Source organism: Dendrobates tinctorius, unplaced genomic scaffold (genome assembly GCF_039654945.1).
Source record: "Dendrobates tinctorius isolate UK_male_01 unplaced genomic scaffold, ASM3965494v1 ptg000099l, whole genome shotgun sequence".
NCBI lineage: Eukaryota > Metazoa > Chordata > Amphibia > Anura > Dendrobatidae > Dendrobates > Dendrobates tinctorius.
Window position 1 is genome coordinate 8,237,843 of NW_027361767.1, and position 107,378 is coordinate 8,345,220.

Sequence of the window (107,378 nt, forward strand, 5' to 3'; positions counted from 1 at the left end):
TCACATCGTACACACGGCTCGGCTCCGCTCCGTACACCTCGTACACACACGGCTCTGCTCTGTACACCTCGTACACACATGGCTCCGCTCCGTACACCTCGTACACACACGGCTCAGCGCCGTACACCTCGTACACACGCGGCTCAGCGTCGTACACCTCGTACACACGCGGCTCAGCTCCGTACACCTCGTACACACGCGGCTCAGCTTCGTACACACACGGCTCTGCTCACCTCGCACACACGGCTCCGCTCACCTCGCACACACGGCTCCGCTCCGTACACCTCGTACACACACGGCTCCGCTCCGTACACCTCGTACACACACGGCTCCGCTCCGTACACCTCGTACACACACGGCTCTGCTCCGTACACCTCGTACACACACGGCTCCGCTCCGTACACCTCGTACACACACAGCTCCACTCCGTACACCTCGTACACACATGGCTGCGCTCCGTACACCTCATACACACACTGCTGCGCTCCATACACCTCGTACACACACGGCTCCGCTCCGTACACCACGTACACACACGGCTCCGCTCACCTCGTACACACGGCTCCGCTCAGTACACCTCGTACACACGGCTCCGCTCCGTACACCTCGTACACATGGCTCCGCTCCGTACACCTCGTACACACATGGCTCCGCTCCGTACACCTCGTACACACACGGCTCCGCTCCGTACACCTCGTACACACACGGCTCCGCTCCGTACACCTCGTACACACACGGCTGCGCTCCGTACACCTCGTACACACACGCTCCGTACACCTCGTACACACACGGCTCCGCTCCGTACATCTCGTACACCCACGGCTCAGCTCCGTACACCTCGTACACCCACGGCTCAGCTCCGTACACCTCGTACACACACGGCTCCGCTCCGTACACCTCGTACACACACGGCTCAGCTCCGTACACCTCGTACACACACGGCTCCGCTCCGTACACCTCGTACACACACGGCTCAGCTCACCTCGTACACACACGGCTCCACTCCGTTCACCTCGTACACACACGGCTCCGCTCCGTACACCTCGTACACACACGGCTCCGCTTCGTACACCTCTTACACACACGGCTCCGCTCCATATACCTCGTACACACACGGCTCCACTCTGTACACTTCGTACACACACGACTGCATACCGTTCACACACGGCTCCGCTCCGTACACCTCATACACACATGGCTCCGCTCCGTACACCTTGTACACACACGGCTCCGCTCCGCTCACCTCGTACACACACGGCTCCGCTTCGTACACACATGGCTGTGCTCCGCACACCTCGTACACACACGGCTGCGCTCCGCACACCTCGTACACACACGGCTCCACTCTGTACACTTCGTACACACGACTGCATTCCGTTCACACACAGCTCCGCTCCGTACACCTCGTACACACATGGCTGCGCTCGGTACACCTCGTACACACACTGCTGCACTCCGTACACACACGGCTCCGCTCCGTATACCTCGTACACACACGACTCCACTCTGTACACTTCGTACACACGCGACTGCATTCCGTTCACACACGGCTCCGCTCCGCACACCTCGTACACACACGGCTCCGCTCCGCACACCTCGTACACACACGGCTCCGCTCCGCACACCTCGTACACGCGGCTCCGCTCCGCACACCTCGCACAAGCGGCTCCGCTCCACACACCTCGTACACGCGGCTCCGCTCCGCACACCTCGTACACGCTGCTCCGCTCCGCACACCTCGTACACGCGGCTCCGCTCCGTACACTTCGTACACGCGGCTCCGCTCCGTACACTTCGTACACGCGGCTCCGCTCCGTACACTTCGTACACGCGGCTCCGCTCCGTACACTTCGTACACGCGGCTCCGCTCCGTACACTTCGTACACGCGGCTCCGCTCCGTACACTTCGTACACGCGGCTCCGCTCCGTACACCTCGTACACGCGGCTCCGCTCCGTACACCTCGTACACTCGGCTCCGCTCCGTACACCTCGTACACGCGGCTCCGCTCCGTACACTTCGTACACGCAGCTCCGCTCCGTACACCTCGTACATGCGGCTCCGCTCCGTACACCTCCTCACACGCGGCTCCGCTCCGTACACCTCCTCACACACGGCTCCGCTCCGCACACCTCGTACACACACGGCTCCGCACACCTCGTACACACACGGCTCAGCTCCGTACACCTCGTACACACACGGCTCCACTCTGTACACTTCGTACACACGCGACTGCATTCCGTTCACACACGGCTCCGCTCCGCACACCTCATACACACACGGCTCCGCTCCGCACACCTCGTACACACACGGTTCCGCTCCGCACACCTCGTACACGCGGCTCCGCTCCGCACACCTCGCACAAGCGGCTCCGCTCCACACACCTCGTACACGCGGCTCCGCTCCGCACACCTCGTACACGCGGCTCCGCTCCGCACACCTCGTACACGCGGCTCCGCTCCGTACACTTCGTACACGCGGCTCCGCTCCGTACACTTCGTACACGCGGCTCCGCTCCGTACACTTCGTACACGCGGCTCCGCTCCGTACACTTCGTACACGCGGCTCCGCTCCGTACACTTCGTACACGCGGCTCCGCTCCGTACACTTCGTACACGCGGCTCCGCTCCGTACACCTCGTACACGCGGCTCCGCTCCGTACACCTCGTACACTCGGCTCCGCTCCGTACACCTCGTACACGCGGCTCCGCTCCGCACACCTCGTACACGCGGCTCCGCTCCGTACACTTCGTACACGCGGCTCCGCTCCGTACACTTCGTACACGCGGCTCTGCTCCGTACACTTCGTACACGCGGCTCCGCTCCGTACAGCTCGTACATGCGGCTCCGCTCCGTACACCTCCTCACACACGGCTCCGCTCCGTACACTTCGTACACGCGGCTCCGCTCTGTACACCTCGTACATGCGGCTCCGCTCCGTACACCTCCTCACACACGGCTCCGCTCCGCACACCTTGTACACACACGGCTCAGCTCCGTACACCTCGTATACACACGGCTCAGCTCCGTACACCTCGTACACACACGGCTCAGCTCCGTACACCTCGTACACACACGGCTCAGCTCCGCACACCTCGTACACACGCGGCTCTGCTCCGCACACCTTGTACTCACAGGGCTCCGTACACCTCGTACACGCAGCTCCGCTCCGTACACCTCATACACATGCGGCTCTGCTCCGTACACCTCGTACACACACGGCTCCGCTCCGCACACCTCGTACACACACGGCTCCGCTCCGCACACCTCGTACACACACGGCTCCGCTCCACACACCTCGTACACACACGGCTCCGCTCCGCACACCTCGTACACACATGGCTCCTCTCCGTACACCTCGTACACACGCGGCTCTGCTCCGTACACCTCGTACACACGCGGCTCTGCTCCGTACACCTCCTCACACACGGCTCCGCTCCGTACACCTCTTACACACACGGCTCTGCTACGTACACCTCGTACACACGCCGCTCCTCTCTGTATACTTTGTACAGATATGGCTCCCCACACCTCATACACACACGGCTCTGCTACATCCACCCTGTAAACCCCTCACCCCACACATAAACTTACCTCATCCAGCAGTGCACCATTACAACTAGCACAGCAGAGTCCTGCATACACTGAGGGCTGTGCGCACAGGACCTGTGATGAGGTCACAGGAGGGGAGGAGTCAGGTTGTCACATGATCAGGGGCCCTAATCATGTGACCCCTGACTCCTCCCCTCCTGTGACCTCATCACATAGGTCCTGTGCGCACAGAGCAGCCAGTTGCAGCCAATGATAGAACAGAGCTGCACAGTCAATGAGCGGCTGCAGCTCCACGATCGACTCAGGGCCCGGCCGTCACAGCTGCGACCACTGTGACCGCGGTAGTGCTGCCCCTGCCAGCAGCATATTTAATCACACGGAGTAGTTTCATTAGTAGAAAAAGATATACAGATAATTTTATTGCACTACTGGTCAAGAAGATGTCCACTGGAGATGATGGCTCTGAACAAAAAGCAGTTTTATTAATCTTCGTGAATCAGAGTTAAAAAAAAAAACTCCTTCATCAGTAAAAAAAATGTAATGAGCAGCTTCAGTCATTGTATGTTACTTGTATAAACGGTCCAAAAATTATCCTCTTGGGGCATGCGGATGCCTTGCTGTGGTTAATACAAAGGGAAAACAAATGGAATAAGCCATGGTATTTTCCCACTAGTGAAAAATTATTGCTGTTTAGGTATTATAAAGAGCTTTTCACTTTGCTATGCAAAAAAGCAATAGCTTTTTAACAGGCTGCCCAAAAGTATACCTGCACAGGTGTTCTGTTTTGAAAGTGAAGTAATATTTCCATCTTAACTGAGAATTAATAATCTCAATTTTGCTGTCTGCAACTGGTTTGCTAATCACAAAATGATTAGGCAGCTATAAAGGCTTTCTATGAAGCCATCCAAAAATTATCCCTTTTTTTCAGGGAGACAAATCAGAAGTACATTTTTCAAAATGAAGAAGCTATGGCTTGTTGCGACTAAGCTTTACAAAAGGCCTTATTTAGAAAGCTGTTTCATGTTGGTGTACACTAAAAATACAAATACATGTCCCAGCATTAGTATTACAGTCTATCACTGTGAAATGCAGTAGGCAGCAAGGAGCTGAGTGGCTAGAGTGGCTGTGCCGTGTCTGTGGCAGTAGTGGGTCGCCCTCCCAGGGCTGTGGGGTGCTCGGTACCGGGCCAGTATCAGTGGGATGTGTCACAGCAGCAGTGATCCGGACCGTGGCCCTGGGCGCCCAAGTAATGGGGGAATGTAGTTAATGGAATAGTTTGTGACGCCACCTGTGGTGCTCGGCAAGGGAGATGTTAAGCCGACGCTGCATGCAGATCCACTGGGACTGATGGTATGGTGCAGCAAAGATTTAAAAGCTCCCCACAGGTGAAGCTGTAGTCCCAGGGCAGTGTAGATGTGGTTGGCCCGGGGATGTAGCGGTGCCGGAAGGGTAGGAAGCAGACAAGACACAGCGGGGTGCAATTTCTGTACCTTTACTTGGTAACTGCAGTCCAGGGACCTGATTACAGATGGTATTGGAGCAGGCTAGCCTGGAAGCAATCCAGGGATTCTCTCTCAGCAGATGGGTTGTGCAGTCTCCTTACTAGCGCTTGTTTGCAGGATCTCCAGTACCGAGTTACACTGAAGTTCCTCCTGTCAGATGTTCTCAAGAACCTTACTTGCACGGCAGACAGCTGTAGCCTATCTCGGGGACTCCTCTCTCCTGAGTCCCGACTCACTATCCAAGCTGCTGTTGTGCCCTCAAGTCTTAGATGGGAGTAAGGCATTTACAGCCTCCTACTCCTCTGGTGTCTGTTGCAGGACCGTTAGTATCTGTACAACCGTGGAGACCAGGCTCCAGTTCATGCGCTCTCTCCAGAGATGAGTTCGTCCTCTCCGCTCTATCTCAGCACTCCTTCCACATGTCTGCACACTTCACTGTTATGTATGAGTCACCGAAGGAGGCAAAAACAGAAATGCTAGCTAAGTTCAGAAAACCAGAGAAGTTGGCAGCTATCGGATTGCAGACCCCTGAACCTATCAACACAACTAGCAGTAGCCGTGGGGGGTTCGTACGATGCCCTAGACCCCTCGATCACAGCCAGAGAACTATATAGCCTAAAGACAGAAAGGGAAATCTAAACTGCCCCAGAGCAGACCCCAAAGCAAAAGGCAGCCCCCAACATATAATGACGGTGAAGCAAGAAGAAAGAACACTAACACAGACAGAAAGATAGACTGAGCAAAGACGGGGCCCAAGCTAACTAGATAGGAAAGGACAGGAAGGCTGCTGCCTGCAATCCGTGAAAAACCCTATGAAAATAAGAGCCAACAAACTGACAGTGAAAAAGGCCCTGAAGACGCTAGGCTTCAAAAAGGCTATGTCAGTACTCAGGAATATTCTGAAGACAGAGCAACCGGCAAAAGGAGATTCAGCTCACCCCAGCAGGGAATGGCAGAATCCAGAAAAGCAAGGCAAACAAAAACAAAACACAAATGCTAACAGGCAAAGCAGAAAACTTAGCTTTAGAGGAGCAGGAATCAGACTGGTCTCCTAGAAGTCCACAGAGAAATCACCCGCAGGGCAGAAGGGCGTCGGCAGCCTTATATCCAGTCCGTGACTCCACTCAGCCAGTCATCATCATTAGGCTCAGGTGCCTGATAATCAGGCTCATTACCTTCCTTTACCAGAATAGGGAGTTCACCAGACCTCAGTGATGAAGGGGAAAATGAACTCACAACACTTCACCCTCCGCAGACTAACTAACTACTCCCTCCTCTTGGCCCTCAGAGAGCACTCCTCCCCTTAATCCCGGTTCAGAGTTTCCTCTGCTGGCCTGGAGTGGAACTGTGTCGCATGCATAGATTGACTGCGAGAGAGACCCGTCATTGCCTCCACGCCTGACTTTACCCTCCCCTGGAGGAAGGCAAAGCCACTGTGGCGACCATACCCCTGAGGGCGCCACAGTAGCAGCACGGCAGATAGTTAGAATGAAGCAGGAAAAGAGATGTGTGGCAGTTTAGGGCCATCAGCAGAATCTAGCATTATGAAACACAGTTGAGAGTAAAGAGATGTGTGGCTTTCATGGTTATGAAGTGACTGCGGCAAGATGGTACGAGTTAGGACGAAGCAGGCAATCAAGTGTGTGGCAGTTTAATGTCAGAATCAGCAGCCCAGCAGTGGCAATACTACTGTATAGATGGCATGATGGACAGGGAGCTGATGCTTGGTTGAGCCTGGCTCTTCAGCACTGGCAACAGCAGAATGATGGAGAAGGCATGCAACAGATAGGCAGGTTGTTTTCGGTTATGGCACCTGCCGCCTAAAAATAGCCAATAAAAATATGAAAACATCAAATGAAGCCAAAAATGGAGTCAAGTTGCTAACAAAAAAAAAAATGCCATCTTTCAAGTCCATAAAACAAAAAAAAATTAACGTTCTGAGTCTTTGAAAATGGCAACACAAAATTTTTATTACAAATTTTTGAATCTTCTAAACCACTAAAAATATTACACAAAGTTGGTATCACCACAATCATACTGACCAGAACAATCATATTTGCAGGTGATTATTAACACATACAGCGCATCTTAAAAACAGAGCCTGAAAAACAGAGGCTTGAAATGATTTTTTTTCACCCTTTCATGGAACTTAAAAATAAGAACAAAATTCAAGTGCCTTACAAAAATGGTAAATTCGAAGCTTCAAACTGTACCACAAAAAAAATAATAAATCCAATATTGGTCATGTTAGAACTTAGAAGGAAAAAAAAAGTTATAGCTCTTAGAAGAGTGAGTTATGGCTCCCAGAAGAATGAGAGGTAAAACAAATGTGTAAAAGTAAACATTTGTAGTGGCGATAAGAGATTGAGTTTTCTTTTTTTTTCTTTTTTAAATTAATCACTTCAGAATAGTTGGTGATAGGGGCATGTTTTATTGCACGGTTGTGACTCAGTATTGTGTAAGAGATGAAGCTGGAAAGACAAAACTAGTTTGTTTTCATAAGTCTTTTAATCTTCTGGAATTAGAGATATGCAAAGTGATGATGAATCTTATAGAAAGTTTTACAAATGAAGGAAGTGAATCTTCTCGCCTGATTCCACCCATTGTCTTTTATTTTCTGTATTTCACCTTCTGTCACCACCATCATCCACTTCTTATTAGAAATAAGTGTTAAGAAGATCGGCATTAGAACAGACTGGTTTTGAAAGAGTATCAGCAGATTACAGCAGTGGAGGAGAGAGAACGTCTTTAAGAAGCCCACCAACACAGAAGGACAACCTCTGAAGTAAGTAGGACTGGCTCTACTAATGGATATCATAGAGTGGTGAGAAATATGAGCACTGACCACCACCTTGTCTTTATCACTGGGTGAATAGACCCTTTTTTACTGTTCATAGATTGATATTAGTTCCAAGATTTTCCAGATCAGATCCTAACTATTCATATTCCAGAATTTGGTCAGTTCCTCTTTTGAGCTGTTGTATTGGTAGAGCTCGATTGTATATTGTTATATTATGTCCATTGTGCTAAGAAAAATCGGCTCCGAATAATGCAGATCTGTTCCAAAAGTCTATGAAAGAGATTGCCGTCTTGTAATTTTTCCACTTGTTACTTAATCATGAGTTCAGTCACCTACATAGATATCACACACAGGATGTAAGGAGACAAAAACGAAAAATGACTTTGGGTCCTGGAAGCCAAAGCTGACTGAATCCTGGATCCTTACATGGTTAATACGTAGGATCTATCTGGGCAGTGCAGTAACCATATAAAGACTAGCGAACATGGGCTCATTCAAAATAGACGATACTTCATGAGTGTGGTAAGGTTGCTTCTGTGAGTGTACCACCCATCACATATATTTGTCTTTCCACGTAAAATGTCATGCTAGACAGAGTAGAAATATTCAAATTAACACTTTAAAACTTCATTATTAGCCACCCTATAAATGTCAAGAAAGTACAAAGAACAAACAAGCAAAAAATTGCCCTAAATTTAAGGACTTAAAGCTTCTGATTGGTTGACAGCCATGTTATGTGTATGAGGACATCAAAGTTGGCCATACACACAGCTATCTCTCCAAACTCCTGTGTTCTCTATGAAAGGGCAACTCTGGCAGCAACTTTACTTCTCACAGACCAAACTAAAGAGCCTTTAGAAATCCCTCAGGCCAGATCATCCTCTCCCCTAAGATCCTTTGTCGGGGTAGACTCATACACATTGTATTATACTGGTTGTTTTACATATCCCAATGATTTCTGTATTAGTTAACTGTGAGACATCTTACACCAATACTTAACTGAAACCTACTATAACTTGACCCTGAAAGCCTTGAGCTTATATTGGGGACCAAATTCTACCCTTTTGTCAGCTATATAGTGCAGATGGATAGTTAAATTTCTCAACATAGACATCTTGGTCCATTATCATATTTATATAGACTCACCTGTTCATCCAAATTAATTCACAGGAACCTGTCTCATGATCCAGGCCGGGGTTTGTTTCTTGTTATTCTCTCCTGCGGGGGTTAACCTTCTCTGCCTCATTTTGGTTTCAGTGTGGTTACTTCAATCTGCTGTGGCCTGCAGACCAATGTCAGTGATAGTTCATGCTTCCAGTCTAGAGCAGCTGACCCCTAGATACCGTGTTTTGTCCTCTGCCAGTTTACTATGTTCCCGTGACTTCCCTTTCCTGCCACCCCGCTTGTCTTATTGTTCATTCCCTGTGCTTGGACCCCTTAGTATGTGACCCGACTTGGCTTCTGACCTAATTGACTGTTTCACTTCTCTGCTTCCGTCTGGCTCTGACTTCTGGCTTGTATTTGATCACGTGTATTGTTATGACCTCTGGTACTTCTCCTGACTGTTTCTGACTCAGCTTGTCTGACCACTTTTTCGCCACCTGTGGCACCTCTGCTGCTGCTCAGTGTTCCTACGCTGTGTGTGCAACCTCTCTTCCCTCACCAGCACCCCCTGGTGGAGGTTGCACTATACTGCAGCAGCATTACACTAAGTTTCCAAGTCTGAACCCTGGAGGTTCAGGGCTTACAAGTGGTCCATGCCTAAGCAAATTTAAATTAAATGAATTCACTCTCTTACTCTCATCTTGAAATTGCCTTTTCAAAAGATATAGCAAAAAAAATTGTGATGTGGCCCATAGGAGGTACTTTAATGGGAATCTTCTTCTTTTTGCTTCATAGCTTATTATTGTGATAATTTTAACTAATTATCCGGTCCATTTTGTCCTGGCACCCTTGTGAAAATGAACATATTTTGTGTAAAAAAAAAAAGGAACATTTTCACTTTCACATTCCAATGTTACAAATTTTCAAAATGATCTATCCACCCTTAGATGTATTCATTTATTGGTGTAGTTTCCAAAATTGAGTCACCTATGGGTGGTTTCTGCTTTCCTGACATGTCATGGCTTCCATAATAATACTTCAGGCAAAATTGGGTTCCAAAAGTATAATAGTGCTCTTTCCTTTTGGAGCACTGCCATGCCTTGCACCAAAATGGTAGTTTCTGGCCACATATGGAGTATAGGTGTACTTAGTAGAAATTGAAAATCAAAAATCAATTTTTTCCTGTTAATGCTGTGAAAATGAAAAATTTGAGGTTAAACTAATACTTTCGTGGGAGAAATATAATTTTTAATTTTTTCATTTCACTCCGCATTATTTCTTTAAAAGCAACTGATGGGCTTTGAATATATTAAGTGGTGAAGTTTTTAAAATGGGGTACTGTTTTGGATGGAGATTTCTGATTTATAGGCTCCTCAAAGTAACTTAAAAAGTAAAACGGTCCCTAAAAAATTAGCTTTTGTAAATGTAATCATGTCTCAAGTTGTTTATTGAACAATTATACAGTGAAAAGTCGAAAAGCAATAGTGCCCTAGATCGATGTCGATTGACAGTCATTTTGTATTTCTTCCATTTTCTTACTATTGCACCAATAGTTGTATCCTTCTCACCCAGCGTCTTGCTTATGGTTTTGTAGACCATTCCAGCTTTTTGCAGGTCTATGATCTTGTCCCTGAAATCCTTATAAAGCTCTTTGGTCTTGCCCATGTTGGAGAGGTTAGAGTCTCACAGATTAATTGAGTCTGTGGACAGGAGTCTTTTATAAAGGTGACTGTATAAGACAGCTGTCTTTAATGCAGGTAACGAGTTGATTAAGAGCATCTAACTGGTCTGTAGGAGTCAGAACTCTTAATGGTTGGTAGGGGATCAAATACTTATTTCTCACTGCAAAATGCAAATAAATTTATATAATTTATACAATGGGATTTTATAGATTTTATTTTTGATATTCTATCTCTCAATGTTAAAATTAGCCTACCCTTAAAATTGTAGACTGTTCATGTCTTTGTCAGTGGGAAAACTTACAAAATCAGCAAGGGATCAAATACTTATTTCCCCCCCTGTAGCTTGTTTTGTCTTTAGGGTATATACTCTGTAATATTATCTGAGTTTTTCAATAAATAATTATTTATACATCATTGATGGTACTGTTTCTCATCTCACTTTATTGCTTAGGGCAGATTATTCCATTGCTTTTGTAGGATTATAGATTGCAAAATGGGTTGATAAGTCCGTCCCATGTCACCGTTAGGCTCAGGTTTCTTTTTTATTGGTAAAAACAATGGTGGGCTAAAGCCCCCGTTATACACTGCGATATCGCTAGCAATTTCGCTATAAAGTCACCTTTTTTTTGATGTTGCAGCGATATTGCTAGCGATATCACTGCATGTGATACTTACCTCCAACCGGCTCCCCCGCTGCTCATCTATGGTCGCGCGAGAAGCTCCTGGATCATTTCTCGTCAGGCGCTTCCTGTGGCGCCGACGAGCGACGCGCGTGGATGCGGGCGGGAGGACGTCAGGATCGCCGCGTCTGACAGGTAAGTAGCGACCCCCAACCCCAGCGAAGTCGCTGGTGAGATCTGCCTGTGTGGCGACTCACTAGCGACCACTTAGCGATGCACCAGCGATCCATATCGTTGTCGGGATCGCTGGTGCATCGCTATGTGTAACGGTACCCTAAGATCATGTGTGAACTGTTGAGAACTTAACAAAATCACTGTAAAGAATCAGTGTCTTCGGCCACCCCTCCCTGATCTCAACAACCAGCTGTTAGGAACAGCAATAGATCAAGTTGGCCTTGTGAAGTTGGTGGCGCTCACGTCTAGGGAAGGCGTCCTATAAGATGTGAAAAGTAGAAAGATTCATGTGATTCAAGAAGTTTAAAAAATCTATTCCATCAAATATAGCATCACTGATGCGTATTTGCTCTAACCGAGCCATTTTCAAACATAATGAATGTACAATAAATACAAACTCAAAGTTTTGAATGGGAGTGCTCCATTTATATATTTTAATAATCTTATAATTGAGATCATGAGAATTAAAATACGTGTCTAACAGGCAAAGGCATAGTCACTATAATTTGTTCACGCATATAATATGCTAATGAAATTGTTGTGGAATAACAAGTTGTACAAATACTGGCTTAAATTCAATTACAGGACATTAGTAATAATGAGATTAAACAAATGAATGCGCACCTGACACAAACACCAGTGTCAAGTCAGTTAAGGGAAATTGACGACAATGAGAAAATATCAAATATAAAGATCAGAATAAATGATGGGAAAGAAAAGATTACACAGAGGGAAGAGAGAAGCAAAACACATTAAACCCTTCATGACTGGAGGTATTTTCATTTTTGCATTTTTTTTTTTTCTCCCCTTCTTCCCAAAGCCATAACTTTTGTTATTTTTTGTTAATATGGCCATGAGAGTTGTACTTTTGAATGACACCATTAGTTTTAACATATTGTGTATTGGAAAATGGGAAAAAAAATATGTATACAATAAATATCCAGAATAAAAATATTTTCTTTTTCTGTTACTATGTTCTGAAGGTTATAAGTTTAATATTTTCATGTCAATAGAGGCATGTGAGGGCTTATTTTTTTAGCAAGACAAGATGTCGTCTTTACTTGTACCATGTTTGGTGTTTTGATCACTTTTGATCACTTCTTGCTAATTATTGCCTTAAATTTTTTAAAAAACTTTTCTAAAATAGCTAAATCATCGACCAATTCAACTAAGAAGAGGGGGCTAATGTTGTTAACAGAAAACCTGCTTTTCATGAATTTCAATGCAGTAGACTTTGGGTAAATGCACAGATTGGTATCTCGGAAGCCGAGATCTTGGTGCCCAGTTGCAAATCTGAGCATGCGCTGTCTTCAGTAGCTATTCTCCCGAAGTCCACCTCATTGAAAACCATGAAAAGTGCAAGGGCTCCGTAGACATTTTGCGAAAGCCTGGAGCTCGCCGCAGCGTTGCACCGCCGAACATCCCCCTTCTTCCAGCCTGAAACCCTCAGCATCGCCTGCCCTGCTCCTGCCACCAGCTTCCTGCAGCAACAACCCTGAGACCCCGCTCCATCGCATCCACCCCTACCCCTGATAAGCTACATTCAGATTACAATACACTCTCTCTTTTTCCCCTCCAAATTTAAGGGAAAATAGTACATCTTATAATCCAAAAAATACGGTGAATCACAACTCCCTGCTCAAGGTATATTGTTCACCTGTTCACCTTGTCAGAGACCCAGCTCCTCCCATCATGATTGGGAGCAACTTAGAACAAGAGGTACAAAAATTCTGTATTCTTGTGTGGTGATAGGGTCCTTAATTAATTTCGTACACTGGAGAGATTATGAACCAGAGGATCAATCTTGGGTTTTGGCTAGTATCATCCTTGCTGGCAACCCAATCCGGACATTCCATGTGTCATTTCCTGAAAAGCCTGGTTGTAAAGATCAGGAGGTCAACTTACAAGAGGGTGCTTCTGTAACATTCATGTTAGAAGTCTCTCGGGCTGCCACTATTTAAACCTCTAGCTGTCAATCCCGGGCTGCCAGTATTAGCTATTGCTAATACTGGTTTAGCTACATTCCACAGTACTTCTTTTATTATACTCTATCTCTGTTTTCTGATCTTTCTTTGTCCTCCGATTACCCAACTGCCTTACAACTGTGACTCTCATTTGGATAACCTGCTTTGATGTGTCTCCCTGGCTAGATATCTTGTACTGGTCTGCTCCCTAAAGGCCCCGTTACACGCAACGATATTGTGAACGATATAGTTGCAACGTCACCACTTTGGTGACGTTGCAGCTGACATCGTTGAGTGTGCCATGTAGCAACGAAATATATAAAGTGCTCTCAGTGAGAGAAACAAAATAGGAATTTTGTGGGTATGATACCTTTTAATGGCTAACAAATAATAGTGAATGTTGTTACAAAGCAAGCTTTTGGGACTGCTTATGTCCCTTCATCAGGCTGATATGACAAAATATTTGAAGAAACCTTATTTATATACAGTTTAAAGCACAACATTTCAATAAACAAACAATGAGCTTGAAGAGAGAATCCTTAATTAGGTAAGATCAGATAGGTAGTATGAAAAGTTCTGAAGATCAAAGGGCTACTTGGAGTAGATAGCTCAGATATGGTAATAGGTCATAAAACCTTCTGACAAATTGAGTCCTGTGTGAATAGAATCAAAGATAGTAATGAATTTGTGCTCCCACACTCTCCGATGCGTCTGTGATTTAAAATTGCCTTTTAAAATGACAACTTTTATATTGCCTATGTTGTGTCCTGGACCACAGAAATGTTTAGCCACAGGTAAATGGGTTTGTTTGTCTGTAATTGTAGGACGATGAGACCTCATCCTTGCTCTCAGTCTCTGTCCTGTTTCTCCAACATACAGGCCACCCACAGGACATATATTGCATAGAATTAAATACACCACATTGGAAGAGGAACATGTGAATGTCCCTGGGATATTATAGTCCTGCTGTGTGTTGGGAATTTGGATTTTGTCTTTGGTCTCTATATGAATGCAGGTTTTGCATCTTCTCCCATTGCAAGGATATGTTCCTCTTGGTGAATCAGAGGGCATTGAACTTCGGATAATGATGTTTCTTAGATTGGGAGGTTGTCTGTAACATAGCAAGGGGGGGTCTTTGAATAGTGTTTTTAACCGGTCATCCTTGTGTAGGATATGGTGAAGTTTCTTAGCCATTTTTCTGAGTATTTCAAGCTGTGGGTTGTAGGTCACTACCAGAGGTACACGATGATTTTCCTCTTTTTTTCTGTATTGAAGTACTTGACTTCTAGGGATCCTTGTGGCCCTAACGATCTGATCATCAATGGAGGTGGGATGGTAACCTTGATTTAAAAATGACATTTTAAGCTGGGTTAGGTGTTCATCACTGTCCTTGGGACTGGAACAGATACGGTTATATCTGAGGGCCTGGCTGTAGACAATGGATTTCTTAATGTGTTTAGGATGGAAGCTGTCCCATTTGAGGTATGTGGGACGGTCAATTGGTTTCCGATATACTGATGTTTGGAATGAACCATTTTGGATTTTTATGGTGGTGTCTAGGAAGTTGATTTTTGTTTTTGAATGCTCTAATGTCAAGTTTATGGTTGGATGAAATTTGTTGAATTTGTCATGGAAATTTAGAAGTTCTTGTTCAGGCTCAGTCCAGATTATTAATATGTCATCAATGTAACGGAAATAGGCAAAGGGTTTGATGGAGCAGGATGCTAAAAAGTCATTTTCCAGTTTAGCCATGAAGAGATTAGCGTACTGGGGTGCCATTTTACTTCCCATAGCGGTGCCGGTGCGTTGTAGGTAGAGCTCCTCACCGAAAGAGAAAAAGTTGTGTGTGAGGATGAATCTGGTAAGTGCTATTACAGACTTGGAGGGGATCCCATTGGCCTCAAGAAACATTTGGCAGGCCGCTAGTCCATCTTCGTGTGGGATGTTGGAATATAAGGATTCGACGTCCATGGTGGCTAAGATGGTGCTGTCGGGGAGGGGACCTATCGTGGATAGCTTATTAAGCAGGTCTGTAGTGTCCTGTATATAGCTGGCTGTCTTCCTTACCAGCGGCTTGAGGATGTTTTCAATCCACCCTGAGAATTTTTCAGTTAGTGTTCCCACCCCTGAGATGATTGGCCTCCCTGGGTTGCCTGGCTTATGAATCTTGGGAAGCATATAGAAAGTTCTATATGCTTCCCAAGATTCATAAGCCAGGCAACCCAGGGAGGCCAATCATCTCAGGGGTGGGAACACTAACTGAAAAATTCTCAGGGTGGATTGAAAACATCCTCAAGCCGCTGGTAAGGAAGACAGCCAGCTATATACAGGACACTACAGACCTGCTTAATAAGCTATCCACGATAGGTCCCCTCCCCGACAGCACCATCTTAGCCACCATGGACGTCGAATCCTTATATTCCAACATCCCACACGAAGATGGACTAGCGGCCTGCCAAATGTTTCTTGAGGCCAATGGGATCCCCTCCAAGTCTGTAATAGCACTTACCAGATTCATCCTCACACACAACTTTTTCTCTTTCGGTGAGGAGCTCTACCTACAACGCACCGGCACCGCTATGGGAAGTAAAATGGCACCCCAGTACGCTAATCTCTTCATGGCTAAACTGGAAAATGACTTTTTAGCATCCTGCTCCATCAAACCCTTTGCCTATTTCCGTTACATTGATGACATATTAATAATCTGGACTGAGCCTGAACAAGAACTTCTAAATTTCCATGACAAATTCAACAAATTTCATCCAACCATAAACTTGACATTAGAGCATTCAAAAACAAAAATCAACTTCCTAGACACCACCATAAAAATCCAAAATGGTTCATTCCAAACATCAGTATATCGGAAACCAATTGACCGTCCCACATACCTCAAATGGGACAGCTTCCATCCTAAACACATTAAGAAATCCATTGTCTACAGCCAGGCCCTCAGATATAACCGTATCTGTTCCAGTCCCAAGGACAGGGATGAACACCTAACCCAGCTTAAAATGTCATTTTTAAATCAAGGTTACCATTCCACCTCCTTTGATGATCAGATCGTTAGGGCCACAAGGATCCCTAGAAGTCAAGTACTTCAATACAGAAAAAAAGAGGAAAATCATCGTGTACCTCTGGTAGTGACCTACAACCCACAGCTTGAAATACTCAGAAAAATGGCTAAGAAACTTCACCATATCCTACACAAGGATGACCGGTTAAAAACACTATTCAAAGACCCCCCCTTGCTATGTTACAGACAACCTCCCAATATAAGAAACATCATTATCCGAAGTTCAATGCCCTCTGATTCACCAAGAGGAACATATCCTTGCAATGGGAGAAGATGCAAAACCTGCATTCATATAGAGACCAAAGACAAAATCCAAATTCCCAACACACAGCAGGACTATAATATCCCAGGGACATTCACATGTTCCTCTTCCAATGTGGTGTATTTAATTCTATGCAATATATGTCCTGTGGGTGGCCTGTATGTTGGAGAAACAGGACAGAGACTGAGAGCAAGGATGAGGTCTCATCGTCATACAATAAAGGGGGTTTTACACATAGCGATATCGCTAGCAATATCGCTAAAACGTCACCGGTTTTGTGACGTTATAGCGATATTGCTAGCGATATCGCTATGTGTGATACTTACCTCCGACCGGCTCCCCCGCTGTCCATCGCTGATCGCGCGAGAATGTCCGGCTCCATTTCTCGTCGGGCGCTTCCTGCTGAGACTTCCTGCTGTGACGTCCAGTGACGCGTGGACGCGGGCGGGAGGACGCAGGATCGCTGTGTGTGAATGGTAAGTATCGTGCGCTGCGTCGCTGCTGCATCGCTGTGAGATCTTTCTGTATGAAAGCTCACTAGCGATCATTTAGCGATGCACCAGCGATCCTGACCGGGTCGGATCGCTGGTTGGATCGCTGGTGCATCGCTAAATGTAAAAGGGCCTTTACAGACAAAAAAACCCATTTACCTGTGGCTAAACATTTCTGTGGTCCAGGACACAACATAGGCAATATGAAAGTTGTCATTTTAAAAGGCAATTTTAAATCACAGATGCATCGGAGAGTGTGGGAGCACAAATTCATTACTATCTTTGATTCTATTCACACAGGACTCAATTTGTCAGAAGGTTTTATGACCCATTACCATATCTGAGCTATCTACTCCAAGTAGCCCTTTGATCTTCAGAACTTTTCATACTACCTATCTGATCTTACCTAATTAAGGATTCTCTCTTCAAGCTCATTGTTTGTTTATTGAAATGTTGTGCTTTAAACTGTATATAAATAAGGTTTCTTCAAATATTTTGTCATATCAGCCTGATGAAGGGACATAAGCAGTCCCGAAAGCTTGCTTTGTAACAACATTCACTATTATTTGTTAGCCATTAAAAGGTATCATACCCACAAGATTCCTATTTTGTTTCTCTCACTGAGAGCACTTTATATATTTTTTTCTACTGGCTAACACGGTACCAAACCACTTTTTTCATGTAGCAACGATCAACGATCAGTTGGCTGATCGCTGATCGTTGCCTAATGGTCTGGGCCATAAATCTGTCATTGGTCTCCCGCTGAGCAGCACCCATCGCTGCGTGTGACAGCGAGAGACCAACGATCAGCGAGCTCTCAGCGCCATACAGCAGGTGCTGGGAGCTGGTATCCAGGGTAAACAGTGGGTAAGCGCGGCTCTGCGCTTAGTTACCCGCTGTTTACTATGGATACCAGCGTGCTCGCTGGTCCTGATCGGGTATCCAGCGTGTAACGGGGCCTTAACACATGAATGAGCTCTTTTAATCTCCGGATGTATTATATATATTAAAAATCAGTTATTTCTATACCTCAGAAACAAATTCCTCAATGACTGTAACTGTTTCAGGCAACACACAGATCCTAAAATTTACTCTCTTGGACCTGTTTTCACAATCTTCTATTTTTAGTAGAGCATGATCCAGTTGGGTTTCCAGATCAAATACCATTCTGGAGATTAAATTTTCCTTGGAGATCATCTCATCAAGCCTGTTCCCTATGAATCAGCTTATTGACAGAATTCATCAAACTTTCTCTTCAACGAGACTTCATTATGGACAGTGGCCCTGGCCTATTTAGCTTATAATATGGAACCAATTTTAGAAATTAAATAGGGATTCTCAAATTGTTTCTAGAACAGCTGAATTATGCAGTTTCTTCTTACTTCCTGTGGGGTGGGTACTCCTCATTGAATGACAGCATCATTTAGCTACTACACATTAAATGGGTTTTCCAGACTTGGGGCTGAAGTTTGCAACAATCACGCTATGTGACTACAGACTTGTGATTCTTGTGAATCTTCCCACCCACTGTCCGCGTTGTCAGTATTCTCCTGACAGGAGCAATTTGCATCCTTCCTGCCACATTACGACTAGACGTGTCTAGCCTCACTATGTCTCTTTGTATTATTTGAGGCTGCCAACATCGCATGCTTGCAGTCTTGTGCTCAACCGCTCCTGGCTCCAGAGAATCCTGCCAGCATGAACTGTGCTCTCAGATGATCATATATATAGTGATTGCAGACTTGAACCCAAAGCTTGGCACTATCCAAGGTAGCCTTTTTGGGTTAGTTGTTGGCCCCTAAAACACATAACAACTATGTATCCAGAAATAGTATCAATAAAAACACCAGCTGGTCATGCAAAAACAAGCAATCACACTGGTTTATTTATGAAAAAAATAAGAATATTACAAATTGAGGGAAGAGGTTAATCGGGGAGACTGGGACCATCTCATGATTACTGGGAATACCAACCATAAATGGGGCCTGTTTAAAGATGTGCTACTAGAATCTTGTAGAAAACTTATACCCTCTGGTAATAAAATATCCAGGAATAAAAAAAAAAACATTATGGATAAATAAGACAGTACAAAGTTTAATAAGACTTAAACAAAGGGCATTTAAACTCTTGAAGGCTGAGAATACAGAAGTTGCATTTCAGTAGTATAAAGATCTCAATAAGAAATGTAAAAAAGAGATCAAGCTAGCAAAGTTATTCACAGAGAAATAAATCGCCAGCGGCATTAAAATGAATCCCCAAAATTTTATAAATACATCAATGTGAAAAAGAAAAAAAAAGACGGAATAGGCCCCTTAAAAGCTGATAATCTTCTAGCACTTAGGGGCTCTGTATATGGAGTCCGCAAACTATTCTTGGAAAATCAGCACTTCAGGAGGGAAATAGCGCTCCATCCCTCAGGGCAAGAGGAATCGTCAAATGCTGCGGTCAGGTGGCCATCAAACCAAAAGGTCTTGTATATACTGGATTAGAGGTGGGGTAAGGGAGTTTTAACTTCGAGGGCAGACAATGGAACAGAGTGAGGCAAGAGAGGACAGGAAAAGACATAAGAGAAAAAAAAAGTGTGAAGTAATGAAAAGATTGAGAGAGAAAGAAAAAGAAGACGGAATGTAAGAAGGGGAAAAAGAGGTTCTGTATATACTCGAGTATAAGCCGACCCGAGTATAAGCCGAGGCACCTAATTTTGCCATGGAAAACGGAGTAAGCTTATTGACTCGAGTATAAGCTGGGTATGTATTGTCCCCTCATCCCTGTCCTGCTATGTGTGGCTCCCCCTGTCCTGTCCTGCTATGTGTGGCTCCCCCTGTCCTGCCCTGCTATGTGTGGCTCCCCCTGTCCTGTCCTGCTATGTGTGGCTCCCCCTGTCCTGTCCTGCTATGTGTGACTCCCCCTGTCCTGTCCTGCTATGTGTGGCTCCCCCTGTCCTGTCCTGCTTTGTGTGGCTCCCCCTGTCCTGTCCTGCTATGTGTGGCTCCCCCTGTCCTAGAATCATAGAATCATAGAATCGTAGAGTTGGAAGGGACCTCCTGGGCCATCTGGTCCAACCCCCTGCTCAAAGCAGGATTCGCTAAATCATCCCAGTCAGATGTCTGTCCAGCCTCTGTTTGAAGACTTCCATTGAAGGAGAACTCACCACTTCTCGTGGCAGCCTGTTCCACTCATTGATCACTCTAACTGTCAAAAAGTTTTTTCTAATATCTAATCTGTGTCTCCTCCCATTCAGTTTCATCCCATTGCTTCTAGTCTTTCCTTGTGCAAATGAGAATAAAGTTGATCCTTCTACAATGTGACAGCCCTTTAGATATTTGTAGACAGCTATTAAGTCTCCTCTCAGTCTTCTCTTTTGCAAACTAAACATTCCCAAATCCTGCAACCTTTCCTCATAAGACAGGGTTTGCAGACCGGTCACCATTCTGGTCGCTCTTTTCTGAACTTGCTCCAGTTTGTTGATGTCTTTTTTAAAATGTGGTGCCCAAAACTGGACACAATATTCCAGATGAGGTCTGACCAAAGAGGAGTAGAGGGAAATAATGACTTCACGTGATCTAGACTGTATGCTTCTGTTAATACATCCTAGAATTGCATTTGCCTTTTTTGCTGCTGCATCACACTGTTGACTCATATTCAGTCTGTGATCTATTAGTATACCCAAGTCTTTTTCACATGTGCTGTCACTTAGCCCTATTCCTCCCATTCTATATATGCTTTTTCCATTTTTATTGCCCAGATGTAGTACTTTGCATTTCTCCCTGTTAAAAACCATTCTGTTAGTTGCTGCCCACTTCTCCAGTTTATTTAAATCTTTTTGAATCCTCTCTCTCTCTTCTCTAGTATTAGCTATCCCTCCTAGCTTTGTGTCATCAGCAAATTTAATCAGTTTACCCTCAATTCCTTCATCTAAATCGTTGATAAAGATGTTGAACAATACAGGGCCCAGGACAGAGCCCTGTGGTACCCCACTTGAGACATTCTTCCAACTGGATGTGCAGCAGTCCTGTCTTGCTATGTGTGGCTCCCCCTGTCCTGTCCTGCTATGTGTGGATCCCCCTGTCCTGTCCTGCTATGCGTTGCTCCTCCTGTCCTGTCCTGCTATGTGTGGCTCCCCCTGTCCTGTCTTGCTATGTGTGGCTGCCCCTGTCCTGTCCTGCTATGTGTGGATCCTCCTGTCCTGTCCTGCTATGTGTTGCTCCTCCTGTCCTGTCCTGCTATGTGTGGCTCCCCCTGTCCTGTCTTGCTATGTGTGGCTCCCCCTGTCCTGTCCTGCTATGTGTGGCTCCCTCTGTCCTGTCTTGCTATGTGTGGCTCCCCCTGTCCTGTCTTGCTATGTGTGGCTCCCCCTGTCCTGTCCTGCTATGTGTGGATCCCCCTGTCCTGCTATGTGTTGCTCCTCCTGTCCTGTCCTGCTATGTGTGGCTCCCCCTGTCCTGTCCTGCTATGTGTGGATCCCCCTGTCCTGTCCTGCTATGTGTGGCTACCCCGTCCTGTCCTGCTATGTGTGGATCCCCCTGTTGTATGCGTGGCTCATACGGTCCTGCATGGCTCACACACTTCCTGCACGGCTCACACCCACCCTGCATGGCTCACACCCCCCAGCATGGCTCACACCTCCCCATAGCTCACAACCCCCCAGCATGGCTCACAACCCCCAGCATAGCTCATAAGCCCCTCATAGCACACTACCCCCAAACATGGCTCACAACCCCCCAGTATGGCTCACAACCCCCCCATAGCTCATAACCCCCCAGCATGGCTCACAAGCCCCAGCATGGATCACAACCCCCCATTGCTCTCAACCCCCCAGCATGGTTCATACCTCCCATCCTGCTCACCTTCCTCGCTTGTCCCTGCAATGCATCTGTCCCGTGCCGGAAGCCGTTCCTTGTTCCTGTGCTCAGCGGTCACGTGGTACCGCTCATTAAGGTAATGAATATGTGCTCCATGGAGTGGAGACCTTAATGAGCAGTACAATGTGACTGCTCAGAACAGGAACAGGAAGAGCTGCCGGCACCGGGACGGAGATCCAGCAACAGAGGGTGAGTATAGATGTCTTCTGGAAGCCCCCTCCCCCATCAGCTTTCTGGACAATGATTCGTGTATAAGCCAAGGGGGCGTTTTCAGCACAAAAAGTGTGCTGAAAATCTCAGCTTGTACATGAGTATATATGGTAAATCAATAATAAGAGGTCATTGACATAAAATAAATAATTGGAATGGAAATATACATATATAAGGGGACACAATAATAAATAAATCATGTAAGGAATACACACACGATAGACAAGCTGTAGGGAGACAAAAATGAAAAATAACTTTGGCTCCTGGAGGCCAACGTTGAGGATCCTTACATGATAAATAAAAAGGACTGCGGGGCAAATTAAGGTTCTAAAGAGGAATTCCTATCTCACATATAAAAATTCTTCTGACTGTGTAGTATATCTTCAGTGCTTATTTATGCTGCAAGCTTCAGCTGGCAGGATCTGTGGATTCAGGTCATGTGACCCAATGACAATATTACAGGTCCTTCTGCACTTCAATATTGCTGCCTGCTTATGATTCGTCAGCGTGATACAGGAGGCAAAAATACACTCCCCCAGTGAAAACTATGTAATAACATCCACTTAGACTTAACTAAAGGTAATTAATTAGGTGCCAAATATTTGATTGTTAATAGTCCCGCAATGGAGATGCAAAATTAAAAGAAAAAAAAAATAAACATTTTTTTCTCTCTGCAACCACTATTACATGATGTGTCCTGTTTAACATGAAACATTTGGTGAAAGGTCCTTTTTAATAGATAATGTTTACAGCTCTTCAGTTATAATGCTAATAAGAGATGAGCAGAACTTTTGACATTCAAACTCACTTGCTTCGCAAAATTTTCCCCCAAAATGAGATTTGTGGTTAATATATTTGTGGCAAGTCACATTACTAAAAAGCCTCTAATTGCCTTGAAAATATATGTATAGCAATCAGAGGCCACCTGGGAGTCTATTTGTAACAACCCTGCTGGCATCACTGCATGGTCTCCCATCCCCCACACATCAACTTACTCACACAGCTCCAGGTCATGTTGTGATTTCTGTCTGCTGCCAGCTCCATGCTCAGTGCTTCTTGTCTCCTGTCTGCTCTGTGCATGTTTCCTAGCTGTGTGCATAGGGGGGCAGTGCCAGAACCCTCTGGTTCTTATGGAGTCAGGGTGCACCTGTCTAATCTGTCCCTGACCAATTACCAAGAGCCCTCTAGTATTTAGAGCAGCTCCACCCACTGGAACCTTGCCTGTGCAATTTGTTAGTTCAGTTAGTGTCTTGCTACTGAGCTGCCAGGTATTGCTCTGTGTTTCTCCTAGCTTTGCTTGGTACTCTCTGTCTGCCCTCCCGGAGGCAGAATATTCTGTTTTCTGTGTCTTTGTCCTAGCCTTGCCTTGTACCTGCCTTGCTGCCCTCCAGGAGGCAGTATTTCCTGGTCTCTGTGCTGTAGCTCCTAGCCTTGCTTTGTATCTGTGTATACTCTGTTCCCTGTGTCCTTGGTCTTGTGCCTTGTCTCGTTCTGTTACTCAGTCTAAACTCTGTCCTACATCAATCTGTCTCCTTATCTTTGGCTTCTTACCCTGCTGTGTCTCTCCTTGTGTCCTCCCTGTCAGCTGGTGTTCCGCTCTCTTGTGACTCTGCCTGCTCTGTAGGCTCTGCCTGATCTCTGTACTCTTGCAGTTCTGCTTGGTTCTGCTGCTGCACAACCTCTTGCTGGTCTCCTGCTCTTCTCCGCAGCCTTGTGATTCCCCTCCTGTGTGAACAGGTCCAAACGTGTTCCGTCACACTCCACTCCTTCCTGCTTGTATCCGTACTTGCTCCTCCTGTGTGAACAGGTCCAAACCTGTTCCGTCATACTCCCCTCCTTCCTTCCTGTTTCCAGACTTGCTCCTCCTGTGTGAACAGGTCCAAACCTGTTCAGTCATACTTCACTCCTTCCTGCCTGTATCTGTACTTGCTCCTCCTGTGTGAACAGGTACAAACCTGTTCCGTCATACTCCACTCCTTCCTGCCTGTATCTGCACTTTCTCCTCCTGTGTGAACAGGTCTAAACCTTTTCCGTCATGCTCCTCTCCTTCCTGCCTGTATCTGTACTTGCTCCTTCTGTGTGAACAGGTCTCTGCCTGTTCCTTCCTGCCTGTACCAGTACCTCCACCCACTACACTCCTCTCAGAAAGGAAATGTAACATCAAGTGTTCTTCACTGTCCTATTAAGGGAATAGAAGAAACCGGGATATCTATAAACAGAAAGATAGTGAGGAAACACTTAGCTAACCTAAATGAATTCAAGTCTCCAGGTCCAGATGAATTACACCCCAGAGTACTGAAGGAGATAGCAGAAGAAATTTTGCAACCCCTCACCATAATCTTTGAAAATTCTTGGAGAACAGGAGAAGTCCCTGAAGACTGGAGAAGAGCAAATGTTGTTCCTATCTTCAAAAAGGGGAAGAAGGTGGACCCAGGCAACTATAGGCCGGTGAGTCTGACTTCTATACCAGGAAAGATCTTTGAACAAATTATTAAACAACATGTATGTCAGTACCTGGATAAGAATGAAGTGATTAAACAGAGTCAGCATGGGTTTGTAACTAATAAGTCATGTCAGACTAACTTAATTTCCTTCTATGATGGAATCACTGATTGGGTGGATCAAGGAAATGCTGTAGATATAGTATATCTTGACTTCAGCAAAGCATTTGACAAAGTATCTCATACAATCCTTATTGGAAAAATGACTAAGTATGGAATGGACAAGGCAACCGTTAGGTGGATTCATAACTGGCTTAGTGATCGGACCCAAAGAGTGGTCGTAAATAGCTGCACATCCAGTTGGAAGAATGTCTCAAGTGGGGTACCACAGGGCTCTGTCCTGGGCCCTGTATTGTTCAACATCTTTATCAACGATTTAGATGAAGGAATTGAGGGTAAACTGATAAAATTTGCTGATGACACAAAGCTAGGAGGGATAGCTAATACTAGAGAAGAGAGAGAGAGGATTCAAAAAGATATAAATAAACTGGAGAAGTGGGCAGCAACTAACAGAATGGTTTTTAACAGGGAAAAATGCAAAGTACTACATCTGGGCAATAAAAATGAAAAGAGCATATACAGAATGGGAGGAATAGGCCTAAGCAACAGCACATGTGAAAAAGACTTGGGTATACTAATAGATCACAGACTGAATATGAGTCAACAGTGTGATGCAGCAGCAAAAAAGGCAAATGCAATTCTAGGATGTATTAACAGAAGCATACAGTCTAGATCACGTGAAGTCATTATTTCCCTCTACTCCTCTTTGGTCAGACCTCATCTGTAATATTGTGTCCAGTATTGGGCACCACATTTTAAAAAAGACATCAACAAACTGGAGCAAGTTCAGAAAGGGGCGACCAGAATGGTGACCGGTCTGCAAACCCTGTCTTATGAGGAAAGGTTGCAGGATTTGGGATTGTTTAGTTTGCAAAAGAGAAGACTGAGAGGAGACTTAATAGCTGTCTACAAATATCTAAAGGGCTGTCACATTGTAGAAGGATCAACTTTATTCTCATTTGCACAAGGAAAGACTAGAAGCAATGGGATGAAACTGAATGGGAGGAGACACAGATTAGATATTAGAAAAAACATTTTGACAGTTAGAGTGATCAATGAGTGGAACAAGCTGCCACGAGAAGTGGTGAGTACTCCTTCAATGGAAGTCTTCAAACAGAGGCTGAACAGACATCTGACTGGAATGATTTAGCGAATCCTGCTTTGAGCAGGGGGTTGGACCAGATGGCCCAGGAGGTCCCTTCCAACTCTACAATTCTATGATTCTATGATACATACACCACGCCAGCCTGCCCTGTGTCTCTGCCACGCCAGCCTGCCTGGTGTCTCTGCCGTGCCAGCTTTCCTAGTGTCTCTGCCGTGCCAGCCTGCCTGGTGTCTCTGCCGTGCCAGCCTGCCCGGTGTCTGCCGTGCCAGCCTGCCCGGTGTCTCTGCCGTGCTAGCCTGCCGGTGTCTCAAGCCGTGCCTGCTTGCTCTGAGTCTCAAGCCGTGCCCGCCTGCTCGTGTCTCTGTCGTGCCTGCCTACCAGTGTCTCAGCCGTGCCGCCGTCTCCCCAAGTGGGATCAGCAGCCACAGCCAGACACCTCCCTGGAGTGGCACCTAGCAGCTGCCTGCCGCACAAGTTTGACCTCACCATCAGAGGCTCCAGTGACAACCAAGGCAGCTGTCCTAGTCATGCCCCTTCCAGGGCAGTCTGGTTTGTGGCACAGTGTGGCCACAACCCCCTGGCTCACACCCACCTGTCAGGGCGTGAGCATAACACTATTGAACCCGTTGACTCTGCAAAAATTCTTACTGTTTCTCTTATTCATTCTCGTCTGGACTATTGTAACTCTCTTGCAATCGGTCTACCTCTTACCAAACTTTCCCCCCTCCAATCCATCCTGAATGCTGCAGCCAGGATCATTCCTCGCCAATCGTTACACCGATGCCTCTACCTTGTGCCAGTCCTTACACTGGCTACCCATCCACTCTAGAATCCAGTAGAAACTTATTGCCCTCACCCACAAAGCACTCCATGGCTCAGCACCACCTTACATCTCCCTTGTTTCAGTCTACCACCCTACCCGTGCCCTCCGTTCTGCTGATGACTTGAGGTTAGCATCCTCGATAATCAGAACCTCCCACTCCCGTCTCCAAGACTATACACGTGCTGCGCCAATTCTTTGGAATGCACTTCCCAGGTCAATACGAGTAGTCCCCAATCCCTACAATTTTAAGCGTGCCCTGAAAACTCATTTATTCAGACTGGCCTACTGCCTCAACACATTACCCTAACTATCCCTATGTGGCACAGTCAAATGTTTTACCATAACCAGGTTCCCCGCATCATGTTCCCACATGCTTTATGCATCCATTAGCCCTCTGTGTCTGTACTGTTACACACTTAACATTATGGCTGGTCCATACAATCAGGGCAATTGTTACCACCCACCTTTCGTGTCTACCTCTTTCCTCATAGACTGTAAGCTTGCGAGCAGGGCCCTCATTCCTCTTGGTATTTGTTATGATCTATGTGATTATTGTTATGCTGTAATGTCTATCATCTGTACAAGTCCCCTCTGAAATGTAAAGTGCTGCGGAATATGTCCGTCGCTATAGAAATAAAATGTATTATTATTATTAACCCGTCTTAAGCTTTGTAGCGCAAATACAGACTTTTTAATTTCTAAGTGACCTCAACCTATCTCGCTACAGAAAATGTATGGTAAGCACTGGTAACCAGCAACATATTTAATCACACTCAGTAGTTTCATTATTAGAAAGGGATATGCAGATAATTCTACTGCACTACTAGTGAAGAAGATATCCATTGGATATGATGGTGCTGAACAAAACGCAGTTTTACTAATCTATGTGATTCAAAGTTAAAAAACCTGCATCAGTAAAAAAAATTGCAATGAGCAGATTAAGTCATTGTATGTTACTAATATTGTATAAAAGATCCAAAAATTATCCCTTTGGGGCATGCAGATGCATGCCTTGCTGTTGTTAATACAAAGGGAATAGAAATGGAAGAAGCCACTGGTAACAAAATTATTACTGTTTAGGTAATATAAAGAGCTTTTCACTTCGCTATGCAAAAAAGCAATAACTGTTTCACAAGCTGCCCAAAATTATGCTTTGATTTAAAGAGACAAAACAGGTGTACTGTTTTGAAAGTGAAGTTATTGTTTCTCAGTTAAGATGGAAAAATGATCCCTATTTTGTTGTCTGCAACTAGTTTGCTAATCACAAAGTGATTAGGCAAATGTAAAGACTTTTTATCAAGCCATCCAAAAATTATCCCTTTTTTCAGGGAGACGAAACAGAAGTACATTTTTCAAAATGAAGACGCTATGGCTTTTTGTGACCAAGCTAAAAAAAAAATAGCCTTATTTTGGAAGCTGCTTCATGTTGATGTACCCTAAAAAGAATACATTTCCCAGCATTAGTATTACTGTCTAGCACTATGAAATGCATTAGGCAGCAAGAAGCTGTGTCTAGAGTGGCTGTGCGTGTCTGTGGCAGGAGCAGCACAACAGATGGTTAGGATGAAGCAGGAAAGGAGATGTGTGGCAGTTTAGGGCCATCAGCAGCCCAGGCAGCATCTTTAGAATCTAGCAATATGAAATATAGTTGACAGTAAGTAGATGTGTGGCTTCCATGGCTATGAAGTGGCTGTGGCATGAGTAGCATAGTAAAGAGTTAGTTCAAAGCAGGCAAGAGATTTGTGGCAGTTTAATGTCAGTGTAGGAACGTGTGCCAACTGGGGAGGGTGGTCCCTTCTGTACACTCTGCACCTTTGCGATGGCCGAAGTGTGTTCCCAAAGACTGAAGACCGGAGCCAGTGAATGTTCAAACAGTTCCTTTATTAGGTTCCTTTTCCAGCATCAGCAGTTTCAGACAGCTACTGCACACCTGCCTGGGTACCTGTATACATGTCTCCTCTTTCCTTCCTCTGCTTCCCCGGTGTGATGCTGTTTCAGACTCTCTCACTGTGGCTGCCTTAGGCCCATGGCAACAGCGATCACCTACTTGGCTCGTCCACCTGCTGCCACACCTACTTCGCTTCAGTGCCCAGCTCTCCAGCAGTTCGGTACCCCAGGCTCTCTGTCCCTTCCACTGTCTTCCGGGGCCAACCCCCTTTCTTTGCTCTCTCTCTCTCTTTCCTTCTTCTCTGTCTCTCTCCTCTGTCTCTTCCTGAGCTCTTCTTCCCTCTGTCTCCTCCTTAGCTCTTCTTCCTAGGTCAAGGAACCTCCCCTTTTATCCCTTCAGCCTGGAAATCCCCTTCTCATGTTTCACTAGCTCTGCCCACCATGACTTGGTGTCACAATCCTGCCGCTGCCACCAATATGTCACGATCCCGCCTGGTACCACCAATATGTCACGGACCGGGGAATGTGACCTTTGGCTGCACATGGCTATTACAGGCACAAGGGGCTTATCTTAGGTATCCCACCACTGGCACCTTGTGATAAAAAAGAGCAAGCTAGTCTTGCCCTAACAATTTATCGCAGGGGGTTTATTTTAGTTATCCCACCACTGCCACAATATGTTACAAGCTGTCGGGATTTATAGATATCCCACTTTTCAGTTCCACTTTGGAACTTGCAGCTCTCTGGTGCCCCCCTTACCCTCAGGTCAGTCAGGAAACTACACCTGGGATAATTGGTCACCAGATGGGCCGCTCCCTGTGGACTGGCTGTTGGGCGTGCTGCAGTGAGGGAATTATAAATGCTCTGGCCGCAGCCACACAAAAGCTTATAAAACCCCTTCCGTCGCTGCCAGCTTCACCCACCCAACCGGGACCACACTTCGCTGCCACCAGCTAACGATTCTCTTAATCAATAATTTAATTAAGAGGATCCGTAGCAAACCCCAAATTAATAGTGTAATTACTTCAAGCACGTGTACATTCGCCACAGAGCAAGGAGGCAGAACTAATAAATTTTATAGTTTATTCCCAAAAGATGGGCAGTGTTTACAGACGGAAAAAAGGCTATGTACAATACAATTACAAATAAAACAGGGTTAAAGAAGAAAACACTCACATGGTATTTACTTTATTCCGGCAAATCAGGCTGGGTGAATGAAATGGGCCACACGTCGCCATGCATGACAGTGTGGCTGTGTGTCTCGGATTCCCTCTATAGACTGACCTCCTGACTGAGTGAGTGTACTCTATAGTTCTGGGTCATGACATCATAAAAGGGGCTGAGTTACCGGGATCCTCCCCTTTTCTCTAAGTTACAATTTTTGTTCTGAAACCTTCTTGGCTATATAACTGGGCTTGAGAACCTAGCAGAGTAACAGCGGACCAATCATTCTATCTGGGTCAGAATCAGCATCCTATTGAATCTAAACATGAAACCGATACTCGACTCTGTTCAGGGTTCAGGAGAAATCCGTCTCTCGGATTCTGTCGGTGCTAGCGACTACCAAGAGACGCTGAAGCGATGCTCTATCGAAGCATGTTCCAACTGTGTAGGTTTCGTTTTTCTACCCCAATCTCACATTGTATTACGACCGAATGAATAAATTCCCATTATATGCTATGGGACAGTCTGCTCATGTTGGAGGGGAAAAAGGGACCCTCTGCCGTGAGGCAGGAAGCCAGTGACTAGTAAATCCAGCTACAGCTGGTTGTGTGTGTGAGCTGAGGGGGAGGAACAGGGGGGTGAATGGCTGCAGTGACAGAATACAACACTGCAGCTGTGACAGGCTAAGGAAGGGAAGGGGGGTCAAACCCCCCACACTGACATATCATAGTTCACTGTGTAACTAGAAGATTCTGCAATTTGATAAATCCGGGGAATCTTATGTCATATTTTACATTACCATTACACTTGGCTTTTCTTACATTAGCTGTTGTTAAGATCTTTCCTTTCTCTGTACTATGACTCCCCCTAGTGGCCAAGCTCTATACTCCACTGTCTCCAGCTAATTCCTTCTTTGCCCTACACGTACACATATACTGTATATGTTACAGCAAAACATATTACATAGCACATATACATCTGTCCCTTTACACCCAGACTGGTCCATGTATTATGGAAGCTTATAGCTATATACAGTGGGGCAAAAAAGTATTTAGTCAGTCAGCAATAGTGCAAGTTCCACCACTTAAAAAGATGAGAGGCATCTGTAATTTACATCATAGGTAGACCTCAACTATGGGAGACAAACTGAGAAAAAAAAATCCAGAAAATCACATTGTCTGTTTTTTTTTCATTTTATTTGCATATTATGGTGGAAAATAAGTATTTGGTCAGAAACAAGCAATCAAGATTTCTGGCTCTCACAGACCTGTAACTTCTTCTTTAAGAGTCTCCTCTTTCCTCCACTCATTACCTGTAGTAATGGCACCTGTTTAAACTTGTTATCAGTATAAAAAGACACCTGTGCATACCCTCAAACAGTCTGACTCCAAACTCCACTATGGTGAAGACCAAAGAGCTGTCAAAGGACACCAGAAACAAAATTGTAGCCCTGCACCAGGCTGGGAAGACTGAATCTGCAATAGTCAACCAGCTTGGAGTGAAGAAATCAACTGTGGGAGCAATAATTAGAAAATGGAAGACATACAAGACCACTGATAATCTCCCTCGATCTGGTGCTCCACGCAAAATCCCACCCTGTGGGGTCAGAATGATCACAAGAACGGTGAGCAAAAATCCCAGAACCACGCGGGGGGACCTAGTGAATGAACTGCAGAGAGCTGGGACCAATGTAAGAAGGCCTACCATAAGTAACACACTACGCCACCATGGACTCAGATCCTGCAGTGCCAGACGTGTCCCACTGCTTAAGCCTGTACATGTCCGGGCCCGTCTGAAGTTTGCTAGAGAGCATTTGGATGATCCAGAGGAGTTTTGGGAGAATGTCCTATGGTCTGATGAAACCAAACTGGAACTGTTTGGTAGAAACACAACTTGTCGTGTTTGGAGGAAAAAGAATACTGAGTTGCATCCATCAAACACCATACCTACTGTAAAGCATGGTGGTGGAAACATCATGCTTTGGGGCTGTTTCTCTGCAAAGGGGCCAGGACGACTGTTCCAGGTACATGAAAGAATGAATGGGGCCATGTATCGTGAGATTTTGAGTGCAAACCTCCTTCCATCAGCAAGGGCATTGAATATGAAACGTGGCTGGGTCTTTCAACATGACAATGATCCAAAGCACACCGCCAGGGCAACGAAGGAGTGGCTTCGTAAGAAGCATTTCAAGGTCCTGGAGTGGCCTAGCCAGTCTCCAGATCTCAACCCTATAGAAAACCTTTGGAGGGAGTTGAAAGTCCGTGTTGCCAAGCGAAAAGCCAAAAACATCACTGCTCTAGAGGAGATCTGCATGGAGGAATGGGCCAACATACCAACAACAGTGTGTAGCAACCTTGTGAAGACTTACAGAAAACGTTTGACCTCTGTCATTGCCAACAAAGGATATATCACAAAGTATTGAGATGAAATTTTGTTTCTGACCAAATACTTATTTTCCACCATAATATGCAAATAAAATGAAAAAAAAACAGACAATGTGATTTTCTGGATTTTTTTTTCTCAGTTTGTCTCCCATAGTTGAGGTCTACCTATGATGTAAATTACAGACGCCTCTCATCTTTTTAAGTGGTGGAACTTGCACTATTGCTGACTGACTAAATACTTTTTTGCCCCACTGTAAAAGTATCATAGCTTTATTAAATCCATTACAAAAATACACATAGACAAATTTAAAAAAGAGGTATACCCAATATAACACCACAGGCAACAAATGCAAAATGTTGCTAGACAGAGATTAGTATATTTGATGCTGAAATAGCGTCACAAAATGTATACATACTCTTGCATCATGTACATAAATTAATGCATATTATAATCCAGGCAGGAGGGAGAGAAGGGAGAGATTGATCTACAGAGTATAAACCCTCATCAAGAAAAATAGTTAATTATGCACTAGTTTGCAAAGCCTGTCTAATATCCAACCCGCTATTAATTTCATCAAAATTGTAAGAAAGGCAAACAGAACTGCAGATACAATCACAAAAGATGATATACAAATAAATGTAGAGGGCGCATCATGCAAAAGTTATTTAAGCACACAATGATTTGATGTAAAACCATGAAGTGCTTGCATAACGCTGCTCCCACTCCCTATACACCCAACCAAAACCATGCAAGATAAATAAGACATCTGATCTGAGTGGCGTTGTGAATCCCCGACGCGCGTTTCGCGTGAGCTTCGTCCTGGGGGAGTAAGTGACTGTGGTTACAAGACCTCTGTGACCTTATATAGGAAGCCATTAGTGTATGTATCTCTACCATCTGTGTGCTGGCAAGACCGCGGTGTGTAGCGTGTGACGTCATACTGAGACACGCCCGTTGCCCGCCCTGTCACTTCCCCATCCAATGCCTCATAGTGGAGGAGAGGCCAGAGGAGGTCCTAGATGACACGGCACCATGGTGATGCTAGCTGCACTAAACATACAGTCCGCCCTTAGTGTCTAATCCCCAAATACAGGCCTTCTTTCCTCCATGAGAAACGCTCAGAGGAGGCGTGCCTACCGGCATCAGGAACACCTACCCATGCCTCCCAGCACGTGATGTCGCCTCAGGGCACGCCCTCCGGCCGCCCAGCCACTGCCACACCAACACGTCATGGCGGGGGAGTGGCTAGGGCGTGCCAGAGAAGATGCGTCCCCAAGGCAACACACTACAATGTGCGACAACGTCTCAGGCTGCCCGGTCAGAACTCAGCCCAACGTGTAAAAGGGCAGAGCAAACACGTGGGCAAAACCGGCGAACATGTACAGCACATTGGGAGCTAGAGGTAAAGGGTGGCATAGAAAGAGTTACCCAAGTAAATAGATGAATACCTATCGATTATAATAGGTATAGATTACATAATAAATGCACTAGATGTAATATACTGGGTAGACATAATGCGTTAACACAGCACAAAAAAGGGAGGCCACATATCAAACATCAAAATAGTGAAATAAATGGCACTCCTAAATGGGGTCCCATATAAAAAACCTATAAGGAGATGATACCCAGTACACATGATGACAAATGTGCCTGACAATAATTATGTACCCTCCACAAATTTAGGGATAGAAGGGAAACTAAAGGGCAGTGCCACCCATACCCATAAGTAGATGTCCACTGATAGAAAAAATGCAACGTTAACAAAAATTGCACACAATGCACCATATAAGATGAACATGATGCATAGTGACCATGCTAAAAAGGGGAGCACATATCATCCACAGAATAGTAGAATGAGAGGCATTGTTAGTTAAAATACTATATAAAATACATACAGAGGAATAATAGCCAGCATACAGAATATTGGATGTGCATATATCACCTAAACCCACTAGTTATATAAACAACACATCCTATAGTATAATTTTATCAATTTGTTAAAGAATTTATATATATGCTTATGATCAAAAAAAAGGGAAGGGGTAAAACAGGACCAATCATAAATCGCATAAGTCCCTCCACTAGGAGAAACAGACAAGCTAAATAGATTTCTTCCTCTATGAAATATAAGACAATCCCAAGACTCCAAGTCTTTGCAGGTCCTTGTACACCTTCTTCTCAGAACAGGACCAATGTCCACAAAGGGGTCCATATTTGTTTGCAGCAATTGCCCGACTTTTTCATCCTCATCTCCGTATCCTAGAATTCCAGAATCCCAAAGGTCACCACCATATATAGAAATTGTGGTACACCCGAATGGTTGTGTGAACTAAAAACTAAAAAACAAATAATTAAAAACCTAAAAACATAACCTACAAAAACACTTACAAAAAGGAGGCAAAGCTTAGGACCTCATTCAGACCCCATGGTTGTATAGTTTTTAACTTATATATCCACTCCACTTCGAGTTGGGCCAGTTTCCTTTTCCAATTTCCTCCCCTTTGGTCAATAAAGACCTAATCTTTTATATGGCTATAAGCTTCCATGATGTTCTTTATGAGTTGGATACTAGGTGGGAAGTGCCATCAATCTAAAGCCTATTTTGTTGTTTGGTCCATGTATTAGTCCACCCTCCTACATCAGAATCAGCAGCCCCGGCAGCAGCAATGCTACAGTATAAATAGATGGACAGGGAGTAGATGCTCGCTTTAGCCTGACCCTTCAGTAATGGTGAAAGCAGAATGGTGTAGAAGGCAAGAAACAGGCATATTACCTATATGGCCAACTCAGTCATTGGCAATAGACATATACACTTAACCATTTCTGATTCATTTTGACAAATATTAGGCTTTTCATGAGCTTGTACTTGTAAGCTCATGATGACCTTTGACACTCTCAATGCTGGAATGAATGTGTCACATGGATTTATGTCTTTTTACATCAATTAAGGAATTTGCTCCTAAGACCTTGTGGGGGCATCACAACACATTAGGAGACCCCAATCAGAGGACAATAAAACATCCGGACTCCTTATCTATGAACTGGTCCAATATTTGTGTTTCGCCCTCTCCCATAATGATAGTTCTGCTTCACGTCACTTGTCATTGTCTTATCTATTGCATTTTTTCTGTGCTGTCCTGTGTATAAATATGTGATTCTTCAGATGTTGTATTAGTCTATGCCTGATGAAGAGACCTGAGGAGTCTCGAAAGCTTGCAATGTGTTACCATTTTTTCAGTTAGCCATTAAAAGTTATCAACCACTGAGGACTCTCAATTCTAAATATTCTTCTATCTACTGGCTAACACGGTACAAAGATATACATCTTTCCTGAGATAATTACACATTGTAAATGGAGGCAGGTAGCACAATTAATTTTGTTGATGAAAAAAATATTACATTTGTGCCCAAACCTGTGAGGGACTGCTTTTCAGTACAATAAATAACAGAGTCTAGGCAATTTATATTGAGCATGAATGCAAACTATTCTTTTGGAAAGCAACTGTAATATTCACGGAACTTGATGATTAAACCAATGTTTTTTGAGCACACAAAAGAAGTGATGATGCAATGGCAGCATAGGAGGAAGTGTATGGAAAGCAGTTGATGAGGATATGATTGGGCTGATGACAACGGCATATTATTAAAGAGTCTCGTCTGAAACACATTTGCTAATAATCCCCACACAGGGGTTTCGAGTGACTTTTCTACACTTTTTTATGCTTACCTAATAAATTTGTGGCTTTAACTGAAGATCTTGACGCTGGAACCCTCCTGTTTTTCCATCCTCCGAGCTTCGGACCTCCATGTGGGTGAGTTGACTCTTGCTCCTTGTTCAATTAAGAATAGGTAGGAGGTTTTGCAGGTATAGCTGATGTTGCAGCTGTTTTTGTTCTGACCCAAAGTCAGATATGCCGGATCACGAGTAAGGGTACCGTTACACATAGCGATGCACCAGCGATCCCGACAACGATATGGATCGCTGGTGCATCGCTAAGTGGTCACTAGTGAGCTGCCACACAGGCAGATCTCACCAGCGACATCGCAGGGGTCGGGGGTCGCTACTTACCTGTCAGACGTGGCGATCCTGACGTCCTCCCGCCCGCATCCACGCGTCGCTCGTCGTCACAGCAGGAAGCTGACGACGAGAAATGATCCAGGACGTTCTCGCGCGATCAGCGATAACCAGCTGGGGAGCGGTCGGAGGTAAGTATCACATGCAGCGATATCGCTAGCAATACAGCTGCTACGTCACAAAATCGGTGACTTTACTGCGATATTGCTAGCGATATCGCTATGTGTAACGGGGGCTTAAGGCCAAATTAAGAAATGAGGCCCCCAAGGAGCGCTCGGAGAAAAGAATGTACACTTGTGAGCAAATCAATTTCTGTTTATTCACACAGAGAATACTATCTCTCATACCATTTACAAGCACGGTAACTCATGTAGCCCCCCTGTTACCTAGGTCATAATGACTTTATATATTATGTACCCCATAACTTGCTTTTACAGAATCTTAAAAACATTGCACATGAGCTAGGAAGTGTAAAATCCTTAATTATGAGCTGGGTAATATAAAAACAAAATCTAGAACAGAGAGGAAAAACATACAGGGGTATATTAACATACATGTGAATATTTTATTTGTTATCCCCATTTCTACTAACCATGCCTATCATTTGGCCAGGGCTTATTGTCTGCTGCCCTTCTATACAAGGTGTGAATTGGGACCGCTGCTGAGTCTAATTTACTATGAGGGTCTATGAAAGTGGCTGGTGTTAAGCCCCCGTTACACACAGCGAGATCGCTAGCGATATCGCTATGTGTGATACTTACCTCCTACCGGCTCCCCCGCTGTCCATCGCTGATCGCACGAGAACGTCCTGGACCGTTTCTCGTCGGCCACTTCCTGCTTGGCTTCCTGCTGGCGCCGGCGAGCGACGCGTGGACGCGGGCGGGAGGTCGTCATCATCGCCGCGTCTGACAGGTAAGTATCGACCGCTGCTATGTCGCTGGTGAGATCTGCCTGTGTGGCAGCTCACTAGCGACCACTTAGAGATGCACCGGCGATCCTGACCGGGTCGTATCATGGTCGGAATCGCTGGTGCATCGCTAAATGTAACGGTAACCTTAGTTTGACAAGAGTGCAAACCCCTCTTATGTCTGGGCTCACCCACCTGTAGGCACGATGTCTGCAAACTAAGAATACTCCTAGGAGAAGACAAATGTGACCAGGGGTCTGTATACATTACTATAAATTCAAAAGTCCCAGCATGGCTTTCCGGGCGCACCAAGCTATGGTTTCATTTTTTTGCCATTTATACCAAATGTACACTTAATCTTTTCTTTCCTTATTATTTTACTGATACATGATGTTTTACAGCCTTCAACACCATTTTGGTACACTCTCATTAACCCCTTAACCCCCGGAGCTTTTGTGGTTTTGCGTTTTCGTTTTTCGCTCCCCTTCTTCTCAGAGCCATAACTTTTTTATTTTCCCATCAATATGGCCGTATGAGGGCTTGTTTTTTGTGGGAAGAGTTTTACTTTTGAACAAGACCATTGGTTTTACCATGTACTAGAAAACGGGAAAAAAAATTCCAAGTGCGGTGAAATTGCAAAAAAAAAGGGCAATCCCACACTTTTTTTGTTTACCTTTTTTTGCTAAGTTCACTAAATGCTAAAACTGCCCTGCCATGAATCTCCAGGTCATCATGAGTTCAAAGACACCAAACATGTCTAGGTTCTTTTCTATCTAAGTGGCGAAAAAATATACCAAACTTTGTTAAAAAAAAAATTTGTGCCATTTTCAGAGACCCGTAGCGTCTCCATTTTAGCGATCTCGGACTGGGTGACGGCTTATTTTTTGCATGTCGAGCTGATGTTTTTAATGATACCATTTTGGTGCAGATACAATTTTTTTGATCGCCCGTTATTGCATTTTAATGCAATGTCGCGGTGACCAGAAAAAGTAATTCTGGCGTTTTTACTTTTTTTCTCGCTAAGCTGTTTAGCATTAGGTTAATCCTTTTTTTATTGATCGATTCTGAACAAGATACCGAATATGTGTATGTTTGATTTTATTTGTATTGTTTTATTTTGAATGGGTCAAAAGGGGGGTGATTTGAACTTTCATATATTTTTTAATTTTTTTATATTTTTAAACACATTTTTTTTTTATTTTGGCATGCTTCAACAGTCTCCATGGGAGACTAGAAGCTGCCATAACCCGATCATCTCTGCTTCATAGAGACGATAAGATTGCCTCTATATAGCAGAATTACTCGCTATCAGCGCCGACCACTGGGTGGCAATCACAGCAAACCGTCACTGACGACCATAGTAGACCTCTGATTGTCATGCCAACACAACGGTGACCCGCAATTATGTGCGGGTCACCACTGGGCGTATTTCCGGCGCAATTGCTGTAAGCGCTTGTTAAATGCCGCTGTCAGTTAGACAGCAGGATTTAATGGGTTAATAGCTACGGGTGGATCACGATTCCACCCGCGGCTTACATGCACTTGTCAGCTGTTCAAAACAGCTGACGCTCTAGGAAAGATGTGGGCTCACCACCAGAGCCCATATCAAAGGGAGGGAGTCTGACATCGCCGTACTATTACGCCCAATATCGGAAAGGGATTAACCCATGTTCAATTATGATGAGTGCAATTATTGTTCTCACCACAGGTATTTGCTTCAGTGTGTTGAAGACTGAACTATAATCCATCATTGGGAATGTGGTCTGTATGAGGGATCTCAGTTCTCCTCTTGGTGACTACACCTCCAACTTCTGAACCATACCCCCGCCACTACATTTGTACCTTAGGTCGCGTTATATTTAACTGGAAACAGGGATTAGTGACCCGTCTGACTGCAGTCAATGAGTCAGATATGTCACGAGGCACATCATTTCCCCAAAACTTAGCTTGAGTCCAGGTTTCTTTGTGTACGCAGTGTGGTGTTAATACCTTCCGTGGCTCCGGAGGTAAGACTAAGTATGGCATAGTATTGCAGATACTGAGTTGTGTGTACAGATCCAACAGTCCTTTAGATTTTCTCCTTCCATGTCCTTTATAAGAAAACCATGCTGTTGAATAAGTTTGTTGTCCCAGTCCATATTTTAAAGTTTATCCAGTGTCTCTGTAGGGTGAAATAATCCTGCTACTCCCAGCAAGGTGATTAGAAGAACAGTCATTCTGTCAGCGAAGTGACCTTTTTGCAGGGACTGGCATGGATCCAGGTGGGCCTTCCCTCAAGTTTCACTGAGGTGAATGTGGTCAACTCAGCTGAACTTGGAACGGGCCATCAAACCGTGGATCTAGGCTCCTTCTCACATGTCTACGTATGACCACACAATCACCTGGATTTGGCTGATGCACATCTGCCCTTACATTAGGATATGGAGTGGATGAAAACTCATTTTTATGAACCACCTTAAGTCTTTTCTGCAAGGTCTGGACATAGGTTGCCATAGAACCATGTTGCATTTGTAGTGTAGTGGGACGTACAAATCCGTTTTGAGGGCACTACCAAACAGGACTTCAAAAGATGACAAGCCTGTCTTTATTTGGAGTATGTCATCTGACTGAAAAGAGTGCAGGAAACAAGCACTCTATCCAGTTCTTTCCTGTGACCTCCATGGCCTTTTGAACTTTTAGTTTAAGCGTCCCATTTAACCTCTCCACCACTTTCCCACTACTTGGATGATATTGTCTATGAAATGCTTGCTGTATTCCCAGGGCCTGCGTAATTTCCTTTATTATTTCTCCAGTGAAGTGTGTACCTCTATCACCTTCTATGGTTTCTGGGACCCCATATCTGCAGATCAGTTCTTTCATCAGTTCGTCTGCAGTTATTTTAGTATTAGCACATTTTACCAGATTCGATTCCGGCCAACCAGAGAAGAGATCTACATATACTAGAACATATTCATACACTCCTACCTTGGGTAGCTGTATGTAGTCAATCTTCAGTCTCTGCAATGGGTAGAGAGGCCTTGATGTCGCTTTCTTAAGGACTTTTACTGTTTTAACTGGATTGTGTTGTGCACAAATGAGGCACCACTGCACATGTCTCGTGGATACGTAACGGAAACCAGGAGTGATCCAGAAGACATTTACCATAGTACACATGTGACTTTTTGAGGCGTGAGTGGGGCCATGTGTTACATGAGCCGTTACTGGGAACAAGGACCTTGATAAACACAATTTTTCCCTATTTTCCCATACTCCATTTGAGTTCAGTTCAGCTTGCATTTTCCCCCAGTGTTCCTTCTCTCTTTAGGCAGCCTGTTGCTGGAGAAATTTTAGGACATCTAGGCTCACCATAGCTGGAACTTGATGACATCTTGCCACCGTCCTCTGCTCCCTAGCCCACCTTCCTGCTTCTTTAGCAGCCTTATATGCCATTCTGTGGCCCTCTACCTCCAGAGAGCCACCTTTTGTGTGTGCTTTCACCCTGATTATGCCAACCTGGACTGGTAACATTAATGCCTCACTCTAACTAGGTCATCAGGTCCCTTACTGTCTCCACTGTTTTCCTTGTGCTCTTGTAACAAGGTGCCCCGGAGTGGTAGTCCCAGCTGAGTCAACTAAGCCACAGTCAGTGTACACCCCGGGCGCTTCACACATAAATAGAAAGAAAGGCTCGACCCTTGGGTTCTCCTGATGGCATTCTCCCCCTCCCTCTTTTGATCAAACCACAGGCTAGCAGTAAAGGAGTGTGCTGGGCTCAACAGGGGGCTAGTCCAAGGTAATGACAGGGGACAAAGTTCTGGGGGCAGAGAGTCTTTGCCACAGTCACACACAGTCAGTTAACTCCCATAGGGCTGTCAGGCCCATGATCTGGCATGGAATGCGCAAATGTGCGCAACTTACTTGGAAGAGGGGAGAACAAACAGTACTTAGTCCTTCAATGGTAACCATGAGAGACAAACTGTGACGTCCGTCTGCGAGTCTGGGCTGCAGTAAGACAGCACCCCGAGCAACCCTGATACCCTTTACCCCTATACAGGGATCTGGATTTACAGCAGAGCCCAGGAGGTAGCTGTCTGAATAAGAGCAGCAGACCAGAGCAGGAAGGTTGCCAGAAAGGGGTTAAAAATGAGACCAAAAGGGTAGTCCGGAATCCAAGTCTAAACCAGGCGGGCAGCAGAGGTACAAAAACGGCAGACAGTAGCAGAGTCAAATCCAGGCCAATGTCAGAGTCATAAACTGGGAGGGAGGCAGAGGTACAAAATCGTTAGGCAGTCGCAGCGTCAAAAACCAGGCCATGGTCGGAGTCGTGAACCAGGAGGGCGGCAGAGGTACAAAATCGTCAGGTAGGAGCAGAGTCAGAAATCCAGGCAAAGGTCAGAATCAAAGATAGCAATAACAAACTAGCACACTGGGGAAACCAAGACTATATCTGGCAGCCTGCAAGACCAGCCCCAAGGTATTTGAGGGATCAGATCATCCCTCACAGTTTCACGGTCTGATGATGTCATTAGGACCGCCCCCAGGACCAGGCCAGATAGTGATGGAACGCAGAACAGTTCCCGGCATTTCTTTTTTCTGGGTGTAACCTGCAACAACACAATTTAAAGGGGCCACTTCAGACCACACACGACCGCTGATTGGTATAATGGGCCGCATGCGGGCCCTGCACTACTATATAGGTGTGGGATGAGGACCCACTGGAGGAGGAGTCCTCACTGTTCCTCCGGCTCCGTGTCCCCTCCAGCAGTGGTCCCACAGGCCCCAGAGTTGCCAGCTCTGGCAACTCACTTGCGGCCGTCACACCAGGCCCAGATGCAGCTTCTGCCTGCAAAGCTGCAGGAACTGTGGCCTTGGCAATCGGTCGCACATCATGTGAAGCCTCTGGCGGTAAGCTTGCCTCCCAGTCGGAGACCATTCTGATGGCCACTGCGTAGGGACCCCAGGGTCCCTGCTCCTTAACAAATGCAACACGGTCCCCAATCCGCAGAGGATCGTTGAAAGTCAGGGACCTCTACGGGTTCGGTCGAGGTGCCGGACCACACCGGTGATCATCCGACTGGCTGCAGCTACCCCGCTGGGGCGTTGCAATGCCTTGACAACTCGGCGCTCCCGCCGCTTCTTCTCGATAATCACCCACCATATCCACTGGGCCTCTTCAGCTGAGGGTACCCGGGGCTCCTCCAAATACATGCTGCCAGCGCTGGACAGGACAGTTGCGGGCCGAGGAGACACAGAGGCCATCAGTACTGGGGATGATGGCGGAGTGAGTTGGGAGACGAGAAACCTCCTGGGAGGACGGCGGGACCACATGAGGTGCAGCAGTCGGGGCAATAGGTCGTTCGAACAGTAACTTCTGACTCGCATCCACCGCATCCGATGTCAGTCCTCTGGCGCGGCCATGAAAGTCAGTGACGGCTGCCGCAATTATCGCGCTCATGGCCACTTTAAATGTCCTCCAAACTCTTTCCGGCTCCAGCTCCTGCAGCTCCGCGGGCTCCTCGCTCTCCACCAGCTATTTGTCCGACCGCCGAAAAGGATGCCACTCCACGAGGCCCTCCGACTACCAGACTCCGAACTGTAGACCCGTCTTCGCCCGGACCATGGATCTTCTCCAATCCTGGCGGCCTATGCCACCGCGGAACGATGTGCTACACCTTTCCATTGTGTCCAGCAATGGTGTCTCATCCATCAGCAGGTATTCTATCTTTGCTGGGTTCCACCCATTCACGGGCGGGATCACTTCCTGCAGCTCCACCTGTTTCTTTAGGTTCTGCTGCGGGGGCGGGAGCTCTGTCTTTGCCCACACCCATTTCAGGCTGGCATCTATCACAATGGGGTGCGACCCTCTCTCCTCTGGCGCCAACTTACCTGCATGACGCCCACGAAAGACGGCACCATCTCCTTGGTAGTGGCCAGCGCCATCTTGTAATCACTGTCGGCCACCATCTCCATTTCTTCTACGGTGGGCAACAAATCACAAATGTAAGGCTAAAAGTCACTGTCAGCTGCCATTTCCATTTCTTCTACAGCGGGCAACAATTCACAAATCTCAAGTTCAAAGTCACTGTCAGCCGCCATCTTTATTTCTTCTATTGCAATCAACATTCCACACATCTTAAACATTCCATCCATCAGTCCCAGGGTTGCAAGGCTGCAGAGGTCCATCCTGCCGACTACGCCAAGTGTAACGAGGTGGTCCGGGGTGGTAGTCGAAGCCCAGTCAACTAAGCCACAGTCAGTGTACACCCCGGGCACCTCGCACATAAATAGACAGGAAAGGTGTGATCCCAAGTGATTTACCTTCTCTCCTCAGTTGCTGCAGTGCCAGTAAACAGGGTCCAGAGATGCAGTTAAGATTCCAACAGGAGAAAAATGGTTTATTGAAGAACAAAGAATAGGAATGGGAAAAATGTAGTTGCAGAAAATTCAGAGGACGCTCCTGCTCCCTCCCTCAGATGACCACGGCCGTATCCACAACAGCCATGGCGGCCAGAAGAGTCGGTCGTCCTTATGCCGGAATCTGGATGCTTAAAGTCCCTTCTGTGGGGCCTTTTCAGAATCAGGGGCCTGTGTTGCAATTCTTAAGTCCAGGGCAACAGATTCTATTCCCCTCCTGGGGTCTGGCAATGCCCATGCTGCTGTCCTTAAATCTGGGGCAACAGATTCTTTCCCCCTCCTGAGGTCTGGCAATGCCCCGGCTGAAGCTGCACACCTACCCAGGACAAATATGCCCGGGCTACTGACAGGAAGCATGAGTTTCCTGCTCCCTTGAGGCTGCTTACCCAGCCCACAAAAATTAACTCTTTGATATCCCTAACTCTAAAGGCCCCGTCACACATGGCGAGATCGCTAGCGAGATTGCTGATTTTGTGACGCCACAGCGATCTGGCTGTGTGTGACACACATCAGCGACCGGGCCCCTTGCCGGGTATCGCTGATCGTGCAGGATCGTCCTGGGCCATTTTTTGATCGTTGCTCTCCCGCTGGCCAGCGCGCATTGCTGCATGTGGAAACGGGAGCCAACGATCAGCGACGCTCCCAGCACTGTAAGCAGACGCTGGGAGCTGGTATCTAAGGTAAATATTGGATTACTAAGCAGCGCACGTCACTTAGTTACACGATGTGTACCTTAGAAACCTGCGTGCTCGCAGCTCCCGGCGCAAGCAAACTGGTATCTAAGATACACATCGGGTAACGAAGTGACGCGCGCCGCTTAGTAACCCAATATTTACCTTAGATACCAGCAGCCTCGCTGGTGCTGATCGCTGGTGAAGCTGCCTGTTTGGCAGCTCACCAGCGATCATGTAGCGACACACCAGCGATCCTGACAAGGTCGTATCGTTGTCGGGATCGCTGGTGCATCTTTTAGTGTAACTGTACCCTAACACATGTAGGAACATTATAATGGCACAAGATTAGGGCATGGCAAACACAGCACATGCATTACAATACATTACAAGTTAACACAGATACACAAGGCAATAAAAATACAGACTTTGCTACTAAACGAGTAGAATCATAGAATCGTAGAGTTGGAAGGGACCTCCTGGGCCATCTGGTCCAACCCCCTGCTCAAAGCAGGATTCGCTAAATCATTCCAGACAGATGTGTGTCCAGCCTCTGTTTGAAGACTTCCATTGAAGGAGAACTCAGCACCTTTCGTGGCACCCCTTCTGAGGAAGAATTCGAAACGCGCGTCAGGGGTACTTTGTGGCGGTTCCTGGACAGTGGGTAAATATTTGCACCGTGTTTATTATTTAGCAATAAACTTGTTCTATTTATATGGATTTCCTAGATATGAATGACCATGGTGTGCAAAAAGAACTATGAGGCTATTTATAAATATTAACTGGTGCACTTTCTATTTGCAAAATATGCATAGATATTGAACCCTGGCTTTTTGTCCCTTTGGCATTTGAATTTGAGATCCTCTGAATGATCTGTTATTTCTGGATTTCATATGTCCACACTTATATAATTGTATTTATTGGGAAAAAAAAATTGGGGAATTTGGTATGTACTAGCAGATAGCGGGCAAGAAACTTATCCTTCCCGCACAAAGTTTTGCATTTCATTTTCTCTGTATGTCATCATCCCCTTTTTTATTTGTGCTTTATGACATTGTTCAATAAAGATCAATTTTAAATAAAATATAACCTCTCGGAGGGCTTGTCTTTTTATGTAGGTTGTTTGTTGTCCACGGTCCTCCGTGTTGATATTTTGGGGCAATTCTTTTGTCTCGTGGCAGTCTGTTCCACTCATTGATCACTCTAACTGTCAAAAAGTTCTTTCTAATATCTAATCTGTGTCTCCTCCCATTCAGTTTCATCCCATTGCTTCTAGTCTGTCCTTGTGCAAATGAGAATAAAGATGATTCTTCTACAATGTGACAGCCCTTGAGATATTTGTAGACAGCTATTAAGTCTCCTCTCAGTCTTCTCTTCTGCAAGCTAAACATTCCCAAATCCTGCAACCTTTCCTCATAAGACAGGGTTTGCAGACCGGTCACCATTCTGGTCGCTCTTTTCTGAACTTGCTCCAGTTTGTTGATGTCTTTTTAAAAATGTGGTGCCCATAACTGGACACAGTATTCTAGATGAGGTCTGACCAAAGGGTAGAGGGAAATAATGACTTCACGTGATCTAGACTGTATGCTTCTGTTAATACATCCTAGAATTGCATTTGCCTTTTCTGCTGCTGCATCACACTGCTGACTCATATTCAGTCTACACTGTCCACCGGAGTACACCGTCCAGGTACCACACCAAGTTGCAGGGCACCACCACGTAGGAGAGACGGAGAGCAATGGGGTCCTCCGCCACCTCCTTACACCCTAGCATGCATGACTGGTTGTTTTGTCCTTGTTTGTTCAACTCTTTTAGCAACTTGTAAAAGGTCTTTTGGATGCATATTTCTCCATTCAGGTCTTGCTGTCTGTACTGCATCCTGTTCATACCTTCAATTAATGCATTTATCAGTATTTTAACATCAAGAAGGTTAATAGCACTATACCCCATGTCTGCCCATTTCGGCTGTAACCGTCCATAGTACGTCTCTATACTTTCTCCTTTTTGCTGTGTCAGTCAGGAGTACAGACTGCACTGATTATTTTAGTGTAGCCCATTCTTTCAGTGGTTCACAGTACATCTTCTCGGACCGTGTAGATTGATCATTCATGCCCCATGCTTGATTCTTTGTCACATCTGTATGTGTCTTAATTATGCATCCTCGTACGTCACCTGTCTTCGCAGTCACCAAACTCTGCCCAGGTGCACTTATATGCCCGCTGTATTTCCTTTATTTGTCTGTAAAATAGGAAAGATTAATTTTCAGGGTCAGGCTACTGTTACAACACACTGTATTTTTCGGATTATAAGATGCTTCGGATTATAAGACGCACCCCAAATTTTGATGAGAAAAATAGGAAATTTTTTTAATAAAATGGTGGTAGTTCTTATAATCCATGCATCTTATTGCTTACTGAGGGTGATGGCTGCAGTGAAGCGGGGTCCCAGGGTCGTTGTTGGAGGAGGCAGGAGTGGGGTGATGCTGCAGGCCGCAGGCTGGGATGAGGGGGTGTTCCGATGTGCAGTGAGCCGCTGTGAGTGTCCGGTGCTGCGGGGGAGTCCGGCGTTGTTGCAGGTGTCTCCGATGCTGCGGGGGCTCTGCTGATATTTTGAGAAAGGCCAGAGCCCCCGCAGTTCCATGATTTCCTATGCAGTGGACTTCGGGAAATTGGTTGCCAGGGGCGGCACATGCGCAGATGGAGAACTCGGCGCCAAGATCTTGGGAGATGAGATCTCAGCGCTGAAATCTCATCTCCCGAGATCTTGGTGCTGAGATCTCCATCTGCGCATGCGCTTTCCCCGGCGGCTATTTTCCCGGAGACCACCGGAAAGGAAATCATGGAACTGCGTGGACTCTGGCTTTTCACAAAATGTCGGCAGAGCCCCCGCAGCATCGGAGACATCCGCAGCAGCAATGAACACCCCCGCAGCACCGCCGAACACCCTCACAGCACCGCATGGAACCCACTGCACCGCCGGACACCCCCTCATCCCAGCCTGTGGACTGCAGCAATGATACCGGTAAGGTATATCTGCATTATAAGACACACCCCCATTTTCCCCCAAAATTCAGGGAAAAAAGTGCGTCACATAATCTGAAAAATATGGTAGCTAGCTGGTCAGAAAAGGCTCCAGGAATAATACTCCTGTGGCTGTCTTACTCTAGTCACCCTCTTTGATCCTGATGTGGATGATTGTCAGATAGTGAAAGTGACCGGATGTTCAGTGGAGGTGACATGATGTTCTACACCTTCCTCACTCTCAGGGCTATTGTCAGCATCCTCCTCAAAAATCAAAGTCCTCACTTCTGTGTCAGCTCCTTCAGTCACATGTGATCTTGTCCGGACAGGATTCAGTGTAACTTTCTTAGGTTGGGTGGTACCACAGGTCGATCAAGAACCTATCCAGTCTGAATTTATCTGACCACAGTGTTTACAAGTCCATCTGTCTTGTATGGGTCTCTGGTTTACAGAGGTGGGGTGGTAGCAGTCACGGTCTTAGATTTTTGTGCATCAAAACATTCATAATATACCTTACTGTACATCCCACTGTGGTGTCCTTACCTCTGTACTGCTACACTTCCTCAGCTATGTGAGACCATTTATTCACTTGTTGTTCTCTTCCCTTGTCTTTTATCCAACCCTTATTCCAAACTGTGCCATTTTTGTACATCCAAACACTCACATTCTGGTATGTTTGCCTTTTTCAGTATTGGTCCCCCATTCTTCACTGCTTCTTTTCCTTCTCTGTCTGTTACAATCTGTATAGCTGTTTTGGATCCCATTCGGGGCCCTGACTGCACACTGAATAAATTGCCAATGGCTTTAACTTATTCTGCACATAGCTCTCTCAACCGTTAGACCATCTGAGTATAGTAGGAAGGTTCAGGCGTGATCGGCCTCTCACCTACTAGGCCAGCTACATGGACAGTGGGAAGACTCATGTGGCTCTCTAAGGCCAGTTTCACATTTGCCCTTTATAGCGCAGCGACGGCCTGCGCACTTCCGCCGCTAAGCCCCGCCCCCTCCCGGCTCCCTGCCTGCCCCATCCGGTCATTGCCGCCTACTAGCGCACATGGGCGCTTGCGATCTGCGCACCCTATCTTTAGCATAAGGTGCGCAGATTGTGCGCTGGCCGTGCGCTAGCAGGATTTTGCCGTGCGCTGCGCACTTTTGAAGGTGCGCCCATGTGCGCCGAACGCAGCATGTTGCATTTTGGCGCACACAGCGCACCTTCAAAAGTGCGCAGCGCACGCTAAAATCCTACTAGCGCAGGCCAGCGCACGATCTGCGCACCCTATGCTAAAGATAGGGTGCGCAGATCGCATGCAGCTGTGTGCGATAGTAGGTGGCGATGACCGGATGGGGCGGGCAGGGAGCTGGCAGGGGGCGTGGCTTAGCGGCGCCGTGTGCTGCAGGGAATAAACGCTAGTGTGAAACTAGCCTAACCCACTAAAAATAACTGCTGACTAAAGTAAGAAGGCCCAGGTGTGAAAGGCCTCTCTTCCACTAGACCATATTTTACTTTCAACTTCTATACAGTACTGTTTCTTTCAAAGCACACAACTCTCAGCATGGAGAACTCTCAGGCAGCTTCACCCTGTCCCAACAGGTGCCAGCAGAGTTCAGAAGAACAAAGAATGCAGAAGTTCCCCAGACTTAAACTATTTATGCAAAACCTTCATCCTCATTCTCAGGGTAATGAACTAAGGTAGTTCACTATAAGGGCAGATCATAGAAAAATCTGAATAATCTGACTGCCTGTGGAAATAAAAAGCAAAAACACAAATATCCTGAACTAAAAAGTAAAAAATGTATACTGCAAATAATGCATAAAGGTAATAATAATAAGGGTATTTAGTAAACATAATTTTGATCAAAATAATGTACAAGCCATCCCGCCACGTCACGGCAACCTGTGGAAATACAGTATTGCCTGTGGAAATACAAATACAGAAACCTGTCCAATGTCATACCACTAACGAGAGGGGCTTCTTCATCATCCATTCTCAGATGTAGATTAAAATATCTATAACGTATCCATCCTGGGCCAACTAAGATAATTGACAAAGTCCAGCTATCAGGAATCCACATAAAAAAAAATTGTAGGGCTCAGCCCCCTGGCATAATACACCCAGAAACCCTGTGCATCTTCCACAGAATGATCTGTAATGATTCATTCATACGTGTTCATTCAGGGATCTATTTCCCAGCGATCTGAAATCATCTGACCAGGTTACATAGTGTCCCTTATCTCTACGCAATTCAGCTCAAAGTGAGATAATGTCTTCTGTCACATACAGTGGACCACACTAGTGATGAGCGAGTATACTTGTTGCTTGGGTTCTTCCAAGCATGCTCGGGTGTCCTTCGAGTATTTTGGCGTGCTCTGAGATTTAGTTTTTGTCATCTCATCTGCATGATTTGCGACTGCTAGACATCTTGAATACATGTGTGGATTGCCTGTTTGTTAGGGAATTCCCACATGTATTCAGCCTGTCTACAAGTCGCAAATCATGCAAGATGAGATGACGAAAACTAAATCTCCGAGCACGCCAAAATACTCGAAGGACACCCGAGCATGCTCGGGAAAACCCGAGTAACGAGTATACTCGCTCATCCCTAGACCACACCTAATGAAACCCCTCATTAATCCGGGACTTATTTATTTGTCCCTTATACTCACTCATTGCTTATATCATTCAGAGGTACTCATAAGTATACATGCAAAAATTCACACAGCCTGAGCCTGCCTACTTCATCTAAGGATTAGTACAGATTTGTGAGTAGAGATGAGTGAACCTTTCAAGATTCGGTTTGGATCGGCGAACGTCCCGACGTTCTCCGCATAAATATGACAAACTGTCATGATCCAGGAAGGGGGTTTCGCTTTGGCCCGTCCTGGTCTGATTGGGGGTTAATTGTTCCGCCTCTCCCTGGCAGAGGGCAGCTATTTAATGCTCACTGGACCTAGGTCCGGTGTCAGTTATACTTCTGCCCTCGGCTATGTTAGTTGACCTCGTGCGTACGTGTGCCTTGTGCCTGATATCTTGCTTGCTTGTTTGGTTTTTGATTCGGTTCTGTCCCTGTTACGAGTTCTGCCTGTCCCTCTTGTACTGCGCTACCTCTCGTGTATGACTCTCTGCTTGTGACCCGACTTCTCTCTGCTCGTCCCCTTGGTACCGCGTCGCCCTCTTGTGTATGACCTTTGGCTTTGTCTGACCTCCCGTCTGTTTACCCCTTCTGTACCTCGCTGTCCGTACTGTGAACAACCTCCGTTTTGCCTGACTCTGAGTTTTCTGTCTTCTCTGAAAGCAGGATGCTAAGCCCCGCCCCCTTGAAGTCACATGACTGTCAGGATCCTGATATTATAACTGACCGATAACATTTTTTTTTCTCTGCTTCCATTCACCTGTGTGCATGATGGATCCTATGCACGCTCTTTCTGAGCAGGTTAAACACCTGACCCAGATGTCTCAGAAACTCCTTGGAGAACAACAAGTCCTGGCTCAGTCTCAGCAGCTGATCACTGACACTGTGCAGGGGGCTTTTTTGTCGGGGGGCTCGGGATATTACATTAGTTTCCCCTGAGTCTCCAGTGAAGTTACCAGATACCTTTTCTGGAAATAAAAAAGAGTTCAGAGTTTTCAAGGAGGCCTGTAAGCTTTTTTTTTCCTTAAGACCAGACTCTTCTGGGGATGAAAATCAGAGAGTGGGGCTCATTATGTCTCTATTAAGGGGAGCCCCCCAAGCTTGGGCTTTCTCCCTTCCGACCACGGCCCCTGAGCGTATGACTGTGGATGCATTTTTTAAGGCCCTGCGGCATATTTATGATGAGCCTGATCGCATGCGTATGGCTGAGGACATGGTGATGAGTGTGTGCCAGGGAAAGCACTCAGCCGAGTGGTTTTGTACAGAATTCAGACGCTGGGCAGTGGAGATCTGTTGGAATGATGCCGCCCTTCGGGGTTTGTTCCGTAGAGGCCTGTCTGAATATCTGAAAGATGCCTTGGCTCTCCACCCTCCGCCTGATTCCCTGGAGGAGGCTATGACACAGGCCGTCCGAATGAATCGCCGGCTACAGGCGAGGGGAGTGATGCAAAGTGAAAGACCGTTATTCTCCCAAGGAAGGGGACCCAGTCCTAGTTTGGAGATGGCAACCATCGACCTCAAGGAAAATGAAAGGAGACCACGGCGCGTGGGAAAAGACTGTTTTCACTGTGGCGATTCTGGACATTGGAGAAAGGTGTGCCCCTCCCGTCCACTAACCATGCGACTGAGCCCGGGTGATTGTCGTGGAGGTCACCCAGGCTCTCAGGTACCTTTTTCTGCCTTCTCTAAAATGTTGTTGCAGGTGGAACTTTGTTGTGGGAGTGTCTCCACATCAACTTCTGCCTTCGTGGATTGCGGATCAACATTTAACTTTATTGACTCTGATTTGGTATCCAGGTGTAAGTTAGGGACAGTTAGGTTGGAGACTCCTATTCACCTTGTGGCCATTGACAAAACACCACTGGTAAAAAATAGCATTATGTTTCGTACTGAAGAGTTTCTCCTTAAAGTGAGTTCCTTGCCCCAGGAACGTATTTCATGTTTTGTGATGGACAACCTGCCAGTGGGACTGATGTTGGGGTTCCGCTGGTTACAATTGCATAATCCTGTAATTAATTGGGAATGTCGGGACAATGTTAAATGGGGTCCTTATTGTTCTGAGAAATGTCTTGATACTGTGTCTGTGTCGTCCGTGGCTCTGGAAGGTATTCCGGAGTGCCTGATAGGCTATACGGACGTTTTGTCCAAAAAAGAGGCTGAGGTTTTACCACCACACCGCCCATTTGATTGTGCCATTGACCTGGTTCCAGGTGCTAAATTGCCCAAGGCCCGCTTGTATAACCTTTTGGGTCCAGAACGGGCTGCGATGAAGGAGTATACTTCCGAGAGCCTCCGTGAGGGACACATTCGTCCTTCTGTTTCTCCTGTGGCGGCGGGGTTCTTTTTTGTAAAGAAAAAATACGGTGGTTTACGCCCATGCCTCGATTTTCGTGAGTTAAATAAGATAGCTGTAAGGAATACGTATCCCCTTCCACTTATTCCTGATTTATACAACCAATTGTCCGGAGCTAAGTGGTTTTCGAAATTAGATCTACGGGGAGCGTATAACCTTATCCGAGTCCGAGACAGAGATGAATGGAATACCGCTTTTCTCACTACTGAAGGGTTGTTTGAAAATCTGGTCATGCCTTTCGGCTTGACGAATGCTCCAGCTGTCTTCCAAAACTTCATAAATCATGTGTTCTCTGATTTTATTGGACGTTTTTTGGTGGTATATTTGGATGACATATTGATCTATTCTCCTGATAAACAGACTCACATTGGTCATGTACGGGCAGTTCTCCAAAGGCTCCGGGAGAACTGTCTCTTTACTAAACTGGAAAAATGTTTGTTTTCTGTTCAGGAAATGTCGTTTCTGGGGTTCATCGTGTCTGCTGAAGGGTATCGCATGGATCCTAATAAGGTGAAGGCCATTGTCTAGTGGGTTCAACCTTGTGATTTGAAGGCTCTGCAGCGTTTCCTAGGATTTGCCAATTACTATCGCAAATTCATAAAGGGGTTCTCACAGGTGGTTAAACCCCTCACAGACATGACTCAAAAGGGGGCCGATATCAAGAATTGGTCAACCGCAGCGGTAGCGGCATTTCAGTTTTTGAAAACATGTTTCATGTCGGCCCCGGTTCTTGTTCAACCGGACCCGTCTGAACCATTTATTGTTGAGATAGATGCCTCAGAGGTGGGGGTGGGGGCAGTATTGTCCCAAGGACCCGCCACTTTGACCAATTTAAGACCATGCGCCTTTTTCTCAAGAAACTATGATGTGGGAAATCGAGAACTTCTGGCCATTAAGTTGGCCTTTGAAGAATGGAGGCATTTTTTGGAGGGGGCTGTCCATCCTATAACTGTAATTACGGACCACAAAAACCTAGCTTATATTGAGTCAGCTAAGAGGTTGACTCCTAGACAGGCTAGATGGTCACTTTTTTTTTCCCGATTCAACTTCTCGATCACTTTTCGGCCAGGATCTAAAAATGTCAGAGCAGATGCCTTGTCACGCAGTCTAGATCCGGTGTCCCCCCCGGAACCTCCATCCTCCATTCTTCAGCCTGAGGTGGTGGTGGCAGGTATTTAGAATATGTTGGAACGAGAGATTCGGGAAGCCCAGTCTCTTGCACCGCCGGCTAAGCCGGTGGACAAACTTTTTGTGCCAGCTCAGCTTCGCCTTAAGGTCCTCCGGGAGTTCCATGACTCAGTTCTTGGTGGACATCCAGGGATCTTGGCTACCCGGAAGGCCATTGCTAGAGTATTCTGGTGGTCTGCTTTAGCCTCTGATGTTGGGGAATATGTGTCTGCTTGTGATGTTTGTGCCCGTGCAAAAACCCCCCATAACCGGCCGGCCGGGGAATTGGTACCACTGCCAATTCCTGAGAGACCATGGACGCATTTGTCCATGGATTTCATCACCAACCTTCCCCCCTCCAAGGGTAATACCATTGTCTGGGTTGTGGTGGACAGGTTTAGTAAGCAGGCACATTTTGTACCTTTGGCAGCTCTACCTAATGCGGAAACATTGTCCAGATTGTTTGTTGAGCATGTGGTGAGGTTGCATGGGGTACCCTTGAATGTGGTGTCTGATAGAGGAGTGCAATTTGTTTCCAGATTTTGGAGGGCTTTTTGTAAAGGGTTGGGTATTGGTCTGTCCTTTTCATCCGCTTATCATCCAGAGACTAATGGGCAGACCAAGCGGACCAATCAGTCTCTGGAGCAAATTCTGCGTTGCTTGACTCCAGACCAACAAGATGATTGGTGTTCTGTGTTACCGGTGGCTGAGTTTGCATTAAACAACCGTGTTAACCAGTCTACGGGTACATCTCCTTTTTTTTGCAATTATGGGTTTCATCCTCATTTTGGAGAATTTTCCCATTTGAATTCTGGGTGTCCTGGGGCAGATGAGACGATCCAGAGGTTGGGGGAGGTATGGCGAGAGGTCCAGAGTAATATTACGAAGGCCCAGGACAAGTTTAAATTTTTTGCGGACAAAAAACGATCTGCGGAACCGGTATTGCAGATTGGGGATAAGGTATGGTTGTCCACCAAGAATATAAGACTCAAGATCCCCTCTGCGAAGCTTGGACCCAAGTTTATCGGTCCTTATGAAATTACCGAGGCAGTTAACCCGGTGGCTTTTCGGTTGCGTCTCCCGCCATCTCTGCGGATCCCAAATGTTTTTCATAAGGCCCTTTTGAAACCTGTGAGGTCCGCTGGGAAGGGATCATCAGCTTCCCCAACACCGGTTTTGGTAGACGGGCAGTCGAAGTACGAGGTGGAACGAATTGTTGACTCCAGGTTGGTGCGACGTGCCCTTCAATATCTGATACATTGGAAAGGCTACGGTCCTGAAGAACGCTCGTGGGTTCCTGCTCGATCGGTCCATGCAGATCAATTGGTCCGGGCCATTCACGCCAAGTACCCTGAGAGACCTGGGGGTCCAGTGGCCCCTCATTGAGAGGAGGGTACTGTCATGATCCAGGAAAGGAGTTTCGCTTTGGCCCGTCCTGGTCTGATTGGGGGTTAATTATTCCGCCTCTCCCTGGCAGAGGGCGGCTGTTTAATGCTCACTGGACCTAGGTCCGGTGTCAGTTATACTCCTGCCCTCGGCTGAGTTAGTGGACCTTGTGCGTACGTGTGCCTTGTGTCTGATATCTTGCTTGCTTGTTTGGTTTTTGATTCGGTTCTGTCCCTGTTACGAGTTCTGCCTGTCCCTCTTGTACTGCGCTACCTCTCGTGTATGACTCTCTGCTTGTGACCCGACTTCTCTCTGCTTGTCCCCTTGGTACCGCGTGGCCCTCTTGTGTATGACCTTTGGCTTTGTCTGACCTCCCATCTGTTTACCCCTTCTGTACCTCGCTGTCCATACTGTGAACGACCTCCGTTTTACCTGACTCTGAGTTTGCTGTCTTCTGTGAAAGCAGGACGCTAAGCCCCGCCCCCTTGCAGTCACATGACCGTAGGTCCTGTGCCGGCTTGCTAAACTTCATCACTAAGGTCCTGTGCACCTATACTTTCTGGCTATTCTGGTCCCCAGGGGTCCCTACAGTGCGGGTGAGTCCCTGCTCAGCGGAGGCTGTACGCCGGCGCTGTCAGGATCCTGATACAAACATTTCGTTGAACATATCCGAACCACATTGAATTCAATGGGAGTAAAAACCAAACCCATAGTCAGCAGCTTCACGGGGGCCAAAAAGTTGCCAAACCAGTTCAGGCTAGGGGCAGACACCAGAAAAAGTGGCATCAATTGACTTTGAGTACAAATAGTATAGTTCTACAGCATGGATGCATAAGACCAGCATTTCTAGCTCAAACATTGAACAGTAACAGGTGGATGAGTGACAGGTCTAGGTCTGCTGCTCTGAAGCCCTGTCAAATTCAGGCAACACACATTAAGGAGACCCAACTTGGAGTACAAACATTTCCAAAATTAGGGGCAGACACCAGGAAAAGAGGCATCAATTGACCCACAGTAGAAATTTTAGAATGGCACATCAGCAGTCCGCCATGGGCCATGCATGAGGTGTCAGGGTCTGGGCCAGCATTTACCATTTTAAATTTATAAGTGGGTGTGGGACTGGTGTAGGCCTGCTGTGCTGCAAGCCCTGATACCTCATACAACAGCTCAAACTGCTTTTCTGCTCAGGTACACTCAGGTGCCACAAACATCACTTTCGTAGACTACTATTGGTAGAAAAATATAAGGACAGTAACAAAGGTAGTTAATTGATCAATTGACCCACAGTAGAAATTTAATAATGGCACAGCAGCAGTCAGTCATGGGTCATGCATGAGGTATCAGGATCTCGGCCAACATTTACAGTTTTTAATTTAAGTTTAAAGTAAAATGAGGAGGGTGATGGACTGGTTTAGGCCTGCTGTGCTGGGAGCCCTGATACCTCATGCAACAGCTCAAAATATTGTTTGTAACATCAGCAGCAGTAGCAATACTGCTGCTGCTAAGGCTAATTTTACACTTCCCGGGTTTTTTGCGGCCCGCCGTTTTTGCGGCCTATATTGCCGTGATTTTTGCTGTGTCCTGCAAAAACGGGCCGCAAAAAACCCTCTTGGATCGCCATTTTTCACTTTTATAACAAATAGCAGGGAAAAAAATGACGATCCGCAAATACCGTGTACTGCAAAAACAAGCTAATGCTGTTTTTGCAGTACCATTGATTTAAATGGAGGCCGTGTCAGTGAGCCATGAAAAATATCAAGCAAGCTCGATATTTTTTCACGGCCCTCACAGCCATACGGGACATGGCGCTCCGATGTATTTTTGCGGGCCGTTTTTGCGGCCCCATAGAAATCTATTGAGTCTGCAAAAACAGCCCGCAAAAAGACGGCAAGTATAAAAGTAGCCTAAGAGTGCTAAGAGATACTTAGCACATAATTTGGCCAATTAATGAATGCCCAGCAGCCAGGACAAGGTGATATCTGGTTTCACTGGGAACCTATCTAGGGTGAACACCTCTCTAATGCTAAAGCCTACATTTGCATTATTGCAGCCATTTGGTAAATTCAAAAAAGTTAATTTTTTTCTCCTTAATGTACACTCTGCACCTCATCTTGACTGAAAAAAGACAAATGTAGAAATTTTTGCAAATTTTTGTATTCAGACCTTTTGCTCAGACACTCATATTTAAGTCACATGCTGTCCATTTCCTTGTGATCCTCCTTGAGATGGTTCTACTCCTTCACTGGAGTCCAGCTGTGTTTAATTAAGCTGATAGGACTTGATTTGTAAAGGCACACACCTGTCTATATAAGACCTCACAGCTCACAGTGCACGTCAGACCAAATGAGAATCAAGAGGTCAAAGGAACTGGCCAAGGAGCTCAGAGACAGAATTGTGGCAAGGCACAGATCTGGCCAAGGTTATAAAAGAATTTCTGCAGTATTCAAGGTTCCTAAGAGCACAACGGCCTCCATAGTCTTTAAATGGAAGAAGTTTGGTACCACCAGAAGTCTTCCTAGACCTGCCGTCCAGACAAACTGAGCAATCGTGGGAGAAGAGCCTTGGTGAGAGAGGTAAAGAAGAACCCCAAGATCACTGTGGCTGAGCTCCACAGATGCAGTATGGAAATGGGAGAAAGTTCCACAAAGTCAACTATCACTGCAGCCCTCCACCAGTCGGGCCTTTATGGCAGAGAAGCCTCTCCTCAGTGGCAGACATATGAAAGCCTGCATAGAGTTTGCTAAAAAGCACATGAAGGACTCCCAGACTATGAGAAATAATTCTCTGGTCTGATGAGACAAAGATAGAAATTTTTGGTGATAATTCTATGTGTGGAGAAAACGAGGCACTGCTCATCACCTGCCCAATACAATCCCAACAGTGAAACATGGTGGTGGCAGCATCATGCTATGGGGTGTTTTTCAGCTGCAGGGACAGGACGACTGGTTACAATTGGAAATATGAATGCTGCCAAATACAGAGATATCCTGGATAAAAGCCTCTTCCAGAAAGCTCTGGGCCTCAGACTTGGCTGAAGGTTCACATTCCAACAAGATAGGGAGGACTGGGAGCTTGCATCGCATCCAAATGGAAAACCACCCTGGGATGAGTTCATTAATCCACAGATGGGTGCACGAATTTGCTGGTGAGCACAGCAGATATCCAAAAAGAGAAGAAAGTTCTTTCGGCACACCAGCATAAATGAAAAAACTTTATTAGGCTATTATGCCATATTTAAAATGCAGAAAAACACCTGACACATTTCTGGTGCACAAAGGCACCCTTAGTCATAGGTCCAACCAGAGAATGACCCTAAGCACACAGCTAAAGTATCAAAGGAGTGGCTTCAGAACAACTCTGTGACCATTCTTGACTGGCCCAGCCAGAGCCCTGACCTAAACCCAATTGAGCATCTCTGGAGAGACCTGAAAATGGCTGTCCACCAAAGTTCACCATCCAACCTGACGGAACTGGAGAGGATCTGCAAGGAAGAATGGCAGAGGATCCCCATATCCCGGTGTGAAAAACTGGTTGCATTATTCCCAAGAAGACTCATTGCTGTACTTGCTCAAAATGGTGCTTCTACTCAATACTGAGCAAATGGTCTGAATACTTATGACCATGTAACATTTCAGTTTTTCTTTTTTAATAAATTTGCAAAAATTTCTACATTTCTGTTTTTCAGTCAAGATGGGGTGCAGAGTGTATATTAATGAGAAAAAAATGAAATTTTTTGAATGGCTGCAATGAAACAAAGAGTGAAAAATTTAAAGGGGTCTGAATACTTTCCATACCCACTGTAGGATCCTGCTGCAATTAAAACTGTCATAGGGCAGAGTGTTCGGTCAGAGAGCTAATATACAAATATCAAAAGACTGACTGGCACTTCCAAATCAAGAAACTGGTGCGCAGAGGTGCGATTAAGAGTAGCCATCTCTATACATAAAATATACTAACGACCTACTTACAGCCAAATCAAATGGACAATACTCTATACTCCTGCTTCTAGACCTGTCCTCTGCATTCAACACAGTTGACCACTGCCTCCTACTACAGATCCTCTTCTCTTTCGGCATCAAAGACCTCACCCTATCCTGGATCTCCTCATACCTTTCCAACCACACATTCAGCATCTCCCACTCCCACACCACCTCCTCATCCCACCCTCTGTTGGAGTCCCCCAATGCTCTGTTTTAGGACCCCTACTCTTCTCAATCTATACACTTGGTCTGGGGCAACTCATAAAGTCCCACGGATTCCAGTACCACCTTTATGCTGATGACACTCAGATCTACCTCTCTGGCCCAGACGTCACCTCTCTGCTGTCCAGAATCCCAGAGTGTCTATCAGCCATATCCTCCTTCTTCTCCTCTCGCTTCCTCAAGCTCAATGTGGAGAAATCTGAACTCATCATCTTTCCTCTATCTCACAGATCTTCCTTAGCCGACCTAGCTATAACAATTAATGACATCACACTTTCCCCAGTACCAGAAGTCCGCTGCCTCGGAGTAAACTTTGACTCTGCCCTGTCCTTCAAATCACACATCCAAGCTCTTTCTACCTCCTGTCGCCTCCAGCTCAAAAATATCTCCAGAATCCGTCCTTTCCTCAACCCTCAATCTACTAAAATGCTTGTGCATGCCCTCATCATCTCCCGCCTCGACTACTGCAACATCCTTTTCCGTGGTCTCCCTGCTAACACCCTCGCACCTCTCCAGTCCATCCTTAACTCTGCTGCCCGACTAATTCATCCCTCTCCTCGCTACTCCTCCGCTTCTCCCCTCTGCAAATCTCTTCACTGGCTCCCATTCCTAATACTGACCTACAAGGCCATCTATAACCTGTCTCCCCCATATGTCTCTGAACCAATCTCCCGATACCTTCCCTCACGTAATCTCCGGTCCTCCCAAGACCTCCTTCTCTCCTCCACACTTATTCGCTCCTCACCCAACCAACTCCAAGACTTCTCCCGAGTTGCCCCTATCCTCTGGAATTCTTTGCCCCAACAAGTCCGACTATCAACCACATTTGGATCCTTCAGACGGAACCTGAAAACCCACCTCTTCAAGAAAGCCTACAGCCTGCAATGACCCCGCTACCTCCTTCTCTCTCACCACTACCGGTGATATCACCTCAACCACTACTGGAGCTGCTGCAACCCATCAACCTACTGTCTCCTTCCCCACCATCCTGTAGCATGTAAGCCCGAAAGGACAGGGTGCTCTCCCCTCTGTATCAGTCTGTCATTGTTAGTTTGTTTACTGTAAGTGATATCTGTAATTTGTATGTAACCCCTTCTCATGTACAGCACCATGGAATCAATGGTGCTATATAAATAAATAATAATAATAATACATAACAAATATATAAAGTTGCACTCTGTAGTGCTAAAGCATGTAAATTTGAAATATAAAAATCATTACTGCTCTAGATAATGAGAAAAAAATATCATCATGAATTGGTCAAATTATGTGCTAAGTATCTCCATTTTTCATATAATCTAGAGCAGTAATGCTATTCAGATTTAATATTTACATGCAACTTTATTTACATGGCTTGCACCACAATATTAGCCCAAATGATTTAGATGTTGAAATGTGGACTCTCCTTGTTGTACCACAGTATTAACACAAACCATTTAGATTCTGAACTGTAGATTCCTGCCTGCGTTACACTATTAGCAAAAATGAGCTGAAATCTTATCTCCCGAGATCTTGATGCCGATATCTCCATCTGTGCAAGCGCCGCCCGCGGCCGCCATTTTCCCAGAGTCCACAGGAAACCACGGAACTGTGGGGGGCTCTGGCTTCTCACGAAATGTCGACAGAGTCCCCTGCAGTACCGGACACCCCAGGCAGCAGCACCGGACACCCTGGGCAGCACCGCCGGGCACCCCCTCATCCCAGCATGCAGCAACAGTACCGGTAAAGTATATACACATTATAAGACGCACCCCATTGCCCCCCCCCAAAATTTTGGTTGAAAAAGTGCATCTTATATTGCGTAAATTACGGTAATCATCTTTGTCATATAATTAATTAATTTAATAAAATTAATTTTGGGGGTAGTTATTTTCCTATACATTATTTACTATACCTCCTCCATTGCATTTTTTGCCTTTGTTGGATTAAATCCAAACTTTCATAACGCAAATCTGCTAAGTACTTTGTTCCACTGAGAGTTCGATGACTGATGTCAGAATAACAAATACAGAAGAAAAAAAAGCGGGGTAGAATCAGCATAAAAATTATTCTGTATCTTCGGCTGCCTAATTTACTGAATTCTGAATTAAAACTCGTTACTTTTGCATATGTATAATTCCAGAGGATATTTATTCAGAATTGAGTCTCACGTAATGGTACTAGACAAGAGGGTTATGTCTCATCCTAGTTTTATATGTTAAATAAATTATCAAACTATTTGACCTTTTCTCAACATTTTACGTTGATGTACTTTTGAGCTTTTTGTTGCTGTTTAACCATTTAGCTACAGTTATCAATATCTGAAAAATCATATTTCCAAGTGATTATTACCGCGCACTGAACACCTTAAAAACAGAAGCCAACAAACAATTTTACTGAACGCAAAAATAGGACAAAATTTCCAGGTGCATTACAAAAAATGGTAAAATGAATAGGATCGTTCAAAGGTTGAACTTGTGCCACACATAATAAAAATAAAAGTGCAACAGTAAACATTTGCAGACCTCAAAATAGTTGGTGATAGGGGCATGTTTTATTGCTCAGTTGTGACTCAGTATTGTGTAATAGATGAAGCCGGAAAGACAAAACTAGTTGGTTTTCATTCATAAGTCTTTTAATCTGGAATTATAGATATGCAAAGTGATAAAAGTTATTGCTAACCGTTTTACAAATGAAGGAAGAGAATCTTCTCCCCAGATTCCACCCATTGTCTTTGATTTATTGTCTGTATTTCATCTTCCGTCATCACGGTCATCAGCTTCCTATTGGAAACGAGTGTTGAGCAGGTCGGCATTAGAGCAGACCGGTTTTCAATGAATATCTGCAGATTACAGCAGTGGAGGAGAGTCTCTAAGAAACTCAGAACGACACAGAACGACGACCACTAAAGGTAAGTAGGACTGGCTCTACTAATGGATATCATGGAGTGGTGAGAAATATGAGCACTGACCACCTTGTCTTTATCCCTGGGTGAATAGACCCTTTATTACTGTCCAGATATTGATATTAGTTGGGAAAACTGGGGAGTGGCTCCATTTTTAGGTACATACAAACTAATGCTTGACTTTTATTAACTCTTGGAATAGATGGTTTTTGTCTTAAACACCAATTCTGTTGGGGTTTTTTAAATTTTAAATTTTATGTTTTTCATTTTTTCTCCACAAATAAAGAGTTAATATTCTGTGGGTGAGTAGGATTATGGCAATACTAAATGAATGCAGTTTTATTTATATTTTATTACTTTTATACAATAAATATCCTGGAAAAAAAAATCTTTTCTTTTTCTGTTACCATATTCTGAGGGATTATAAGTTTAATACTTTTATGTCAATAGAGGCATGTGAGGGCTTATTTTTTTTGCAAGACAAGATGTCGCTTTTACTTGTACCATGTTTGGTGACATACCATCTTTTGATCACTTTTTTCCATTTTTTTGTGATAATAAACTAAAAATATGTGTGGTAGTTCTGGCAATGTTTTTTCTATATTTTTGGCAGATAGTTTTATAGCATGGGTCAAAACAATTGTATAGTTATATTGAGTAGGTAATTTTTTTTAATGTTTTATTACATTTTTCTTACTGTAATAAGTTATAAACTTTATTGATAGAAATTTGGGACGTATAAGACTTTTTGACAATGTTCTATGTCATTTTATATAAGGAAGAGTTTTTCAAATTACCATAGTTTTTCATTTTTATTTTTTCAGCATTCCTGATGTGGGATAAATAATTATATATTTTTTTGTATTGGTCATTAATACAGATGAGGGGATTGATTTGCGAGACTCCAGTCCAGCGACCAGGTCAATTGTACCTGGCATCTAAATGGAAGGCCTGCAAATCTCTTACCTTCCTGCGTCTCCAGAGTGGCAATTGATTTATCAGGACTGGCACAATGTCACATGTGCGACTTGACAAGCAGATGATTTTGCACCAGCCCTAATGTCATGATCCAGGACGGGGTTTCGCTTTGGCCCGTCCTGGTCAGACGGGGGTAAATTGTTTCTGGCTCTCTCTGGCAGAGGGCGGCTATTTAATGCTCACTGGACCTAGGTCCGGTGTCAGTTATACTCCTGCCCTCGGCTGAGTTAGTTGACCTCTTGTGTACGTGTGCCTTGTGCCTGATATCTTGTTGCTTGTTCGGTTTTGATCCAGTTCTGTCCCTGTTACGAGTTCTGCCTGTCCCTCTTGTACCGCACCGCCCTCTTGTGTATGACTCTCTGCTTGTGACTTGACTATTCTCTGCTCATCCCTTTTGTACCGCACCGCCCTCTCGTGTATGACCTCTGCTTGTCTGACCTGCGTTTTCCTCTCCTCTACTACAGTATTTCTGCAGTAGGTACATTACATCATCTGCAGTAGTAGGACGCTAAGCCCCGACCCTGCAGTCACATGATCGTAGGTCCTGGTACTCCTTACTATTTTCCGTGCCTCAGGTCCTGTCTGCTTAAACCTTCACTACCGTATTGGGCCCCGTGCTCTCCCGCAGTGTGGTTAAGTTACCCTGCTCAGCCGTGGCAGTTGCCGACGCTGACAGGATCCTGACACCTAACTAATCATAAGCCAAGCCGTGGACGCCGGAAAGTAAAAGATTTGCGAGTATCCCATCTAGTAACCAGGTAGAACTGACCTAGGCTAAGGACCGGAGACGCGCGAATGGATCCGCTCAATTACATATACACTGTTTTTCTTTTTACGGGGAACTTTGCTTTTTATTAGATTAAGCAACTTTTTATTCTGAATATTTACTTTTTTATTTTTTTTAATTCTATAAACATCGAAATTGATATTTCAATTACAATATTTATTGGTCCTACAACTCAACATGAACACATGATCTCTTGATCGCATCGATAATACACTGCACTACATGTGTATTGCACAGTACTGAAAACAGTAGACATTTGGTAACTTGACCTTCCCATCATTAGTGGTTACAAGGGAACATTCATTGAATTAAGGTTGTTTAAAACAGATATTTTTATAAGGTTTTTTGATCAAAAACTTGTTTTGAAGAAGATGGCGTAGCTGGCAGAACAAAGAATTGGGTGAGGATTATCTACCCATTAATATTTTTAGATCAAATTGTAAAGGGTGTCCATGAAGTCTTATTATATCACATCATCATGGGTCACACTTTCCTCCACTGACACATCCTGGGTTTGGACTGGAGAAATCTGGGGTAGATCCTCCAGGAAAATACTGACAACTTTAGCATAATACTTAAAAAACAGTTCCATTTTCCACCTAGTTTACACCCCAGAGCAGAGGTCCCCAGCCTGAGGTTCGGGAGCCACATGTGACTCGTGGGCTCACAATATATGGCTAATGGCTGTCTAGTACAAGGTATAGCAGACAGCCATGATTACTTTTCTGAGTAGCCCTGCATGGAAGAGCATATCTGGATTCCCATTTACTAGGAGGGGGGATAAACACATGGTAAACCTGAGACAGAGTGATGCTACCAGTTAGAGAGATGAGTATGCTTGATGTAAGACTACTGAATACGGGTAAAGTGAGCACCCGGATGTAAGTATCCTGCCTACAAGGGAAATGGCACTTTAGCTGTCTTTACACCAGGTTCTCCGTGTCTCTAGTGTGGAGGGAGAGTGTGCTGAATGTGACTTGCGACCATCTCTCAGAGCTGAATGTGGCTCTCATGGTGAGAAGGTTGGGGACCACTGACCTAGGAGGTCTGTTTAGTAATAACAGGGTTGATTATGACGATTGAGCACATTTTTTAAAAAAATGTAAGGGGTTTGTGCCCTACTAGGACAACCCCTTCTCATACCCCATGCTTGGCCCAATAAAATAAAAAAGCTCATACTCACCTCAGCGCTGGCGTCATTGTCCCCTCCTTCTGTCGAATTGAACATGAAAAGGAAGTCAGAGATCATCTGCTGCCCGGACTACGTCTACATATTCTAATTGTCTGAAGGCAGAGACAGTGAAGCCGGGCACCATGTGTCATACAACCTCACAAGAACCCTGGGACTACGAGTGCCAACACCGTAGGAACAGCACTGGCACGGCAAGTGAGTATAAGCGTTATTATTTTATTGGGGTCAAGCTTGGGGAATGAAAGTAGGCTGTACTTCAAGAAAGTTATCCATTATGATGGATAAAATATAGGCAAAATGTGGTCAGACTTGTGGGCTAAGAAATCTTTGAAGGGCTACGAAAATAAGAACATTATTATAGAAACTAGAAATGGACTGGAGAGAACATATTTTTGAAGATTCACATAAATAGTATAAAGAACTTCTTAAGATGAAGAAGCTATTTTGAAAACTTTACAGATTTCGCGTTCCTGCCCTGCAGCTTGAAGTCAGGCTTTTCCCTTTGGACCTGACATATTTAATAAAGGGGAAAATTTGTAGATATTGCATTCTCTACCACGAGCCTCATTATGCCACTGACCACTGCTCACAATTACATGTACAAGCTTGGACTGTATATAATATTGGCTTGTGAAATTTATTATCAAACTTTTTATATAACTTTTTTTCATTTTCTTATTGTTGCAGAAATCTTGGTGAGATTTTGGTCTTTTGAGGACAACATGAATATCAGAATGCGCTTCCGGACCTTATCTTTTGGGATCTTTATGTTTATCTTTGGGTACTTCTTTTCCTATGAAGGCAAAATAAAAATAGTCAACAAATGGACTCAAAATTCTGAAAAATTACAAGAGAGAAAAAAGCCTGTGAATAATTTGACTTACCCAGCGTTCAAGCACCCCCTGGCCCCTCCATACCCATTTCCATACAAGTTCCTCATTAACCAGCCAGAAAAGTGCAAGAACCAGAAACCTTTCCTTGTTATGATGGTGCTTGTACAGTCACAGGACATGGAGTCGAGACACACAATTCGAGAAACATGGGGTAATGAAAGCCTTTATGATGTTGAGGTGGTCAGGATTTTTCTAGTAGGTCTACCCCAGATTGTTCCAGAACGAGTCCAGGATATGTTAGAGGAGGAAAGTAGGATCTTTAGGGACATTGTCCAACAAGACTTCATGGACACCTATTACAATTTGACCTTGAAAACTTTAATGGGTATGGAGTGGGTGACCAAATTCTGTCCTTCTGCCAGTTATGTCATGAAGATCGACAACGACATATTTCTTAATGTAGACTACCTGATTCATAATCTTCTTTATCCAGACTTACCAGTTCGTACCAATTACTTCACTGGAGATATTGCTAAGAATACTGGACCTTTCAGGAACAAGGCTTATAAGTGGTATGTACCTCCAGAAGTCTATCCAAATGATACCTACCCACCCTATTGCAAAGGTCCTGGATATGTATTTTCAGCTGATATGGCAAAAATTATCTATGACATTGCCCAAGAAATTAGGGTCATCCCCATGGAAGATTCTTTTATTGGAATTTGTTTGTATGAGCTCCACATTCCACTTAGTGAACCCCCTAGAGGTGTATTTAACACCTACTGGTTAAATTATGACCACTGCAAATTTAAGAAACTTGTCACGGTACATCATTATGGTGGAGAATTGCTACGGAAGACATGGGCAGACTTTTGGGCTAAAAAATCTCAGAATTGCACAGAAAGTAGAAACTAAGAATGGGCTATAGGAAAAAAAAAGTTTTCAAGAACTACTCATGAAGAGACTCTTCAGATGGTTTATAAAAACTAGGGAGATATTGCATTGATTATTATTATTAATAAATAATAATATTTTATTAAATAATAACTTATTTGTCTAAATGCAAAGTTTAGCAACTTTTAATTTATTAAAAAAAAAATCATTTTGCTCTTGTAATGTACCTGCTTCACAAATCTGGCTTTTCTGATATAGATTAGGCAGGCTCCTCAATGTGTCAGCTCTTTGTTCTCCCCCTTCCTTCACTCAGTGTTAGTCAGTAGCAGAAGGAGGTTGTTGACTACAAATATAAAGCGAACCTGTCATCAAGTTTGACCAGTATGAGATACGACCACCTAAGATACAGCATTTTATAATGCTGTATATATGTCACCAACCTGAGCTGCAAGACAAGAAAAACACCTTTTATTATACTCATCTGCGATGCGGTCTGGTCTGAGGGCTGTCACTGGTCTTGGTCCGGCGCTTCCCTTTTTCTTGCGTTGTCACCCTCCTTCTTGCTTCCTGTTGATGATGCATCGCTGTGTCATCCACACAGTCTCCCCGACATCGTGCTTCTACACAGGTGTACTTCTCTTCCCTGTCTAAGTCAAAGTACTGCAGTGCGCTGGGTCTCTTTGACCTTTCCTGGCACCTGTTCACTGCAGTACTTTGCTTTGCTCTAGAATGGAGTAGTTGTAGTGTGGATCTTGCTGGAGCCTCCAATCTAGATGGTTCAGAGCTGAGTTGGCTAGAGTGGAGTTGCTGGAGCGAGGTCCTCACAGGACTAACTCCAATCTAGACGGCTCATCACTGACAGGACTAAAATGGAGGTGATTCCAGAAGCTCCTCATAGCAACATAGCAATTGTTCAGTGTGTTACGACTTTGATTTATTTTCCTTTTTTTGGCTAAAGAACTGTGTTTATTTTTACTTCACCATGGTTTATGCCGAATGTATATAATAAACCAGTGAAGAGACAGTGTTTCTGTGTCTATCTCTGTGTACAGCTGAGAGAGCGCATCTACCACAGGTGGTGTTTTGAATGTGGGCAACATTCCAATAACACTGGTAACGGCTGTGGGCAACCCGCTTTTCCTGGGTAAAGGCGGCCATAAAGCTGGAGATGACGTCAGACAGCCTGGAGTAACTTATCAAGTATGTGGTCCAGGTCCAACAGCAGCAGCAAGTAAATCAACAGCAGCAGCTGTCGCAACAGAATACAAACTGTTGGGGCAGCAGCTCCAACAGAAGCGACAGCAACAGGAAGTGCTTGAACGCTAGATTTAACTCCTCGCAGAATCTGTGAGAGGCCAGGAGCCCCTTCCCCAAGTCCAGGTGATGACTCGTAAGTTCGGAAAGCGGTAAGACAAGCCATGCAAATGATGACCACAGGGGATGATGTGGAGGCACTTTGACTGTTTTTGAACAAGTGTCAGAGTGTAAGAATCTACTGCCAGAGTGGTGAGCGGAGATGCTGGCCCACTGTCTGACTGGCGAGCCCCAAAAGGCTTATTATAACCTGACATTACAGGATGCCCAGGAGTATGTCTGTCAGAGTAAAAAGGGATCACCACTTGGCATATTACGGTAACAAACCCCCTCATTCCCAAATGTTTGACTTACTGCATCTTGTACAAAAGTGGCTGCAGCCAGAGTCCTCCACTCCAGCCCAGATGGTCAAGTGGGTTGTCATAAACAGATTTGTTCATTCCCTTCCTAGGCCGGAGCAGACCTGGGTTGCCTAGCGAGACCCTTGGAATGCAGATGAACTGGTTGGCCTAGTGGAAAGGTACCAGGTGGCTGAGAAGTCTGTTATGAATGAATCACCGGAGGAGGAAAACAAAAATACAAGCTAAGTCCAGAAAACCGGAGAGGTTGGTAGCTAGTGCATTGCAGACCCCTGATCCTATTCACAACAACTAACAGTAGCCGTGGGGTGTTCCTACGGTGGTCCTAGACACCTCATTCACAGCCGGAGAACTAAATAAACCTAAAGAAAGAAAGGGGAAATCTAAACTGCCCCAGAGCAGACCCCAAAGCAATAGACAGCCCCCAACATGTATTGATGGTGAAAACAGATGAAAACACAAACACAGACAGAAAGACAGGCTGAGCAAACGATGGGGCCCTCACTAACTAGATAGGACAGGAAAGAAAAGCAACTGTCTGCAATCACACAAAAACCCTGCCAAAAATAATGTCCAACACGTCTGATAGAAAAGGCCCTGAAGTCACTAGACTTCAAAATCACTATATCAGCACTCAGGTATATTCTGAAAACAGAGCAAAGAGATCAACTAATCAGAGACAAAAAATGGAGTTCAGCCAGTCCCAACCAGGGCTGGCTGAACACAAACACTAAGTAAACCAGACAAAATCTCATGAACAATAGCAGAGCAAAAACTTAGCTTTAGTAGACAGGACTAAACTGGAGGCCAGAGCTCAGAGCAGAGAGGATCACCAGCAACCCAGCAGGGCGTCGGCGGCCTTATATCCACTAAGAGACTCCGGATGTCCAATCACACTCCACCTGTTCAGATGACAGGTTTTTCACATCCAAATCGATTTCACTACCTCCTTTCACCAGCAGAGGGCGTTCATCGGACATCAAAGGTGAAGGAGAAAATGAGCTCATAACAGTACCTCCCCCTTGATGAGGGGTCACCGAACCCTCATCCACGCCACCAGGGCGATCAGGATGGGCCCGATGAAAAGCACGAACCAATCTTTCGGCATGAATATCGGATGCAGAGACCCAAGAATTATCCTCCTGGCCATAACCCTTCCACTTAACCAAATACTGCAGTCTCCGTCTAGCCAGACGAGAATCCAGTATCTTCTCATCCTCATATTCCACATTACCTTCAACCAATACAGGGTCAGGAGGTGCCACCACAGGAACTACTGGCTCAACAAACCTCTTTAACAGAGACTTATGAAACACGTTATGGATCATGAATGTAACAGGAAGAGCCAATCGAAAAGAGACCGGATTAAAAATCTCCAAAATCTTGTAAGGTCCAAGAAATCTAGATTTAAACTTTGGAGAAGCCACCTTCATAGAGATATTCTTTGATGACAACCAAACCATATCACCCACCTTAAACCGGGGACCAATGGTCCTATGCCGGTTGGAAAACCGCTGGGCCTTTTCCTGGGAGAGAGACAACTTATCCACCACTTGGTCCCAGATCTGGTGCATTCTCTCCACCACAGTGTCAACACCTGGGCAGGCAAAAGACTCCACCTGCCCTGAAGAGAATCGAGGATGAAACCCAAAGTTACAAAAAAAAGTGACATCAAAGTGGCAGAACTAGCTCTATTATTTAAAGCAAATTCGGCCAAGGGCAAAAATGAAACCCAATCATCCTGATCAGCAGAAATAAAACATCTCAAATAAGACTCCAAAGTCTGGTTTGTTCCCTCCGTCTGCCCATTGGTCTGAGGGTGAAACGCAGAGGAGAAGGACAACTGAATTCCCAGCTTGGAACAAAAAGTCCTCCAAAATCTAGAAACAAACTGAACTCCTCTGTCAGACACAATGTTCTCAGGAATCCCATGCAAGCGAACCACCTGTTGCAAAAACAAGGGCACCAACTCTGAGGAAGATGGCAACTTAGGGAGTGGTACAAGCTGGACCATCTTAGAGAATCTGTTTTCTCTCAGAAAGGAAATGTAACATCAACTGTTATTCACTGTCCTATTAAGGGAATAGAAGAATCCAGGATATCTATAAACAGAAAGATAGTGAGGAAACACTTTGCTAACCTAAATGAATTCAAATCTCCAGGTCCAGATGAATTACACCCCAGAGTACTGAAGGAGATAGCAGAAGAAATTTTTGAACCCCTCTCCATAATCTTTGAAAATTCTTGGAGAACAGGAGAAGTGCCAGAAGACTGGAGAAGAGCAAATGTTGTTCCTATCTTCAAAAAGGGGAAGAAGGTGGACCCAGGCAACTATAGGCCGGTGAGTCTGACTTCTATACCAGGAAAGATCTTTGAACAAATTATTAAACAACATGTATGTCAATACCTGGATAAGAATGAAGTGATTAAACAGAGTCAGCATGGGTTTGTAACTAATAAGTCATGTCATTCTAACTTAATTTCCTTCTATGACGGTATCACTGATTGGGTGGATCAAGGAAATGCTGTAGATATAGTATATCTAGACTTCAGCAAAGCATTTGACAAAGTCTCTCATACAATCCTTATTGAAAAAATGACTAAGTATGGAATGGACAAGGCAACTGTTAGGTGGATTCATAACTGGCTTAGTGATCGGACCCAAAGAGTGGTCGTAAATGGCTGCACATCCAGTTGGAAGAATGTCTCAAGTGGGGTACCACAGGGCTCTGTCCTGGGCCCTGTATTGTTCAACATCTTTATCAACGATTTAGATGAAGGAATTGAGGGTAAACTGATTAAATTTGCTGATGACACAAAGCTAGGAGGGATAACTAATACTAGAGAAGAGAGAGAGAGGATTCAAAAAGATTTAAATAAACTGGAGAAGTGGGCAGCAACTAACAGAATGGTTTTTAACAGGGAGAAATGCAAAGTACTACATCTGGGCAATAAAAATGAAAAAAGCATATATAGAATGGGAGGAATAGGGCTAAGTGACAGCACATGTGAAAAAGACTTGGGTATACTAATAGATCACAGACTGAATATGAGTCAACAGTGTGATGCAGCAGCAAAAAAGGCAAATGCAATTCTAGGATGTATTAACAGAAGCATACAGTCTAGATCACGTGAAGTCATTATTTCCCTCTACTCCTCTTTGGTCAGACCTCATCTGGAATATTGTGTCCAGTTTTGGGCACCACATTTTAAAAAAGACATCAACAAACTGGAGCAAGTTCAGAAAAGAGCGACCAAAATGGTGACCGGTCTGCAAACCCTGTCTTATGAGGAAAGGTTGCATGATTTGGGAATGTTTAGTTTGCAAAAGAGAAGACTGAGAGGAGACTTAATAGCTGTCTACAAATATCTAAAGGGCTGTCACATTGTAGAAGGATCAACTTTATTCTCATTTGCACAAGGAAAGACTAGAAGCAATGGGATGAAACTGAATGGGAGGAGACACAGATTAGATATTAGAAAAAACTTTTTGACAGTTAGAGTGATCAATGAGTGGAACAGGCTGCCATGAGAAGTGGTGAGTTCTCCTTCAATGGAAGTCTTCAAACAGAGGCTGGACAGACATCTGACTGGGATGATTTAGCAAATCCTGCTTTGAGCAGGGGGTTGGACCAGATGGCCCAGGAGGTCCCTTCCAACTCTACGATTCTATGATTCTATGATTCTATGATTCTATGAATCTATCACAAATCACCCAAATAACAGTCATTCTCTGAGAGACAGGCATATCAGAAATAAAATCCATTGAAATATGGGTCCATGGCCTCCTGGGGACCGGCAAAGGCATCAACAACCCACTAGAGCGGGAACAAGGTTTTGACCGGGAGCAAGTCCCACAGGACTGCACAAAATTCCTGACATCACGAGACAAGGCAGGCCACCAAAAAGACCGACTCACCAAATCTCTAGTACCAAAAATACCAGGGTGACCAGCCAATGCGGAGCAATGAACTTCAGACATTACTCTCTTCCTCCACTGGTGAGGAACATACAATTTTCCAATGCGACAACACTCAGGTTTGTCCTCCTGAAACTCTTCCAGAGCACTTCTCAAATCGGGCGAGATGGCAGAAAGAACTACCCCCTCACCTAAGATGGTAGCAGGCTTGGTCACAATAGGAGAATCAGCAAAGAAACTCCTAGAGAGGGCGTCTGCCTTGACATTCTTAGTGCCCGGAAGAAAAGAAACCACAAAATCAAAACGTGTGAAAAACAAGGCCCACCTAGCCTGTCTAGGATTCAAGCGTTTGGCCGACTCAAGGTAAATCAAATTCTTGTGGTCAGTAAGGACCACGACTTGATGTTTAGCTCCCTCTAACCAATGTCTCCACTCCTTAAACGCCCATTTCACGGCTAACAGTTCCCGATTCCCCACATCATAGTTGCATTCGAATGGGGAGAACTTTCGGGAAAAGAAAGCACAGGGATTCATTTTAGATGTTACCGCATCTTTTTGGGACAAAACAGCTCCTGCACCAATCTCAGAAGCGTCCACCTCTACCTGAAACAGGAGTGAGACATCAGGTTGCCACAAAACCGGAGCAGAAGTGAACCTCCAATTCAGCTCCGGAAAGGAAGAAACAGCCTCTGGAGACCAATTCAGCACATCAGCACCCTTCTTAGTCAAATCAGTCAATGGTTTGGCAATACCAGAAAAATTAGCTATAAAATTACGATAAAAATTAGCAAAACCCAAAAACTTCTGGAGGGCCTTCAAAGAAGTGGGCTGAACCCAATCATGAATAGCCTGTACCTTGACTGGGTCCATTTCAATAGTTGACGGAGACAAAATAAATCCCAACAATGAAATCCTCTGTACACCAAAAAGACATTTCAATCCCTTAACATACAGGGAATTCTCCCTCAAAATCCGGAACACAGTCCGAACATGTTCCACATGAGAGTCCCAATCCCTGGAAAAGATCAAAATATCATCCAGATAGATGATCAAAAATTTATCCACAAAGTCCCGGAAAATATCATTCATGAAGCACTGGAAGACAGAAGGGGCATTAGTGAGCCCAAAAGGCATCACCAGGTACTCAAAATGTCCCTCCGGAGTATTAAACACCGTCTTCCATTCATCCCCATTCTTAATGCGAATAAGATTATACGCCCCCCCTGAGGTCAAGCTTGGTAAACCAGCAAGCACTTTTAACTCTGGAGAATAGATCAGAAATCAGGGGTAACGGATACTGATATTTAACAGTAATTTTGTTGAGGGAACGATAGTCAATACAAGGCCTTAATGAACCATCTTTCTTGGCCACGAAAAAAAAACAGCACCCAAGGGTGAAGAGGATGGTCTAATATGACCCTTCTCCAATGACTCCTTAATATAAGATCGCATAGCCTCGTGCTTGGGTACAGATAAATTGAAAAGTCGACCCTTGGGAAATTTACACTCTGGGCTCAACTCAATTGCACAGTCATAACTCCTATGAGGAGGCAAAGATGCAGACTTATTCTCACTAAATACATCATATAAATCGGCCAAATAGTCAGGAACATCATGCGACTGGGGAGAGGTGGAGAAAACAGGAGCGTCACCAAAAGCACACCGACAACCCCAACTCACCACAGACACAGATTACCAATCCAAAACTGGATTATGGATTTGCAACCAGGGAAATCCCAGAACAATGGTATCATGCAAATTATGCAACACCAAAAATCTGCAATTTTCTTGATGGTCTGGGGCGACCCGCATTACCACCTGGGTCCAAAACTGAGGTTTATTCTTCGCCAAAGGAGTAGCATCAATACCCCTCAGGGATAGGTGTTATGATTGAGTCACCGTAGGAGGCAAAAATAGAAGTGCTAGCTAAGTCCAGAAAACCAGAGAAGTTGGCAGCTATCGGATTGCAGACCCCTGAACCTATCAACACAACTAGCAGTAGCCGTGGGGGGCTCCTACGATGCCCTAGGCCCCTCGATCACAGCCGGAGGACTACATAGCCTAAAGACAGAAAGGGAAATCTAAACTGCCCCAGAGCAGACCCCAAAGCAAAAGGCAGCCCCCCACATATAATGACAGTGAAGCAAGAAGAAAGAACAAAACACAGACAGAAAGATAGACTGAGCAAAGATGGGGCCCAAGCTAGCTTAGATAGGAAAGGACAGGAAGGCTGCTGTCTGCAATCTGTGAAAAACCCTATGAAAATAAGAGCCAACAAACTGACAGTAAAAAAGACCCTGAAGACACTAGGCTTCAAAAAAGGCTATGTCAGTACTCAGGAATATTCTGAAGACAGAGCAACAGGCAAAAGGAGATTCAGCTCACCCCAGCAGGGAATGGCAGAATCCAGAAAAGCAAGGAAAACAAAACACTAATGCAAAAAGGCAAAGCAGAAATCTTAGCTTTAGATGAGCAGGAATCAGACTGGTTTCCTAGAAGTCCACAGAGAAATCACCCGCAGGCCAGAAGGGCGTCGGCAGCCTTATATCCAGTCATTAACTCCACTCAGCCAGTTATCATCATCAGCCCCAGGTGTTTGACAATCAGGCTCACTACCTTTCTTCACCAGAAGAGGGAGTTCCTCGGGCCTCAGTAGTGAAGGGGAAAATGAACTCACAACAGATAGGCGTCCGCAGAGGTGTCATAGGAAACTCACAACGCTTAGCAAAATCCAAGTCCATCAGGTTCAGAGCCGCTCCCGAATCCACAAAAGCCTTAGCGGAAAATGTGGACAGGGAGCAGATCAGAGTAATTGCCAGAAGAAACTTAGGTTGAACACCACCCACAGCAAATGTGTGTGCAAAACGTTTCTCTCGTTTAGGGCAGACAGAAATCATATGAGAGGCATCTCCACAGAAAAAACACAGCTTATTACACCTTCTGAACTCCTGACGTTGCGCCCTAGACAAAACTCTAACACATTGCATAGGTTCAGACATTTGTTCAACAGGTGGCAACATTTCTCGTGTACTTTTACGTTCACGTAAACGCCGATCAACCTGAATGGCTAATGACATAGAATTGTCAAGACCAGAGGGAACAGGAAATCCCACCATAGTATCTTTTACGGTTTATGACAAACCCTTCCGAAAGAGAGATGCCAAGGCACCATCATTCCAGGTCGTAAGGACCGCCCACTTTTGGAATTTTTGACAGTATAACTCTGCAGAATCCTTACCCTGGCTCAATGCCAACAGGGCTTTCTCAGCTTGATCAATAGCATTAGGTTCATCATACAACCCCAAAATGCGTCCACATTAGTTAGAATAGGATCATCAGGTGTCAAAGAAAACGCCCAATCCTGGGGATCGCCAGGCAGCAAAGAGATGACAATTTTAACCTGCTGCGCAGAGCTCCCCGATGAGTTAGGCTTCAAGGCAAGAAATAATTTACAATTATTCTTAAAATTCAAAAATTTAGACCGATCCCCAAAAAACACATCAGGAGTAGGAATCTTTTGTTCAGCAGCATGTGAATGAGCGAGATAGGTGGAAATTCCCCGCACTTCAGCAGTGAGCTGCTCCACACTTTTTTTTTTTTTACAATTCTTTCCTGCTATTGAGTACCCTAGAATCTGCAGTATGGCTGGTGATTCTGTTATGAATGAGTCACCGGAGGAGGAAAACAAAAATACAAGCTAAGTCCAGAAAACTGGAGAGGTTGGTAGCTAGCGGATTGCAGACCCCTGATCCTATTCACAACAACTAACAGTAGCCGTGGGGTGTTCCTACGGTTTTCCTAGACACCTCGTTCACAGTCGGAGAAATAAATAAACCTAAAGAAAGAAAGGGGAAATCTAAACTGCCCCAGAGCAGACCCCAAAGCAATAGACAGCCCCCAACATGTATTGACGGTGAAAACAGATGAAAACACAAACACAGACAGAAAGACAGGCTGAGCAAACGATGGGGCCCTCACTAACTAGATAGGACAGGATAGAAAAGCAACTGTTTGCAATCACGCAAAAACCCTGCCAAAAATAATGTCCAACATGTCTGATAGAAAAGGCCCTGAAGTCACTAGACTTCAAAATCACTATATCAGCACTCAGGTATATTCTGAAAACAGAGCAAAGAGATCAACTGATTAGAGACAAAAAATGGAGTTCAGCCAGTCCCAACCAGGGCTGGCTGAACACAAACACTAAGTAAACCAGACAAAATCTCATGAACAATAGCAGAGCAAAAACTTAGCTTTAGTAGACAGGACTAAACTGGAGGCCAGAGCTCAGAGCAGAGAGGATCACCAGCAACCCAGCAGGGTGTCGGCGGCCTTATATCCACTCAGAGACTCCGGATGTCCAATCACACTCCACCTGTTCAGATGACAGGTTTTTCACATCCAAATCGATTTCACTACCTCCAGGGCTTTCCAACAGCGATCAGCGATACCGGCAGGGGGCCAGTCGCTGATAGGTGTCACATACAGCGATCTCGCAGACTTTCGCCAAAGTCGGGTTTCACCGAGCAAAACCCGACCATAGCGTGAGGTCGGCCATGAGGTCGCCGACCCAAGCACCAAAGTCACATTTCCCATAATGCTTCCAGCGCCTTTTCTCAGCCAATGATCAAGGACACACACTGTGGGCAACGCAATGACATCGGCAGCGGCCACCTCCATCTTAGAGAAGGGCATTCAAGTCATTGGCTTGCTTTGTGTGGCATCACAGTGGCTATAAAAGCCCTGAGCGCCGACCACCATTTTACTTCTGACGATCTTAGCATAGCGAGAGGTTGCTGTTTCTCATTAGGGAGAGTGTTAGGTAGGAAAGAAGAAAAAAAATCTGTGCTTCTGCTGATAGCGATTTTCACTGTACAGTTAGTGTGCAGTGACAGGGGAGGATTTTTTTGTATGCAGCAGCGCTGGTGGTTATTAGGCTGCCTTATTAGGCTACCTGATAGCTGCATTGCTGTGTGTACACTGCTGTGCAGGCTGCTTTTTTCAAAGCACTCCTACTTTTATTCTTTTTTTCTGCACAGTTACCGAGCGTTCATTTTTTCACACACCGCATAGAGGTGTACGCTCCTTACACACTACCATGTACAGGCTGGTATCACGGACAAATACAAGCTATCTGTGTGTGACTCTGTAAAAAAATAGACAGAGATTTAAATTTTTCCATACATACACCGTATAGAGCCGTCCGCTTCTCAAACAGTATGGTATATCTCATAAGGCCCGATACTAGAAAAAACAAGTGGACGACCTGTATTGGGTATGGTTGCCCAAACAAATCCCGCAGGGAATATACACTCACTGGCCACTTTATTAGGTACACCTGTCCAACTGTGTGTTAAGACTTAATTTCTAATCAGCCAATCACATGGCGGCAACTCAGTGCATTTAGGCATGTAGACATGGTCAAGACAATCTCCTGCAGTTCAAACCGAGCATCAGTATGGGAAGAAAGGTGATTTGAGTGCCTTTGAACGTGGCATGATTGTTGGTGCCAGAAGGGCTGGTCTGAGTATTTCAGAAACTGCTGATCTACTGGGATTTTCACGCACAACCATCTCTAGGGTTTACAGAGAATGGTCCGAAAAAGAAAAAAAATCCAGTGAGCGGCAGTTCTGTGGCCGGAAATGCCTTGTTGATGCCAGAGGTCAGAGGAGAATGGGCATACTGGTTCGAGCTGATAGAAAGGCAACAGTGACTCAAATTGCCACCCGTTACAACCAAGGTAGGCAGAAGAGCATCTCTGAACGCACAGTGCGTCGAACTTTGAGGCAGATGGGCTACAGCAGCAGAAGACCACACTGGGTACCACTCCTCTCAGCTAAGAACAGGAAACTGAGGCTACAATTTGCACAAGCTCATCGAAATTGGACAGTAGAAGATTGGAAAAACGTTGCCTGGTCTGATGAGTCTCGATTTCTGCTGCGACATTCGGATGGTAGGGTCAGAATTTGGCGTAAACAACATGAAAGCATGGATCCATCCAGCCTTGTATCAACGGTTCAGGCTGGTGGTGGTGGTGTCATGGTGTGGGGAATTTTTTCTTGGCACTCTTTGGGCCCCTTGGTACCAATTGAGCATCGTTGCAACGCCACAGCCTACCTGAGTATTGTTGCTGACCATGTCCATCCCTTTATGACCACAATGTACCCAACATCTGATGGCTACTTTCAGCAGGATAATGCGCCATGTCATAAAGCTCGAATCATCTCAGATTGGTTTCTTGAACATGACAATGAGTTCACTGTACTCAAATGGCCTCCTCAGTCACCAGATCTCAATCCAATAGAGCATCTTTGGGATGTGGTGGAACGGGAGATTCGCATCAGGGATGTGCAGCCGACAAATCTGCGCCAACTGTGTGATGCCATCATGTCAATATGGTCCAAAATCTCTGAGGAATGCTTCCAGCACCTTGTTGAATCTCTGCCACGAAGAATTGAGGCAGTTCTGAAGGCAAAAGGGGGTCCAACCCGTTACTAGCATGGTGTACCTAATAAAGTGGCCAGTGAGTGTATGATTCTATGTGTGAAATATTGAGTAATTGTGGTAATTGTGTTAACTGTTACTTTATTTTTCAACATATGGGGGTGACAAAACCGTTCTCAGCACTGGCTGATTTACATCTAGCTCATCAATAATTGGTATTGTTGGTCTTTTTCTGGGTTTAATGCAATATAATATACTGCATAGGGGAAGCTCTTTATAAGCGACCTCTGAACCATATATCTCACCATATACTACCTGGTTGGTACAATGACTAATGGGAGTCATACAATTGTAAAATTCCCTTTCTTGCAACACTGGTGATTCACATCTTGGGCATTTATTTACCAGCCATTGGCATGTGTATTTAGTCACCAACCGGGGTTAACTCAATATTTCACACATAGAATCATATATTCCCTGCGGGATTTGTTTGGGCAACCATACCCAATACAGGTCGTCCACTTGTTTGTTTTTTTTTGTTTGTTTTTTTCTAGTATCGGGCCTTATGTGATTACCCATTTTATTGATTCTTTTTATTATCCTGTATCTCTGATATGTGTCTACTTTTTGATAAATAAATATATATATGTTTGAAATGGATTTGGATTCTATGTTCTCTTTTCTCTCATTTTATTGAGAATCGTCTCCATATTGTAAGATTTCATGAGGCACTATTTATGTACTTTACTAATAGTGGAATAAGGATGTTCTTTTGGAGTATTTTTCATAAGTATGGTATATCTGCTGTTTGTATTTTGGTGAAATCTATACAGAGACAGCATGTGTGTGAGACTCCGTAAAAAAATAGACGGAGATTTAAATTTTTCCATAAATACACCGTATAGAGCTGTCAACTTCTCAAACAGTATCGTATATCTGCTGTTTGGATTACGGTCAAATCTATACAGAGACAGCGTGTGTGTGAGTCCATAAATACATATACGGACATTTCCATTTTTCCATACACTGTATAGAGCTGTCCACTTCTCAAACAGTATTGTATAGCTGCTGTTTGGATTACGGTTAAATCCATACAGAGACAAAGTGTGTGTGAGTCTGTAAATACATATACGGACATTTCCATTTTTTCATACACCGTATAGAGCTGTCCGCTTCTCAAACAGTATTGTATAGCTGCTGTTTGGATTACGGTCAAATCCATACAGAGACAAAGTGTGTGTGTGAGTCCGTAAATACATATACGGACATTTCCATTTTTCCATACACCGTATAGAGCTGTCCGCTTCTCAAACAGTATCGTATAGCTGCTGTTTGGATTACGGTCAAATACATACAGAGACAAAGTGTGTGTGTGTGAGTCCGTAAATACATATACGGACATTTCCCTTTTTCGATACACCGTATAGAGTTGTCCTCAGGTGCCCCTTCCCGCATACTATACCACACGGTGACAAAGAGGAAGGTGCAGATGAAAGTGCCGGTTCCCTGAGCAGATGGGGGGGCAGACTCGTGGGCGACAGCACTGGCACAGGGCCCCTCATAGTACGCAACAGTGTCTCTGCCGGTGGGAGGGCCCACTCTCCGTCAGACACACCAGCGTACTATGAGGGACCCTGTGCCAGTGCGGTCGCCCACGAGTGGACCCCCCGCTTGCTCAGGGCCACAGCACTTGCAATACTTACCTCTCCCTGCTCCACCGCCGTAACATCTTCCGCGTTTCCTGACAGTGACATTCAGGTCAGAGAGCGCGATGACATCACATCTGTACACCCTCTGCCTAAACAGTCCAAGTGCAGAGAGCTGGAAGATGGCGATGCTGAAGAGTCCAGAGTAGAGCAGTGCCCAGCGAGAAGAGGTATTTAAGTTTTTTAAAGGTTGGGAGCAATTTTTGGGGAGCACTATACACTGGAGAATGATATTGGGCCCATCATACACTGGAGCATCAGCCATGAGGCCCATCATATACTGGATAATTCTAAATGGGGCAGATCAGACACTGGAGCAGCATCTATGGGGCCCATTATACACTTGAGCATTATAAATGGGGCCCATTATATATGGAGCATTATTTGGGCACAGAAGACACTGGAGCATCATCCATGGGGCCCATCATATACTGGAGAATTCTAAATGGGGTTGATTATATATGGAGCATTATTTGGGCCCATCATACACTGGAGCATCATCCATGAGGCACATCATATACTGGAGCATTCCAAATGGGGGACATCAGACACTGAAGCAGCATTTACGGGGCCCATTATACACTGGAGCATAATAAATGGGGCCCATTATATATGGAGCTTTATTTGGGCACATAAGACACTGGAGCATCACCCATGGGGCCCATCATATACTGGAGCATTCTAAATTGGGAAGATCAGACACTGGAACAGCATCTATGGGGCCCATTATACACTGGAGCATTAGAAATGGGGCCCATTATATATGGAGCATTATTTGGGCACATAAGACACTGGAGAATCATCCATGGGGCCCATCATATACTGGAGGATTCTAAATGGGGCTGATTATATATGGAGCATTATTTGAGCCCATCATACACTGGAGCATCATCCATGAGGCCCATCATATACTAGAGCATTCCAAATGGGTGACATTAGACACTGAAGCAGCATTTACGGGGCCCATTATACACTGGAGCATTATAAATAGGGCCCATTATATATGGAGCATTATTTGGGCACATAAGACACTGGAGCATCATCCATGGGGCCCATCATATACTGGAGCATTCTAAATGGGGTAGATCAGACACTGGAGCTGCATCTATGGGGCCCATTATACACTGGAGCATTAGAAATGGGGCCCATTATATGTGGAGCATTATTTGGGCCCATAAGACACTGGAGCATCATCATATACTATATGGAACATTATATGGGACCAATTATTCTGTATGGAGAAATATATGGGGCTCATTACTCTGTATGGTGCACTATGTGGTGGCCATAATACTGTATGGAGTACTGTTTTTGAGCTATTGTAGAATTTAAAATAGATATCAGTCATGTCATGTAAGAAGTGAAGTATTTTTCATTGTACTATACCTATATTTCTATGTCGTATCAGAGCATCATGAATTGTGGTATGTGTTAAAGGGGCGCACTGACACTCTTTGGCCCGGGGCACACGAAAACCTGGAGCCAGCCCTACCCCTCCCCCCACAACTTTAGCTAAATAACCCCCAGTATTCAATGCATAACTATTATTATAAAGTCAATGAAGGTTGCCAAGCTTAAGTAATAAGAATTGATGTCGTTGGCATTGAAATGGGCACTGTAGGTGTGTTAAGCGTCCTCCACTCCCTGACGACTTTGCTTCCCCATTGACTTGCATTGGGTTTTGTGTTTCGGACCCCCGACTTTTCCCTATAGTCGGCCGATTTCGTTCGTCTAGACTTTTGAGAAAGTCGGGTTTCATGAAACCCGACTCGACCCTAGAAAAGGCAAAGTCGCTCATCTCTAATAATGACAATAAACACAGCAATGTCACAGTAAGGGATAATAAACAGTGATGTCACAGTACAGGAATAATAAACACAACAATGTCACAGTACAGTGATAATAAACAGTGATGTCACAGTAGAGGGATAATAAGCACATTAAAGTCACAGTAGAGAGATAGTAAGCACAGTAATGTCACAGTACAGAGATAATAAACACGGTGATGTCACAGTATAGGCATAAACACTGTGATATCACAATACAGGGATAAAAAACACAGTGATGTCACAGTACAGGGAAAATAAACACAGGGATGTCACAGTACAGGGATAATAAGCTCAGTAATGTCACAGTACAGGGATAATAAACTCGGTGATGTCACAGTGCAGGCATAATAAAACCGTGATGTCACAGCAGAGGGATAAAAAGCACAGTAATGTCACAGTAGAGGGATAAAATGCACAGTAATGTCACAGTAGAGGGATAGCAAGCACAGTGATGTCATAGTATTGGAATAATAAAAAGCCTGATACAGTAAATCTCTAAAATTAGACAGTAAATGAAGTCACAGTGTAGTGACCCAGTCCAGAGTGTGTCTGTCCCTTTAAGTAATACTGAATTGTGAGTAGCTTCTGTACACTACAGCTCACTCTCTAACTGGCTCTCTACATTATTTGTGAGCTGTAAGTCTCCATTTCTAGTCACCTTCATTTTAGATGCAATGCATTTCTCATTTGCTGTGTTCTGTCACCAGCTAATGGTGAAAGTGTACAATGACTGAATTATTGTTTTGTAAGGATCTGAGATGTGAATTCAGTCTCCTATTGGGCAGCTCCTAGTCACATGGTCAATAGGAGAAGCTGTTTTTCCAGGCAAGTCTAGAATGTTCTGTAGTCTGAGGGATGCCTTCAGGGAGAGCAGATCACACGTGGAGGAGGTTTTTACCTCAAGATCTCCTGCAGGAATAAACGACTGAGTTCCCTCTAACCTGAACAGACATCATTCTATTCCTGACAGGATTCACCACATGTAAAGTATTGCTGACAGGATTCACCACATCTAAAGAATTGCTGACAGGATTCACCACATGTAAAGTATTGCTGACAGGATTCACCACATCTAAAGAATTTCTGACAGGATTCACCACATGTAAAGAATTGCTGACAGGATTCATCACATGTAAAGTCTTTATGACAGGATTCACCACAGTTTCTACATTCACCTAAAAGTACTTGTGCACGTGCCATGACACACTGTCGAGATAACCCCAAGTACAGGTCAAAAACCTCTAATTGCTGCATCTACCTCCCTCTGTAAAATACCAAAAGACATTGTCCAGTGCTCATAAATCTCCAGACCCCATTCACATCTCAGCATCTAAGTGTGAATTGTAATAGTAGACTACCCATGAGAGACTGTTCCCTATTTGTTCCAAATTTTAATTCCCATTCCTGTTGAAGTAAAAGCAACTGTTATCCTCGAGACCGGTGTGTGTCATAAATCCTTCGGCTGCGGACACCGTGTGGGGGTGGATAGCAGGGAACTTTCTGCCTGGTCTTTACAAGGCTGAAAAAATGGCGTCACGAACAGGATCTATTCCTCTGTGCCTGTTTACTGTTACTGCACTACAAGTCCCAGCACTGCTCATTAACCTCTATCTTGCTAGTGAATACTGCTAAAGACTGTCTTGCTGCTGCTGCTGCTGCTGCTTGTATTTGTGCGTGAAACCAAGAAATGTGATCCTTGTGTTTCTCACGGCTGGACGGTGCCTGCCTGTTTTACACACACTGTGACCGACTTCTGCAACAGCTTCTCTCCTCTCCTGCCTCTCAAGTTATACAGACACTAGATTAAGGCCCAATGCTATGGCATCGGGAGGATAGTGACACACCTCTTGCCATGTTAACCCTCAACACACACACCTCCTCAACACACAGTCCTCTCACCTTTCACCATCTCCACTCACTCTTTCACTCCACATATGACCCTTTCTCTCACTCCGTCTCTCATACTCACGCCATCATCGCCGCTGCTTCACGATCCCCGACATCTTCTTCCGCCGGCGCCATCCCGGATCCAGACGTCGTCCACGCCGGTGACATGTTCTTGCGGCGACGTCATCTTGAATATCGTGAAATCCCGCGATACTCAAGATGGCGTCGCCGCAAGAACATGTCGCCGGCGTGGACGGCGTCAGGATCCAAAATGGTGTCGGCGAAATCTCGCAAGATTTCGCCGACGCCATTTTGGATCCCGACGTCGTCCACGCCGGTGACATATTCTTGCGGCGACGCCATCTTGAGTATCGCGGGATTTCGCCGATCCAAGATGGCGTCACTGCAAGAACATGTCGCCGGCGTGCACAACGTCTGGATCCAGGATGGCGCCAGCGGAAGAAGATGCCGGGGATCGTGGAGCAGGGGCGATGACGGCGTGATTATGAGAGACGGAGTGAGAGAAAGGGTTGCATGTGGAGTGAAAGAGTGAGTGGAGATGGTGAAAGGTGAGAGGAGTGTGTGTTCAGGAGGAGTGGTGTGTTGAAGGTTAGCATGGCAAGAGGTGTGCTGTGATGTCACCAGTTACAACTGGACGGAAGTTGTTACAACCCGGAAGCTGCTTAGCGCATTTATTATTATAGAAGTGCAAATTCTCATTTCCAGCAGTGCTATATTCAAGAGGGGGAGCCTTTCATTTCACCAACTGTGTTGCTGTATAATTGTGCATTTCTTCAAGTTACAGTGTCGTCCTTATTCTTAAAGAGACAAAACCGGTATTAACATCAAAATGTCTGATCCTCTTCATAATTACCAGGCAGGGTCCACTAACTCTACACCATCATCGTCATCAGCTAGTGTTCCAGTTTCACAGGCTAATGCCGACAACCCGGTTCCAGCCCCTGTCATGGCCACTGGCATGCCATTCTTCATAGGAACCTCTAGTCTCCCAATCTACAGAGGAGATCGCCATACAATTGCTGAGTTCAAAGAAAAACTAATGTACACTTTTGAACTCTTCTCACTTTCTCCCCATCAGCGGGTACAACTTCTCCAGGGTCTGCTTGAAGGTCCAGCGGCTGAAGAAGTCCGTTCCTGGCCATCTACTGAAAAGACCAGCGTAGAACAGATCCTCACCCGCCTGAGAAAAGAATTTGAGCGCCAGTCGCCTACCAAGGTTCGTCTAAAATTTTACAACCGAAGTCAGGAACAAGGTGAGACCCTCCGGGACTATGCATTAGCCCTTCAGTCTGCATACAGGGCTTTACAGCAAATAGATAAACTAGATCCTGCTTTTACAGAAAACATAATCACTGACAGATTCATAGAAGGTGTGGAATCCGGACTCGTACAAAGTCATCTCCGCATGCTAGCAGCACAAAACACCAGCATGACTTTCTTAGACTTTAAAGCTGTAGCTTTGCGGGTAGTGGGTAATGACTCACCTTGTCCCAGCTATGCTCTTGCTCCTTGTTCTCTAGACCTAGCTGCTGGAATATCCACTGAATCTCTACCTTCATGTTTTGCAGATGTTTACTGCATATTGTTCTCCCATATATCTGAGCATGCTTGCCTTGGTGTTGCTTAACATTACCTGTATATTTCCTTCTTTAGTAGTCCACCACTCGCACAGTCGCCAAGGACGGCTTATCTTCAGAGGGGAAGTATGTAGTGACCCAGTCCAGAGTGTGTCTGTCCCTTTAAGTAATACTGAATTGTGAGTAGCTTCTGTACACTACAGCTCACTCTCTAACTGGCTCTCTACATTATTTGTGAGCTATTATTCTCTATTTCTAGTCACTTTCATTTTAGATGCAATGCATTTCTCGTTTGCTGTGTTCTGTCGCCATCTAATAGTGAAAGTGTACAATGACTGAATTATTGTTTTGTAAGGATCTGAAATGTGAATTTGGTCTCCTGTTGGCCAGCTCATAGTCACATGGTCAATAGGAGGAGCTGTTTTTCCAGGCAAGTCTAGAATGTTCTGGAGTCTGAGGGATGCCTTCAGGGAGAGCAGATCACACGTGGAGGAGGTTTTTACCTCAAGATCTCCTGCAGGCATAAAAGACTGAGTTCCCTCTAACCTGTACATAAATCATTCTATTTCTTATAGGATTCACCACATGTAAAGTATTGCTGACAGGATTCACCACATCTAAAGTATTGCTGACAGGATTCACCACATGTAAAGTATTGCTGACAGGATTCACCACATGTAAAGTCTTTATGACAGGATTCACCACAGTTTCTACATTCACCTATAAGTACTTGTGCACGTGCCATGACACACTGTTGAGATAACCCCAAGTACAGGTCTGTAACCTCTAATTGCTGCATCTACCTCCCTCTGTAAAATACCAAAAGACACTGTCCAGTGCTCTTAAGTCTCCAGACCCTAATCACATCTCAGCATCTAAGTGTGAACTGTAATTGCCGTGGACTACCCATGAGAGACTGTTCCTTATTTGTTCCAAGTTATAATTCCTGTTCCTGCTGAAGTAAAATCAACTGTTATCCCCGAGACCAGTGTGTGTCATAATTCCTTCGGCTGTGGACACCGTGTGGGGGTGGATAGCAGGGAACGTTTGGCCTGGTCATTACAACAGTATGAAAACACCAAATATTATACACAATGGTCTCCGTTTATATGTTCATTTCCTCTCACCTCCCTTCCTCCTAGAGTATATAGCAAAGAGGGCAAAGTTCTCCCTATAAATAGCAGCAATCTGATTGGAGAAGAAGAAAAAATAAAGGTGTAAGATATGTTGCTACTTACATGAGGTGCTTGTGTCAATGTGATGTTCAATTACTGGACTATTAGTGTGGCGCCCCTGAGGGTTCAGTCACCACAGAGGTGCTGCACCTCCTCCTGAGGTGTGGTGCCCACCATCCAGGTAAGGTGGAGACACCTGACCACACTCCAACACCTGCATCCCACACAACATAGTAGCGTAGCAAAGCACCTTTGGTGGCTCCCTGCTTGGAACACGAAGAGTGCTGGGTGGTGGGTGGAGCTTAGTTGCACAAGTGAGCAGGAGATGATTAGGACTAGGTTAGTCTGTGAGAGAAGATCCCCTGAGTGGGATGGATGGAGGGATGTGCTGCAGCAGTCTCCTGTGACCTGGAGCTGCTGGCACTGGAAAGAGATATAGAAAGCCTGATTCTCCATAAGGAAGAAAGATTTGTACGGAACGTAAGAAGAAAACTAGGGACTAGGGTCGGAGAGGAACCCTTCCTCAAGTTCTAAGCGCATGGCCGGGGTCCGGTCCCCGAGGTTGTATGGATACTAATGGTCCTGCAGCAGACACCGGAGGAATAGAAGTTGTCACCACTTTATTCCCACACAAGACTTAGGGGCACAACAGCAACGTGAGTGAGCCAGGACTAGGTAGTAAGGAGTCCCCGAAGCAGGCTACAGCTGTTTGCTGTACAAGTAGAGTTCAAAGGAACATCTTAAAGGAGGAACTTGGGTTTAACACACAACCACAAGTACTTCATTACAAGCGCTAGAAAGGAGACGTTCAGAGAAGTCATATGTTGGCGGAGTGTTGGAACGGAGTACTTCATCTTGCCTGGAGGTTGGCTGGGCCCCTGACTTGGAGGACACAGCACCGAGGCGGGCACCTGTATGCACAACAGACTGTGAGTAAAGCTTTGGAACTACATGCCCTGGTGTCCTCCGCTTATTCCTGCATCAACCCACTCAGCACTGCTACATCTCTGTGCTTAACATTGCACTGTTACGCTCTCCTCACTATCTCCCCATTTACACTGCCCTGGAACTACAGCCCTACCTGTGGAGGGCTACAACATCATTGCTGCACCACACCATCTGTCCCAGAGAAGCAACCCTGCAGCGCTGGTCAAATTGACCAGAAACCACAGGTGGCGTCACGAATCTTTCACTTATAAACTTTAATCAGCCACGCTTAACACCTTCCCCTTTCACATGGACGCCCAGGGTCACAGACTGGGTCACCGCTACCGTGACACCTCCCTCTGAGATACCGGCCCGGTACCGAGTACCCCACGGCCCAGGCGGGCGACCCATTTTGGCATCACGAACAGGATGACAAAGCCCAGTACCACCGGGTCCTGTGTGCTGAAGATTTATTACATTGGACTTAAAATTGCTGAGAATGTGCAAAATAACCAAGTTGATAGACTGTGAAATGGACTCTCAAAATGGCCACTTGCATGGTGAAGAAGGGCGTGACAACATTGGTGGCCCTAAGAAAAGAGCGCGAACTGTCCTGGGCCTCCCCTGCCTGAACTTCTACGCGACAGCAACATGGCCCTCCCCCAGAGGGGTTGGTATACTGGCTTGGTATGGAGGCAGAGGAAGGAGATGCCACCCCCAGAAGGAGGAGCGAGGCCCTGTGGTGGGAAAGGAGCCCAGGAAGGAGAGAGAACGCCAGGACACCATATTGGAAGAAGCACGGAGGCCTGAAGAGCACGAGGAGGCTGAGCTGATCTTCCTCGACGCACTGATTGAAGGCTCCAACCCCGCTTCCACCATGGACCACCAGCAGCTGGAGGATGAAATTGCCCAGCTGACCCACCGTCTGCGGCTGAAGCAGGAGGCTTTGTGGACTCTGAGCTTGCAGCATGCCCAGGAGGGGCCTACACCAACGGTACCTTCACCACCGGTACCCACCACCGCTGCAGCGGTTCTCCCTCAGGCAGCACCTGCGGAACCCACGGCTGCTGCGATGCCTTCGGCAGCGCCTAGTACTACCTCCACGCTGCAACTGTCGCTGAGTGCTGCCTGCCAGGAGGAGTTACCCGAGGGCCTGGAAGCTGAGGAGGAAGAAGCTGTGCTCCTGCCTGAACCTAGCGCGGACGCGCATGTCCCGCTGGAGGCTCCTGCGGACCTGGAGACGCCATCCGCTCCACCACCGTCTCTGGCCTCTGACTAGGCAGCTCCAGCAACCACCGCTGCCACCGGCTGCCGTCCAGTACCGGCAACGGAGCCAAGACACCACCAGGAAGCATCAGGTATGACCGCCGCCCCTGCAACCGGGTTGCCCCCTGAGTTCCCGTACACCATGTGCAATGGGCCGGTACCCTGCATGGGACAAATGGAAGAGCTGTGTTCTCAATTCCAAGGCACTAAGCTGACTGTGATGGGGAAGTGAAAAAAGGCTCTGCTAAAAAGAGCAAGGCTGGAGCAGGTGCGTCTGGGTCGCCCTCCCAGAGCTGTGGGGTACTCGGTACCGGGCCGGTATCAGTGGGATGTGTCACAGCAGCGGTGACCCGGACCGTGGTCCTGGGCGCCCAAGTAATAGGAAGATGTGAATGGTGGAATGTAGTTAGATGAATAGTTTGTGACGCCACCTGTGGTGCTCGGCAAGGGAGGTGTTAAGCCGATGCTGCATGCAGATCCGCTGGGACTGATGGAATGGTGCAGCAAAGATTTAAAAGCTTCCCACAGGTGAAGCTGTAGTCCCAGGGCAGTGTAGATGTGGTCGGCACGGGGATGTAGCGGTGTCGGAAAGGTAGGAAGCAGACAAGACACAGCGGGGAGCAATTTCTGTACCTTTACTTGGTAACTGCAGTCCAGGGTCCTGATTACAGATGGTATTGGAGCAGGCTAGCCTGGAAGCAATTCAGGGATTCTCTCTCAGCAGATGGGTTGTGCAGTCTCCTTACTAGCGCTTATTCAAATGAAGTACTCCCAGTACTGAGTTACACTGGAGTTCCTCCGGACAGATGTTCTCAAGAACCTCACTTGCATGGCAGACAGCTGTAGCCTATCTCGGGGACTCCTCTCTCCTGAGTCCCGGCTCACTATCCAAGCTGCTGTTGTGCCCTCAAGTCTTAGATGGGAGCAGGGCATTTACAGCCTCCTACTCCTCTGGTGTCTGTTGCAGGACCGTTAGTATCCGCACAACCGTGGAGACCAGGCTCCAGTTCATGCGCTCTCTCCAGAGATGAGCTCGTCCTCTCCGCTCTTTTTCAGCGCTCCTTCCACATGTCTGCACACTTCACACTCCGCAGACTAACCAACTAACCACCCCTTCCTCTTGGCCCTCAGAGAGTACTCCACCCCTTAATCGCAGTTCAGAGTTCCCCCTGCTGGCCTGGAGTGGAACTGTGTTGCATGCATAGATTGACTGCGAGAGAGACCCATCTTTGCCTCCAAGTCTGGCATTACCCTCCCCTGGAGGAAGGCAAAACCACTGTGGCGACCATACCCCTGGGGGCACCACACTCCCCCCTAGTGCAAGTCAGCACTCCTGGGCTGAACAAAAACATGACACATATAAAGAGTTAGACAATAATAATTGTACAAGAGTTAAAAAATAAAAAAGTTACAAAAACCAAGAGCTTTAAAAATGGTCATATGATGATAAGTCCAAGCATCAATGTCCATGGTCCATTCCTGGGCAAATGGTGAACTATATACAGGAAAGTTTTTTGACCACACAAGTCCTGTGGTACAATGTCCGTAAAACAAAACTGGCAAATCTAAAGGAAACTCTTACAGGTTACCTGTAGGCACAAAACTTGAAAAACAGTTACATATATACACATACAATTTCAACATTTACATTTATCTATATACTATATCTGATGGGTGGTATCCCTTGTGTAATGCTGGTAGACCTGCATAATACTGGTGTAGTGGGTAATGTACTGGATACACTACTGGGGGTTCTGCATGGCACAGGGATCCTAGATTGTCTGCGAACTCTTAGACTCACCAGGGGCATAACAGGTTCACCACTGGCAGGGCGAGGGTTCTCTGGCTCCACTGCTGGTGTGGCATCTGCTGCCTGATTTTCCTGATCCTCCGGATTTCCTTGAGTCACGTCTTCCTGTGCTACCAATTGGGGAAATGTCAACACCGGCACCACTATAGCATCATTTACTTTAATCCAATTCGCAGGGAATTCCCCAAGTATTGTGCTGCCCTTCTCTTCTTCCTCTATGGGTTGGATGTTATCTGGTTCTTCCACTCTTTCCTTCAGCAGGTCAGGACATAGTTTCAGGTGATCTCTTCATATTGCTGCTGAGGTTTCTCCTCCATCTTTGCTAATAAGGCATACCTTGGTATTATCAAAGTTTGAGGGCAGAATGGTATAAGGTTCAGCTTCCCATTGATCATCCAATTTGTGCAATCTTCTCTTCCTTTTTAAGACCTGTTCTCCCGCCGACAAAGTAAAGGCAGGTGCATTTTGATTGTAAAGCTTTTCCTGCTTTTGTCTTGCCTGGGCTAGACTCTTTTCCACGCATTCTTGAACTCTTCTGTACTGTTGTTGTCTTTTTGTATTCCAGTCAGCATCTGGTGACGTCACTTCGGGCGTAAGGACTCCCATGTCCAAATCAATAGGTAGTTTACCAGGTTGCTCTCATTAAGTAGGCTGGGGTACAGTTGGTGGAATTCACTGGAATATGGTTGTAGAGGTCCACCAGATCTGGCAACTTCTCTGGCCACAGATTCCTCTCCTCCAAGGGCAAAGTCTTCAGTAGGTCAATCACTACCTGGTTCATCTTCTCACACATGCCATTGGTCTGTGGGTGGTACGGTGTTGTCCGAATCTTCTTACAACCATACAAGTTACAGAATTCCTGGAACACTTCTGCCTCGAAAGCTGGACCTTGATCTGTAAGCACTCTTTCAGGATATCCATGTGGTCTACAGAAGTGCTGTTGGAATGCTCTGGCTGCTGTCCTGGCTGTCTGATCTTTGACAGGCACAACTACCAAGAATCTTGAGTAGTGATCCACAATGGTAAGAGCATAGATGTAGCCTGACCGGCTTGGAACCAGCTTCACATGGTCCAGGGCTACCAACTCAAGGGGCTGTTTGGTGATGATTGGCTGTAGAGGAGCTCTCTGGCTGTTTCGATCCTTTCTGCGCAGGTTACATTGTCCACACTCCTGGCACCACCTCTCAATGACTTTCCTCATACCTGCCCAGTAGAACATCTCCCGGAGCAATGCTTCCAACTTCTTCCATCTGAAGTTTCCAGCTCCATTGTGGTATGCTTACAGGACCATTGATGCCTCTCTCTTTGGGACTATCACCTGCCAAACCAGCTCATGAGTACAGGCATTGATACTCCTCCGACACAGTTTTCCTTCATAGATGAACAGCTGGCCTCTCTCCTTCCGCAACTGCTGGGTTTCTTCAGGAGCATCCGACTCTGGGCGTGAGTCAGCTTGTGACAGTAGCTCCTTCACCAGGCGGACTGCAGGGTCACTATCTTGCGTTTCTGCCCAGTCATGATGGGGCAGTGGATTCAGGGTGACCTCCTTTAAGCCAGACGTTCTGTTTCTCACTCCTTGAGCAGGCTGGGCCGCAAGTGGCTGGTGGAAGGGAGGTAACTCTATTTCTTCAAGAGCCTCAGGGTCTTCTCCTGCATCTGGTAGTTTAGGCATTCTGGACAGCGCATCAGCATTGGCATTCTTGTGCCCTGCCCAGTACTTGATGGTAAACTCATAGTTAGATAGCCGAGCCATCCATCGCTGTTCCAGTGCACCTAGTTTTGCAGTGTCCAAATTCGTCAACGGGTTGTTGTCCGTGAAGATAGTGAACTTGGCGGAGGCTAGGTAATGTTTGAACCTTACAACCTTACGAAAGCACAAACGACCATAAGTCCCAAGGAAATATTATTTATTAAGTCATTATTAAAATAATTATTAAAAATATTCCATTAAAATAGATGTATGATACATATACTGAACCATTATTCCAAAAAAGGGGGTAATGCAACCCAGATATAAGGCATACAATATGTGTAAATTAATACAAAATCATAAAGATATAAAATATAAGTGATAATAACAAAACTCAAATGTTATTGTTTATAATAGTAATAAAAAAACAATAATACAGTGCATATAATACACATGCAAAGAGATAAAACAAGAACAGTGTGTGACCATAAACATAAGTGTGAACCACTACCACAATGAGCCAGTATATATCACAGTATGCCCATATAGTGCATCCATATAGTATCAAGAAAAGGAAGACACAATATGTGTCACCATAAAATGACGATGCCTTTCGACCAGGAAAAAGAGAGCCAATGTGAAAAAGTGTGAAAAATTGTGAGTGGATATAAAATACAACCTCTCCTGGTCTCCTGGGATAGCTACCCGGTCCCGATGCGTTTCGGCACTAAGCCTTCATCAGGCCAGCCACTGATGAAGGCTCAGCGCCGAAACACACGTCGGGACCGGGTAGCTATCCCAGGAGACCAGGAGAGGTTGTATTTTATATCCACTCACAATTTTTCACACTTTTTCACATTGGCTCTCTTTTTCCTGGTCGAAAGGCATCGTCATTTTATGGTGACACATATTGTGTCTTCCTTTTTTTGATACTATATGGATCAAAAGAGGCAACTGAGGGGCGATCTCATAACCATGTATAAGTATATAAGGGGACAATACAAATATCTCTCCGAGGATCTGTTTATACCTGGGCATACTGTGATATATACTGGCTCATTGTGGTAGTGGTTCACACTTATGTTTATGGTCACACACTGTTGTTGTTTTTTCTCTTTGCATGTGTATTATATGCACTGTATTATTGTTTTTTATTATTATTATTATTATTATTATTATTATAAACAATAACATTTGAGTTTTGTTATTATCACTTATATTTTATATCTTTATGATTTTGTATTAATTTACACATATTGTATGCCTTATATCTGGGTGGCATGACCCCCTTTTTTGGAATAATGGTTCAGTATATGTATCATACATCTATTTTAATGGAATGTTTTTAATAATTATTTTAATAATGACTTAATAAATAATATTTCCTTGGGACTTATGGTCGTTTGTGCTTTCGTAAGGTTGTTTGTTTCTAATACGACCGTCCTATAAACAGTCCAATATTGGTCAGCGATATATTATTATTTATTATTGCTTCTTAACACTATTGCAAAAATATAGGAAAATTTCGCTGTCTCTCCTTATCTTTTTCTTTCAATGTTTGAACCTTTCAGTGACAGCCCAGACTATGGCAAGGAACTCCAGCTTGAAAGAACTGTAGTTGTCAGGGTACCTTTCAGTGGGGCGCAGCTTTCTGCTGGTGTAGGAGATCACTCTTTCTTTCCCATTCTGTACCTGCGACAGTACTGCTCCCAGTCCCACGTTGCTGGCATCAGTGTACAGCACAAAGGGTTTGTCATAATCTGGGTAGGCCAGAACTTCATCTCCTGTGAGAGCCAACTTCAATCTGGTGAAGGACCTTTCCAACTCTTCAGTCCATTCAAAGGTGGAATTTTTCTGTTTGGTCTTCTTGGACTGCCCCACCAGAAGATTTTGCATAGGGGTGGCTATTTCAGTAAAGCCTTCGATGAATCTTCGGTAGTAGCCTACCAGTCCAAGGAATTGGCATACTTCATGAAGGTTGCTGGGCTTCGGCCAGTCCCGGATGACTGTGAACTTATCAGCATCTGGTGCCACACCTTCTGCACTGACCACATGACCGAGGTACTGTACCTTGGGCTTCAGGAGGTGGCACTTGGAGGGCTTCACCTTCAGGCCAAAATTGGACAAAGCTTCAAACACTTCAGCCAGGTGTTCCAGATGATCTTCATAGGTTTTGGAGAAAACAATGACATCATCCAGGTACAACAGGACTGTCTCAAAGTTCATGTGTCCCAGGCAGCACTCCATCAGCTGTTGAAATGTTCCTGGGGCTGTGCAGGGCCCGAATGGCATATAATTGAACTCACAGAGACCCATTGGAGTGGTAAATGCTGTTTTCTCCTTGTCTGAGATCTAAGGTGGAAAAGTAGTTAGCAGTTTCAAGTGCAGCTAATGATTCCTCAATTCTAGGTAGTGGGTAGGTGTCTTTATGTGTAATGCTGTTAATTTTCATGTAATCAACACACATTCTCATGGTACCATCCTTTTTCTTTACAAAAACTATGGGAGCTGCCCATGGGCTACAACTGTCTCTTCCTTCATCTCCCTCCACATACTTTTAGCACATTGGTATTGTGTTGGGGGTATAGGTCGGTACCTCTCCTTTATGGGTGGATGGTCTCCAGTGGGGATATGATGTTGAACCCCTTTTGCCTACCCAAAATCTAGTGGGTGTTTGCTGAATACCCGCTCATACTCCTGGGTCACTCTGTATACCCCATTTTTCTGGTAGGAGGGCATAGAGTCAGTTCCCACCTGCAGTTGCTAGCACCACTCCTCCATCTGCTTCACAGAGCCATTGTCCTCCACCTGATCGGATGAGACCAAGGGCTCTGCTGCCTGCAAAGAGTTGTTATTGACAGTGAGCAGCTTAGCAACTGTGGCGTACCGAGGTATCGTGGCCTCCTCCTCCCCACAATTCAAAAGGCGCACAGGTACTCTCCCCTTTCGTACATCAACCACCCCTCCCCTCTGGCTGTCAGGACAGTGGGCCTGCTATCGGAGTATCCTGGTTCTACCAATGCCTGGTAATCTCTCCCTCTAAGACCTATAGCTGCCCGACACCAAACCAACATTTCACATCTGGGGGATATTGCAATGGGGAAGGGATCACTCACTCTGACACTGCCAATTTCTCCGCCAGAGAGTTCTACCTGTTGTCTTTGCATCAGGGCTCTGATCTCCTTCTGCAGGACTCGTTGTTCACTGGAACCAGCAGTCTCAGCCACCTGTTGCAACAAGACAATAACCTCGGACTGACAGTTTTCAATTACATTTGTACCAAGAGTCATCATGGGGTTACATTAACGTCGATCAATATCAACAACTATCAGACCTTGAGACTCTAGCTCTACCTGACCCACTTTAACAGTAATTTCTTTACATCCTATCTGCGGCAAAGACTGACCATTACTGGCAACTACTGTCAGTTCATCAGTTGGGCCACGGGTAAGTTCTGAATCTGCCCAATACCTCTTGTAAAGAGTGTACGGCATAGTGGTCACCTGGGAGCCAGTGTCCAGCAAAGCGTTCATGGGGATGCCGTCAATCACCACAGGAAGGATCAGTCTCCCTCCCACATACTTGGCTCGCCAGTTCCTTGGGCCCTGTGGTCCTACTCCTGGGGGTTGGCCCTCTGCCCCAGGGGTTGCTCATTTAAAGGACAAAATCTTGCAAGATGACCGGCCTTGTAGCAGCGACGACAGATGGGACGTCCGTCCTGGTCATAGCGATCGTTGTTCCTCCCTCGAAGTGGCGGGGCTCTCCTCCTCCGGAGCCATGGGACCTCTTCTGGACTGGAAGCAAGCTGGATCTTTTCCTTGGAGGACACCTGCAGGGACTGCACGGTTTTGGTAAGTGCAGCCATCCCTTTGGTCATTTCCTGGACCTGAAGACGCAGCTCCTCAGTTGGATCTTTATCCAGAGTCTGTGCATCAGCCTCTACAGGGATGGAAGGGAAAGATGTTGCTTCCTGGTGGTAAGTGATCGCTGGGTGCCTAGGGGGCGCTGGGCAGCTGTCAGTTGATACCTGCAGTACCCAAATAGCCCTGTCCTTAAAATCAGCAAAGTCCACATCGGGGTTTTGCAGGGTTATGATACGCATCTGTCCTCTATGGGTACTGGATAGGAGTTCCTCAATGAACTGCTCCTTTAACAGCTTATCCTCCTCCTTCACACTGTCAGGATAAACTTGCTTAACTGCTCGCAGCGCCCCCTGCAGGTTGAGAGCATAGTCCCTTATACTGTCCTGCGCCTTCTGTTTACAGCCAAAGAACCTCATCATGATTTCAGCTGCAGTATGGGCGTCAAAGGTGCTTCTCAGCTTGGCCAGGATCTTTGCAACAGTCTCTTTATCAGTGTCCTGCCAGGCTTTCACTTCTCTCTGTGCTGCACCCGTTAGCTGTCCAATCAGGATATTCACTTTCTGGCTCTCAGAGGGTAGACTTTAAACAAACTGCACAGTCTCTCTTTAAATTCAATCAGGGTATGTGACTCACCCGAGTACTGCGGTAGCCAGGCCGCTCCCGGTATGTAGGGCATAGACAGCGGCATTATGGAGACCGCTGCGGAGGGCGCTCCTCCTTGCGGTCACTGCGGGGTTGGCAATGGCATCCGCCGCTGCATTCCCATGAGGCGTGGACATTCTCTTCCTCCCCCTAGTTAATGTTAGCCAGGGCCGGGGGTTGTGTGAGCTGACCGGCGACCGCTTCGCAGGCTTGATGCTCCAGGCTGTAGGCCTCAGCTCCTTCTCTTCTCGCGCGCTGTCCTCTCTTCCCGCGCAGCACTTCACTTCTTCGTGCTCTGTGGCAGGCTCTGCCCACGAAGGCCTGCCCCTTCTTCTTCACGCGCGCGCCAAGCAGCGTGGCAATGGCGGCAATTGGCGCCAATTTCACACAGTCTTTTACACAAACACAGTCTATGGCACACAGGACCTGGGGGGGTACCGGGCTCCGTAATCCTGTTCGTGACACCAAATTGGGTCACCCTCCCAGGGCTGTGGAGTACTTGGTACCGGGCCGGTATCAGTGGGATGTGTCACAGCAGCGGTGACCCGGACCGTGGCCCTGGGCGCCCAAGTAATAGGAAGATGTGAATGGTGGAATGTAGTTAGATGAATAGTTTGTGACGCCACCTGTGGTGCTCGGCAAGGGAGGTGTTAAGCCAATGCTGCATGCAGATCCACTGGGACTGATGGTATGGTGCAGCAAAGATGTAAAAGCTCCCCACAGATGAAGCTGTAGTCCCAGGGCAGTGTAGATGTGGTCGGCACGGGGATGTAGCGGTGCCGGAAAGGTAGGAAGCAGACAAGACACAGCGGGGTGCAATTTCTGTACCTTTACTTGGTAACTGCAGTCCAGGGTCCTGATTACAGATGGTATTGTAGCAGGCTAGCCTGGAAGCAATTCAGGGATTCTCTCTCAGCAGATGGGTTGTGCAGTCTCATTACTAGCGCTTATTCAAATAAAGTACTCCCAGTACTGAGTTACACTGGAGTTCCTCCGGACAGATGTTCTCAAGAACCTCATTTGCGCGGCAGACAGCTGTAGCCTATCTCGGGGACTCCTCTCTCCTGAGTCCCGGCTCACTATCCAAGCTGCTGTTGTGCCCTCAAGTCTTAGATTGGAGCAGGGCATTTACAGCCTCCTACTGCTCTGGTGTCTGTTGCAGGACCGTTAGTATCCGTACAACCGTGGAGACCAGGCTCCAGTTCATGTGCTCTCTCCAGAGATGAGCTCGTCCTCTCCGCTCTATTTCAGCGCTCCTTCCACACGTCTGCACACTTCACCCTCCGTAGACTAACCAACTAACCACCCCTTCCTCTTGGCCCTCAGAGAGCACTCCTCCCCTTAATCCCGGTTCAGAGTTCCCCCTGCTGGCCTGGAGTGGAACTGTGTTGCATGCATAGATTGACTGCGAGAGAGCCCATCATTGCCTCCAAGCCTGGCATTACCCTCCCCTGGAGGAAGGCAAAGCCACTGTGGCGACCATACCCCTGGGGGCGCCACACGTCCCATTCGACATCTTCTGATCTCAGCAGAGGAGTCTGAGCAGCTGATGAGTGTTACTATGCATCATGGGATCCCCCTTCCAGAGATTCATGATCCCCGCGTTTCACCCTACAAGCGGCCACAGGCGAAAGTTTCACCTGCGGTCCGACCAAAAGCCAAGGCAGCAGAGATACCACCTGAAGCACAACACCCCCAGGTACAAGTTGCTTCCCCTGCTGTACCACAGGCAGCAGTTCCACCAGCTGTCACCTCATCTGCACAGGCAGCCTTCCCCAAATAATAATAATAATCTTTATATAGCGCTAACAAATTCCGCAGCGCTTTACAGTTTTGCACACATTAGCATCGCTGTCCCTGAAGGCTCACAATCTAAATTTCCTATCAGAATGTCTTTGGAATGTGGGAGGAAACCGGAGTGCCCGGAGGAAACCCACGCAAACACGGGGAGAACATACAAACTCCTTGCAGATGTTGTCCTTGGTGGGATTCGAACCCAGGACTCCAGCGCTGCAAGGCTACAGCGCTAACCACTGAGCCACCGTGCCACCCAACAGAAGGAATACCAACAATTTGTTAACCCACCAGGAGGTGGAAAAGTAGACAGTCTTCCTTGGGAGCAGCAAAAGAAATCAGCTTCTACTACCCTAGGAGGAGACCACCACTAAAGAACATGCCTACAACTAACTAACTATATTGTTACCCAGGAGGGCATTGGCACCGTTGTGCCTCATTCTTTATCATGTTGAAAGTTTTGCCTAGTTTTTGGCATCAGTTTTTCCCCTTTTTATATAGAACTGCCGTGATCATGAACTGGAAATGAATCACAAACTGTCTTGTAAATAGATGCACCTCTTAAGGTGCCCTCTCTTGGTTTTACATAGGCTTTCTTTAAATAAGAACTACCTCGGACTGGGAGCTCTGCTCCTATCATAAGGACATTTCAAGACATTTTGGGCTGGACCAGTGTCTACTTTATCCCTAATGTCTTAATAATTAATGCTTAGTATTTTATAGTGAAGGATAGAATAGGTTGTCATGATAGTCTTTGATAAAGATATTGATAGCAACAGAGTTATAGAATTTAGTCTTGTAGTAATGCTTGAATAAAGATGTGAAATTTGAATAAATATTTGAATGCAGGTGACGAACCAGGGATCAGCGGTTGTCACTCATGGTCTAGAGGGAGGAGTAAAATGTGGAAAATATGAAAGAGAAAAAGAAGAAAAATGCGTTGATGATGGTACTTGAATTAGCAGTAAACTTCTTAGTAATTATTATTATTATCCAATAGCACTTTAAATTAGGTAAAATGTTAAATTATAGGTAGTCTGTTAACTTGTTCCGCAATGTTCAACAGTCAATGCCTCCCACCTTGGGAAGTTTAGTTTAAGAACTGTTTATCAAGCATTTCAAAAATTTTGTATGTTCCTTATTTGTAACATCTTTGTTTCACTTGCAGCCCACGGATGTGCCGTGCTTAATTGGGGGTATGTGGCGCCCCTGAGGGTTCAGTCGCCACAGAGGTGCTGCACCTCCTCCTGAGGTTTGGTGCCCCACCATCCAGGTAAGGTGGAGACACCTGACCACACTCCAACACATGCATCCCACACAACATAGTAGTGTAGCAAAGCACCTTTGGTGGCTCCCTGCTTGGAACACGAAGAGTGCTGGGAGGTGGGTGGAGCTTATTTGCATAAGTGAGCAGGAGATGATTAGGACTAGGTCAGTCTGTGAGAGAAGATCCCCTGAGTGGGGTGGATGGAGGGAGGTGCTGCAGCAGTCTCCTGTGACCTGGAGCTGCTGGCACTGGAAAGAGATATAGAAAGCCTGATTCTCCATAAGGAAGAAAGATTTGTACGGAACATAAGGAGAAGAAGAGAACTAAGGACTAGGGTTGGAGTGGAACCCTTCCTCAAGTTCTAAGCGCATGGCCGGGGTCCGGTCCCCGAGGTTGTATGGATACTAATGGTCCTGCAGCAGACACCGGAGGAATAGAAGTTGTCACCACTTTATTCCCACACAAGACTTGGGGCACAACAGCAACGTGAGTGAGCCGGGACTTGGTAGTAAGGAGTCCCCGAAGCAGGCTACAGCTGTCTGCGTACAAGTAGAGTTCAAAGGAACATCTTAAAGGAGGAACTTGGGTTTAACACACATCCACAAGTACTTCATTACAAGCGCTAGAAAGGAGACGTTCAGAGAAGGCATATGTTGGCGGAGTGTTGGAACGGAGTACTTCATCTTGCCTGGAGGTTGGCTGGGCCCCTGACCTGGAGGACACAGCACCGAGGCGGGCACCTGTATGCACAACAAACTGTGAGTAAAGCTTTGGAACTACATGCCCTGGTGTCCTCCGCTTATTCCTGCATCAACCCACTCAGCACTGCTACATCTCTGTGCTTAACATTGCACTGTTACGCTCTCCTCACTATCTCCCCATTTACACTGCCCTGTGACTACAGCCCTACCTGTGAAGGGCTACAACATCATTGCTGCACCACACCATCTGTCCCAGAGAAGCAACCCTGCAGCGCTGGTCAAATTGACCAGAAACCACAGGTGGCGTCACGAATCATTCACTTATAAACTTTAATCAGCCACGCTTAACATCTTCCCTTTTCACATGGACGCCCAGGGCCACGGACCGGGTCACCGCTACCGTGACACTTCCCTCTGAGATACCGGTCCGGTACCAAGTACCCCACGGGACTGGCGGGCGACCCATTTGCAGAAGTCAACTTAAAACCTACAACATTGAGCCGGATCATATGAGCTGCGGAGATAAAACCAAACAGAGGTTCATCTAAGGTAAGAGAAAAATACACAGAAAACTACATCACATCACAATATTGTATTCTGGTCTCCATATAAGCCTATCATGTGTGATTCTGACTCTGGAGCTGAGCCCTGTGTGACCTTTCCAGCATCGCTTCTATTAAAGTGATCCATGGAGAGTCAAAAAGTTATTTCACAGCGGATTTTTCCCTTTTGCAATGCATAGGATGAAATCCAAATTACAATGGCCTCAAAATCCACATGTAATACACGTAGGGGTTTTTTAGATCCGCAAGTAAACCCACAACAGCAGTGGATTTCCATGGATTGTGGACAGACCTCTACGCTTACTTTAGGCAGCATTTACTGATTATGCCTATGAATACCAGTCACCAGAAGCCTTAGTGGAGATTCCGTACTGGACCTGAGGAGGGTGCGTAAAAAATCTCAAACCCGAGAAATGAAGACTCCTTTAATGTAGCAGAGACGAGCAAATCTTTTGTCATTCAAAGTCACCAGTTTTTACAGAATTTTTCCACGAAATTTGATTTGCTGTGAATCAATTCTCTATGAATTTATAATACTCCAAAGCCCTTAATCTTCCTGAAAAGATGTGTTTAATATTCTGAGGTCACCTAGTACTATAGATGGCCCCTTTCAAGCTCTCTTTAACAGAAACACAGCCTAGTAATGTCAAAGTGACCTCAACATATATGGCCATGGATAAACGGATGTTCAGCGTTCTTCACTAATGTCCTGTAGCATACTATCTGTGCAGATGTTCAGTGTTTCATGGCTTTCTCTCATTATCTCTATAACTGATCTGTGATATCCTCTCACTATCCAGATTCACCATAAAATGTCTGCTGCATTTCCTACTTCTCCTTTTATATAGACTATAAATTACCTCTGAACAGTGTGAGACTGTCCTAAATTTGAGGATCTGTCCTGTAATCCTGGGAGGTCGGGAGTCTTTCACAGATACAGTTGAATATAACGGCGGAGAAGGGGGCTGTCAGATCCTTCCTCCACCGTTCAGTGTATGTAGCTACTGAAGGCTCTGCCAGGACCTCTAGGTGACGTGACAGTCTCAGATGTATATCTACAGATGTAGATCTATATAGTTGATGTAGCAGACACGATGTATAGGTGTATGTGGGGGCATTATATTGTGCGAGGGGTTGCGGAGGCATCACATTGTGTTGGTGGGTCTGTTAAAGAATCATACTGTGGAGGGATGTGGTATGAAGGTGTAAGGGAGGGACAGGACTGTAATCGTGACCTGAATTACTATTATATTGATGTCCAGTCCGTCACCTACAGAAAAATATACTGTGCTCTTCTGCATACCTGTATCTCCAAGATCAGCTTCTTCTGGGCACTTCCCAGGTAATAACTATCCCTCTTCCAGGCAAGCCTCAGCAATGGAGACACAGTCCGAGTCAACTTTAACACTTTCTTTACTGAGTATTTCACACGTTACATCCACAGTTGGTACATTGTGAAATTTGCTTGTTTCCTCATCTTTCTCTTTCTGGCTGTTACTTCTGTGCTGTAAATTATATAAATTAAATTTATGGGATCAAATAACTAAAACTTGGCATGTGCATATGTGTTCACCCCTTTTGCTATGAAGCCCCTAAAATGTTCTGGTGCAAGCAATTACCTTCATTAGTCCCATGCTTAGTGACAGGACGTCCCCCTGTGCGCAATCCAAGTGTCACATGTCAGTCAGTATATACACTTTACCTTTTCTGAAAGGCCACAGAGGCTGCACCACCATTAACAAGAGGCACCACTAACCAAACACCACCATTAACAAGAGGCACCACTAACCAAACACCACCATTAACAAGAGGCACCACTAACCAAACACCACCATTAACAAAAGGCACCACTAAACAAACACCACCACTAACAATAGGCACCACTAACCAAACACCACCATTAACAAGAGACACCATTAACCAAACACCACCACTAACCAAACACCACCATTAACAAGAGGCCCCACTAACCAAACACCACCACTAACAATAGGCACCACCAACTAGAGGCACCACTAACCAAACACCACCATTAACTAGAGGCACCACTAACCAAACACCACTACTAACAATAGGCACCACCAACTAGAGCAGGGGTCCCCAACCACCGGTCCGCGGCCCAGCACCGGGCCATTGCAGTGCCCTTGCCGGTCCGCGGACAGAAGAGGAGCCGGCGGCGGTGCAGCAGCTGATACTCACCCTGCATCCCGCGGCGGCTTCATCCAGTGCTGAGCGGTCAAGTGTACCGCTCATTTAAGGTCATGAATATGGACGCCACTCCTCTCCCATAGGCATGGCATCCATATTCATGGACCTTAATGAGCGGTAGCACGTGACCGCTTCGCACAGGAGCTGAAGCGCCGCGAGATGCAGGGAGGGAAGTTCAGCGACGGGAAGGAAGGTCAGCGATGTGAGGGTAAGTATGATGGGGAGGATGGGGGAGCCGAGTGGAGCCATATATACAAGGGAGGCCGGGAGACTGGGAGCGGAGCCATATATACAAGGGAGGCCGGGAGACTGGGAGCGGAGCCATATATACAAGGGAGGGAGAGTGGAAGCAGAGCCATATATACAGGGGAGGCCGGGAGACTGGGAGCGGAGCCATATATACAGGGGAGGCCGGGAGACTGGGAGCGGAGCCATATATACAGGGGAGGCCGGGAGACTGGGAGCGGAGCCATATATACAGGGGAGGCCGGGAGACTGGGAGCAGAGCCATATATAAAGGGGAGGCCGGGAGACTGGGAGCGGAGCCATGTATACAGGGGAGGCCGGGAGACTGGGAGCGGAGCCATATATACAGGTGAGGCCGGGAGACTGGGAGCGGAGCCATATATACAGGGGAGGCCGGGAGACTGGGAGCGGAGCCATGTATACAGGGGAGGCCGGGAGACTGGGAGCGGAACCATATATACAAGGGAGGCCGGGAGAGTGGAAGCAGAGCCATATATACAAGGGAGGGAGAGTGGGAGCGGAGCCATATATACAAGGGAGGGAGAGTGGGAGCGGAGCCATATATACAGGGGAGAGAGCGGAGCCATATATACAGGGGAGGGAGAGTGGGAGCGGAGCCATGTATACAAGGGAGGGAGAGTGGTAGCGGAGCCATGTATACAGGATGGGACAGGGGAGCCATGTATACAGGATAGAAGAGTGGGAGCAGAGCCATGCATACAGGATGGGAGGATGGGAGCGGAGCCATGTATACAGGATGGGACAGGGGAGCCATGTATACAGGATGGGAGAGTGGGAGCAGAGCCATGTATACAGGATGGGACAGGGGAGCCATGCATACAACAGGGGGAGCCACACAGAGCTGAACAGGACGGGGGGGACCACACATACATTTCCTGATGATTAGAAAATAATCAGCATGTACAGTACTCCAGTACAATTGTTCTTAAGTGCTCAATGCTCCATTTCCTTGTAGGTTCCAATCATCATTAGCAGTGACGGTCATCAGTAGAAGTAGCCCAGTGCTCCCACTGAAACAGAGAAACAAGCCAGGTGCTCCCACTCATTCAAAACCTATGGTGAGTTGAGTCACATTAAAAATGTTATAATTAAATGATAAGTATGCACTGCTAAACTACAACTGCGTCCATAGCCCCGCCCACTTATGACCAAAGCCCCGCCCCTGTCACACCTCCATCCCCGCCCTGCCGGGCCATGGAAGAATGGTCTTGGTTCAAGCCGGTCCCTGGTGCAAAAAAGGTTGGGGACCACTGAACTAGAGGCACCACTAACCAAACACCACCATTAACTAGAGGCACCACTAACCAAACACCACTACTAACAATAGGCACCACCAACTAGAGGCACCACTAACCAAACACCACCATAAACTAGAGGCCCCACTAACCAAACAACATCACTAACAAGAGGCACCACTAGCCAAACACCACAGTTAACAAGAGGCATCACTAACCAAACACCACCATTAACAAGAGGCCCCACTAACCAAACAACACCACTAAAATAGGCACCACTAGCAAAACACCACCAATAAAAAGTGTAAAGAACACCGCACTGCACTTGCTCACTGAGCCAGTGCTCGTGTCCTGAGTTAGACAAACTGTGCTCTAAGATACCTGTGGAATGGGCAGCAGCAGAGAAGATGTGTGCTTCAGACCAGCAGGACCTGAACCACGTGACTGCTGGGGCCATGGCCTAAACTCCAGAGAGCTAGGAGCTGCAAGAAGACTCCTAGAATGCTAACTATGGGACAAAGTTACCAAGGGGCATAGACAGGGATGTAAACAGATCAGGCTGGGGTCAAAGCACGAGATAGCACGACAATACCAAAGGATTAGACAGAACGGATAGTCAGAACATAGCCAAGAAGTCAGAAACCAGAGAAACAGATATACAGTACAGAATCAACAGGCAAACTCACAACGGGAGACAGAACCGGGTCAGAACCATATAAGCAAGCTAGAAGACAACAAACTGGCATAGGCACACAGGGGTCAACACACTCGGCCAAAGGCAAAAGTATAACTGACGGGGATTGGAGTTTCCCAGGGCTATAAGAAGCTCTCCCTGAATCAAAGAGAGGCACAATAATTAACCCCAGGCGTGCAGGTTAAAGCCTGCACTGGGCTCAAGACATTAACCGCTGACATGCAGGTCAAAACCTGCACTGGGATCATGACAACAAGAGGTACTACTAACCAAACAACACCATTAACTAGAGGCACCACTAACCAAGCAGCACCACTAGCAAGAAGCATCACTATCCAAACACCATCATTAACAAGAGGCACCACTAATCAAACAGCACCATTAACAAGAGGCACCACTAACCCAACACCACCACTAACAAGAGGCACCACTAACAAAACACCACCATTAACAAGAGGCACCACTAACCAAATACCACCACTTCCAAGAGGTACCACTAACCAAACAGCACCATTAACAAGAAGCACCACTAACCAAACACGACCATAAAGACCAAGCAGGTCTCTAAACAAATCAGGGACAAAGTTGTTGAAAATTCCAAGCCAGAGTTGAGTTATAAAAAATATCCCACTCTATGATGATCCCCCAGACCACCATCAAATCCATCATCATCAAATGGAAAGAACATGGAGCCACAACAAACCTACCCGGAGTGGGCCACCAACCAAAACTCTCAGCCTGGGCAAGAAGGGCAATGATCAGAGAGGTAGCACTGAGACCAAAGGTAACCCTGAAGGAGCTACAGAGTTCCCAACCAGAGACTGGAGTATCTGTCCATACGACCACAATAAGCCGTAATCTCCACAGAGATGGCTTTATTGAAGACTGGGCAGGAAAAAAAGGCCTTTATTTACACACAAAAATTGTAAAGTTCGTTTTGAGTTTGCCAAAAGACATGTGGGAGTTTCCCGAAATGTATGGAGGAAAGTGCTTTGGTCAGATGAAACCAAAATTGAACTTTTTGGTCACCAAGGTAAACACCAAGCCAACACAGCTCATCACCCCAAGAACACCATCCCCACAGTGAAACATCATGCTGTTGGGGATGTTTTTTGTCAGCATGTACTCTGTGAAAATGGTCCGAGTTGATGGGAAGATGGATGGTGCGAAAAACTCTAAGCACCATTCTTAAGCAAAACCTGTTTCAGTCTGTCAGTGATTTGAGACTGGGACAGAGCTTCCCCTTGCAACAATGACCCAAAGCATACTGCTAAAGCAACATTCAAGTGGTTTAAGAGAAACCGTGTAAATGTTCTTGAGTGGCATAGTCACAGCCCAGACCTTAATCCAACTGAGAATCTGTATTCAGACTTGAAGATTCCTGTTCACCAGAGGAAACATCTAACTTGAAGGATCTGGAGCAGTTTTGCCTTGAGGAATGAATCATAGAATCGTAGAGATGGAAGGGACCTCCTGGGCCATCTGGTCCAACCTCCTCCTCAAAGCAGGATTCGCTAAATCATCCAGACAGATGTCTGTCCAGCCTCTGTTTGAAGACTTCTATTGA

The 107,378-nt window shown here is 45.7% G+C and overlaps 1 protein-coding gene across 1 annotated transcript; it reads left to right on the top strand.

The window, feature by feature from the left end:
- The first annotated feature begins 7,680 nt into the window (after window positions 1-7,680).
- Window positions 7,681-66,782, top strand: LOC141099341 (beta-1,3-galactosyltransferase 2-like). The gene is made up of 2 exons (XM_073587591.1): window positions 7,681-7,838; window positions 65,614-66,782. The coding sequence occupies exon 2, from the start codon at window positions 65,649-65,651 to the stop codon at window positions 66,672-66,674; it is 1,026 nt and encodes a 341-aa protein (XP_073443692.1). The 5' UTR covers window positions 7,681-7,838; window positions 65,614-65,648; the 3' UTR covers window positions 66,675-66,782.
- The last annotated feature ends 40,596 nt before the right edge of the window (window positions 66,783-107,378 follow it).

Excerpts from the sequence above, each read along its gene's own strand:
- LOC141099341 (XM_073587591.1), top strand. The coding sequence starts at position 65,649 with ATGAATATCAGAATGCGCTTCCGGACCTTATCTTTTGGGATCTTTATG.